General features: G+C 31.2%; 14 protein-coding genes, 1 long non-coding RNA gene and 1 pseudogene across 20 annotated transcripts in view; 9 read left to right on the forward strand and 7 right to left on the reverse strand.

Annotated features, from left to right (window-relative positions):
• Positions 1 to 11,013: 11,013 nt before the first annotated feature.
• LOC114371175 lies at positions 11,014 to 15,818 on the reverse strand. Of its 4 annotated transcripts, none has more exons than XM_028328614.1 (8): positions 15,619 to 15,815; positions 14,290 to 14,592; positions 13,640 to 13,839; positions 13,141 to 13,491; positions 12,845 to 13,045; positions 12,615 to 12,685; positions 12,122 to 12,345; positions 11,014 to 11,650 (listed from the first exon to the last, which is right to left on the reverse strand). In XM_028328614.1, exons 1-8 carry the CDS (start codon positions 15,656 to 15,658, stop codon positions 11,307 to 11,309), a joined length of 1,734 nt encoding a protein of 577 aa, XP_028184415.1. In that variant the 5' UTR covers positions 15,659 to 15,815; the 3' UTR covers positions 11,014 to 11,306. The 4 variants fall into 4 exon arrangements, with proteins under 4 accessions (XP_028184415.1, XP_028184416.1, XP_028184418.1 ...); XM_028328615.1 differs by having other exon boundaries at positions 12,122 to 12,261; positions 15,619 to 15,814; XM_028328616.1 differs by having other exon boundaries at positions 11,399 to 11,664; positions 15,619 to 15,818.
• Positions 15,819 to 17,732: 1,914 nt separating this feature from the next.
• Positions 17,733 to 20,550, forward strand: LOC114371177. The gene is made up of 5 exons (XM_028328618.1): positions 17,733 to 17,900; positions 18,895 to 19,009; positions 19,653 to 19,742; positions 19,849 to 19,947; positions 20,076 to 20,550. Exons 1-5 carry the CDS (start codon positions 17,833 to 17,835, stop codon positions 20,172 to 20,174), a joined length of 471 nt encoding a protein of 156 aa, XP_028184419.1. The 5' UTR covers positions 17,733 to 17,832; the 3' UTR covers positions 20,175 to 20,550.
• Positions 20,551 to 29,529: 8,979 nt separating this feature from the next.
• On the reverse strand, positions 29,530 to 36,950 carry LOC114372180 (transcription factor bHLH155-like). Of its 2 annotated transcripts, none has more exons than XM_028329626.1 (11): positions 36,011 to 36,950; positions 34,983 to 35,153; positions 34,816 to 34,900; positions 34,633 to 34,674; positions 33,802 to 33,861; positions 32,832 to 32,951; positions 31,440 to 32,615; positions 31,226 to 31,333; positions 30,579 to 30,707; positions 30,329 to 30,466; positions 29,530 to 29,720 (listed from the first exon to the last, which is right to left on the reverse strand). In XM_028329626.1, the coding sequence occupies exons 1-11, from the start codon at positions 36,103 to 36,105 to the stop codon at positions 29,634 to 29,636; spliced, it is 2,211 nt and encodes a 736-aa protein (XP_028185427.1). In that variant the 5' UTR covers positions 36,106 to 36,950; the 3' UTR covers positions 29,530 to 29,633. The 2 variants fall into 2 exon arrangements, with proteins under 2 accessions (XP_028185427.1, XP_028185429.1); XM_028329628.1 differs by lacking the exon at positions 36,011 to 36,950 and adding an exon at positions 35,569 to 35,672.
• A 17,663-nt stretch (positions 36,951 to 54,613) lies between these two features.
• On the forward strand, positions 54,614 to 57,716 carry LOC114369956 (WAT1-related protein At4g08290-like). 2 transcript variants are annotated; one of them, XM_028327237.1, is made up of 6 exons: positions 54,614 to 54,848; positions 55,151 to 55,213; positions 55,315 to 55,431; positions 55,550 to 55,778; positions 56,986 to 57,137; positions 57,213 to 57,716. In XM_028327237.1, exons 1-6 carry the CDS (start codon positions 54,643 to 54,645, stop codon positions 57,232 to 57,234), a joined length of 789 nt encoding a protein of 262 aa, XP_028183038.1. In that variant the 5' UTR covers positions 54,614 to 54,642; the 3' UTR covers positions 57,235 to 57,716. The 2 variants fall into 2 exon arrangements, with proteins under 2 accessions (XP_028183038.1, XP_028183037.1); XM_028327236.1 differs by lacking the exon at positions 57,213 to 57,716 and having other exon boundaries at positions 56,729 to 57,067.
• A 7-nt stretch (positions 57,717 to 57,723) lies between these two features.
• Positions 57,724 to 61,365, reverse strand: LOC114369955 (CDT1-like protein a, chloroplastic). Its single transcript, XM_028327235.1, has 7 exons — positions 60,985 to 61,365; positions 60,789 to 60,908; positions 60,454 to 60,691; positions 59,145 to 59,885; positions 58,451 to 58,646; positions 58,280 to 58,370; positions 57,724 to 58,185 (listed from the first exon to the last, which is right to left on the reverse strand). Exons 1-7 carry the CDS (start codon positions 61,329 to 61,331, stop codon positions 58,128 to 58,130), a joined length of 1,791 nt encoding a protein of 596 aa, XP_028183036.1. The 5' UTR covers positions 61,332 to 61,365; the 3' UTR covers positions 57,724 to 58,127.
• Positions 61,366 to 63,442: 2,077 nt separating this feature from the next.
• On the forward strand, positions 63,443 to 70,507 carry LOC114372063 (autophagy-related protein 9-like). The gene is made up of 10 exons (XM_028329455.1): positions 63,443 to 63,739; positions 64,728 to 65,375; positions 65,483 to 65,803; positions 66,823 to 67,045; positions 68,201 to 68,380; positions 68,496 to 68,702; positions 68,831 to 68,908; positions 69,031 to 69,101; positions 69,214 to 69,324; positions 69,485 to 70,507. The coding sequence occupies exons 2-10, from the start codon at positions 64,801 to 64,803 to the stop codon at positions 70,308 to 70,310; spliced, it is 2,592 nt and encodes an 863-aa protein (XP_028185256.1). The 5' UTR covers positions 63,443 to 63,739; positions 64,728 to 64,800; the 3' UTR covers positions 70,311 to 70,507.
• A 1,671-nt stretch (positions 70,508 to 72,178) lies between these two features.
• LOC114369162 (protein KINESIN LIGHT CHAIN-RELATED 1-like) lies at positions 72,179 to 76,151 on the forward strand. The gene is made up of 2 exons (XM_028326349.1): positions 72,179 to 73,940; positions 75,735 to 76,151. The coding sequence occupies exons 1-2, from the start codon at positions 72,301 to 72,303 to the stop codon at positions 75,940 to 75,942; spliced, it is 1,848 nt and encodes a 615-aa protein (XP_028182150.1). The 5' UTR covers positions 72,179 to 72,300; the 3' UTR covers positions 75,943 to 76,151.
• Positions 76,152 to 79,111: 2,960 nt separating this feature from the next.
• LOC114371033 lies at positions 79,112 to 80,565 on the reverse strand (annotated as a pseudogene).
• Positions 80,566 to 83,419: 2,854 nt separating this feature from the next.
• Positions 83,420 to 85,701, forward strand: LOC114371017 (protein DOWNY MILDEW RESISTANCE 6-like). Its single transcript, XM_028328419.1, has 4 exons — positions 83,420 to 83,751; positions 84,334 to 84,584; positions 84,691 to 85,009; positions 85,308 to 85,701. Exons 1-4 carry the CDS (start codon positions 83,548 to 83,550, stop codon positions 85,557 to 85,559), a joined length of 1,026 nt encoding a protein of 341 aa, XP_028184220.1. The 5' UTR covers positions 83,420 to 83,547; the 3' UTR covers positions 85,560 to 85,701.
• Positions 85,702 to 92,365: 6,664 nt separating this feature from the next.
• Positions 92,366 to 93,017, forward strand: LOC114369587 (ethylene-responsive transcription factor ERF096-like). Its single transcript, XM_028326819.1, has one exon. The coding sequence runs from the start codon at positions 92,403 to 92,405 to the stop codon at positions 92,814 to 92,816; it is 414 nt and encodes a 137-aa protein (XP_028182620.1). The 5' UTR covers positions 92,366 to 92,402; the 3' UTR covers positions 92,817 to 93,017.
• A 4,411-nt stretch (positions 93,018 to 97,428) lies between these two features.
• On the forward strand, positions 97,429 to 97,785 carry LOC114370210 (uncharacterized mitochondrial protein AtMg00810-like). Its single transcript, XM_028327499.1, has one exon. The coding sequence runs from the start codon at positions 97,429 to 97,431 to the stop codon at positions 97,783 to 97,785; it is 357 nt and encodes a 118-aa protein (XP_028183300.1).
• Positions 97,786 to 99,731: 1,946 nt separating this feature from the next.
• Positions 99,732 to 100,554, forward strand: LOC114371071 (ethylene-responsive transcription factor 1B-like). The gene has a single exon (XM_028328475.1). It carries the CDS (start codon positions 99,758 to 99,760, stop codon positions 100,418 to 100,420), a length of 663 nt encoding a protein of 220 aa, XP_028184276.1. The 5' UTR covers positions 99,732 to 99,757; the 3' UTR covers positions 100,421 to 100,554.
• A 5,972-nt stretch (positions 100,555 to 106,526) lies between these two features.
• On the reverse strand, positions 106,527 to 110,100 carry LOC114370516. Its single transcript, XR_003657843.1, has 3 exons — positions 109,749 to 110,100; positions 109,567 to 109,638; positions 106,527 to 106,584 (listed from the first exon to the last, which is right to left on the reverse strand). It is a non-coding gene; the product is annotated as an uncharacterized LOC114370516 (long non-coding RNA).
• Positions 110,101 to 117,227: 7,127 nt separating this feature from the next.
• On the reverse strand, positions 117,228 to 118,082 carry LOC114370211. The gene has a single exon (XM_028327500.1). The coding sequence runs from the start codon at positions 118,080 to 118,082 to the stop codon at positions 117,228 to 117,230; it is 855 nt and encodes a 284-aa protein (XP_028183301.1).
• Positions 118,083 to 133,595: 15,513 nt separating this feature from the next.
• On the reverse strand, positions 133,596 to 134,419 carry LOC114370843 (ethylene-responsive transcription factor ERF098-like). Its single transcript, XM_028328231.1, has one exon. The coding sequence runs from the start codon at positions 134,278 to 134,280 to the stop codon at positions 133,804 to 133,806; it is 477 nt and encodes a 158-aa protein (XP_028184032.1). The 5' UTR covers positions 134,281 to 134,419; the 3' UTR covers positions 133,596 to 133,803.
• A 9,189-nt stretch (positions 134,420 to 143,608) lies between these two features.
• Positions 143,609 to 144,179, forward strand: part of LOC114370470 (ethylene-responsive transcription factor 1B-like) — a 1,203-nt gene continuing 632 nt past the window's right edge. The window contains exon 1 of the mRNA XM_028327830.1: positions 143,609 to 144,179. This exon is cut by the window's right edge and continues 632 nt beyond it. Coding sequence (XP_028183631.1) covers positions 143,732 to 144,179 — 448 coding nt within the window. The 5' untranslated portion in view covers positions 143,609 to 143,731.

Raw genomic sequence — 144,179 nt, forward strand, 5'->3', positions numbered from 1 at the left:
AAATAATCATGTAAATAATGTTGTTAGATGTCTATAATAAGAAATTAGGATTTTAAATTTCAATTAGCATCAGAAGACTAAATTATTAGAATTAGATTTATGAGTGGTGTTTATAAAATTGTAAACATGTGTTAGTGTAATATTATTTTGTATTTTAAAATTAATATATTAAATAAATGTAAATACAATGTAAGCCTGATGGATAATAAAATACTTGCTATCATACATATCCTAATTAATTTTGCTGGCAAATACATATATACTCAGAACCATTTAACAAATAATTGTGTCCTTTATAGTATTAATACTTTTTGTGGGTCCCTGCTAAATTCTGATCCAACTGCCATCCTAGTAGTGAATTGATCCCATCAGGTATTCCTAATCTAAGCACACGTGAATTCAAAATTCAAAATGATTGACTAAATACATTATACTTTTTTAGCTGATTTTTATGTTTCTCTTCCTTCTATATACCCTCCAGATCACATGACCCTGAAGTGAATCATTAACAAATTAAATTCATTGATTTGAACATTAGGCGATTCCAGGAAAGCACTCTTATAGTTCATGTAATTAATTAGGTGTAATCTATTAGTTCATTATAGTAGTAATGGACAACACCCTGAAAGAAGAAAGAGAAAAAAAAAAAAAAAAGAGAACGATCATTTTTTTATACAACAATATTATAATTGTTTTATATCCGTTGCACAAAAATTAAATGTCAAATCTATCAGCAACAAAAAAAAATTAATTGTCAAAGAAACATCTTAACATGCAATTGCAATTTACAAAAGAGCTGGTTTTATAATCCAATCACTGCTTCTTCCTGTACGAATTTGTCGGTATTCTTTGACAAAAGAAAAGACATTATTAATTCAGTTATTCTTCCTTAAAAAAAAAAAACAGTTATTCTTTAATCTACGAAGAGTACATAACATGGCCGGAAGATGCCACACGTAATCGTATGTCTGTAGTAGATACATAATGTCCCATCCATATGTTTTTTTTTTCTTTGGATGCTAAAATTAGACAGAGTGCAATGCATGTTCTCCTCTTCTCCCTTCTTCCATAAATAAATAAATAATTTTTAGCGCATGTGTAAAGCTCGATTCTGTTTAAGTTTATTTTCTGTTAGCATATATACTGGAAAGGAAGAAAATGGATACACTTTACAGATGAAGATGTCTCTTCCGATTAATGCTCTTGGAATATTGGAAGAGAAAGCCTTTTATAGTGTCCAGAGTGGTATCCATATCCTCTGTTAAATTGGCTTGCGCTAATTCTTTTCTCTCCTTAATATAATCCACTTCATATTTCTTAAGCTCTCAATTTGATAGTACTAAAATTTTTGAATTAGCTAGCTATATAAGTTTATAATATCCAATAGTTTAATAAGTATATATTGATAGTGTAAAAGAATTTTACATTATTATTTAATTATAAATCATCGTTTGACTTAGTTAATTAGACAAATTTATAATATTCAATTGTTTAATGACTATATATATTGATAGTATAAAAGAATTTTATATTTTATTTAATTATATATCATTGTTTAAATAACTTTTAAATAATTATTATAAAAATTAATAAATTTATTATACATAATAAATTATATATTACAAATTCTAATTAATTATGCCATTTCAATTATGACCAATTATATAATTTCATCAACTATTTATGCCAAAAGCTAAATTATTAAGTCAAAGTACATGAATCATTTTTAATGTTACATCTTTAATTTGAGGTGTTCAAAAAGACCAAAATAGTTTTTATCTCTAAACATAACCCAGCCTGCCTCGCACAAAGCTAATCACTAATTGGTTAACATTCAGAATCTTTAAAACTAGAGCAATTTTAATATGCATGTTTGTGCCATATTTCAAGCTCTTTTGCACCTCCTATTATATTTTTTCTGGTTGTGATCGATATTGAATAGAATACCATCAAATATTGTGAATTTAGCTAAAAAGTAAAAAGGGCTAATCAAAATTCGCAGATGTCAATTGTCAACTCCATGTTATGTGATAAGTGGGAAGGGGATGAAGAAGGCAAGAGGGGGCAGGCCACAAAAGTGAAAGTAGCTAGAGGAAGAGATACAGGGGAAACAAGTACTAAAATAAATAAATAAAAAATTAGATATATTTTTTTTAAAGGCAAAATTTAAGTATCTTTAAAGACATTATAATAGAAATTAGGTATGCTTAAAGGGATAACAGTAATAATAATAATAATATACAATACTGTGTGTCATGAACTGATAATCACATGACTTGTTAAAGTAGGTTTGTCAAACAGATGAATTGGATAATTTTTTTATTCAGACACGAATAAATTAAAAATAATCCAATCATTAAAAAAATATTTCATTCACGATTCATTTAATAAATATAATTCGATTCATCGAATAATACTTTTTTATGGATAGATTATACATAATTTATCCATAAAATTATTTTAATAATTCAATGATTTTATTATTATCTTAAAATACTCTCTCATCTATCAACAAAAAAAATTCTTAAAAAATATTTTTATAATTTTTAACTCTTTTCTCTCCGCTCTCTCTCCCCCCACTTCTCCTCTATCTCCCCTTATCACTCTATATATTTCATTTCCCACTCTCGCTACTTAATCTATGATCAACATCATATCCCAACGATAACATCAACAACAACCATAACTAAATAATTAAAATTAATAATTATCATTTTTAGGAGAAAAAAGATCAGATAAAGAAAGTGTCTTGGGTCTAGTAATCTACTTGAATAATAACAAAATTTGAATCAATGTATTTAGGTTAGTTCATGTCGGTTTGAGTTCACAAATTACCCGAAATCATAAACACATAAATAAGTATTAAAATTAATATATAAGAAATTACTCTAAATCTTTTTATTAAATTTAAAAGGAATTCAAATATGAAAAAAAGTTATGTTAGACTTATTTTTAGATAAAGTGTTAGTAAAATAGTTTATTGGTTTTGAAAATAAGAGCTGATGAATTTGTTATCCTTGTATTTAATTATATGAATAATTATGTAATCTGTTTTAGGTTTTTTTAACAATTAATTGCATTGGATTGAATTTTACATGTTAAATAGATTATAAACAAATAATTTCTTTCACCACTGGTAATTGGAAGCGAACTTGTCAATTACTTCAATACTCGATAACAAAAGACTAATAATTTATTAGGATTGGCCTAGTTAGTGATAGAATACTTAGGAGTAGAATGCATGAGATCTTAAGATAGAACCTGCCATCATTGTACACAAAAAATAATAACCAAAGGCTAATGAGGATTAATACGTATGAGAAAAATATATTGCATGAAAAATAAATAAAGGCTAAAATGAAAAACTAAACATGTAGCATAGACACATAAAATCATATTTAAGTCTTGATAAATGTGTCTGAATCAAAATATATAAATTAAATAGTGTAAAGAATTTTTAGATATCTTTTTCTTTTATCACAAACTGTGATATATGATTAATTGATTGATTTTTTAAGTAATTTCTTTTATTAATCGAGATTAGAATTTTTTTTACAGTCTTAAATAAAAAAGATAAACTAATTTAAAATTAACAATACTTGAATATTATATTGTCTTATTAATTGAACCCCTTGGCTCTTGCGTTAGACGCCGCACGGGTGGTACTATTTAATTTTTACAATGTCATGAAGCCCCACGCCTAGCCAATCCCACGTCTGCAACAACCCTGTAGTGTTTCCTGCTGTACTAAATTACACATGATTAAACAAATCTCTTGTATTTAAAATAATAATCAAATGGAAGGATATATATAAACAAATGAGATCAGAAGGTAGATTAATCGCAAAACGATAAAATAAGGGTCGACCTTTCTTATAAGGTCTTGAATTGTGGAAGATACACCCAACCAAATATGACAAAACTGATAATATATTAAAGACTCGCAAGGAAGAATTCAACATTTTCAGCTGGTGTTCTTTTCAATTCATATATATGTGTAGAAATAGATTAGGTAAAATAAATTTTACTTTAATAGGTTTGGCTTGGTTAAAAATTTAAGGTCCAAATTTTATTTGTTAATTGTCTATCAGTTTTTATTTTTAGGTCCAGATTGACCTATTTAAAACTCTAGTTTAACTTATTAATCTATTTAAAGACCTATTTTATATTAAAACTTTTTAACAAGTTATATATATATATATATATATATATATATATATATATATATATATATATATGCTAATAGAGTAATAATGGGATAATAGGACAATTATGTTTTTAAAAAAGTCAAGTCTAAGTTGTTTATATAATATAAATTTATTTTTAATGTCTTATCTTACTCTTATGATGTCTTACTTAAAAGCATATTTTGTAATAAGGTCTCTAATTGGGCATAAATTTGTCTTTTAATAAGTTTCTAAATTTGATTATTTTATGTATGCAATATGCTTAACATTTAAAAAAATAAATAAATATATTATTTTAATACATTATAAAAATTAATATAATAATTCATAATACTAAAAAAATATTATTGTTTATATTTATAGGATGATTATAGCTTGTTAGGCCTTAAATGCTTTTTTCAATGACCTAAAATCTGATCTTTTTAATCAAATCTTTTATATATATATATATATATATATATATATATATATATATATATATATATATATATATATATATATATATATATAACCTAGCTTGGTTTGGACCTGTTGTATTCTAGGGCATTGGCTGTTTGTCGAATAAACTAACTTATTTTCATTCCTACTCAAAAAAATATAGCATTATTCTTTTTTATTTGTGAGAATATTTCTTTTACATATGGTAGAATTTCAGTCATGGGTTATAATTAGATTTATTATTTAAAGTCCCTACAAATTATAAAGAAAGATTTTGGATTTAGTTTTTTCTATGGGTTTAGGAGAGTTAGTCTCAAAGTCATTAGTAATAAGACATGTCTCAATTCAAAGAACATATATAATATTATTTATAAATTATTCGTCAACAAGATTCTTACATTAATAATGAGATTTAATCCCCATCATTCTTGTGATATGAATCTGATTTTTATCCACATGATTTATTAGCTGAATTTAAGTTCTTTAAGTAATTAAGAAAAAGGTAACTAATTTCCATTTTGATGAGGAAATCAATTGTTAATGTGTCGACATATTTATAATTTATTGTGCATGTGTACACAATATTAACAGATAATTTTCTCATCAATGAATGGCTGAAATTGTTAATTTACTTTATCCTCTAAAGAGAAATTTATCACTTCATGTTGGGCTGATCCCCAAGATTTCTAATTCTATATATATATATATAGACTTAACAATTAAGGTGATCTGATCTTGATTTATGAACTTACATAAAACTATATGAGTCAAAGATGTTTAAATTGATCAATAATAAAACAAAATCCTAATTCTCAAGTCATCGATGAATATGATAGGCCTGGACAACCAAATATATATATAATGCACCGGCTAATGCATATAGTAGTGCATATACATATAAGACAAATTGGTGCACGTGTTGGTTGGAACTCAAAAATGTCAGATATGGAAAATTCTTATAGGGTCTAGCTAGCTAGGAGCTAATATGTGTATCTAGCTAGCTAGGTTGAACAAGATTACAATATACTTATTCAGTCATGCTTTTTTAGTCAGATTATGAAAATTGCTGTCTGGTCTGATTTGCACTCTGCAGGAAGAAAGGGAGATGGAGATGGACATGATTGTTGTTTGGGAAAAGAGTTGCTGGAAATGATTCTAACAAGTGTCTTAGTAAGACCGGTCATGCCAACACTGAGGGTTCAATATGGGGCCACTGCACGTGCACGTTTATGAATGATTGCCAGATATCTAGGGCTTGGATGTTTCTCTTATTCTTTTCAATTAATGTGGAATGAGACTACAAGTAACTAATTTCGTATTTTATATATATATATATATATATATATATATATATATATATATATATATATATATATATATATTTATTGTAATTACTTTATAAGTGTAAAGTATTTAACTAGTTTTATTAATAATTATTTTTTATCGGATAACTTAATGATTAGATCTTATTACAATTATACAAAAATTTGAGATCTTATTTAAAGAATTTGAGTATAATTTTACTCAAATCAATGAATTTATTTTTGATATATTTCAATATAAAAATTATTTCTTAAGCATAAATCAATTATTTCATGTTAAATTTTATTATAATAGTGCCATATTTATTTCCCTCGTGACAGTCGATAAAATAAGTGAAACTCATCATATACTATATAATAAGCAACTAACCTTTAAAAAAAAGTAAGATAACTACTTTTTTATACGATTATTGTACTGTACAACATGGCTAATGAGACTTTAAACGTGTTATGATGTTTAAACTAAATAATCGTATCTCAAAGATAATCCATGATGATGCAACTCAAAAGCGACTACCTCTATAGATGTTCAATCAAAGGACTTTGAGATCTAAATAATACCAACTATGTACATGGTATTGCTTAATGATCGAGAAACATCTGAAGAAAGCTTCGTTTTCAAGAGGGTATATAAACAAACAAATATTGGAAATACAATATAGCTTGTGTCCGATACTTTCTGCACACTAGTTTATTTACAAGAGACTTTCCAATTTAAAATAAAATCTAATGTAGTTTGAACAGGGGGCAGTTGTTCAAACCATGAAGTATTGACCTGTTTAATCTTTATATTAATTCCAATAAATTACAAGAACGACGCAAGTTAGATAGGTTGTCGTTTCAAATGGGTTAACAGTAATAGAGAAATCTCGTGAGAGAGATGGGAGTTTGTCATGGTTGATAACATTATTTGTTCTTGCTTGTAAAGAATGCAATGAAAGAAAGCTTTCTGGCCAAAACCTAGTGATCACAGGTGGAGACAACCTGGAAAAAGCTTAAAGACATAGTTAATTAAACATATATATACATATATATACTTAGTTCAACGCTAAAGTAGGTCAATTGACTAAAACGAATGACATTAATTTTGTGTATACATATGTGAGTGTGACTCTATAATGAGAAGGTTTGGTCCTACAAATTTTGTACTTGTATCCACAAGATAGAGAGTCTAAGAATTAATAAAACCATTCCTTTCCCTCGTTTAGGCTTTGTTTCAAACAAGTTACCTAAAATTTTGGTGCCGACCCACTTAGAAATAAAGTTATTACTGCCGTGCCTGCCAACATACAAAAACATACTACTATACTAACAAAGACTTTAAACTTTCCTTTTCTTAAAAGCTTGAAGACATTAGTTCCTTGATTTAATAACGGGGTTGCAATTTAAAAGGGGGGTGCAACAATTTAAGTGTTATCTCTAGAGAGGCCACACATGTCACATCAAATTATGTTCCTACTCCCATTTATTTTTCTCAATTAATTGGTTTTCCCGTTCCACCTGACCTAACTCTTACGTGCCTTTGCGGAGCTTTTGAACCTCGATCAGTTAAATGACACAAGGAGCCTACTCATGCACTAACGTTATGATATGGCTAAAAGCAAGATGATTTTCTCTCTTTTTTTGCATTAAATATATTTTTCATAATCTAACTTTCACGTCAATCAAAACTAGTCTGTTTTTCAAGGCCGCCCTACTACAGCAACCATGTTGAAAACAAGGCCTATGCATGCCATGAAAACGTGCATAGCGAGGCACATATGGTGTGAAAACTTAATATGAGAGTGATAAGATTGATATAATGATTAAAAAAAATAGAATAAATTATGAGTTGGAATTTTTTCAACTAATATTTTAATAAAACTAACCATAATTTATTGATAAAAAACAATTGTATTAAAAAGAAAAACATAAGTAGATGTTATTTTCTAAAAATATTTAACATTAATTTTTTTATGTAATAAAGGTTTCTATCAAAGCCATGATGTACCAAAATAAAATAATACTCCACCAATCTTATAATATTTTTCATGTAAAGAAAAATAAGATTTAAAATAGTTATAATTTTAAATTGTTAATATAATATTAATTAACTTTTTCACTTATAATATTAATATTAGCAACAAAATTTTAAAATAAATTAACGATGATAAGATTAATTTTGAAAAACTATTTTTTTAATTTATTTATTAATTTTTCTTTATTTGTGTAAAACAACATGGGATATCAATTATAATGGAACAAAGGAGATATCATTTTATGAAACAATCAATGAATAACACAAAATGGTTAGCAATAGTCACCATATAATTAACACACTGATAACTACTTAATTAGATTCAACAAATATGTTTATGTTCTTGAAAGTAAAAGATGTTCTTATTATAGAACGAACAAATCGGATTACATCATATATATATATATATATATATATATATATATATATATATATCACAATAAAAATTTACTCCAACATTTGCCCACCTATATAATGAGTCATGCACAACACGAACCTTTATTTTATAGAATAAGTCAAGTCTATTAAGGTTTGGGGATCTCTACACTATTGTATCTTTATCATAATTGACATTGATCATATCAATTGTATTTATTTGTAATTTCTTATAAAAGATAATAGTGCAACTATGATTATAACAAGGACCACAATTTAAAATCTTGTGTAATAGTCAATATAGATTATTGATAATTTGAAATGAAAATTCAATTCTAATTCAGTAAAAATATGCAAAATAACTTAAGAAACTACATTTGAGTTTTAATTTTTTTTAGAAGAAAAATATAACTCAATATTTATAGTCTATTAAAATACTAACTCACTTTATTAACTTGAAATCCAATTAAGTAATGCACAACATGTTATTATAACTATTATTTGGCACATCTTTGATTCAACTTAAATGAATAAACAAACAAACCAATTTTTAGGTAATATAGCTACACGCTTATGGGATATTTGGTACAAGAGATTTTTTTTTTTTAATTTTTCAAGAATCTGAAATTGAGAATGTTTATTTCTATATTGGATTTATTTTAAAAAAAAAAATTAACATTCTCATGAAACATTGTTTCTCGGAGTTTTTATTTACCTATGTTTCTGACAAAATTATATTCATGAAAGAGGTGAAAATCTAACATTTCCAAGTTGAGAAAAAAAAATTGTGGTGGTAAAAATACTACGTTGGATTTAATGGAGCTTGTTAGAGGCTGAATTGTAGCAAGGCCTAGCAACCAAAGGTTGGATCTAGGTAATCTTAATCTATGTTGTTGCAGAGCACGTGAAAATCCAGAAGGAATTACAAAGGAAAGAAAAAATTGAAGAATATCTCATCTCTTTTTAGGTTTCTTTGTAATAGGAGAATGTGTATTTTCTATTTTTCTGTTCTTTGGGTTTGTATTTTCAGGATTGCTGCCTTGTTAACTGAGAGTGTGTGTGCGCGCTTGATCTATTATTGTTCATATATATTTATATGCATTATATTGTTGTAATTATGCTTATCATCTTATATAGTTGTGTAAGTGTCATTAAATATGACAAGAATGATCATATAATATATGTATCATCAGTCAACAATGATAATAATATTATTTAATTAGAGAAATGAACTTTGATTGATTCTGAATTTAGTCGGAAGTAAGAAAAGTCCGATCAACAATTATTTCTATCAAAAATCAAATTCAAATAATATCTAAATGATTCAATTTTAACTTCAACATATTAATCATTTGTGTCAAATCACTAAATTTATTATTATATCAATTCAAATACATGACAAATTTATAAGAATTCAATAATCAACAACCAATTAAAGAGTGACACCCAGCTATAGCAATTGAGAACTGGCATGATCATATTAGGTTAGGTCTAGCATAGATTTGGTAAAAGGTATCACGGTGAAAAGCAAAAGAAAATCTAAAGTGGTGCAAATTGAATTGAAAGATGGTTTTTATACCGCCTGAGAACATGCTTTTGAGGGTCATGAAAGGAAAAAAAAAAAAAAACGCAAAAGAAAAACAACAGAACAAAACAAAACAATAAAAACAATTTATGTATTTTGTAAACATCTTTCTGAGGTTAAGAAAAAAACGCCTCATATGAAGCTTATAGGTTGGTCCCCGTGCTCTCCCAAAAATTGGTTTGTGATAATGGGGGAATTTATTATTGGTTATGGTAGTAACAAAAAGATTACACATTTATCAAAGAGCACATTCTTCCTTTCTAATATCATGCTTCCATGATTTGGTCGAGACAGATTATGATTTTCAAAATAATTCATCTACAACCCCCTCACACACCCCCACCCCCTCCCAGAAAAAACTGACAAAAGTTGTCTCATCAGCTAGCTATATGAATCACATAATGCTATTTGACTCAATTAAAGACCAATTATTTATTATAAAATCTCTCAACTTTTTTCAAATGTTTTTCTTAATTTCCCCCTCCTAAACACCATACAATTTACTCTCCTTGTTGGTGTTCGTAGTGATATTTTTTCCTGAATTGTTCATAGTGATATTCTTTGTATGTTCCAAACTATCTAAACCAATTTTTTTTATACATATTTCTCGTAATAATTATTTTGTATTTTATTCTTTTTTTTGTAACCACACGTCTTTTTCTTATTGCCTATTTAAAGGTCAAAATTTACTACCACAATACAATAAAATTCGCCTTCAAATTTAGTATATATTATGCGATTACAAATAAGCCTGGATCTCTACTCCAGTTTAATCATCTTGCTTGTATCAATGAGAAATATCTCATTATTTTTGCTATCATTTTGTATCATTAATCTCAAATATCCCACCGGCTGATGCATTTCACTGAAAACGTGTAATGGATAGACGCAAAAAAGATTTCCTAAAATTCTAGGTTGGAATTTTTTCTTCTCATTTGCTCTGAGCTATTATTTATTATATACTGTATAAGTTGAAATTTGACTCTTGATTTTTAAGATTATAAATGGTTTAGTGCGAATGAAAAGTAACTGAAATACTCAATACACGAAACTAGACAAGACAGGGATGAAGAAATTCAAAGACACCTCTTCAAAAACATGAACTACAGCATGACAGTCCTTAAGGAAACAATGATCGAATATTATTTGCTACAGGACTAAATCAGCATTTTCTTTTTTTAGGATATAACCAAACTATCCACAATTTTTAATGTATTTAGCCAAAATTGCCAAACTTCTAATCTACTGTGCTATTGTTAACACCTCCGCACAGACTAAAGAACTGTAAGGCACCCCCAAAGCACAGAAAATTAGTTACACAATGTACAGTTTTATTACAATAAAATGATATGGAAAAATTAAATTAAAATAATTAACATTTTCTATTTAAATATACCTTCCTTTCCACACCATGGCAAACCTTTAAGGACATCTCTCAAAGCATAATAATGGCTATCACATCTGTGGTCTGTGATAAAATTCCCCGAAAAGATTACCTTTTGGAAATGCTCACCAGGCTCCCTTTTGTAAAGGGTGAAAAAATCCTTTCCAACATTTTGGGATGCCAGGTTCCTCTTAAGATAGTAAACAGTCCCAGGTATAAATAACTCCTCGATCACTGCAGGTTTAGTTCCCTCAACTTTCGTGACACCTGAATTCTCCTTTGCAGCTTTGGAGGGCAGAGGAGCTTCAGTGGCAACTGGCAACTCCTTATCAGCAGTACCAACTGTTTACAAACACCTAAACATTAAACATCTGATTGATAGTCATGTCACACAAACGACACAATAAATGCAATTAAAGAACACAAATAAGCATTAAACATCAACAAGCAAAAATATAGTTTACAATTACTTCATTTTTTACAAGCAAATGTAATGCAATGTCTATACTATCAAATAACTGTTTACAAGCAAATGTCTAAACAATCAAATATCTTCTTTCTCACTTCTTAAATACTGCTTGCACCATAAATTTATCTTGAGCACAAGAAATAAGTTTGATTGGTTCTTCAACATAATTACTGCCAACTCCTCACCAATGGGAGGGGGTTGAAATGCAATTCTGCCAGAATATAGGTACTAAAAGGTGTAAGAAAAGTACTTCCCCAAGAAGAGACGGCAAAGAAGAAATGGAGTCGCTAGGTCCACTCTTCCCAAGACAATAAGTTTTGAACCAGTACAGCAAAAAGGCTTACCAGCTAAACTTTTGTTTCTCCTGAAATTTGCATAATCAGCAAGTCTGCGAGCTACATCTTGCACTGAAGACACAAACTGCTTTGCATTTGTAACCAAATCCGTAACACTTTTCCAGTCTTCTTTCTCAATTACACTCATCCTGGAGAAATTATCATATACTTTGATCAAACCTTTTTTTTGGATAACTACCAAAAGCATATTTAGCTTTTGAAGCCATTGATACCTACAAGATTTTAGATATTTAAGATCTACAGTGTTGTAGAAATTCTCTGTTGGAATACTCATTCACCATCCACATATCTCACTTATAGATAATTCCAACTTCCAAAACAATGATTTTCCCATTTCTTATATTTAATAAAAAAAAATTACATATACAAGGGAAAAAAAATTATAGCAGAGATGCAGTTGGTTGCTTTCTTGCATGTCCTATCAATGGACAAGACGAGGGGTGTGTGCTTACTTCAAGATTATAAGTTAAATATCACTCACCAATCAGTCTGAACAATTTCATTTCGGAGCCTTGTAAGGGAAGCTACACTCAATCTAGGTATAATATCATCCTGTACATTTCCAAAAGCAGCAAGTCATAAGGAAACACAAAAGATAAATATAGACAAAACTTAGGAAACGAATATTACTCATCTCAGGAAATCATAGATATAATACTTTCTTCCAGATCAAATATTGTTAAAAAGACTTTGTCAAATGTGATCACATACCTGCATCACAACTGTCGATACATAGCCAGAGCAGCTTTCAGCAAGTTCTCTAGAGACACATGGTGGAGTTCCATATCCAACAGCAGATACAATGTCAGGGCTAAAACCCAGCTCCTTTGGTGATTTTCTATGGATCATTATTGCCAATAAAGAAGCTATAGCACCTCCCAGAGAATGACCCACAAGTCTTAACTTAAATCCCTGTTAAACAGTTGGCTACACTTCATGACATGAAAGAGAAAAATAAATAAACTAAGAAACGAAAAGCAAAATAGATGAAGTAAGATCATCCCCACCGCATGTTTCTCCAAGCATTTTCTTATTATTTCAATCTCATGACAGAGAAACCAACGTGCAGATTCAGCAGTGCCAAAGTGGGTTGAATAGCCTTCATAGGTGACTTCACCATCACTTGAGGAAAGAATATCAGTTATAAGGTCATAAAAAGTATGTGTGCCACGAATGCCCAAAATTACAAGCTTTTTACGGGTATCAACCCCTATATAGTATGCAGGCCTCATTACGCTGGAGTATTTAACAAATTTTTTGACATTACTTTCTCGTAGCATGCAGTTCCTTGAAAGGCTAAAAGGGTTATCCCTATAAGCACCTTTAGCCAACTCAATATGATATATGAGATCTTGAACCTGAAATTCATTAAGATATATTAATAAGAATCAAGCATGAACTAGACCAAAATTATTTGTAGTGATATGCTAACATTAATAGTAAAAGATCACAATATCACATGAACATTCAAATGCCTTCTGCCTCAAATGCAGTTTCAGAAGTTACAATGGATTCTGACAATATCTGAATGCCTTTGATATCTTCAAATGGATGTGTAGAAGCTTGACGAAGATAGATCAGATACAAGCCAATTGTAAGGTCACTCAAGCTCCAATCCTGGATTCCAATCTTGCTTCGTTGGATGCAGGCAATTATTTCCGTAAGGGATCGATTGCTTGGTGGGGGTTTGTTTCCAATTCCATTTCCTGCATAACATGGAAAAAGAAATCAGCCTTGTTTCATTGTAAAGCAAATTGGATTATTATATGATCAAGTAGTGTTTATGGAGCACAGGAAAAACATATGCTAATGATATAAATAGATTGTCATATAATGTTATTGAGTCGTGAGGGCAAGCCTTGGAACAATAGTAACGTTGTTGTCTTGTGACCAAGGAGGTCACAAGTTCAAATCTAGGAAGCAATCTCTCCACTTGTAGGGGTAAGGCTGTGTACATCTCACCTCCCTAGATCCCACCAGGAAGAAGCCTCATGCACTGGGTCACCCTTCTATAATATAGCCGAGTCATCTATCACTTATAACTTATTTATAACAGATGATTTTATAGGAAGGTACTTGCAATTTATAGCCATTCTAACTATCTTACTTCATCAAATGAAACATGTTATGACACAATGACATAACACTTAACAGACCTGTTGGCAAAGCCCACCTACAAAATTGCAGAGCTGGTTCAAGTGCTTTTGTAAGCCAAGCCAGCTCCAACTTCCACTTACTATCCAAGGAATCTTCATCATCAGAAGAGTATTTGCTAATCCCATCATTTCCATCCGCCTTCTTCACTTCAGATTTGAAAGAAATCTGTTGTGTTTCTTGCTCTTCTTTTAGCTTATCTTCTACCTTGTCTGCTCTTGACCTTTGCAATTGAAGCTGGTTAAAAACCCTATGCATATAGTTCCAATGTGGTTTTTCTCTGTTGAGAAAAAATTTGGTAGAATCTGCACATTCAATTAAAATTTAAAAGTAATAGATGAAAATATTTTGATACTATTTCCTAGCAAGAAAATTGTATTAACAAAAAAAAAAAAATGAAACTTAAGTACTAGGCAATAGAAACTAGGGACCCATCTTCTTTCCCCTTCTCCCTCCCCGAGAAGCCTTCTGTGGGCTTCCCCAAGTTCAGCATCAGTGATAAGCTCACTCTCTTACACAAATTTATTTTTAGAAAAAAGAAAAAAGGTATTCTATGATGACCAATGACCATATGAAATGATAGTTAGCAAAAGGTAGCAAACTATGTCACACGGATACATGTTCAACCGTTCAAGTATTGTATCCGATATGTACACCAACACAGCAACTTCCTTAAAAATTAAGATACTGGTGTTAAAATAAAATATTAAATGATATTTAAATGTATAAAATATATTACATAACTCATAATAATTTCTAAACCAATATTTAAAATCAGTAAAACATAGTCTTGTCATTTTAGTCTTACAATCTTAATGTGTTTGGGCAAACGACTGTAAATTTGACAATTGACATCCAATTATCTTTGGGTTTGAAACCAAGTAATTTTATGTTTGGAAAATTTTAAATCTCAAAAACAAGTTTGCAATAAATGGTGCTTTTAAGAACGTCATCATCATGTTTGGTTGAAAACAAGCAAGCATGATCCTTTCAGACAAAACCAAATTTAGACTACTGTTTAAAAGTGAATGATGTTGCAAACATATGATATTAAATGGTAGAAAGTGTGGGCATGCATCAAGGATATCAGGTACACGCTATTCCTCTAATTCTCCCATAATAATAATTTAAAAGAAAATCCTAGTCTAGAATTGGAACACGCTATTCTCAGTGGTGGCAAAAGCACAAACACATGGTGGGCAAATAAATAATAAAGAAAAAAAAAGGTTTTTACTGAGGATGCAATGTATCGAATGCATCATTAGAATGAATATACTATAATCATAACGGGAGAAAAGAAGAGAAAGAAAGAAAGAAAAAAGTGAACTTACAGAAATTACGGAGCAGTTGCTTGACGTATTGGGTATTCATTTGGAATTGGATACTAAAACAACAGTGAAAAAACCGAAGTGGCTCAGCGCTCGGTGGCAACTTGGAAGGAAGAGAAAGAGATGGTTCGCAGAAACAAGACACCGCACCGCTCCGCTTCAGGAATACTCTACAAATCTTACTCAAGGATCTTGCTCATTTTTTCTTTATGTAAATAGATAAATAAATTCTTTCCTAAAAAATATAAAATATAAATTTAGTTTCTAAATATAAAAATGTGATAATTTAATCGTTTACATCAAGAGGAATCCATGTGGTGGAAAAAAGTAGAATGACAATATTAAAATGATTGTTAGTTTGATAGAGTGCTTATTTAATTAAAGATTTTGTGGGAGAGTATACATTATTAGTTTGAATATAAAATTTATATGAATAATTTTAGAAATCGTAACCTACTTTTATGAGTTTAAATAAATAATTTTTTTTTCCATAATACTTCTACATGTTTAAATAAGATTGTCTAGATATCATTATTTTTACCAAAAAAAAAAATTGCTTATTGGTATAGAGATAATTTTTTTTAATCTAACAATTTAATCCTTCTTTTCTCTCTCTTTCTATTTTATCTCCTGAATAAAATAGGAGAAAATCATGTTTCTTTACATTGTCTCTCTTTTTTTCTTTTCTTCTTAATTTCTTTTAAAGTAAGCAGTAGGATTATTATTTTTTCATTTAAAAGACACAAAGTTAAAATCTTAAACAAAATTAACCAAACTTGACATGATATATATATATATATATATATATATATATATATATATATATATATATATATATATATATATATAAGAAAATCTTCACATTTAGTTGTCCAAAGTTATATGTGTATCACCGTATGGTTGTTTGGTGAACCCATTTTTTTGTTTCATTTAATTGAAATTTGAAAGTAGTGTCGAAATATGCTTAATTATATCATACAATACTTATTTGAATTCAGCAAATTAAAAAGGTTTACAAATATAGATGTCTTTATTTCTTTATGTTTTTGTTTTATATATGGAAACGCTGGCACCTCATTGAAGCTAGAGAAGGTTAACGATCGAGAATGATTGGATGTGAATTAAAAGTTTGAGGAATGACCAGTGTCATTTCTAACGATCCTTTTCTTTGCTACCTAATTGCTTGGTTTTCGTAATCAAAGCATCTCATGAGAGATGTGACCAACACCTTCTGCCTCAAGGCCTTGTATCTATGGTAAAAATAAAGAAAAATCCCAAGTACTCGTGTCTTCTAAAAATGTTCCTAGACCTAAGCGTGATATGAGATGAGAGTTCTTTGATTTTCCGTTGATCAATAGAAATTTTTAAAATGGATTATTTATATATGTATTTTTATTCAATAAGTTCATTGATAAGACAATTCAGTGGCCCAAAATCAAAGATAAAACTATATAGAAAACATTCGATAAAATAAAAAATGCATATATAAACTATATTAATGACTTAGTCAATTTAACCTAGTTCTTCTACTGTTAACTTTCATATCTACTTGAGTGGATTGGTTTGTTTGATTCATGCTTCCATGACCCAAGCTGCTAAAGTTAGGGAAGAAAAGCACCTGGTGTTGATGGATGTGACCCGTACGTAGCTAGCGATCGAGATCGAACTTCCTTAGCTACCACTATAAACATCAAACAGAATTTCAATTTTTGTTATGTTGTGACAGTTCAGTTGTGTTAAAAATTCAAAAATTTTAAATAAAGATTGTGAATATACCATGATGTCTTCAAATACATTTCAACTTCATCCTAACTCTTTTTTTTTTTTTCAAAGTTGTCACTATTTTTCTTTTAAATCCCCCCACATCTATTTTTAAAATATATAAAACAAAATCTCATAAGAACGAATTCAACTATTTCTTTACACGAAATTTATTCAATGTTGAAAAAATTATTAAAAAAATATCCTATTATTTTTCCTCTACCCAGTGATCCACTTTCCATAACTTAAACGGCCCAACAAGAGGCCCAATTGCCACCAAAATCCACATCTAGACAGACGAATTGACTATAATACCCTTGTTCTCTCACTTTTAATTTCAAATCTTTTCCTTCTCTTTCTTCTATTTTCTGCCGAGGAAAAGAAAGAAAGAAAAAAAAAAACAGCGCCCTAGATTTGCTCTTCTTTGCTTCGGAAGAAAGAGAAAAACAAATAACAATGGCGTTCGCTTCTTTCCTCGGCAGAGTTCTCTTCGCTTCCGTCTTCATACTCTCTGCTTACCAAGAGTCAGCAACTTCTTTTTTTCTCCTTTCATTTTTTATAGAATTTGATGCATACAATGTTATTTTTTGTATTTTTTATTCAAAACAAACGAATTAATTAAAGTTTCTGGATTCTCCGTAACTTGCTTCCATAGATTTGGCTATTTACTTGCTGTGGTAGTTGGATCCGTTACGTTTAAGGGTTGAAACCGCTTGTCTAAGTAAAACAACCGCTTAGATCTGCGTTTACTTTTTCATGGTCGATCCATTAAGATTTCGAAGACAACGTTTTCGTGTTAGATATTTAATTATTCTGACGTTATCGTGTTAACTAGTTGTGCTCAGATTTGGTTGAAGTGCGAGGAGCTCGAATTTATTTTTGGTTTTTTGAATATTTCTAATTATTAAATTAATTCTTGTCTAGGCCGCAGATTTATATGTCTGATTTCATTTCCTTGTGAAGGGATATTATCTTAAAGCTGGAATATGGTATATTTATGTTATTATGTTTAATCTTGGTTGGCCCTTGATATGAAATAAATCGTATTGGGAGGAGAATACTTGTGTGCGCCCCCATCCTCTGACGTAGATGTGTCACTCCTTTCGGACCTTGGTCAGAAAAAAAAATACTTACCATATTTTGCTGTGTAATGAGTAATTTGGCTTTTGCTTGACCATGTTCTCATTCTTACTGAATTGGGTTGCTTTGAATTCTTGTGTGTGACTTCATTATTATGATTTTACTATACATTCAATTGTGCTTGATTTAGAAATTATTCGTTGTGGGTTTGGAGGAGTTGATGGGGTTGGTTGCTTTGCTTGTGTTGTGCTTACTTTCCATGTTGACTTAGAGACTAAGGTTAATAATTAAGTTCTTTCAATTTGATGTTTTAATTTTGCAAGCATGCTAATTAATTGTTGACTGATTCTCTTGACTTTTTTGTGGTCCATCCCCGCTTTTGTTTTTGTGCTTTAAGTGAATTATCTTGTTTAATGTGTCTTTTGTGTTTTACTATAGATTTAACGAATTTGGAGTTGATGGGGGACCTGCAGCAAAAGCACTCAGACCTAAGTTTGATGCCTTTACACATCGAGTGCATTCTCAAGTTGGCTTTCAACTTCCTGAGATTGATGTTAGTCTCTCTCTGTCTCTCCCTCCCTCTCTCTCTCTCTCTCTCTCTCATGTGCATATGCTGTATGCAGGTGTGTGTCTTTTTTGGAAAAGTAGGTTTGTGCCTGTTTTCAATTTATAGTAATTGAAGAATTTATCTAATACTACAATAGTAAATAGTTATGTAATACTATCTTGCAGAACTTGCAGTGTATGTTGAGGGATGATTGTACCCTTTCACTAAAATAAAAGGAATGTACTTGATTTGAAAAAGAAGAATGAGCCATTGAGGACATGGTATTAGTGGATATTAGTATTGCCTTTATCCTTGAGGTTTATTTGGGCTTGCCCATACCAAATTTAGGGTTCTCAACTGGCAAGGTTATTCAGCCTGTGTTAGCCATGAATGATAAAATTGAGAAGAAAAATAATGAAACAGTTGATCTGTCAATAAAATTGATAATGTTGGGGGATAGACAAGGGTTAGGGAAGTTATGCACAATTTAAAATTACATTTGAAAATAATTGACTTTCTTGCATTAGGACTGTTATGTACATATAACACCTTATCTTATACATCAAAATGTAATTTTCCTCTCTCTTGCATGCATATTATATTATCTTGTATGGTAGAATTTCTCTGATATCACTGATGTTTTGAACAGCTGAAATTTTTAATTGCTGGGGCTATTGCTCTGAAGGGCCTTGGAGGGGTTCTTTTCATATTTGGCAGCTCTTTTGGAGCTTTGCTTCTGGTTTGTAGTCAAATCTTCTCTATGAATATATTGGATTTCATTTTCTTCTCATGTGCTTTATTTTTCTAGTTATAACTCTTAATTTAATTTTTTTTCTTGGCATTAGCTCCTGCACCAGCTGATTGCTACCCCAATCCATTATGATTTTTACAATTATGACAGTGAGGACAAAGAATTTACTCAACTGTTCATCAAATTTACACAGGTTGGAGCAGTGATTTTTTTTATTTTTAATTTCGAATTTATTTTCATGTGTGCCATATTCAAGCTGTTATTACAATGTGACTTGATGTATTTTTGCACTTGTTCATCAAATATAATTACTCCTTGCAGAACATGGCTCTTTTCGGGGCTCTATTGTTTTTCATTGGCATGAAAAACTCCATCCCTAGAAGGGTACCCAAGAAGGCTCCAAAGACAAAAACCTATTAGTTTTTGCAGCATTGGACCCCTTTCATTGGGGGCTGTTGTTTCCTGGTTCTTCATCATATCCTCTCCAATCTGCCAGGATTTTGGTTGAGTACTCTCTGGTTCAGAATCAATCTTCCTCCCTTTGAGCTTGGTAGTTTTGGCTTCACTTGGATTAAATTATTGGCTATTATTATTTTTGTATGATCTGTTATCATGGCGTTAGAAACTATCTTTCAATTGCTAAACTTGTCTTTCAAAAAGGAAAACAAAAGGATGAGAAGCCTTTGCGCATAATCTTCAGAGTGTCACTTTCATTCTGTTTTATCTATCTTGATGTAAAGTCTTTGAAAGTCTGGCACGTGATGTTATTATATAACTCAACTTGAGTTCTCCACTACCTCCCGATTTGTGTTTCCTTCCTCTCATTTTTTTTATTTTCTTCTTGTGCCTGTATTTTACCATCATGTTATATGATGATTTCTCCACTTTCAAAAACATAAATTTGTGTTGGGCATGGAGGGAAATATTGCGGATCAATTGAGCTTGCGTTGCTTTGGTGGATTAGGTTTTTGACAAAGCAAAACAGTTAATTTGGATAATTTTTAATAAGTAATAAAAAAAGAATTAATGACCTAAAATGATTCAATTGGTAAAATTTATCCGTTTAAATTAAGAAGTCAGGATTTTCTTATATTTGGAATGCATGGTGTTTGGTAGGGTTGACATTGAAATTTCTCTGCCTCAGAATCATGTGAATCATGCTTTTTAGGAATCTTAGTTATGTAATATTTTTATCGCATTAAATAACTTAATAAAGAGTAAGATGATATTTTTGTCTATATTAAAAAAATATTTTCATGAAAAACTGATTAAAAAAACATTCTTTGAAAACATTATTTCCTAGCAATATTTTTAAAATTAATATCAAATATAAGAAATTAAGGTTTTTAATCCATGATTCTTTGAAATGGAGTTTTATTTTTTTATTATTATTAGAATTCATATTTGTACCAGTATTGAAATTCAAACAAAGTACACAGTAACAAATATTTAGCCCAACACTGTCTCATCTTTGTGTGTTGGAAGAAGGTGATTTTGGATAAAAGGTAGCACAATCAGAATGAGAAATAAAAACAATGGAGTATTAACATATGTTTAGGGTGTGTTTGGAATATCTATAAACACTAGATTATTTCAATAATGTATTATACCCAAAATTACTCCTAATAGCAAGGGTGTTTGTTATTTAATTTAAATTAGTTTTTAGATGAAAAATATTTGATTTGGTCATAAAAATAAATTAGTATTTGGTTTGATTTGATTAGTTTTATTATAATATTTAAGTTCATCTAGTCTAATTTTATCTTCTATAGTTTGAATTAGATAGACTTTTTTTATATTATTTAGAGACAACAAAGTTAAAATGAATTTTGCACTGAAGGACAAAAAAGAGAAAAGATCATAAAACACTTGAATATTTAGAGAAGTTAGACTATTTATAACAATGACAATTAAATTTTCTTATTTTCTATAGCAATAACTTAGGACCATAAACATTCAATGCAGAAGTGATAATGATCCACATGACACAGTACTAAGCACAATAAAATACCACACACAAACATAACGTAATCTTATTAGCTCATTGTTTGCTTTTCGGATTATTCATTCTCTCTCATTTCTAGCTCTAATTTTACTGGGTCATTTTGTTTTCAAGGTATTTTGTATCACATTTTCGTTTCCATTTTATTCCTCACAATACTCTCCAAATTTGAGTTTCCACTAGTAAGGATGCTCAAAATTTGAGTTTTCATCCTTTAGCTGTCTTTCTCTCATGTTTTGCATGAACTAGTTAGGTCATGTGTTCTGTTTTTCTTCTTTTTTTTTGTTTTAAACTTTGAACATGAATCTTCGTCTAGGCATAAACTCCATCCACTTTAAATAGTTTAACATTGTCAACTAGGGTAAAGATTAGATTGGGAGACCCGAGAATGTCTCCCACCATGAGAAGGAAACTGTGAACCTCTTGGATGTATTAATTTTTTTAAAAAAAGAATGGATGTATTAATTGTGAACTCTTTTTTGAATTTTTTTTTAAAGAAAATACGACGAATCTGAGTGTCATCATTAGACTTTAGGAGCACAAATTCTACCAATTTAACTGAATCTATGAAGTAAAATGAAATTGAAAGCTTAGTCAAAATCTAAGGATTGATATTAAATGATGTCGCAAAACTGATAAATTTGAAGGGACTGACACCTAATATGGACAATCGTGATCGATCCTCCAATACCCTTTTGTTGCTTGTGGATTACTTGTGTTGAAAGAACAATCAAACTGTTCAAGACCCATCAAAATTCAGAATGAATGGTGATGGAAAACGTTAGCAAGTTTGAAACTCGGGGGCAAAGGAATGAGGGACTTAATTGTAATTTATAACAAAATTTAGAATGATAACAAATAACAAATGACGAAGAGATTGCGAGAAAGAAGTTTGCAACCGCATAGCAAATGAAAAGTATCTTCTAAAATATTGTTTCAAAATTTCAAACCAAAATTATTATTATGCATGGTTTCTAGCATTCACAATGGTAGATAGAAGAATCTTCCTAAAGTTTCTAATATTCAGAGATTATTAGATTTGGACCCGTCAGGAAAAGAGAAAATGAAGTGTAAAATCGAAAGAAAAAACAAACGTTAAGAAAAGTGAAAAGGAAAATGTGAACAATCAATCTCATAATAAATATATCTAACGGTAAAAAAAAATTGCCTTCCCACGTTGAGAGACATTCTCAAGTTTGCCACCCTAGTCTCCATCGTAAATAGGTGCACCTAGTAGATTCTTGACTGAAAGCGATTTTGAATTTTGAAGCATAGATCAAGGAATTCTACACTCGTATACAAGTTCTTAGTACTTCCCAAATATAATATAACTTATCAATTATCATCAGTGGCAAATTTACAATCAGTGGAGAGTATACACTTGCATTCTTTCATTTTTCAAAATTCATTAAATTTATAAATAAAATTTTATATTTTTATATTTTATTTTATTTATATTTATATAATTAAATTCACTGATTTTATTTTTTTATAATTTACACCCACTAACTTAGTATATTGGATCCGTCACCGATTACCAATCATAAGATTAGAATATATCCCAAGAGGTGTTGTGTGCATGTTGACAAGAAAATTGACAATCTCCATCTGCTCCAATAAGCACTGCAAGCATAATCTCGTTCTTTGATTTCCTCACCATTACCTCGATTTCTACAAATCCTTCCCAATGAAATGGACCAACGTGTGATGAGAAGGAATATGATGCCTTGTTTTAGTATGCTAAATATTTGGCAAAAGAAAAGAAGATTCAAGTTTTAAGCATGTGAAGTTATAATTCATTAAACAAGGAAATTTCACACCAGTATCAAAGTATATTGTTGTAAATGAAAGGTCATATCAATGTACAACTTTACTATTATAGTAATATTTTATAAATTAAATAAAACTTTGAAGATTTTTTTTAAAAAAAATTAAAAAATAGATATTTTGGTACATTTAAAAATTGTTTCACAAATAAATTTTAAAAATTTCACAGGGAAATTCTTGCATATTTACATATGTAGAAAAATTTGCAAGAAAAAAATTCTTTTTATTGATTTCCCACGGATTTTGCAACCTGTAGGAAACTTTTGTATTGATTTCAAATCCACATAAAAAAATTCTGCGAGTTTAGAAATCTGTAGGAAAATTCTCTGCAGATCAATTCTTTTTCCTACAAATAATGATTCCACATGAAATTCCCATGGAAGCTAAAACCAAAAGAAAGGTACCTGTGAATTTCCCTACAATTAATTTTTTTTTCACAAGAAACCTTTCCTTGTATATTTTTCCGCAGCAAATTTCCTAAAACAACCTATTTCCTCACCCAAATTTCCTGCAGATATGTATTTTGTTCTTGTGATATTATCCACAAAAAATTTCATGCAAATTTTAATTAAACTCCGAATGAAACTAATTATCCACAAAGGTTTATACCGTGGATAAGTTTTTTAAGGAAAATCCGCAAAGGAAAAATTCTAGAAGTACATAAAACTTATATAATAAAAAATAATTAAAATTATCAAACAATCAAAATAATAAAATTTATTGGCAAACATACCGTATAGAGTATAAAATCATACTTATAACCAATAACAATTGACACAAGTTATAATAATTTATGTTTTCTTTAATCAGATGATCAAGAGTTTCAATTTCAATTAATCATTGAATATGAAATAAATTTTGTTAAAAAAAATATAAAAAAAAATACTCACATTATGTATGTTTATAACCCTCAACAAAAATTAATCATGATTTTCAGTAAAAATTACTTCATACATGGTAAAAAAAATCATAGTTGTTATATTTAATTTACCTTAATTGGCTTTATGAAAAAAATCTTAATTTGGATATCGATCAATTTCATCGTATAAAATCATATGGAAAGTATAAGTGGTAATGCGAGATGTGTTATATTTTGAGGCACCTTTGTTCTCATCAAATGATTGGACAGTGACATCGGAAAATGAATATTGTGCTTGTCGGCATTTGAACATCGTCCTTTCTTGATTTTTATTGTGTGATTGTTATCCCTGCTGAGTAAATGTAATCTTTTTAAAAGGACAATTGCAGATTTGCAGGTGTAAAGGATAAAAAAGTGATATTGGTGCATAAAAAATAAGAAGAAAGTGGCATTTATATGTTTAGAGAATGAAATTAATTGTCGTTGGTTTTAGTTAGGTCTTTGTTTTTAGTTGCTTTGTAGGATGTTACTACTTTCTACTTTATGTGTTGTCTATGTGAAACTAATTTCGTGTTGTCTTTTTGTGCATTGGGATTATTTAGGAATAGGTCCATTTTTCCACATAGATAGGAGACCGGTTCTTTTTTCAATTGCATATTTATGGGTCCGAATTATTTTAAAAAATGTTTTTTTATTAATTAGCATATAATATTGTGAATTATTTTTGTCAAACAATTCTTATAGACTTAAACTATGCTATAAAAAGACATAATTCCTTTTTATTTTTCTTTTTTGCAAAATGATATAATTCCTAAACTATCCAAAAAAAGATAAGACCAATCATTATTGCTCCTAGTAGACATGATTAGACTCTTTGGTGGATTCATCATCAACATGGGAATGAGACGGAATGGAGACGAACATAATCCTTAATCCTTGATCTCGATTCCCCAATATATCCATATACTTTATCTATATCTGACAAGTTAAAATTTATTATCTTATATTCATACTCGTTGGGTATCAGATATTACCTATCCGTCTCATACCCAATTCAAATTAGAAAAATATTTTTTTTAAAAGAAAATATTAAAAATTTGATTTTAGAAAAAATAAATTGTTTGTTAAACATTTATTTTTAACTACTTATTTCTCAATAAATTTATTATAGGCATGTGTCTACAAAAATCGTTAAGAAAAGAATATTAAATTATGTTAAAATTCTAAAATAAAATTAATTAATAATAAAAATTATAGGCCTTTTAATTATATTATGCAAAAATTCTAAAAATTTTAAATGACGAGGCGGGTCTGGGTTTGGGATCAGGGCGGATGTAGTAATCCCATACCCGTATCCAACTTTTAGTTATCGAGAAAAACACAAGCACGAACTCATACCCGATCAACTCACGTATTATCCGTCAAAGTCGAGACGAAATTGGATAGGTAGTCACAGATACGAGTTTTCTTGTCTTATCTGTTCACACAATTTTGTGCTTTTTTTTGTTTTTCACGCAAATTAATACAGTACGTTCTTTTTTATCTTTAAAAAAAATACTAGTACAGTTTTTTTGGCTGATATTGTTGGATATATTTCGGGTGTTTGATTATGATACATATTTTACGTGTAATTAATTAATGATATTATCACAATTATTTATATGTAATTTTTAAATAAATATATATATATATATATGACGTAATTATAGATTTAAAGTTTATCACATTCCTTAATTATAATACATTGAATATTATTTCCTCATAATGAATGATATGTACACGTGATCTCAAACAATTTTCATTTTTATATAAATAAAATATATTTCAATTGATTAAGTAGGATCTATGAGTTATTATATAAATTCTTTGTTATTAAATTTGATTCTTATGAATAAAAAAATGAAAAAAATAAAATTTAATAATAATATAAAATAAATTTATAATCATAATTAATCATTTAAATTTTTTTAAAATAATTATTTTAAAAATTTACAATCTTATCATACAGTATAGATTTTGATTAAAAGATGATATAAAATATTTTGCATGATCATTATGCATAACTCCTTTTCTCAAAAGTTTATAGGTATCTAATTTGCAATTTTCTTCTAGTTTTTATTATTACTACTATTATTATTGTTTTCTACGTTCAATGTTCGGCATCTTGTACCATATTTGGTATAATTAATGGCCACCAAGTATCAAATTTGAAGCAATAAATACCTTCAGAGTAAAGAGCATAGCTAGCAATAGCATGAAAGTGGTGGGTTTTGACAAAGAGGGTGCAGGCTATGACAGAGCCAAGGAAGTGAAGGAGTTTAAAGATACCAAAGCAGGAGTGAAAGTGCTCGTAGATTCTGGTATTCTCAAGCTTCCCAGACTCCTCATCTATTCATCACCAACATCTTCCAACAACACAAGGTTCCTGTGATAGATTTCACAGGATATGATGATGATGAAAATTGTTGTCACGGGTTATATATTTTTAATCGTCAAACAGGTTAGTTTGTTAATTTTGTTATAAATATCAGTTGGAGAGATTCGAACCGGTAGGTTATAGATAGCGAGAGAGATTTGCGAGGCATCAGAAGGGGTTCTTTCAGATGGTGAATCATGGTGTTCCTGCTAGTGTCATGGATGAGATGTTAAGGGTCATAAGAAAGAGTGGTATTCTCGTGACCCTAAGGTGAGAGTGAGGTATTTCTGCAATGGAGATCTTCTTGTGGCCAAAGTAGCAAACTGGAGGGACACTATAATGTTTGATTTCCAAGATGGTCCTCTAACTCCCGACTGCTAACAAGGGAGAGGGAGCATGTGTTGCTTAATTTAATCATATTTAGAAAATTTTCTTTAGTAACCATTCATAAGATATAAGAAAATCAAAAATTGAAATGAAGAAAGTTAAAATTTACTTATGCAACTTAGTTTTCAAAGACTATAGATGAAAGAGTTTTTATAAAAATTAATTGTATAAATCCATTTTAATTGAGAAGTTTAAATATTTAATCTTTTTTTTTTCTCTTTTAAATGTTTATAGATTATGTTTAATACTCAAGTAGGACATTAATGTTTAAGCACTCAAATTATTTGTGTTGAAAAAAATCGTTGAAACATGTTTCTTTAACAAATAGCAAATATTAATAAGAGGAATGCATGGTTATAAAAATAAAAGTGAATTTTTTTATTATAAGATATTATTTACTGATCAGTTGTAATACATCTTAACATGGTTTTTAATATAAAAAAATATTTTAGTTCGTTAACAATGTCCTAGCCTCAAGGTATTGATGATTGGCAAAACCCAAAAAGTATAAAAAAATTCACTTAATTTGATTCATAAAGATTGGAAATGTTAGATTAATCCCTTTTAAGGCCATTAAATTAAAGTATTCTATGTTTAAGGATTAATATATCAACTCATGTCAAGCCTTTACTGACATTAAGAATATAGAAGTTTAACTAGTTTATAAAAATCACATACAAATGTCATATTTAAAGATTAATATGATTAATATTTATATTTTTTTAAGGAGAGGCAAGATTTTTTGTTTATATTTTTTTAAGGAGAAGGCAAGATTTTTTGGAGTGTATTATTCACTATTGATCAGTCTCTGGCCGAAATTTCTTATGAGGTTTCACTCAAAACGAGAATGCATGCGTGTATAATTGGACAGAAAGAAATTCCTTTGTGAAACTTGTTTTAATTTACCTGGGAAACAGGGAAACAGTGATTCAATACATGGAGCATATTTTCAAAATGAGGGAGATATATTGTCACAATTACTTTCAGAGGCATTGGGTGAAATAGTGGTGTGACACTGTTACCCAACATTGGTGGCTTGTAATTACATGGATTCTTACGTAGGTAACCGTGTGTTGCCAAATATTGATTGGGTAATTTAGTCATAAGCCAGTGAAATATCTTCTTAAACGAAAAGAGAGAGAACAAACTTTACCCAAGTGCATAAACTAATTGGTAAGAGATTATTCTAGTTTAAATAGTGGATTTGATCGATAAAAATTTGATCAGTTGATAAATAATAAACTCATAGAACATGAATTTAATTCTCGTTATATCCCACAAAAACCCACCCAAATATAAGAAGATCCATTATTTTATAAGTTATGTTAACAAAAAATTATGATTGGACGACAATACATGATAACTTAATTTAGCTCTTTGGTTGCACATGCAATTGCAATGGTATAGACTCTTTAAAGATTTGTGCATTAACAATGTATATGTAACATACCAACATGACAAGTAATCTGGTGCATCTAATTAACACATTTTGTTGTTTCAGTGAAGAATAATCAAAATAATATTAACAAATGTAGTGTAAGTACATTTTAATTTATTCGATGAAAATGAAGTATATTAACCTGTGCAAAGTACAAGATAAAAACTTAATTTATTTAAATAAAATTTATAATGAATATTTGGATATTATAATTAAAAATTAAGATTCATACTAAATAAATGATTTTAACATATAAAATATATTTTATATTATGATAAATAATTTATAATATGATATAAGGTTATTCTTAAACATTTAAATATTTTAAAAAATATTGAATTCAATCTAGAAGATGAAAATGATAGATATGTAAGTGATTACAAAAAAAATATTTAAATACTCGTTTTGAGAGAAAAAAAAATCCTAAAAATGCTATTGACAAAAAGCATCTCATTTATAATTTCTATATATAAATTATTATTAGTTTGTAACAAAACCACTAAGAATAAATCATTTAATTATCATTTGTTCATATTAATTTGTGTAACTTCAATGTGAATGATTGATAATTAGAAGAGAAGGTAAATTTCTTTATATTATAACTATTTGTTAACTTTTTGTATCTTCAACATTTGTGGCAATCATGAAATATTTATTTTTTATTAAAATACTCACAAAATTTAAAAAATCAAGCACAACATTACAAAGAGTAGGTGTTTTTATCCTTTTCATCTACCATATTTTTTTTCAATGTAAAAAAAAAAAACCTTTTATATGTTTTCTGATTTGGTCTAGGTTTAGAAAATGTTTTCAAAAGAAAAACAATTTCTAAAGTACAACCAAACATGTTTCCAATCTTATTTTCTATTTTTTTTTATTCAAATTGAAAACATAAGATGAATAAAGTAACACACCCTAGCATTGTTAAGGTTCCAAGAATCAAATAGTTTTTATGAATACATTGTGCTCTTGGATTGAAGTAATTGAACAAGTGACCACAAGATATCCAATCTGTGTAAATTTCTGTTGTTTTGGCCCTGTGACAGACAATTGACTGTGTCAATCACATGATAGTTATTAGAACATTACGATAAAGAAATGAGTAAAAGTATATATTCAAGAACTCTTGCACGTTGTATTGCGTGCATTACCATGTAATGTACCAACTTTTTAAAATTTCAACATATACTCTTTTAATTGAGAAACATAATGGTCAATATAAAGTTTATGTCAAATTCAAATGATCTATCAAAGAGATAGTTCTACTGAAGTTTAAAGCTATCAATAAGTTTACAACAACTTTAATTACCATAACTCTTACATAAAATTATGAATTAGGTGCCTTCCCATGTAAGTGCTGTTCCATTCCATGGAGCAGTGTATAAGATAAAAAATGCAACTAGAATTTTATGTGATCATAGACCACAGAACACCTTTCAAGGTGAAACTTTACTCTCCATGTATTAGTATCTAAGCAGGAAACAATTACTAAAATGTTTTCATACATGAATCATCATGATACACAAACAGTTTTTACAGCATATTTTAATTAATTTCAGAACATGCATGTTATTTCATTGGCACTGGAGAGTGTAAAAGTGGAGCGGCAGTTAGTTTGTTTAATTGAACGAGAAATAAATCTTACCTCTGATCCTGCCTCGACCACAAAACATACAAATGTCTTCTCACCGTGAGCTTCTGTTGCACCATTCAAAATTGTCATACCTAAGCTTCTGATGGCGTCTGCTATTTCAAGAAAATGGCTGCACTCTTCACACACCATCTGCAGCATAAGTATAATTAGCACACATGGAAGGGCTTCTAGCCTCCATTTCTCATAAGGATGTTTATTCTAGAATAATATATTAAGGTTGTAATTTTGAACTGCTACGCACCTCAACAAACATCTGGCCATTCTGGTTAAGATTCTCCACTAGTATTGAACTAACTTTCAGATGGCCTCCTACTTCCATTGCCCAACTTGAACCTTGTTGACCAGGAATGTCTTTTTCCATGTGATGTAACTGCACAATTGCAATAGCATTAAACAATAGAGATAATATAATAAATATTAAATTATACCTTCATAAATTGTTCATACCGAGCCAATCATATTTTTTAAATGGGTCATTTAACAATACAAGCACTCACTTAAACAACATAAAATCTTAGGGTCCAGCTAAAGTATCCTGAAGGGAAAATGTAGAATTAATGTCATCATTTTCATTTTTCAGTAAAAATGTGAAATACATTTTCTTGAGGCGAAGTATAAGTAACTTAAGAACTCAAAGCATAAATCAATACCAAACTTAAACATTCAACAATGACTATATTTTTAAAATATTCAAAATTAATTTTAATTTATAAAATGCCAAAGCCTTATTATGTGCATGACATACTGTGTAATCCTAAGTAAGAAACCAGTGTAGTTATAGCAATCAAATATCAATACCCATTACCTAATTGATCAAAAGTATAATCAGTTAACTTCTTTATAGCCTATGAACCAGAGGTAGACTTCTAAAATCCCATTAAACCTTACCTTTGTCTTTGTATCCGCAAATTTATTTAGCTTGTCAGCATGCTTAGTTATGTTCTGAAGAAAGAGCATGTGTTTTATGGTGCACTCCAGCAATGAATCAATACTGCACTGTTGACGTTAGCATATAAAATATTTAGCCATGCGAATAGAAACAACATCAAAAAATCAAAAACTTACTGAGACAGGATTAGCAAATGCATGTGATAGAAGATACCTTTGCACCATTTGGCACCAGTTCCCTCAACTCCTTAATACGATCTTGTATCAGTTGTCTGTCCCTTGGTCTAGGCCTACAACTTTCCCCAGGCCTAGCCCTCTTCTTGCTGTTCTTAGTTGGTTCAGAAGACCTCTCAAACTGTTCACTACATGAACTAGGACATGTAGAAGAAAATCCCTTTGGGGACATTACACCGCATATCCCAGATGAACTCAAACTATAATGTTTGTCCTCTTTAACAAAAGGAAGCTGATCTATTGAACAGCCTTCAGAATTAATAGTGTGCACAGCGTGAACAGAACCTTCAGGATTTCTTCCTGAGGCAATTGCAGCCTGCATTGATGTCGAAAATGATAACTCACTATTAACATTATTATTACTATGGCTAATGTTAGCCACCATAGCTTCCAAGAGATGCTCTGGGCGAAATTCAGAAGTCAATTGGCTACAGCTAATCTCATCTGACATCTCAGCATTTTTAACATCTTGATTTGCTTCCGCTGCCCAATTAAAACACTTACTCCCTTTCAGAAAACTTGGTCCAAGTGCTTCATGTAGCTCATAGCCAGCAGGAAACTTCATTGTGTATGAGGTATCCTTGTAACAAGGTTCAGTCTGAAACTTTGACTTCTCACTTTTTATTTGGAAGTTTGCATCTGAAGGTCTGGGCACATTCAACACTCCTTTTTCGTTTATGTCTACATACTGAAACTTATCGCTCACACAAACAGCTGCATCAAGAAAGCCTGAAGAGAAGGATACTGGATCTACTCCAACATTTTCTGACGGGCATGCTAAATCATTGACACTATTATTATCCATTACTAAATGGTGTAAAAATGATGAAACATTTTTTCCTGATTCCAAACTTTTATCTTCACAGCCACTGTTCCCTTCAAACTTACTCTCATTTACAGGTCTCATCCCTACTAATTTCTGTTGCTCCACGTTCATCATATTTGACATTGACTGAAGCAAAATGGAACTTCTATCACTGTTTAATTCAGGCAAATCATGCTTGGCCACATCAACAACCATCTTCTGATGAACAGCGTGAGGTGAATAATTCTTCCGAGGACATTGAAAGGGCATTAAAATATCCAGTGCTTCATGCTTCATGGTTTTCTCAGTATCATGTAAGGCAGGCATGCTTTTTGAAGTTTTGGTATCCAGCTGAAAGAGAAAAATGAAACGTAAATCTTATGATTATGCTCAATGCATCTGGGATTAAAAAAAAAAAAAAAAACCAATCATGTACGCGCTGTTTGCTCTAATAGTGTGTTTAAAGATGTGCATGCTAATGGTCACACAATCTGTACCCTACTCACACAAGCACACTCATGCAAAGTGAAGACATACACATAGAAAGAAGTAGAGACAGAAGGTTACCACAGATGAGGAATTCTTCACACTATTTTGTACTTGATTATGAACATGGCTTATTGTGTAATCTTGAGTAGACAAAAAGAGACTTCGGATACAGGACACGACCCCCATATCTTCAGTAACCTGTTATCAGGGAAGGCAGAGAAGATTATTAAATATTTCAATCATAAATGGACTTCTGCATAAATATTCAACATAAATCCAAAAATATGCTAAATCAATCATATCCATCTAAATCATACACAGAAACTTAAGCATGAGACCTACCAATTTACAAAACACTTGCTTGTCAACATGTTAGAATAGATCATAGAAGTAATTTGGGGAGTAAAACGAGCAACTATGCACAAGTCTGTAATAAAAGCTAAAAGCTTAATCTAAGCAATAAACTTCTCATCCACTTCCGATACCAATTTATATAACAAAGAAAACAAAGAGATGCCAAAAGCAGGGGTTTTCACTATTATCTAAGCTCTCTACCATTCAGGTCAACATTTACTGAAGACCTCCACTCAATCCAACATGCTTGTAAGTGAACAAGTATGTAATGTTTCTAAATAATCAGTGTTATCATATGTAGAATTGTATCCCTAAAATCAGCACTAAAAAATCCCTTTATATTTTATGCCCTACATGGGCTATTAAGTTTTCACTATATATATATATATATATACTGTGTAATTAGGAATTAGGATTCATAAGTATTCAATCAATATCTCAATCATCACCCAAGCAGTTACCAAAATTAGATGGAGAAATACAAGGTAAATTATATTATTTGAATAGTTATCTTATGATAGAAAAATTTTAAAAATACAATGCAAACAAACTTTAAAATACTAAAAATAGGATGCAATGAAAAGAATAGTAAGGGATAACAGATATGTTACTGAACCAAAGAAGCAACCACATTCATCAGGAACATGGAACTTAAGCAAGAAAAAAAAAAGGAAGAAGACTGTAGTCATCTTACTTTATTTAAAGAGCCAAGCTGAACAACTCCAAGAGCAACTACTGCTACAACAACAATGGTCTACAACGCAAAGCAAATGTTTGTTAATGAAAAAACTTATTGTAGAAAAAATCATCTTCCAAAAGAAAACCATGAGATTTCTATCATTGAGTTCACCAGAAGTCCAGATTCAAGAACCTAATTTTTTAAAATTTCTTTTTGTTCATTGGGAAGATAATGCCACAACTTTTTGTAGCTTCATTATCATGCAAATGCAAAAATCCATCTATCATATCACAAAAATCTAGCTTCATCTCCTTTATTTTGAAAAATATAACTATAACTCTATAACAAATGAAGAGTCCATTTAGGATTAAGTGGAGTACTTTTAGGCAAAAAGATTGTTATGAATCCATTGATACTACGTAGCACATGTGATTAATCAACATATGATATAACTCTGGAATCTGAATCACAAAAGCAGACTTCAATGCTCAACAAGGTAATATGATAACATGCAGATGACATATTTTCATCTCGATCTACTAACTTTTCTAAATGTTATATACTCTAAATAAAAATGTATGCATGGGCATGGGTCTGGCTGCAGTGAGTGAAATAGGAATAATGAGCCTGGGTCCTTGAATCGCTAGATAATTTGCCATATTAAGTCCATTATCATACTAACCAGTAACCACAATTTTCCAAATATATTGTTCAAATTAAATCATAAATATATTGACCAGTATCTCTAGAGATTTTGAGGCAATTCCAATTTCGAGGCAAATACAGAAAATTTCTCTCTGGCTATTTTCATTGAGATTGAATTCTATATTGTTAGCATTATCTTACTCTAATTCCAGCAGAAAACTGAGATTGCCACCCATCAGCAAACTGAAAACAAACCAAACAGGAGGAATAGTGTGAGATTGATTGGACAATTAGTTATGAAGATAATGCATCATATGTATCCAGTTTCAATTAGAGGATTTCAAATCTTACAAAGTGATAATATTTAAGAAGAAAAATCCTCACCTCAAAAGATGGGCCAGAACTTGTAACATGATTATCTACACAGATCCACCGATGCTTTCCAGTAACAGCTACCTGTCCAATAATTCTGTAAAAAGACATTAGACTAGGAGCTATATAAAGATTAATTTAATCTTAAGTAGCATATACATTTATTAGTTAAGCCATACCCTTCCCCTAATGAATATACATGATATGACATCTTTGCCACAGCTAACCCTAGAGGATCATGCGAAAAATCCGCACTGCCAATCTGCTCCAATGAATTATGGCAGCTCTTGTTTTCGGAAGACTCACAAATACTTGGATTGTCATAGTAAGCATCCTCCCATGTCAAGATCCTTCAGGCAAACAACACAATACAGAAATAATTTAAGGAAACAAATCAAGTTTAAATTTTTGGGCTAAGTACATGTGAGACCAACAAATCAATAGATAACCACGCAGTATTATCATAACAATAATAAATGCAAATATTATCCCAATGCAGACACTCAACAACAATAATAACACATATGACTCTGACTGGACAGAATGGTAAGAATCCATAAAACTAGATGCTTCTAGAACACACTAGTTTTCCTTAATCCAAAACTGAGAAGATCCAAGAGTAAACCCCTCCCATACTTGGCCCGTTCCAAAAATTACTATGAAAAAAAACATGGGTTCTAGATATAATCAAGTCATGCCCTTTAGTTTAAAATCCAAAAATAGATAATTCTAACAAGTATCATACATATGCTCAAATCTAATCACCTATAAAGCGCTATGATGAAAGAAACTAAGCTCAAACATGAAATCACCAAACTAGTAAGAAGAAAACAAGATAGGCTAGGGGCAAACATTTTTCACACTAAAATTGTCCAATACATAAATGGTTAAATTAGTGTTTTGTCCTCTAATCAATTTGGTCCTATCACTTATATTAAATTAAATTGACGGTGTTAGGAAATATGCATTTTGTGACCGTTCAAAACCGTCAAAAAGTGTGATTTCTTAATACCTTTGATCCAATTTGGAAGGTAAGACCAAATTGAACTGATTTGAAAAAATAGAAGACCAAATTAAATCCAAAAAAAATTAGAAGACCAAATTAAATCTAAAAAATAAATTAGATAACAAAAAAAACTAATTTAACCTACACAAATAAACCTCAAAAAAGAAGGACAAGTAAAAATGAGAAGAACATGAACCATACATCCGAGCCCGTTGTTTGAGCTTCCAAAAGATGGCATACTTCCAATCAGTGCCCAAACAGAAGCTTCTGAGCAGTCGGTGCAGGTTGCTACCCATTTTCTTCCCCTTCTTCACAAAATCAAAACTTTTTGACACCCTAATAAAAGGGTGATCAATCACACCTCCAAAAAAAAAAAACAACGGGAGTCTAGCTCAGTTTGTTCAGCAGGTGTCTGAATGATTGTAAACCCGACACTGACACTTCGATTCCCACAGAAAAAAAAAACAATAAATACAAAACCCCTCCAATCCTCACACCACCACTTTTGCTTTAGCTTCCCCTATAAGACCCTCTTCCAGCCTGCTTCCTCCGCAACCCTGCACGCCGTTTTAATGGCGGTCCAACCATTGCCAATAGCAGCCGATCCCTACCCATCACTACTCACACTACCAGGCTTAAAACTTTGCTAATTCAAAAGCTTCTAGAAGGGACTCACACTCACATTTGTTGCCAAAACAGATTCAACCAAACACAACAACACACTCACACCAGCATTGCAAGCTTCCATGGCTGAATGTAAATTCCAAAGAGGTTAGGGAAGAATCAAACTTAGCTTATATCTGAAGACATATGTGAAGCCTAAAAAAAAAAGGTACGGTGAAAATGGAAAAGAAGCCACAAAGTTCAAGGCTTTACGGGAACTCAAACCATAAATTTCTCGCCTTTGAGCTTCATTCGTTGGAGAAAAAGAAAAAGCTAACTGTTTTACTTTATTTTTCTTCCTTTTTCCAGTTAGAGAGAGAAACAGTTTCCCTCCGTAGCTAGAAACACAGAAGTGGAAGTGGTGGAATAGAGCGGTTTTATATTGGAGTTAACATGCGCTCTTTGTTTATTTCTAGCTTTTCAATGGAGGAATGTAAGCACGCGGTGCAATTTAGCAAAGGGCACAGGCATAATGGGTAACACATGCTTAACAAACACTACTACTAATGAAGGGTTACAACTTACTACATTAGAGGCTAATTTGAGCTTTATACTTAAACTTGAGGGGTAACTAACAATAAGGACAAAAGGTGAAGGGAAGGGAGAAGATAATGAAGAGGTGCAACAATCCAATTGGGTTATGAGGGACTTTTACCCAGCCATAAATCTTTTTTTATTTTTTCATTTCACATCGATTTTAAATTATTATTAAAAATTGAATAAATCATAATAAGTATTACAGTTACAATTTTTTTTAATTAAAATCGTAAATAAAATTATGATTTTAATATAATTTTTTTATTTATAACTTCAAAGTAGTATAATTTTACTTTTATTTTTTTTAACTTACTACTTCATAGTAATAAGTTTTTTTTATTTTCTTTTTTTAACTTATGACTTTGAAGTCGTAAGTTTATTTTTTTATTTTAATTTTTTTATGATTTTTTATTTATTTGTATTTTTTTATTTTTCTTTTAATTTTTTAAAAAAATTGTAAATAATTTTATTTATTTAATTATGTTAGTTTTTATTTCATTTACAAAACAAATTAAATTCAATAACATTATTTAAAAAAACTATTTAAATTTTTAAAAGAATATGAAATTATCTAAATTTTAAAATAATATTAAAAAATATATGATATATTAAATAAAACCATATAAAAATTATATGCAAGATATTAAATAAAACTAATAACAAGTAAAATTGAAAATATTTATTTATTTACAATTTTCAAAAAAAATGAAAACAAAAGAAAATAAAATACTAATAAATAAAGAAATCCTAAAAAAAATTAAACGTTAAAAAAAAACAACACTTACAACTTCAAAGTTATTAATTTATAAAATAAAAAAAACTTAAGACATTAAAATTGTAAGTTTCAAAAAAAAATTATACGACTTTAAAGTCATAAATAAAAAAATTAAATTGAAGTAATAAATTATTTAACAATGTCAGTTAAAAAAGTAAAAAATTGTAATACATGTCATGACTTATTTCATTTTTTATAATAATTTAAAATCAACCTCCAAATTAAAAAATTGAAAAAAAAATACCCCTTTGGATAAAACTCCCAGGTTATGACTTATAAGTATGATTTATGGTGTCAATTGATGTGGCCAACAACATCATACCAAATTTAAGAAATGCACTCTTATCTTTTTTTCTCTCAAATTTTCCAATCCATTTTTTTTAAGTTTAAACTCTCATGAAGTTACTTCCTCTTAAGACTTATCGTCCTTTTCAACGATGATCTTATTGCCCTAAAGTTGTGACACATTTTTCATCACCTATTGTAACCTTTTCTTACTTTGTACCTTATAGTAATTAATATTCGTTAAGGATTTGGGTTCTTAATAATTCAATCTTTTTTAATTAAGGGTTTTCTTTGGGTTTATTTAGGAATGGAAATAAAACAAATCAAACTTTGATAAATTTAAAACTGACATATCTTATTATTATTAAACTTGACTTTGGCCTATTTATTTGTTAGAGGTCTTTATTTAAGTCTTAACCGGATCAAATTAAAAGTTTATTTTAGAGAAAGACTTATATACAAGTCAATATACTTATCTATACCAACTATTTATTACATACATTGTTTTTATTATAAAACTTATTATTAATATTAATAATTATATATATATATATATAAACATGTTAATTTATCATGCCTAATAAGTTTTTTTTAAAAGCTTAAAGCTGATGTTTTTAATTAAAAAAATCTTTTTAATATAATTTAAGCTTAGTCTTTTTTAATAAGACCAAGTCACTCCACCCCTAGACCTACCCCATATTCCATTAGAAGGTAGCAGCCATGCCTTGTGATCATGTCATTTACTGTTAGTGAATAAGTCAGCTTCAATCAAATTTTAAATTAGTTTTTAATGTTGTTTTTGAATTATCAGGCAGCAGTAACAGTTCCTAAAATAATGGAGCATCAATTTTATTCGGTTATTCAAATGTATTTAAATATGAGATTTATCCAATAAAAAAAAAGTGTGTCAATTGTTACAAATAAGACTCACATTCTTCTCTATTATATTTCCTTCTTTCCTATATTTTTTCTCAAGTTAAAACTAACAATTGATATCTAGAACTCTCTTTCGTGAGGGACATGTGAAATAGATGTTGAATCTAGTTTCTTGCAAATTACTCCTCCTTGGTAGGGAGAGTTATGGCATTTGAAAGATAAAAGTGAAGTTTTACATGAAGTCTTTTGATTTGTGAGATATTGTGGAAGAAGATTGTGAAGTGCCTTTAGTGCCTAAAAACCCACCATGATTCAAATAAAGCATCACTAAGGAAAAAAAAAAAAAACTAAGAAGACAAAGACAAAGACATACTTATTTATTGTGTTTCTGAGACGATCTTAATCAGGATCATGATTCTCAACTCATCCAAAGAAATTTGGAATCATTTAAAGGAAGAATGTTAAGGGAATGAGCAAGTCCGTGGCATGTAAGTGCTAAATTTAATGGAAATTGAAAGAAATAATCATCCTTAAATGTGTGAAATAACTATCATCAAAAACATGTTTTTGAATTATGTAAGAATCTGAAAATTAAAAATGCCAAGGCTCAATCACATGTGAAGGAAGCAATAGTTTTTTTAACAATATGTGAATGAGTATTGTTGAACGTGCTTTAGATGTTGTTAAGATAGTTCTAATTTTTAATTTGAATCAATTATTGTACCATTGGTGAATAAATTAATTTCAAATTTTAAGTTAGTTTTTGAATTATAAAGTATGATTTTTTATTCGTGATTTCATTGAACAGGTTTTATTGTAAGATGTTTTTTTGTCCTACCACCACCTTAAAATATGTGCGTTTCCTTGCCCCGCACCAACTCAACAATTTTGGAATCCCATTATTTGTTCTAACACTGCAATATTCGAGAGTGATTATTTCCATTGATTTTCAATCATTTTATCTTTTTCTTTATTACGTTGTTCATTTATTAATCTTTTTTTTTTTGTCAGGAGTAGTCTCTATGATAGTACTAGTAGTAGCTGTGATGAATTTAGCCATTAACTACTTACAAAGAATAAATTAAATACACTGTTTTTAGCAGTATTATATCTCTTAAAACAGTATTATATTAATCAAGGTTGAAAGATAATCAATTCCATTGTTCAATTAAAGTTTAAAACTATCAAATGTATTATCAAACACATATTCAACTAATACGAGTTTTTTTAACTTATATAATTTTAAATTTGGATATTAAGTATGCTACTAGAAATGATAAAATGAATAAATTGAATAAATTTTAATCCAAATCATAATGAATCGGATCAAAATAATATTATACAACTAGGTTATATATTCCGTTCAAACGCTATTGTCTCTTACACAATATATTTATAATGTGGTCACAAGGAAAAAAAAGAAAACTATCAAATGATGTTGATAGGTAATGTAAATTGAATCTGTCGGGAGTATAGTTAACACCTGGTTTCCTAGCAGTATTAAGGCACAATCACGCAAGCCTTGCATTTAATTTGTTGCTTAAACATCTCACTAGACTACCCTAGGTTTCCTCAATTATCTATCACGGATCATAATAATGGCCCAGCATCTATCATCCTAAATTTGACTGCAAGAGAATGTTGCTGGTAATCAAATGGGTGTCTAGATATTGCTTGAAAATCTTATCTTAGTCAAAACCCACAAACAAAATAATTATATCGGTCTATAAAATATAGCACAGGAAAAAAAAATCATTATTGCTAGTATTATTTTACAATCTCTGAATGAAAAAAACAACTCTGAACAGCTGTTATTGCTGTTGTTATTATTACTTTGCAACAAATTTTAATTCCAGTGTGATCAAAAGCTAGCTTGGGTTCTGGTCATTGGATAAAGTCAACTAGGATACATGCATGAATACGCTAAGTTAGCGATAAGAAATGACTGTTATCATGAATGCAAAGAGACAAACAACAATGATTTCTCCCTTGTGTTTTTTTCTCTCCCCGTTTTCACCTAGAAAATTGAGTTCTCTCTACTTTTTCACTTACCTATTCAGTGAAATTCATTTTCATTTTCATTGTTACCATAGGAATTAAGTTAATGTAGTGGTGACAATATATTTTCGATTACGCGCGCTTTCAATTTGCGGTAATTGAGATTTGGCTTAATTATAAAAAAGAAACATCTTTAATTTTTCTATTTTACTAAATTGATTTTCTTATTTTTTTAATTTATTATAAGAGTTTTTCTATTTTTCAAAATTTACTATCTACATCTCTAGAAGAAAAATTAAACATTAATCATTAACTTATTTTATGCATATGACGTTTTCATTGCTCAATTTAAGTAAGTGGGAATTAGGGATTTTTGTTAATGTGAAAGTTAGGAATTTGTGGTGGATGAAATTTAAGTTTTGGAGTTGGGGTAATTGTTTTTAAGATAATTGTTAGTTATCAAATTACCAATAAGGATAAATTGAAAATAACATAAATAATTAGTCACTTTTACTAATAATGATATTTTTTAAATATATAAATACCTCTTAAACGATCAATTATATGTGAATACGTGACCGTTAACATTATAAACTAATAGTCTAACATTTAATTTTTTCCTAGAAATTCATATAGTAAATTTTGAAAAATAAAAAAACTTTAATAATAAATTTAAAAAATGAAGGAAATCCATCCAGTGAAGTGAGAAAAATAAGAAAACACTCTTTACAATTAAGTCTTTAAGATTTCAAAGGCTTTTGATCATATCTATGGTCTTCTTCTTTTTCTTGCTTTTCCCTTTTTTCTCTTGGCATGGTTGGCAGCCAAAATCATCTAAGTAGATCTTGTACTTGATCTTTTAACTAACACGTAATTCAAGGATGAGTCCTTAGCCTTCAAAGTCATGAGTAGTAGTTTGATCTTGCCCCCTCTCTCTCCTAGTCAATATAGATGGGCGTGAAAATGAACACCCCATATGAAACTCAATCTTAAATATGATGAAATAAGTGACATTAGTGGCCATTATACCTGAATGAATTATCTTTTAGCTACAAGTTAAGCAAACCAACAATTACACTTTTAATGTGTAGGAAAGATTTTCTTAGCCGTAACTCGCTTCTGCCAAGACACATATAACTGATAAAATATTTGATTTTAAACTTTTGCTTGGTTCCTTTCCAAGGATGCTCATTAAGCCAGCCCAAGCAAAGTGGCAAAACGGGCTATAAGGAATCCAAAGATGATGTCAACTGGCTTTATTAAACTCCTTTTAACACCCCTTCCTTGAAGTAACAATATTTCAATCTTTGAGTGTAAAAGAAGATAGAAAAAGAAATTAAGTGAAATTCTAGCTAGTAGCTAGCTATAGGCTTTTGATTTATTACCAGAAAGAATTTAATTTGAATGAATTGGCAGTTAAAAACTTTATATTATTTGATATATATTGTTAAAAGTGAATTGGTATTACATCATTTAATTAAATTGACATTTCATATATAAATTGTTAAAATTTTAAGGAATTGTCTAACTAACCACATATAAAAATTGGGTTAAACAAGTCTATAATAGATGATTAATACAATTCTTTCATGTATTATCAATATGGTTGATACAATTTTTTAACTGTATCAGTAATTTACGATTTTGTTCGAACCTATTTTTATATAAACAAAGGTTAAATTAATTTTTTCTCTAATTCATTAGTTAGGTTTAGCTTGGTTTTTTTATTATTTTTTTCAATTTGGTCTTTTAAATTTTTTATTCAATTTGGTCCTTTAATTTTTAAAACAATTTATTTATTTTTTGAAAAATATACATTTTGTAGCCCTTTAAAATCAATTAATGATAGTTTTAAACTACTGTAAAATATGATTTCTTATAATTTAGATTAAAGAATCAAATTGAATTAGTTTTTAAAATTAAAGAATCAAATTGAAAAAAATAAATAACCAAATTAAACCTAAATAATAAATTTAAGGACAAAAACTAATTTAACCTAAAAGAACCTATTTTTATATGTAATAACTTAGAGAATCCTTAAAATTATTAGATATATGTGACAACGCATACTACTTTTATACTCTATAAAATTGATTTTTTTTAAAAAAAAATTAATAATGAATATCATAATTATATTTGCAAAATGTTGTAGTCCATTCATCGACCATTAATAATGTTCTATGATGATAAAACAACAGTTAATATGGTCCAAAATCGAGTAGTCACTTTCAACAAAGGTATATTTCCAGTAGAATAATGAACCTACTATTGATTGTGTCAAAAAAATTGAACTTACTATTGATTTTTATTGGATTGTGCACAAAGTAGACATTGACCATTTCCAACAGCATCTAATCTTAAATGATACTGTTGCAAGGAAAGTCAAGCATTATGTATTTAAAAATTGATCAACTTTGGGCTAAAAGAGGTTATTCCTACCGCCATGAAAGCTACAAATCCTTTTGAAAACCACACGTAATTTTGGCAAGATAAAGTGCTTAATAATCCAACACGTCCCTAGGAAGGCAAGTTAGGTTTAGTGGCATTTGTCATTTGTTAGATAGTGTCACCGTTATTGTATACATGAAATGATGAATGCTCTCTTCTTTGTTTCTTATATAACAATAAATTATTATACGGTTCGAGACTACACCGTGATTATACTCTCTTAATCTCTTTTCTTTTTAAATCACTCTCTTAATTTCTATATAGTATATAGTTGAGTTTTTTTAATATATAAGAATTAATACAACTCAATATGTGTTATGTGAAAATTGACGGAGATGATATGGTCATGTAATAATTTCTCGTATACAATAGACATTCATGCAACATTGCCACCACTAGAGCCATACAAGCTTCTGTATCGTCCTTTGTCTTTAAAATCTAACGCAAATTGAAGGATAATAGTGGTTGGTTCAACGAGGAATAATTGACCATTTGGGTTTAAAAAAAACAAAGTCACGTGCTGCTTTTATACTTTGCAGTATTGAATAATTTAGTACAGCTTTGCATTCAACAGCGCCACTATATACATAGTTTCTTTTTTGGGTTGCTAAAATCCAATGAATTTCACTGTTGAGATCATTACTTTGTTTAAAATAAAAATCCCATTTAACAAAAGTGGTAAATGAAACCAACCACACCTGAATCTACATAGTCCATATCCTATATTTGCGGCTAGTGCTTGAAAAGTTTTCTGAACAATCCTGAACATAAATATTTTTCTCATTTACATCATTGCATACGGCAAAGAATATTGTTGAATAGTCTAAACTCTAACGACAGAACGAGAACAACATCCTCTTACACAGTTAATTCACTGGCACGCTTCCACTGAATTAACAAAGTGACAACTATTGTATTAGAACAAAGCAGATGATTCTTGTGACTATATATATATATATATATATATATATTAAGTTTGGTCCAACGCCCAGGATAATGAAGCCAGCATCCAGAATATGAAGAAAATTTGAGCTAACTACACCACCAAGGACTTTATAACGTGTAAATAATTATGTCCCCACTTCCAATTATATTCTCCATAAGGAAGGAAAAAGGACTAGATGGAGTATCAAAGCATTTGTCCCTAAAAAATTCCATGTCTTGGGTAATCGGTACAAGATATAGTTGCCATGCTTTGAAGGAAAATCTCATTGTGGAAAGAGCATTTTGAACTTATATATCGCTTTTTAACGTCATCATTATCAAGTATTGTTTAAAATTGAATGCATGTGTTCAAAACTGAAAATAAGATAAAAAATACAAACTAAATAAATCAGTATGTGAAAAAAAAAATAGATTGAACATTTTTTAATTCAAATTTGAAAATTAATCCAATAATAACTCAGCTAAAATTTTATATTTTCTTAAAAAAAATGCCTAAGAAATTTCATATTATTCGTCTATATTTTGAAATTTTCCAACTATACCTCAATTAAAACTTAGTTTCTTCCCTTAAATTCGGATATCAGGTTTTCCAATTAATTTGGAATGATATTTTTAATTTAGATTTTATGTTTTTATATATTGGGCCTCATTCGCATCTTATAGTGCAAATCCGTCAATTTTTTTCCAACACTCCTGATTGTATCCGTGCTATTGTTATTAATTTAATGGAATTAAATGATCCTCTTGCAGTAAAAAAATAAAAACAGATTAGATTAGTTCAGGCACTTACATGTTAGATTTTATATATTATATTATAAGTAGATAAATTGAGTCACGTCTCTTCTTTATATTTTCATGCTTCCAGTAACTTTTTACTTGAATTAATTTCATCCCTAAATTTTCTTAATTGCTATGATAAATCTTTTTGATGGTTTGATTTTTCACCATCTAAATTTCTACTTAAATATTTAGAAGTGTACAATAGATCTAGGACCCAATGGGTTGGAGGCATTGTAACTTCTGACCTAGGACCAAAAGTGTACAATAGATATTAATCATTTAGGATATGAAATGATTTTAAAGATTTAGAAGTCACAAGCTTAGGAGTAATTTGAAGGATTTTGTTTAAATTAGAAAACCGGGTTAAGGTTTAAAAGAAATAAAAATATGTAAATTTTTAATTTTAGATATTTTGACCATTGAATTTTAAGTATAAGAGAACTTAAAATAGTTTAATTTGTTCAACTTACATATTTTTTTGGTAAAACATGAAACTTTAATGATTTTAGATTAAAAAAAATTAACGGAAACTTTAATTGTAGCAATTTTAAAAAATAGAAGGTAAATAAAAATCAAAATCACACATTCATTATCATATAAGTTAAAATAAGCCTAGATTATAATTCACTCTTCATTCGTTTTATTTTCACTCCTACAAAAGTAAGTTTAACAACATGCAGTTGAAAAACCTATCTTCACGATGAAGACACATCTCAAATTTTCTTAATGAGAAAGTGCTAATGCACTAATAAACCATGCCTTAGTTCTCTTTTTATTTCAATATATATCTTTTGCCACACTAATTACGAATTGAATCTTTTGAATGGCCAGAGACCTCTTGAAACTCTGGTTTTCCTCAATTATCTTAGTAGTTTTGCTTCAAAACTCCAACAGAATTGCTCATTGGATCAGAATTGCTTGAAATCTAGAATTGTGTGGGCAAAGATCAACCTTATCATCTCATGTAAGGTGTGTGTAGTGATAGGCCTTGTTCTACACTATTTCTAAAATATACCATCAAAACTACTAACAAAAGCTGATAAGATCGATTTCATTTTCTTCGTTGATTACCTTCTAAACCTTATATTATATAATAATCTAATGGATGACAACTATACACGTGTCAACATCTAACATTTTAGGAAAATAAAATAAAATAATATTAAAAGAATAATATTTAAAATCACTTAATATTTAAAGCATCTATTTAGTCCGTCCTATATTCCTATCATTGCTGCTAATTAAGATGTTTCCCTCAAGGTCGTTAACAAAAAACACTAGCTACATTTGTACATATCTCAATGAGAATTCGAATATTAATTCACCGTGTTATGAGAAATTACCCCCTGAGATATGTAAGAATTAACAAAGAAGATCAAAGCAAGTACGCACAATAAGGAAGTGTTTGTATTCAGATTTCAGAAAGCCTTGTATATGGAGGCCAGGGGCATTGTAATCATCAACAAGTGCTTTTGCGGGCAAGGGATAGAAAAATGATAATTCTTTTTTCATGTACTCACAAGCACTAATTACATAAGTTGTAACTATTAAGTGATCCATTAATACTATAAATATGACATAAAAAATATGATTCATTAATATTATAATATCTTATGAAGTAATACCTTAAGAAATTTTAAGATTAGTAGTGTTAACACTTGAAATTTCACTATCAGCAATATTTAAAGTTAAACCAAACCACTCTAAAAGTTTAAACGCATCTTCGTTAGCATAAAAATTAATTGATATTTTATATAAATATAAAAAATAAAATAAGGGATTACACACCTGATTCAATCTTTAAATTTAAATCTATCCTATTACACAAAAATTAGTTTATATTTTATACAAATACATATATAAATAATAAAATTTATATTTTAATTACGGATTCACGAGTCGGGTCAACAAATTTATAAATCTAAACCTGTGATCCAATCCGTACATAAACGATTTTGATCAGTTTGACTCAATTTTGATCCAAATACATAAATAATCCAATCCAAATTGTTCGAATCGGTACCGTGAATACCCTACATAGATTCTATTATTATTTTGAAATGTTCAAATCATTGGATCATAATTTTGTTAATTATATATTAAAATATATTCGTGTAGTTTTAACTTTGAATGTTTTAATCATAAGAGAATTTCTGATAAAAATTATTACATTTTTGAATGTTACTATTAGTTCTCTCAATATCTCATCGTTAAGATTAATTACTTATTAAAATTATTAAATCTTAAGAAAATGAACGGTGAAGATGAAAAGTAACTCTAAAATATTTACTCTTTTGAGTGAATGGATTCCCTCTCTCTCCCTCTCTATATATATATGACTCAAAATAAATGCTTGTATTATTATGTTGAATATTCAAATCCAAAAAATCATAATATTTTAGACAATTCAATAATTATTATTCTTGATTATAATTTTAATAGAGAAGAGTAAAACAATTAAAATAAATGTTCAAAATTGATTGCATTTAATTAAGAAGAATAAAATAATTAAAATGAATATTCAAATTGATTGCATTTAATAAAGAATAAAACAAATAAAAAAGAAATTGATTGCATTTAATTTAGAAGAATGAATATTTCAAATTCATATTATGTAATAACTATATCAATCTTTGCCATATATTTTAAATTCATATTATTTACTAGTTGTAACAACTTTATCATGCATGTATTTTAAATTTATATGATCCACTAACTAGCTTATTTATATATATTTTGTATTTTGAATTTTCATAAAATATAATAATAACTTAAATTATATTAGTATAATTAATATTCAAAAAGATATTTTTAATAACTTTTATATTATTTTATTTGTGTTGTTGATTGTTATTCAAATAATACACAATAAACTTATTTATAACTCACTTATTTATTCTGTATTTTTTCTTTTTGTTCTGTATTGCGCAATAAACTTAACCTTTGGGCTTAGTATGAGATCATTTTGTACTTCATATATTTCGTGTTTACGTAGTTACTGAGCACTTCACCAAACAAAGAAAAAAATAGTTACTGAGTACTGACTGTTAAAATTCAATAGAATAAATAAGCTAGTTATTGATTGATATAGATTTTTGTCACGTGTAATAAGTACTCTCTTATATGCTGAACCATATTGAGTATTAGCTGTGTGCTAACAGAAATAAAAATTGGTTGTAACTGTTTTCCCCTTTCTCTCTCTTGTTCTTGGAAAAGTGTATGTGCGTGATTCTTTTTTTGATGAATTCATACTCCAACAAATGGTATCCAGAGCAGGTTGTTGAAGTGTGATCATCGATTGAAAGTGAGGTGAGTGAAACCTAAACACGAGAGACAGTAAGCGAGTGAAAACACGAGAGGCGGTGAGGAACCTTATCAATGGCATCGACGAACGGGAACTTTCCGGCGAACTTTCCGGTTCTTGATGGGAGAAATTACGATCAGTGGAGTATGAAGATGAAGGCGATCCTCGATTATCAAGATGTGTGGGATCTGGTGGTGAACGGACTTGATCCGTTGCCGATGAATCCAACCGCTGCGCAACAAGTGATATATAGAGATGCGAAGAAGAAGGATTGCAAAGGTTTGTGCATTCGGCATCAGTATGTGAATCAAGCAATTTTTGAGAAAATTGCGAGATCGGAGACGAGCAAAGCGGCGTGGGATGTTCTCGCGAGCTCCTACGCCGGTGATCAAAAATTGAAGAAAGTACGGCTTCAAACTCTAAGGCGACAGTATGAATTGCTAGGCATGGAAGAGAGTGAGACAATTGCTACCTATTTCACTCGTGTTCAAACCATGACAAATCAAATGCAATCGTGTGGTGAAACTCTGTCTGATGAGAAGATTGTTGAGAAGATATTACGATCGGTGCATTCGCGATTTGATCATGTCACGGTAGCGATTGAAGAATCGAAGGATCTATCAACGCTAAAATTGGAGGAGCTTCAAGGATCACTTGAAGCACATGAACAACGAATGAATGAGAGGAAGTCTGTGAAGCCTAGCACTGAACAAGCACTCATGGCAGAAAGTGGAAACAGAAGTCGTGACAGTCAAGGAGGACGTGGCAGAAGTAGAAACAATTACAGAGGAGGAAAAAGCAGAGGTAACAATTGTAACTCAAACTCTGGTAGAGGAAACTCTAGTAATAATTACAATAGTGAACAAAAGAACAATAGCAGTGAAAATTATAGAAGAAGAGGTGGAAGAGGTGGTAGAGGAAGAGGTGGAAGAGGAGGAAGAAAAACTGATAAGAGTCACATTCAATGCTATAATTGTGAGAAATACGGTCATTTTGCCAATGAATGCTATAGTAATCCAAGCCACACTGATGCAAGATTGGCTCAAGAAGAAGATGAGAAGGAGGAAATTCTGTTAATGGCAGTAGAGGAGGAAATTGGTGATGATGGAGTGGAAGAAGTGAGAAAGGAGAAAGTAGATATAGAAGAAGTGTTATATATGGTGACTGTGAAGGATGAGAGTGATCATGGTGATAACTGGTTCCTTGACACTGGGTGTTCAACACACATGTCAGGAAAGAAGGAATGGTTTGTTGAGATAGATTTCACTGTCAAAAGCAGGGTGAGGTTTGCTGATGACAGGACTATGAAGGTTGAAGGTGTAGGAAAGGTGATGATCAAGAAGAGAGATGGATCTAAATGCTTTATTTCTAGAGTGTTGTATGTTCCAGGAATGAAGAGCAATCTTCTGAGCATTGGACAACTACTGGAGAAAGGGTACAAGATGGTGTTGGAGGATTGTGCCATGAAGGTGTATGACAATGAGAGGAGATTGTTGATTAAAGCAAATTTGTCAAAGAATAGAACATTTAAAGATGAGCTAGATGTTCTAGTGCAACAGTGTTTAGCATCAACAATTGACAAGGAAGAATGGCTATGGCATTTTCGTTATGGTCACTTAAACTTCACTGATCTGAATAGGTTACAGAGTAAGGGAATAGTGAAAGGAATTCCTCATATCAAGGTGCCAAATGATGTATGTGGAGAATGTATAAAAAGCAAGATGTCCAGAAACTCATTCAATCAAAATGTATCCACAAGATCCAAGAGGAAGCTGCAAGTTGTTTTTTCTGATGTATGTGGACCAATTCAACATATGACTCCTGGAGGTAACAAATACTTTGTTACATTTATAGATGAGTTTAGTAGAAAACTTTGGATTTACTTGATTAAGAGGAAGAGTGATGTGATTGAAGTATTCAAGAAATTCAAAGTTTCAGTGGAGAAATAGTGTGGAAAGAATTTAGAGATATTAAGAACGGATGGTGGGGGTGAATATGTATCTGTTCAGTTTGCTGAATTTTGTGAGAAAGAAGGCATCACACATGAAGTAACACCTCCATACACTCCTTAACATAATGGAGTAGCTGAGAGGAAGAATAGAACTTTTTTGAACATGGTGAGGAGCATGTTAAAGAGCAAGAAACTACCAAAATATTTGTGGGGAGAAGCTGTGAACACTGCAGCATACATCTTGAACAGAAGCCCAACTAGGAAATTGGAAAATATAACACCTGAGGAAGCTTGGACAGGAGTGAAACCAAGTGTGTCTCACCTCAGAGTGTTTGGATCTATTTGTTATAGAAATGTACCTGACCAACTGAGAACTAAACTTGATGATAAAGGAGAAATGATGATATTGATTGGATATCACTCAACTGGAGGTTATAAATTGTTGAATCCAGTGAACAACAAGATAGTGATAAGTAGGGATGTAGTGGTGGATGAAAGCAAGGATTGGGAGTGGAATGTCACACCAGAGATAGAAAAACAGAATCAATTTGAATTGCAACTTGAAGACAGTGACACTGTGACTGTGCAAGAAAATGAAACTGGAGAAGGCAGTGCTGAGGGGCCAAGAAGATCTTTGAGACAGAGACAAGTCCCTCAAAGATTAAATGATTTTGAATTGTTGAATGATGGTGCAATTAATGATGAAGGTGAGATAGTGCATTTTGCACTACTAGCTGAATCTGAGCCACTCATAGTGGAAGAAGCAATGCAGAATAAGAAATGGATTAAAGCTATGAATAAAGAGCTTAATTCCATAGAAAAGAATAATACTTGGGAGTTAGTGGAACTACCAAAGAATAAGAAAGCCATTGGAGTGAAGTGGGTGTATAAGGTAAAAGTAAATCCCAAAGGAGAAGTGGTGAGGTATAAGGCGAGATTAGTAGCAAGGAGATTTCTCCAAAGGCAAGGCATTGACTATGAAGAAGTATTTGCACCTGTGGGCAGATTAGAGACAGTGAGAGTGGTGGTGGCACATGCAAGTTTGAGAGGGTGGAAACTACATCAACTTGATGTAGAATCAACATTTTTGAATGGTGATTTACAAGAAGAAGTGTACATTGATCAACCACCTGGGTTTGTAGTGAAAGGCAGTGAGAGAAAGGTGTTCAAATTGAGGAAGGCTCTATATGGGTTGAAACAAGCACCACGTGCTTGGAACATGAAAATAGATAAGAGCTTGACCAATTTGGGTTTTGTGAAATGTAGGTCTGAGCATGGAGTGTATGTGAAGTCAGGGGGTGAAGACATTATGATGCTATGCCTTTATGTTGATGATCTGTTATTGACAGGAAACAATGAAGCAAAAGTGAATGAATTTAAGAAAAATCTGATGGATGAGTTTGACATGACTGACCTGGGTGAGTTGTCATATTTCCTTGGAATTTAATTCAAGAAGTGTAGTGAAGGAATTGTTCTCACACAGCAAAAATATGCTACTGATATTCTGCATAGATTCAATATGCAATACTGTAATAGTGCTGAAACACCTGGAAGGATTGTTGGGGCATTGAGATATCTCTGCAACACCAGACCTGATCTGGTTTTCAGTGTTGGTCTGATTAGCAGAGTTATGGACAGGCCTAGAGCATCACATCTCAATGCAGCAAAACGAATATTGAGATATGTGAAAGGAACAATTGGTTATGGAATTTTGATGCCCATTAACCATAGTGAAAATACAAGAAATCTATATGGCTATACAGATGCTGATTGGTGTGGAGACAAAAGTGATAGGAAGAGCACTGCTGGGTTTGTTTTTCTAATTGATTCAGCACCAATTTCTTGGAGCTCGAAGAAGGAATCTGTGGTTGCACTTTCATCGTGCGAAGCTGAATACATTGCTGCTGCAATGGGAGCTTGTCAAGCAGTGTGACTTGATACTTTGATGCAGGAACTGAAGATCAAAGAAGAAGGTCCAGTTGAGCTATATGTAGATAACAAATCTGCAATCAAGTTAGCCAAACATCCAATTGCACATGGAAGATCAAAGCACATTGAAACCAAATTTCATTTCATAAGAGACCAAGTTGCGAAGGGGAAATTCAAGTTGAAGTTCTGCAGATCAGAAGATCAGCTTGTATATATATTTACCAAGTCCTTGAAATCTGAAACCTTCAAGAAACAAAGAAGCATGCTGAATATTATTGATAGCAGGAAACTAGCTTAAGGGGGTGTGTTAAAATTCAATAGAATAAATAAGCTAGTTATTGATTGATATAGATTTTTGCCACGTGTAATAAGTACTCTCCTATATGCTAAACCATATTGAGTATTAGTTGTGTGGTAACAGAAATAAAAATTGATTGTAACTGTTTTTCCCTTTCTCTCTCTTGTTCTTGGAAAAGTGTATGTGCGTGATTCTTTTTTTGATGAATTCATACTCCAACACTGAACCGTGGTCCATGCCCAACTCCCAGCAGTAATGAAGGGAATAACAATATTCTTTATGGGTAAAGCCATGTGATCCAAATTCCAATTTCGATTAAGACATTAAACAACTCAACTTACTCAGTTTTGATCAGGGAATGCCATTTGTTTAATGTGTGATTAAATTTTGAGAAATGATAACTTAGTTTTTAAAAGTTCTCTTAGGAAGCAGCAAAAGATAAATGATGATAACTAGCTCTAAGTTGTTCCGCTGAGGTATCTATCTAGATAAAGCAGAGATGAGAATCTAAATTTTTCACGGAGAAAGAGACTTACTGGAGACAAAGGTCCATTTAGTAGGATGTGAAAAAATATGGTGAACTTAATGGAACAAATTCTTATATAATTTAGACTAAATGTGTTTTCTATTTTTAATAAATAGTTGAATTTTATATTTGTTTTTTTAATAATGAGTCATTAATAAAATAATAATTTTATTTTTTGGCCTTAATAATTTTTTAGTGCCCGATAAATTAACCCATAATGATAATCATTTTCTTGGTTAGGGGGATTTTGGTCCCTCTCGTTTCAAGTACATGTTAGCAACACGAAATGTTACAACCGTAGGAGAAATAGGGACATATTCCATCGAATCTACTAATAGAAAAGGATAGAATGCAGAATTGGGAACAAAAAAGAAAAAGCAAAGAAGAAAGAGGAGAGGATAGAAATATACATGAACTTCTGGCCAGTGGATATTTGAAAACATTACTAAAGGCAATGATGCACTAAAGAAAGAATCCGTTTTCCATTTTAGTTATCTAGCCTAAATATTCCAGCCAAGAAGAAACAACAATTGCCAAAAATAGAAAAAAGATATGTTCGTACCATGGAATAAAATCTTTTGCATAACTTTGCATCTTTGGGAGACACATTATTCAGTGGCCTTAGTTTAAACCTCTACCCATGCATATATGATATTTATCAATCAGGAAACTGCAAAAGACCTTGAATCTGATTTTGTGCAATACCATATCACAAGTTCCTCTGCCCACTCTATACCTTAGACTTGGAAACAAGTAACAATTAAGCATGCTTGACATCAAACATTTTTCACTTCACATAGAACGCATAAAATACGACTCAATAAGTAATAGTAGTACACTTGATACAAAAGACAAAAATACAACTTCATTATTGTAAGGTGTTGAATTTCCAAAATGGGAAAAAAGAGAGGAAAATAAGGTGCTAAGAGTCAGTATGGCTGTAAACTCAGTTGATAGTGTACAACATCTGTATCCAACTAGTGACAATTCTAAACTTTTTCATCTTTTTCTGTTCACTTGCTTAGGAATTAGTTCTGAGATATTGTAGATGTATCTAAAATAATGTACACATTTTGAAAGACATAGTAATTAAATTATAAGGCAATTTTTATTTTGTGTTATCAAGAAAAGACTTACTTTTAGACAGTGTATCAAGATAGATGTTATAGGTGAAAAGTATTGCAGCTAGTGTTTTAAATTACGGTTGTAATCGCGGTTGTGTGTTGCTATGTTTGATATCACAGAAAATTACAAACAAATGCAATTGATGTGACCAAGCGTGATGCTGTTGTAGAGAGCATTTTAAAACAATTTTCTGTGATGACGATTTATTGTACTACTAGGATATTTCATCAAATCAGCCATCAACTTTCCAAGGTAGTTTCCTTTAGAAAGTTGAGGCAAACAAGAAGGAATAATGTGAAAAAAGATTTTCCATCTTTTATATAAGTCTAAATTTGCATCCCAACTTCACAAATAATCAGGGACATCCTAAGTTTAGCACAACATTCTTAAACTATGTCTAACAATGAAGGTGCATTTGGGGTGATGTATGTGAAATTGAAGCCTCACCTTCTCATGGTTCTAGTTCAGCTGGTTCTTTCGTTTCTCTATTTCCTAGTAGAGGCTTCATTAAACAAAGCTATGAACCCTCATGTCTTTGTTACCTATCGGCATGCTGTTGGGGGCATAGTTGTGCTTCCTTTTGCTTATATTCGTGAAAGGTACATCCTATATCCATATGTTATGAGCTTCTTATGGTTGGACATAATCATGCCTTTAAAAGCTTTGTAAAAATAAAGCTAGTTCATAGTTTTTTTCATCTGTAGGATTTGAACACAGTACTACCAAGGGGTATGCTAGTTCATAGTTGATGCTGCATATCATTACTTTATTCCAGTGTAGCAAGTTATGCACTTGAATAAGTACTCATGCTAAGCCTATGACATTGAATGAACTTCGACTAGAAAAACCATTTTCGCGTTCAAGTGTCGACTTTCATTCATATCTAATTCCTTCTTTGCAGAAAAACATGGCCAAAGTTGACTTTGACGATGTTTGTGGAGCTATTTTTTCTTTCCCTCTTCGGGTATTGTTCTCAAATGACAACAAAAATGCAGTAATTTAGGTCTACCCTAATCAGGAAGAAACTTATATTTATCTTTGTTGTCTCTCCACTATGAAAAACAGGATCCGTCTTACCCTGAACATGTTTTTCGCAAGCTTGAAATATACCTCTCCTTCCTTTGTTGCATGTATGATTAACACAACCTCATCCCTTACTTTTATAATTGCAGTTGGACTCAGGTGAGTAGCTGAAATTAGACTATTTTCAAGATTAGTCATATTGTTTTGAATTTATCAAAGTCCTACTACAGTAACAACGCATATTTTTGCCTTTTTTTTTCATGATTCTTTTAAACAGGCTAGAGGTTGTTGATGTTAAGAACACTCGTGGGCTTGCTAAAGTTTTTGGAACTGTATTATCTTTGATTGGTGCATTGATAATGACTTTGTACGAAGGGCATACGATACATAGCTTACAGGGTGCCCCGCTCCATGTCAGAGGCAATTTGGTTCATAAAAATTGGATCAAAGGATCAATTTTGTCAGTTGCAAGTTGCATATCATGGTCTTTATGGTACATACTACAGGTATATTTATCTATAATCAAGATATAATACCATCATTTCATCATAGCTTCAGCTTCCCAAACCCTGCTGATCAATATTTTCTTTTCTTCAGTATTGTTGATAATTTTGAGTAGAATTTATAAACACAAGGACAAAGAATGAAACAGTTGTTCTCAGCATGAAAGTAAAATGTACATAACATGTTTTATGAACCAGTTCCAGAAAGAACAAAATTTACAAGGGATTGGAATACTATCATTTATCCGGAAGAGAAATGCTAGTAACACTTTCTAACATCTTCTTTATGAATGCACTAATTACATTTTGTTGAAATTGATTGAAAATCACATAATTTAGAGCATGTTTGGTGCAACTTAAAATTATTCATTTAATCTGTTTGAGAATTATCCTACTTCATATAATTAGCATCATTCATGTCTCTGTAGTTTCTGTTAAATTTTAACCTAGAGTGTGTTGATACTTACTAACACTCTTTTTATCCGAAATATATTGTAAGTTTGTACTTTTTCAATTTTGACACCTGCAAAGTTTTATTTATTTTTAGTCTTTATAAGTTTTTGTTTTTTCAATTTTAGACTTTGTAAGATATTTTGTTCATTTTTAGCACTTGAAAGTTTATATTTTTTCAATTTTGGTCATTGTAAGTGTAAATTTATAAGGATTATAAATGAAAAAATTAAAATCTTAAAGGGACTAAAATTGAAAAAACACAAACTTACAAGGATTAAAAGCTAACAAAAAAACTTATAAGAACCTAAATTGAAAAGACGTCAACTTACATGGATTAATTTTTTTTAAAAAAACTTGTAAAGACCAAAAATGAAAAAAAAAATACTAATTTATAGAGACCAAAAATATATTTAAACCTTTTATAAATAATAAAAACAAGCAATTGAGGGGGGGATGTAGACCATGGACAACAAAGCTCATGTTATTTGCTTGGCTTGTAGGCAATCATAGTGAAGAAATATCCAGCACAACTGTCACTAACAGCATGGATAAATTGCATGGGTGCAGCACAGTCTGCTGCCTTTACTGTACTCGTGCAACACAAGCCTACAGCATGGTTCATTACATCCACTGTTGAACTCTTTTGCATTTTTTATGCAGCAAGTAAAAAGCATTAAGAGGATGAAATTAAAAAAAAAAAAAAAGTAAGATCGATTTGAAATAAAATCCTAACATAATCTCACGTGAGTTATGGCAGGGAGTTATATGTGGTGGTTTTGTTATATTCAGTCAATTCTGGACCGCGGAACAAAAAGGGCCAGTCTTTGTGAGCATGTTTAATCCCCTTGGAGCAATTTTGGTGGCAATCCTAGCATATTTTGTTTTTGGGGAACAACTTTACACTGACAGGTAGAATACATTTAACTGTTCAAGCACAATCATGTCCTTGTTTCAACAGTTTTAAGTTATGTTTTGCTGTTTCAGTTTATTGGCCTATACTTGCTAGCTATTATGGGGAAAAGAAACTGATCGAGATTACAAGTCACAACAATCTTCTCCAACCCTTGTTGAGCAGAAAGAATGTAGGATACAGATAAAGACTTCAGCTGAGCAAGAGGTACCACAGAGGAACGTATCACATGCCACCAATTAATGGCTATATGGCCCAATTATTGCAGAAAACAAATAACACTAACAATAAGGTGTTTTTTGCTCAACGATTAGGAGAAGTGACTATAAAATGTAACTTGAGGAATTATGTGCACTTGTAGAAAAAAAATTGGCCTAGACAAAGTGTTACTATTCAGTTAGTCGTACGTAAACTGTCGTCAACTTGTGTTGCTTTGACCCGTCTAATTTTAATGTTTCCTTTTAATCATAGGCTACAAAGAAAGATGAGATTATTTCCCTCCCCGAATCTCCCCAAAAAAGAAGAAATATTTGAAGAGAGATATAAAAAGAAAATAGCAATTATATAGAAACATAAAGCCAATGATGCCATAATCTAGTTCAAATAGATCGTATTGATCAGCTTAAATTAGGATGAATTATATCCTGTACAAAAAAACACTGCCAATCCACACCCTAGGTAAATAATTAAAAAGGAGTGTTTCCTTTGATCTGGCTGTATTGTGGTACTCACATTTTACAAAAAAGCACAGCCAATCCACCAAAAAGAATATATATATATATATATATATATATATATAGAGAGAGAGAGAGAGAGAGAGAGAGAGAGAGAGAGAGACACACACACACACACACACGATTGGACAACTACAAGCAACTCAAGAAAATAAATAGTTCATCTACGAGTAGCCTAAAACACTGTACAAAACAGCACCAGCCTTAATAAACCTCCAATGGTACTTTCAATTAATTTATCTGTCTCCTTGCTCCCTATGTTGCTTCTTCAAGGGATGCTCGAACGGTTTCAGGGCTCAACATTTTATTTATGCTACCAAAAACACATAAAACAATGGAAAAGGTAAGGTACATAGTTAAAATAGTAAATTCAAAATAGAGAACACTATAAAACCAAAGGAACTTACAATAATAGCAAATCCCCACTAGAGACCTGCTTCTCAGAAATCCATTCTGGTGCTAGTTCTTGCAACAAATTTAGCTGCTCTTCAACTTCACCTGCGAATACAAAGCAGAAAATTTTAGTGTTCAGAAAACTATAAAATAGTAAATCATTTTTGCATAAATCAGTGCCTTACTTCTGTCAGCAATATCACATCGGCTTGAGATTATCTTGCTTACAAGCTCTGCTTTAGTGATACAATTCCGCTGTCTAAGTAACCCACGTATCATGTCAAAGAGCTTAGGGAGGCTAGCTATATTTTTCTTTCGTTTCTTTGCTTCTGTGATAGCTGGGTCTCTTTTCTCCATGGCCAGCCTTTCCTTTTCTCTAATCTGCAAGAGACACAGTTAATGTTGGTCACTCTCTTGCAAAGGGTTAAAGTAAACCCAAATAGATCTTGGGCCCAATATTATTGAAATGTTCATGAAGTAGACAAACTCATAAAAGTGAGGCTGAGATAAATTATGTTCTATGTACACGCAAATCATCCATATGCACTCACTAGTAAAAAAAAAAAAGCTTTAATTATGCTTCATTGGACAATAGATATAAAGGTGAAGCAAAGCCTCAATACTCACAAGATCATAATTGTTTTCAGTCCACTTTCAATATTTGAGAAATTTTAAACAATAGTTAATAATTTTTCATTGCAAAGTAGGTCCAATGTCAAATGGAAACCGTGGCTGTAAAACTTTTAGCAAAGCAATAAGATGCTTTAGCATTTAAGCTAATAAACTTATATAGGAAATTTAAAACCATAGGATTTTTTATTATCAAAACAAATAAAAAAGGATATGTAACATGTGACACATCGTGAAAAAATGGCATACCGATTGGATAGTACTTTCTTGGAGGGTGTCAAAAATATCATCCTTGTTCTTCACTGGAGTGTCAAATTTCAATGACCTTGAGCGAGGTGGACGCCGAGCTAACTTGTTCAAAGAACTGATAGAGTGGTCATCTGGGCTCATATAATGCCTTTTGGGTGACCGCAAGGCAGGTGTGGCACTCATCAACCTAATTGGAGTAGAAACAAGTTTAGCTGGAGTTGACATGGCATCAATGCTCTTGAGAGACCCATCTTTGTTTTCGGTGTACTCAGTGGTTTTGCTTGGAGTAGCAGGGTGAGCACATGATGATTCCAGAGGAGCACAAATTGTTAGACAACTTTCACTACTAGATGCTTCTGAAGCCAACTTAGCTGGGGACGTTTTCAGATGAGATTCAGTATCCACAAAGGGTGTATTTTCATTCCGGCTTGACTCTGAAACTGGAAAAGCCAGTGGCTGTAATAAATCTAACAGAGGATTTTTCTGTACATCATCTGCTCTAAAGGATGGAGACATGTGAGAAGGTGCTGCCAGATGCTCATTAGGCAATTCAACTGATGTATTGACAGGTACAGACAATTTCTCATCCAAGTTAGCAGACTCTGCATTATTGACAATGTCACTATAACGCATGCAGGGTGGCAATTTTGTTGGGAGGCGAGTTTCCAACATGTCCAAAACACTGTCTTTCTTTGGGCGATTGAATGGCTCAGGCAATGTCCCTTCTGGAATTTCATCACCCTGCACATAGAAGCATCCTTCAGACCAGATAATATGCATGATTAAAAAGTAATTAGTGTGACTGCAGATAATACGCATGATTAAAAAACAATTAGTGTGATTGCAGTAGTAATTGCTCATTATAAAAAAAATAAACCGGATTAGTTAAAAATTATCATCCTTTATGAATTGCGGATTAGTGTGATTGCAGATAATACGCATGATTAAAAAGAAATTAGTGTGATTGCAGTAGTAATTGCACATTATAAAAAGAATAAACCGGATTCATTAAAAATTATCATCCTTTATGAATTGTGGATATCCATAAAGAGGGCAAGACTTAAGATGGAACAACATCTCAAGGACTCAGCCTTAGCAACAAGAAATTCTCAACAAATACTATACCATTAGCACACCTATACTAATATAGTATAAGAACAACCACAATCATGAACAAAACTACACAATCACTTAGTGTAATAATGCTTTGCCGGAACAAAAATCAAATAAAAAATCATTGGCAATAAGAAATGCTTCAAAATAAATCTCATTTTAAGAGTTACGCTAATAGGAATTGTTTGTGTCCTACCTCAGGATGAGATTCACAAAAATCTCTTAGCCGTGCCCGAAACACCTTCTTCAGCGACACTCTCCCACGTTGTGGGGGCAACTTGGCATCATCGGCCTCTACCGCATCAGGGTCTAAAGAAATGTGAATATCCGGCTTCATACAACTCGTCCGTTCATCAAGCACAAGATGCTTCTTAAGAACAATAGCATTAGGCAAGATAAATTTCAACTGGGCTAGATGACTGTGAGTAAACCTCCTAAACAAGTCAAATCACACAATTTCTTGATTAAACCCTAAAACTAACATAAAACATAAAAAATTAACATAAAAAACCTAGATGAATTGAATGGTACCTGTCAGTTAAAGATTCAATCCTTGAACTGATTGAAGTAAAGGTTGGAGTCCACCGTTTCAGACGGTGCAATGAAACCAAAGTATCCAAGCGATCGAAGAACTCATCCAAAATTTCATATCTGCACACACACACACACACAAGAAATCAATAAAAAAAATTTAAAAATGAAAAAAGAAAATCAAAATGTCAATTACTTCTCGGGAAGCTTGTTGGATTCATCATCAGTAGTCTTTGGTTTGCTGGGAGAAGAAGGCCACAGTGAGATTTGCCTCCTGACACTCTTGTTCAGCGACGATGACGATGGCGCCGACGTCATTTCAGTGCATTGCTTCTGATCCTGCAAGCGCTTGCAGGCGGCCTTTCTGATGTCAGCGACGGAGAGCGCGACGCCACGGTTGCGGATTCGCTGCGGCGGCTTCTCCGGCGTCTTGGAGCTGAACTGGACGGGGCTTGGGGGTTGGGACTTGGAGCTTCGGAAATTGGGTTTTTTGTATCTGCCTCTGCACGTAGGAGACGCAGTTGCATCTGAGGATTTGTTCATGGTGAATGGGGATTAGGGATAATTTGACGCTAGAATTGAAAAATTAGGGTGAATCCTGTATTTATATAGTGGGTTTTTTCGCGGGAAAACTGGGGTGGCGTGCCTCGGTGAGATGAGATCCCGTTGCTTCCCGCCAAAATGTGGCGTTGCTTCCCGCTAAAAGCCCAGCCCAGGAAGGGCGCGGTACTGATATTTGGGCCTTTTTCGGTAATTGGACCCAGAGCCCAGTGTATGAATGGAGCTCCTCTCTGGCCGAGCACGTAACTGTTGAAAGAGGATATTCCTTTTGGGTGCGTGCGTCTTACGATTAAAGTCAAATAGGAAAACTTCTTGGACAGGTTACCTTGCAATGGAGATTCACTTCCTTGATCCAAGCTCTTGTTGTTGAGGATGCTAGGGGTGTTTCATTACTGTGGTTGATCAGTCTAGTCTCTTTTATTGCGTTTCCCTCATTATAAAAACTACACCAATTTCATTGCACGTTTCACTTTTTTGTACTGACTCTTTAATTAGGGACAAATTCATATCAGTTGTTCAAGGAAAATTTCGTTATAGCAATGATAGTCTACTGCATCTGGCTGTCTAGGAACAAGCTGATTTTTGAAGATTATCAATTTTCTATAATAGGAGTTATTAGTAAGATTAAATTTCTTATGTATAGACAAGCATACCTATTGCATTTGTTTTAACAGATTTAAGCCTTCTTGTATTAGGGAGACTTTTGTTTTTCTCTAGGTGTCGAAATATACCTCATTTAGTGTTGTATCATTTTGGGTTTAATATCATTTACATTTTTTCCAAAAAAAAAAACTAAACCAATTTGACTAACATTCTAGTTTGTCCTAAACTAATTAGTCCATAGGTATTTACATGTTTAAGCTCTTCTATGTTTTTTTTTTTTTTTACGAAAGCTCTGTCAATGTTTAATCTCAAGCAAAAATATATATATTTCTTATTAAATTATGTATGTGTTATGATTGTTTCGGATTCATAGATTATTCAAAAAGCTTGGTGCAAAGAATAAAAGTTTAAGTTTGTACTGTGCATTACATAATTAAAAGAAAAAGATGTGGAGAAATAACAAGCCAAGTCAATTATAATCAGCATAAGATTGTCGTGTCAATTAAGTTAGTTAAGTTCCAAATTTGTCAAACTTTGTTTATGAATTATCATAATACAAATGGACGTTCTTTAAACTTTGAGAACGGGTGTAGTTTAGCCCCATTTAGTCTCAAGTTTCTTTTTCATAGAAAAAGAAAAAAAATTGTTATATTTATATAAAAAAAAGAAAAACTATTAACAAAAACATATATAAAGGAGTGGAATTATAAATGACGGATACTTAAACAAAATTAAATTATTTAATAAAAAATGATTAGGATCGTATGTAATCCATCTCCCCTCATTAACCCAAGCTAGTCTAAAAAAAGATTTACAAAATATATATCAATTAATTTCTTATCAAAATTGAGATATTATATTCACTATTATAATTACAATTATCGTGCACACATTTCTTAGATGATTTTATCCTCTAACTCATTTTAAAAATAATCTCTAAATATCTTATCTAAATTATTATAATGATAATTACCTAATTTTGTGTACATATTTCTTTGACAGTTTTGCCCCTAACCCATTCTAAAATTTACCTCTAAATTATTATAATAGATAACTCATTTTTTGTTGCAAAAAAATTCATACATAATAAATAACTCCTCAAACATGAGAATTATTTACATTTTTTAACCATTTTTAATTAAAAAATAAAAACAAAAGATATCGTTTGTTTTATTTTATTTTAGATTTAAGAAATTGTTATTCAAAATTTTTTTTTAAGGATATTGTTAGTTTAGGCACAGAGTGCCTGTTAATAAATCAGATTCTTTTTTTTTTTTTCTGAGTCTGTTAAGAAATCAGATTCTTTTTTTTTTTTTCTGAGTCTGTTAAGAAATCAGATTCTGATAGATTTTAATCGAATTCAAATAAAATATAAATAAAACAATATTATCAAATTATCCGATTCTTATAAAATCTTTCCAACTAACCCCATAAATACCCTATTCTTCTACGAAAATTACACATTCTTAGCATAGCCGCTTGAAGGCTTCTTGCTTTGGTAGAAGAAAATAAATTTAGAAAGAAGAAGAAGAAGAAAAAAGAAAGAGTGAATAATATATGAAATTATTATCACTGTAATTTCCTCTTCCTCCACGCAACCAAAAACAACAAAATCCCCTCTCTTCTTCTCTTTCTTTTCCTTCTTTGTCTTCATCGCTCATTCAATCACTCGTTGCACAACTTGCCTCGTCCTTTCAAATTCTTCATCTTTCGCTGCCTTTTCCCCCAAACTCTGTTTCTCTGCATCCTCAACTTCCCATCCTTCCATGTTTTCTGCTTAGTTCTAGGTAACTTTACCTCTTTTTTTTTTTTTTTTCTTGCGCAAAAACCCATCTTTTAATGCTTGAATTCTCGTATTTTCGTGTGATTTTCGATGCTGAATAGTCGGTTTTATCTGGGGTTCTATTTTTGTATGTAATTATATTGTTTGACTACTTTCTGTTTTAATGAATTTGTTTGTGTCGTTGAAGGTTTTTTTTTTTTTTTGTTACTTATCTAGTTCTGCTTGCAAGTGTCATTAAGCAGGTAAAATTATGGCCTTGTGATCGTTCTTGTTTCGTGCAATGCATTCTGATAATGTAGTTGTACTTTGGTTCCTCACTGAATTATTCGGCTCAATTTGGATATATACTATGCCACAGCCACTTCCCATTCTGGATTTTTGTTTTATATATGCTAACAAAGAATATCTCGTTGTTTTTTCACCCGCCCATCCTAATGGAATTTAGAAAGAAAGGGTGAAATTGAAATTTTTTACCTTTATCTGCCTCTTAAAATTTGGGGTGGAAATGTGTCTATTCGGTTAGGCTGTATATTTGTAACATCAATTGGCATGTTGTGCAATTATGTTCCTCTGATTTGGGGTCTAGTGTGTCTCATTATAGATTATGTTAGCATGATGTGTCTATACAAATTTGCTTGTTGGTGAGGACTGGGTATGATGCCGATAATGAACTGAGATAGTAGAGGTTGGGTATGATGCTGATGTCTTTGGTAGATAGCTCGGCATTGAAAAATAATTAGCAACATTTTTCATGGGGCTGACTGCAGCCACTTGTATAAGACCTTGTTGAGCTGATCTTACTTCTGTTGGTGATTTGCAAATTTTAGCTTTTATTACCTCATAACTGCTTTAATAGATGCACCAAGCTTTAACTTTTCTGCTCCTTGTTCAATTTGATAGTTCATTAGGATGAAGTATGAAATACTATCTTGTAATATCTCTTTATGTACTGCCTTTGGAAGATACTAATATTGATTCTGTCGTGTTTATAGAATCTCCTAATATTCATTTAGGTCTTCGGGGCATGGACTGGCTGTTTATGCCAACTGTCAGTGTCTGTGAAGAATGTTTAACAAGCCAAGAGGTGCTAGTGCTTTTAATGTATTGAATTGGAAACGTCAAGGTGAATCATCTGTGACAACAGGTTTACTTCAGGATGTTCCACCAGAGATTGAATTGTCGGATTATAGAAGGATCCCAAGTCCAGGTAGTGAGAGCCCTTCAGACCTACTTAATGGTGAGAGCCTAAATGTAGAACCCATTGCTGATTTGGATTTCTTCTTCGAAAGGCTTTACAGCTACTACTGTGAGAAAGGGCTCTGGTGCATCATCATAAAGTGGATAGTTGAACTTCTGAGTCTTGGTTTCACCATATGTTTTTCGGGTTTTTTCTTACTATATGTTGACTGGAATGGGCTCCGAAATGCAAAGTGTGGGATGAATGCAGTTGAATCTGGAAGGAAGCCTTGTGATCTTGCTAAAGAAGCTCTTCATGAGCACCCTTTAACCCCATTTACACTTAGCAAAGCTATTATTGTTGGATACTTGGGAATATTTTCTATCTATTGGATATTTTGCTTCTTGAGATTCTTTGTTCAACTAAAGGATACTTTGGATATCCGACAGTTTTACTACAATAAGTAAGTATTGGATGATAAACAATTGAAATGTATTGAGTTCTAAGGGATTGATAAATTTTGCATGACTCAAGCCTTTTTGCCATAATTTAACTTTGATCTTCTTGCAGTCTCCGTGTTACTGATAATGATATTCAAACCATGCCCTGGGCTACAATTCTTGAAAAGGTTGTTCTTGTGCAAAGCTCACGACAACTCTGTGTGGTAAAGGATCTTTCTGCTCATGACATGGTAATGAGGTTGATGCGGAAGGAGAACTACTTGATTGGAATGCTCAACAAGGGTGTGCTTTCTTTCCCCATTTCTCAGTGGGTCCCAGGTGCTGGACCTACAGTGAAATCTGGTACTAATGGCACACAATATCGTCTAATGCTTCCCAAGACCCTTGAGTGGACTTTGAACTGGTGCATCCTGCAAAGCATGTTTGATCGGTATGTTAATTATTGAATTAATGCCTTTTCTTCTACAAATAATCATTATATTCAGTATCACTTGATCCTGTAACTTGTAAATAGACAGTCTTTCACCATCTCATGTGTAGTTATTAAATTTTTCTTTAGACCATATTTAGAAATGATGTGTTGGTCTGAAGGATGCCATTTAGGTGCAGGATTGTGACTCATAAAAAGTTACAATTGATATATAAGCATCTGTTTTTTTATGCTCAAAACTATCAAGAGACATATTTCACTTTACTCTGGATGTTAAGCTTGAAAAATGAAATTTATTGGGCGGTTGACATTGGTCACCTTAAAGAAGTTCTTGAAAATTTTAATCCCTGTTTGATGCAAAGCTGTAATATGGAGGACCTGTTTAGAAAAAAAAAAAACAAAAAATGAGGGATTAAAAACATATTTAAGCCTAAAGTTTTGGTTGTGGCGGTACTGCTACCAATGAGTAAAATTGTGAATGGCTGGGGCCTAGAGTGACAGGTTTCACACAATCTCAAATCTTCATAGCTGCTGAAAAACAAAGACAGGGCTAGGATTTTTTTTTTTTTTTGATAATGATGGACAATGCATGTAAACTTTTATGATGATTTGGACAAGTAATTTGTATGAGTGTTAAGGCTTAAGTTTGCTTTTGGTCTTTGAAAATGTGACATCTTTCGGTTTTAGTCATTATTTAAATTTTATTTGTTTTTAGTTCCTATATTTAACAAAAAAATAAACTTTTTAGTCCCTTGCCATGGACAAAAAGCACATGTTTTTTTGTAATTTTTAACCCATCACCATGGACATCAATACATCATTGGGTTTAGTCATTATTTGTTTTTAGTCCCTATATTTAAAAAGAAAATTACACTTAGTCCCTTAGTATGAACAATCTTTTAATGACAAATTAAATTTAAATAGGAACTAATTTTAAAACCGGCATATGTTTAAGCCTAATGTTTATAATATTCCGTATCCAGTGATGGCTTTTTCATTTGTATGTGCTTTCTCTGCAGAAACTTCTGTGTCAGAAGAGATTTTGTGTCAAATCCAAAGACATTAAAGAAAAGGCTTATGATAGTTGGGATTGTAATGCTTTTACTTTCTCCATTTCTTGTCATATTCATGCTGGTATATCTCTTTCTGAGGCACGCTGAACAATTTTATAATCACCCAAGCACAGCATCATCTCGAAGATGGTCAAATTTGTCACGATGGGTCTTTAGGGAATTCAATGAGGTATCATTGTTATTTTTGTCCCTTTTTTGCAGCCCATTTACTTGCATGGGTTTAATGTTATATCTGAAAATAATCATTATACAGGAAATATTTAAAATTATAGACAATTATTAGTTATTGCTTTGTCTTTTTCCCTTTTGGCCAGTATCTTGCCTTGGCAAGGCAAGATTAGCAAAAAGCCATCATAGTTACTTTGTTCTCATGGTTACCAGCCCATTTTTACTCACATATTCTGAATCTGGTCTTTACTTCCAATAAACATTAGCGAATGGAATGAAAATATTTTCTTAAATAGAGTTAGTTTACTTGTTTAACACAAATCATTTGAATATCAATGAGTAACTGACTATATATATAGGGGTTTGCTAATATGCACTCACCACTTTTTTAGTTGGTGTGCATTAGCAAGTGTGTACACCAAAATAATTAGAATAAAAAATTATTATCTTCTTAATTTAATTAATTTATTTTAGGGTATTAAAGTAATTTTAGACATTGTATTAAAAAAAACAAAAAATCTGATTTCTCTCTCCTCCATAACTCTTGTATCCCACTTCTTTCTCCTCCATATCTCACGTCCCCGTGCCCCCATATCTCCCATCTCACCATCATGGACATGCTGCAAGGTTGCAAAGAATGATGGTGATGCACGCAAGGTAGCTTAAGCAAGGAGAGGCATATAAATGGATGGGGAAGTTATTAGAAATTCAACATCCTAAATATTTCTTGGGCAACTTTCTGATAAATGTAGTTTGTTGATGAGATGCGGTGGTGGCATAATGGGGAGTTGCAGAGACAGAGCGGAAACGGATCTCTTGTATCCTCAATCTGATTTCTTGCAGTGTTTTTTTTGTTTTTTAAATAAAATGTGTAAAATTACTTTAATATCCTGAAATAAACTAGTTAAATTAAGGAGATTATGGTTTTTTTTGTCCAAATTATTTTGGTGTACACTGCTAATATACACCAACTTAGAGGTGAGTGCGTATTAGCAAACCCCCCACCCCACACACACATGGTGTATGACAGTTTGGAAATTGTGTTGTATATGTGCTCTATTGTACTTTCAACATAAAGCTATTACTTGTTTGAAAGTGGTATTATGTATTTATTGTTTTTAGCATACTTCATGCTTACCGATAACTTGTGTTATAGGTGGATCATCTCTTCAGGCACCGGATTAATAGCAGTGTATTACATGCTTCTAACTATATCAAGCAATTTCCTTCACCTATCATATCTATCATTTCAAAATTCATATCATTTGTATCGGGTGGCTTTGCTGCAATTCTGATCATCATTGCTTTTATAGAGGAGTCTCTGCTGGAGGGTCATGTAATGGTTTTTCCATTCTTTTGCTGAAACAAGTTATAAATACATGTCATGACATTCAGTAATAATAGCGTCTTTTTTTTTTTTTTTTTTTTTGAAAAACAAAATATCAATCCAGATATTTGGTCGGAACTTGTTCTGGTATGCTGCTGTTTTTGGAACTATAACTGCTATTAGACGGGCTGCAATTGCAGATGAGCTTCTAGTCATAGACCCCGAAGGAGCAATGTCAATGGTAGTTGAGCATACGCATTATATGCCCAAGAGATGGCGGGGCAAAGAAAGTACTGAAATGGTCCGGATTGAGTTTGAAACCTTATTCCAGGTACTCTTTCAGGTGTTGGTTAACACATTTGCATTAAAGTAGACCAACCCTTGTGTGTTCTTCATTTTTTTCGTTGTAGCATAGGTTTGAATTCTTCTACTTATGCTAATATTTTTTTGGTGGTGCAGTATAGTGGGATGATGTTACTTGAGGAGATGGCCTCGATTTTCCTTACTCCATACTTACTTCTGTTGGTTGTCCCAAAGGTCATTGCTGTACTTGGACATAATAATTTCCCCTACTTTTGACTGCAGAACAATAGAATTATGACTTAATTTTTACACCAGATAGTGTAATGTATTAAGTATGTTTTCTTTTCATTTTGCAGCGGGTTGATGATATCTTGCAGTTTATTGCAGATTTTACTGTAGATGTTGAAGGTGTTGGTCATGTTTGCAGGTTGGCATGGAATTGATATAATTTCAGCCATTATGTTTTTTGGACTTCTTATATTAACTTGTTAATGGCAGGCAAACCATATTAATTATGTTTTATTGTATGATATTATCAGTTATAGTGTCTTCAATTTTCAAGAGCATGGAAACAGTAATTATGGTTCTCCGTTTAATGCACCTCGCAGCCAGAGAAGTTCCCAGGGGAAGTTGGAGAAATCATTTTTGAGGTATGTTCTTGGCTGAGCTCTTGATAGTCATGAGACTGATCTGTTAAAGTTCTATTACAAATTATTTTCATTGAGGTTTTTCTGAACCTCTCAGGTCTTAGATAAAGCTCTTGGGACAAAACATGGTTATTTGTTTTCCTAACTTCTGTTGTCATTGCAGCTTTCAGAGTAGTTACCCTTCATGGGAACCAAATGCTCAAGGGAGGCAGTTTCTGCATAATCTGAGAACATTCAGAGACCAAAACTTAGCAGGACACATAAACCAACATGGGTTTTCCCCTCCTAGACTGTGGAGAGGCAGTCCCAACATGGGAAGCAATGGAGACAGAAACAGGTTTACATCCAGGGAAATGCCATATAGTACTTTTGCAACTGGCAATCATTTGGGTTCTTTGTGGCTAATTGAATCCAGAAATCAAAACAATCATCCCTATCTTCTTGATTGGTACTACACTTCCCAACCTCATGATACAGCTCAAAGACATGTTCAAGCTGATGATCCATTTGAAGTAACGGAGCATCAATTCCCAGATTGGATGCCCTCTATCTTGGTACAAAATGAGCAACACGGGCATGAAGGATACATAAACGAGTATTGTGATGAACGCGCCGCTTCCCATCTCGAGGCTTCCACATCAGCTCCCATCTTCAGGGAAAGCCTAAGTCAGGATCAACATTCCATTGATATGCCCCTCACTGCCAGGAGTCGTTGGTGGGCAAGAAGTGATCCCCAGAGTGGACAAGGTCAGACAAGCTTTTTTGAGCCACCAGATTTCAATCACCAACCAGTATACAATTACCATGATAATAGAGGGTCAGAGGATCAAGATCAAGAACAACACTTGTACTGGGGAGATTATCACAAATTATCTAGTACAGCACATGCAGATGATTTATATGCAGGAGAATTCAATCTTCTTTTTGATGATGTTTATAGCAGTCCTCCAGAAAATCCCACTGTAAATCCTAGCACTGCAACCTTTTAAGTGTGATGGCTTTGTCCTTCATTATTTGTTTTGGCTGGTTCTTGCCTTTGGAATGCAAGAGTTCCCAAGTCATGATTGTCATTTCTATGTTATTTGTGTGGAAATGGAAACTATTCTTTGCTGTAAATAGATAGATTCTTTGACATAAGGCAGTTCAGATTTCTATAATTGTTTTACGTTAAGTTACTTGAGTCAAAGCTGGGCTTTACTTTTTTTTATTATTATTTTTTTTTATGCATTGTCACTATAGAAAGTTTTATACTATTACCAATTAGAAATTACGAAACGTCTTTTGAAAGTAATTATTATAACAATGAGTGGAAAAAAATCTTATGAAACGTGCTTAAACGTCTTATGAAGCGTCCATAAATTTATAATGGTAATTTTTTATTAGATTAAGAGTGGAAAAAAAATCTTTACTATGACTTATTTACTCACTTTTTAATTGTACAGTTACAATCTCATAATTAAACAATGAGTTGCTAAATTGCTGTGCAATATTTTATGCTTTCCTATAAATTGATATATCATACAATCTTTACTATTTTAAGCAAGTGGAATCCTACAACTCCAAAAAAAATCTTAAAATAGAAAATAAACCCAAAGCTATATCACTTAAATATTTTATACTTTACATCACTTAAATGAATATTACAACCTATCTCATTCTGAGAGATCATTCATATGACATTAAAATATAAGTCAGCCAAACAAAAAATAGAAAATTTTCTCAAAAAAATAGAAAATAAGCAATTCAATATTTTCTCCATTGTTCTTTAGAATAAGTTGTTGATTGAGTAGTTTTGAACTTGATTTCCTTAAGTAAGGTCTTGAATTTAAGTCTCGTGGATGAAAAAATATGGTTGGGAGAGAAGATTCCATTAAAGATGGTTAGTTAGGATTTCCAACAAAGTAAAAATTGATGGATACTTTACACTATTGTTATGGTGTCATGATGATAAAAAAAAGGTGAGAAACTGAGGTTATCCTAATGTATACCAGTGAAATCATAATTTGTGAATGGTGAGGATATTTTATTTTTCCTAAAAAATTTCATCAAAAAATAAAAGAATGTCAAGGGATTTGCTACAATATAATATTGCTTCTAGTCCTATATATAAGCAACAAATGATATTTTTCTTTGGTTCTAATTATAAACAACAATGACCATTTTTCAAACTTATTCAAAATTAAACATCTTTTATATCTTTAATTTTATTGTTAACTCTATTTACTAGACATCCACTAATTGGACTATGACTATTAATGTTAAATAAGACTATCACTTACAACACTTATACTTAAGGACACTTTTAAAATAAAATTAAAATTTATGATAGTATTAAACGTGATAATAATTTTCCTTGGTCTTGATGATTTGTCTTATATATAAGATTGAAGGTAGTATTAATTAATGTATATTAGGAGATAAATGGTAAAGTTAGAGAAGAGAAATTACTCATTAAGAATTTAATGATAAAAAATTGATAAAATTTAAGATAAATGATCAATTTGATCTTTGTACTTTACACTCAATGTCAACTTAGTTATTTTATTATGAAAATAATCAATTTAATTTACAGATCCATAAATGTTTAGATAATCTAGTCCTATCATTACCATGTTAATGTTTTTGGTAGTATATTTACAAATTATAGACTAAATTCATCATTTTCTTAATACATAAATGAAATTGTTAACGAGCATAAGGTGGAGGGACGAAATTGATCATTTATTCTAAAATATATTATTGGCTAAATTTTTAATGCAATAATTTTAAGAGAAATATCCTTCTCAAAAATAATATTTTTTAAGAGAAATACGATGTAATACCATCTTGGGAAAACGACGGCGTTTACTGCATATATCTCTACCCTGCTTTTACATTCTCTCTTTCTTTCCCCTGCTTCTTCAATGGAGGGTTTTACAAAGGTTTAACTTTAACCCCAAACAAACCTTGAAGCAAACGAAAGCTTTTCAACTCACCACAATGAGAAAACTCTGGAATTCGCTGTCTCTCGTCGGTCGTCGGAGATCAATCTCTTACTTCTCCAAATCGTACACTTCCGATGCACCTTTCAACTGCTGCACCAAAACCCACGGTTTACTCATCAGACCCAACAACAAATTTGCGACCACCCCATTTCGAAACATGGACACCCTCGTTCAGAAACCCTCTCCAATCCCCTCGAGGCAGCGAAAAATCATGGGAAAATCGCAGCTTGAAGAAGCTTTCGAGTCCGCAGAAACCACCGAGGAAATGCTCAAAGCCTTCAGCAACATGGAAGGGGTTTTTGAGGAGAGAGAGCTTGGATTAGCTTCTTTGAAAATTGGCCTTAAACTTGACCATGAAGGTGAGGACCCTGAGAAAGCTCTTTCCTTTGCCAAGAGAGCTTTGAAAGCCTTGGAAAAAGATAACAACAACAACACCCCTTCTTCTTTGCCTGTTGCCATGTGTTTGCAGCTGTTGGGGTCTGTTAGTTTTAGCTTGAAAAGGTTTAGTGATAGTTTAGGGTACCTTAATAGGGCTAACAGGGTGTTGGCTAGGTTGCAGGATGTGGGTGTTGTTAGTGTTGATGATGTTAGGCCTGTGTTGCATGCTGTGCAGCTTGAGTTGGCCAATGTTAAGAATGCCATGGGAAGGAGGGAGGAGGCTCTTGAGAATCTTAGGAAGTGTTTGGAGATTAAGGAGGTGACTTTTGAGGAGGATAGTGGGGAGTTGGGCAAGGGGAACCGTGACTTGGCCGAGGCTTATGTCGCAGTTTTGAACTTCAAGGAGGCGCTGCCATATTGCTTGAAGGCGCTGGAGATTCATATAAAGGGGTTGGGGATGAATTCGGTGGAGGTTGCGCACGACAGGAAGCTTCTCGGGATTGTGTATAGCGGGTTGGAGGAGCACGAGAAGGCGCTGGAGCAGAATGTTTTGGCGCAGAGGATTTTGAAGAACTGGAATCTGAACGCGGATTTGTTGCGTGCTGAGATTGACGCTGCGAATATGATGATTGCTCTGGGGAGGTATGATGAGGCTGTTTGTACTTTGAAGGGTGTTGTGCAGCAGACAGAGAAGGATAGCGAGACTCGGGCACTTGTGCTTGTGTCGATGGCGAAAGCATTGTGTAATCAGGAGAAGTTTGTGGACTGCAAAAGCTGCTTGGAGGTTTCTCTTGGGATTCTTGACAAAAGGGAACGAATTTCCCCGGTGGAAGTTGCTGAGGCGTACTCGGAGATATCAATGCAGTATGAAACCATGAATGAGTTTGAAACTGCGATTTCGTTGCTGAAGAGGACACTAGCTTTGCTTGAGATGCAGCCACAAGAGCAGCACTCGGAGGGAAGTATTTCTGCGAGAATAGGTTGGTTACTGTTGTTGACTGGTAAGGTGCAGCAGGCTATTCCTTATTTGGAAAGTGCTGCTGAAAGATTGAAAGATAGCTTTGGTCCCAAGCATTTCGGAGTGGGTTATATCTACAACAATTTGGGGGCTGCGTATTTGGAGTTGGATAGACCCCAGTCAGCAGCGCAAATGTTTGCAGTAGCAAAGGATATCATGGATACATCTCTTGGTCCACATCATGCAGATACAATTGAATCATGTCAAAACCTTTCAAAGGCTTATGGCGAGATGGGAAGGTATGGATGGTTTTTGTTGGTTTGACTTTGTATCTTGATATTGTCTCTCTTGATTTGTTGATTCTGAGAACAATTTTTTTGGGTACACTTATTATAATGTGATGTACTGCATTCTATGTAACTCTAATGGTCTAAAAACGCAATACTTTTCATGACCCATTAGAGTGCCATCTAGATCTCATTGGAACTACTGATTTTTGGATTGCGAGATTCCTGGATGAGTGAATTCCCATGCATTCTCCTCTAATAATTTATTACAGAGAAAGAGCGTATGATGGTTAATATATCTGTGTGTTTTCTCATTATGTTTATTGACAGCTTCCTAATAAAAATTACTCCTTCAGTCCCTAATTATAAGACCCTTTCAGAAATTTGTTTGTCTCTTTTTATAAGATCCTTTTCTAATTTCTAGATGTATTAATTATTTTTTTCCTATGTACCTTTCTTAATTATTTTCTCTCCAAACATTAATGGGAAGCAATTAAGTGGATAAAGAGATAAGAAAAAGATAATTTTGGAATGATAATACAAATAATTGACAGATTTAATGTAATTAACTAAATTAACTACTTTTCTTAAGGGACATGAATTAATTGAAATGGTCTTATAATTAGAGACAGAGGGAGTATGCTATACTCCTTGTCCTTTTACTTCGGGTGTCTCCCTCTGCCCTAGTTCTTATCATTCACCAAACTAAGTTTTATACTTTTACTGCCTCCTAAAATGAGTTAATTTGTAAACCACTCTCCTCTTTTTTGTACTTAGCATAGGATTTCTGATTTGGTAGTCACACTGCATAGAGTTCTGTTATTCAAATGTTAGATAAAATGTAATTGAGTTGAAAGATTATCCTTGAGGTTGGGTCTTGAGTTCAAGGGATAATGTCCTGAGGAAATGCTGCATATCTAGACACCCATATAGGTCTTGCTTCTGTTTTGAACTTTCATCCAAACATATTTCAGGATTGAGCATGGTTTGAGCTCCATTGCTTATTTTATTTACAGTCTACAGAAATTTTCTTTTGGAAGTTGTTTAACTTGTGTAGTAATCCTATCCTGGGAATATATGTTAAAATTTTATCCTATATGGTGCAGTTGTTGCTGTTTGATGGGCACATATGAGATATGGGTAGATAGCTAAGTTCATGTAGGAGAATTTCCTCTTATGTTTGACACCATCTGCACGTTTTATTTTGTTCCATATTTCTGCAAGTAAATACAAAGATGTCATGTTAATAAAAGATTGATAAGTTAATTTCTCTGGTAAGCTACCTTTTTTGTTTAAAGTTTCTTAGGGCAATTCAGTCAATTTTTTCTGTTTATTAAATTTAAACCCAAGAGGACGAGCCCTGGTGCAGCGGTAAAGTTGTGCCTTGGTGACTTGTTGGTCATGGGTTCGAATCCGGAAACAGCCTCTTTGCATATGCAAGGGCAAGGCTGCGTACAATATCCCTCCCCCATACCTTCGCATAGCGAAGAGCCTCTGGGCAATGGGGTACGAAGTTTTTTTTTAAATTTAAACCCAAATTGTTTGTTCATTCATATATTGAATAACAGTAAAGTTTAGGAATTGGGAGAAATGTGTTGCTAGCACTCCTCTAGGAATCAAATGTAGCAATACACTCTTATTGGGTGAATGGAATGCACAAGCATGTTGCTGTCTCTCTGGGGAGTATCTGCAACTATCTCTACTTGTTATAATTTATTTGTTATGCCATGGACAAAACTGATATGTCTGTCTGACCAAAGGGATAAGTTGATGCTTTTTCTAAACAGTTGAATCTTAGAATTGCAGCTATGTCCTTGCAATTGAATTTCAACAGCAAGTTGTTGATGCTTGGGAAAGCCATGGAGCAAGTGCAGAAGATGAGTTTAGAGAAGCTCAACGACTTCTAGAACAATTAAAGAAAAAAGCCCGTGATGCCTCTGCAAACGAGCTTCATATGAAGGCTTTGCCAAATGAGCTTCCTATCAAGGCTTTGCCCTTACCACATAAATCCTGAACAGTTTTGCAGATTTTCCCTTTCACACTGCCATTGCATATTGCAATGAATATCTATTACTTTGGTGATAGTTTGACAGTTTTGTGGATTCCTTACAGATTTATGTAGGTAACTACTGAAATTAAGTAATACTTATATCCCATATCCCAATCATATAGTATTTTGGATTTGTCATTATATTATTCAGGTTATTTTTTTAAAATTCTAAATCAGTACTCAGTTGTTTGTCATTAATAATATGGAATTTCCTCTTCAAATAATATAGTTCTTTTCCTATTTGTTTTTTAATGTTGTTGCTATGCTATGGGGTGGTTCATGACTTAGATTGGGTTGAGTTTCTTTTTTGGATAAAATCAAATTTGAATCAATTATATTTTTCATTGGTTGGTTTGATTTGGATTCTGAAATTTTTTCGATCAATCTGTACCAAACCAATGGGATTAAAATGTTAATTTGGTTAAAGTTATCAGATTATGATGTTTTTTTATATCTTTTTTTATTGTTTATTTTATATAATTTTATTTTATATTAATGTAAGGTAATATTCTTTGTTCTTTAGTTGAATGATTAATTATCATTTTATTTAATATTAAATTTTTCTAGTCTTATTACTTTACATATCTTGTTAATTTCTTTTCTTAAAATATGATAAAAATATTACATAATAAACATAATTAAATTAAGATACTTTGTAACATTTGATAAAATCATAAAACAATTAAAATACGAGTTTAATTAAAATAAGAGTTTAATGTTCATGTGAAATCTCATATTTCATACATAATAAAAAAGAATAATATGTTCGGTTGAAGATTTATCTTGGATAATGAATCGGATCGCATCATTATTTATCCCTTTTTTTTTCTATTAATTCTAGGGAAAAAATTTAACAACAATGAAAATAATTTTATATTGTCATCTAATCATAAATCATCACTTGAAGTATTTTAAGATAATTATTTTAAAAGTTAATAAATTTATCATATATAATGAGTTGTGATTCAATGATTGTGTATAAATTTTTATACTATCAATGTTTAACTATTTTTCTCTTAAAATAGTTGTATGACAAATATTGAATATGCTTTATATTTCTAAGATATTAAATGTTTATAATTTTTCTTTAATACTTCCTTTATAATATTGTTGGAAAATTTGTAGAACCATTGATAACAAGATATTACTTGTTTTTTTAATCTTGATAGAGGGTGTTTGTTAAGATATTTTAATTATTTTTTAATTTTTTTACTAGCTGAAAAATTTGTTTGATGGTAAGATAAATAAGTTTTTTTTTAAGTAGCTTCTAGTCTTTTTTTAAAAACATTACTTGAAATAGTATTTTCTATTTTTTTTTATATTTATATTTGCAATATGAGAGAAACTAAAATTAGCTAGCACATGTCTTATTCATTTATTATTGTTAGCCTTTGAAGTCTTTTTTTGAGAGGTTAGCCTTTGAAGTTTGAAGAAAACAAATTCAAAGTTGACGTTTCATTTCATAAAGTATTTAATATTTTTGTTCTTTTGTAGCTTTAATAGATTTTGTTAAGCCCATGGAATAAGTGTCTATACATACTGAAGTATAATTGGTTTAGGCTTTTGGGAGTGAGAAAAATTATTAGCATATGTTGTTGCTTGATATAGATTCCTAGTTATTCTAAATTGCTCAATAAAGTTTTGACCTTCAAACAGTGAGGACGAGCATAGTAGAGAACAAGGACGAGGAAGGAAACTACTGTAATTTCTATAATGGTCCATAGGCGCTTGCTTGGAGTTGAAGGGCAAGTTACTGTTCTTTTTCTTTTTTATCACAGTAGAGTGTCAAACTATGACTGTAGATTATTAAAACAAAAATCAGTGTCATAAGGAACTTGGCCCACGAGAAATTGGTTTAAATGGTACATGTTTCCCTTAAATAAGATATTGGGTTCATGTTGTATATGAAAAAAAAAACCTTTGTATGGATGGTTCTTATTCAGAGATGGATGGTTGTCTTGTATAAAAGATACCTTCTAGTCTAGACTAAAGAAGGAATTTAAAATAAAAAGTATTAAAGAATAAAATATTTAATAGAATCCTAAATTAGAAGGTAATTTGAACAACTGGTTGTTATATAAGAATTGTTCATCAACGGTGTTTTGACATCATAGTCTAAATGGCAGTCCCTGTGACAGCTTTGTCTAACAACGCCATGAGTGCTATTTACATTTTATATAAAAAAAAAGTTTCAAGTCATAAATTACTTTGTATTAATATTCTTATAATTGATGCCGAGTTCTAGAGCAACGTTAAAGTTGTCTTGATGACCACTTGACATGATTTCAAATCTAGAAAAAGTCTTTTTACTCTTTTGTGAAGCGAGGAGCCTTTGACACCAAGGTACATTAGATTTTCAGTATACTTAAAATTCCATTCTGATTCTCTTGATTCATGACAGAAATCTGTTGCCAGCAACCTTCCAAGGGGAGAAATGTTGTGACATTAAAAAAGAAAAGTCTACTAACGCCTAGCCAAGGGGAGATAGTGGTTAAGACTTTAAAGGAACAAGGACAGAGGCGGAATACCTACCAACCATAGTGTTAAAATTAAGCCACATTCAATGCTGTATTATGTAGTTGCCCCAATATCCATATGATTGCAATGAGGCAAAAAAGACACACTAGTGATAATTTCCACAAAAGACATTTCTCATGCTGCTACTTATGGTTTCTCATTGCTTGGGTCCCTATGCTCTCTGGCTTCCAATAAATAGCTTCTACTTATAACACTTGCTTGCTTGTTCTACCCCCCATACACCTTCCCCGGACCCAAATACAATACACTCAAATCAAATAAAGGAAGAGGGATGAATCATGAGCATCATAGCATGCAGAGAAAAAAAAGGACCCGGAATCAAAATGCTTGGCAAGTTCTCAAGTACTAGTGTACTCAGTGAAGAGAGAAGGGGGAAGGGAGTGGTCGCGGATTCGAATCTCTCTAACTGATATTTATAACAAAACTAACATTTATCGATAAAAAAAACAGTGAAAAAAGAATGAGTATGAAAGTGATACTCTGCTAACAATCATTTACATTCATTTTTGTGAGTAAAAACCAAACTTTAGAAAGGGAAAATACCCACGCCTTGCAATTTAAGCAAGGTACTAATTACTAAAGTCTAAAAGCAAAGTTTTTTTTTTACTTTTTTCTCAACAATTCCACTGTCAGACTCACTAAGTCACTATCATTGCAAAAGTCACTCTACAGTCTGCATTTGCCTCTGCCGTTTTACACCACTGATATTCAAAGATCTTTGCTTCATTTGGATAACTGAGCCAATCCAAACTTGAAGATCTCCATTCTGATAACTGAAAGTAAAAAAAAAACAATAACCTGAACTCCAATTCTGATCAAAGAACAACAATACTAAAAAAAGTACCTATAGAACTGCATCTAATAAATTTTGTCCAAAAAACAAAAGAGATGGAAAAAAATTAAAAAAAAAAAAGAAAAGAAAATCATCTCACATTAAACATCATTCTCCAAAGGAAGAACTGCATTTTTGGATCCCTTTCCATAGCAAAACGGGAAGAATGGTCTTCGACATCTGCTATTACAATCCTCACTAGCACTAGCCTCATTCTGAAGCCTACTTTGTTGTATAATGACTTGAGCATCCAAGTAAGTTTGTCTATCATGTGCTGAGTCCATTGAGAAAGATCTTCTAATAGGCTGAATGAGGAACTGATCATCTTTCTTTCTGATATCAATGCACTCATCTCCCATGATGGAAACATGGTGGCACTTCCTTGTAGAGTGGTTTCTATGTGCCAAGCTTCCCCTTGAGTCATTCCTCTCTTGTTGTTGCACCTGTGGAAGTGCTGCTCCATGTTCTCCTCCAAGTTCAATAACCACAAAATCTTCATCACTTCCCATGTTGGAGAGTAACTGAGAATCCTGAGGAGAAGAACTTGGTGCTATGATGTGGTCCAATGGACAGTGGGTGGTTCCTGAAATGCCTGATCTGCAAAGTGGACAATTGGAATTGGTCTGAAGCCAAATGTCAATGCAGTCCAAATGGAAAGCATGGTTGCAATTGGGAAGAACTTTCAGCACATCATGTTCCTTGAACTCAGTCAAACAAACCACACAACCATAATACACACTTTGATCCTCACCTTCTTCTTTTATGAACTTAAAAGTTGGGATTTCTCTGATGATAGAGTCATCAAGCCCTCGGTTCCACATGGTAGGAGAGAATGCTATGAAGGGGTCCTCGTCGTGCCGAGCTCGAAGGATGGAAATCCATCTCATTGGGTTAACTTGACGCCAGTTTGAGCAGTATTTGGTTAGAAAAGTGAAGTAGCTGAGGAGTAACAAGACAGTGGCCAAGATGCTGAGAACAACAATGACTAATATGGGAAAGGCATAGTCTGAGGAAGCAGGTTGTGGTGGGTGTTGGAGTGTTCCAGCCTGGGTTTTGATGGGTGGGAAAGCTTCATAACCAAGCTTGTTGTTGTAGGAGTGGTTCTTTCTCAGTGCCATAAGGAAAGATGTGAATGAGAGATGTGGAATGTCTTCATAAATAGGTTTGACTAATAGGATTAACTCTTTTTTATTTGTTTTTAACTCTCTTTTAGTCTTTCTAGCTCGGAGTCAAAACTAATTCCTGAGATAGGTGACTTATTTTTCCCAACAAATATGTTTTTATACCCAGGAACTTGAAATTAAATCTCTAACCACATACTTAAGAGATAAATAAAAGATAATGTTATTTGTCAATCATATTGATAATTAGCCAAGTAAAAGAAAAAATCATCTTGTCTTGGATATAAAGGAGTCATGCTAGCAAGCAAAGTAGATTAATAAGAGACACATGTGAAAAAACTAATAATGATATTAGTATTAATTAGTCAAGGGGGACTTGAGGAAAGTGAAAACCCATGAAGAAAATGGATTAGTTCTAAGAGACACATGTGCTGATTAATTACAAGGAAAAGAAACAACTTGTCACATGAAGAAAAGCACGAGGGGTCAATATTTGTAGCATGTTTTAATCTCTTTTCAACATTTGTTGCTTACTCTTGGAGGTTTCTGTTTTCTCTTATATGAACTTTGCCTCCTCCCAAATCTCACTAGTCAGCTCACATCTGATCTGTAGTATCTTTGATGGTCCTACCACCCTACGATTAAGATTTGAATATGTGGTTATATCAGATTGATCACATTAACATCAAATAACATGAAAATATGAAAAATTTAAGATAGATACAGGGCTTCTCGTATGTAACTATTCAAACTTTTCTTGTAACACAGTTCTAGGGAGACAAACTTTTTACTGCATCTTTGTTTAGATTCAATATTGACACAGTGTGAAAGTATTTTAAGTTATCACTTAATCATGTATTATTGCATTGTTAGGAACAACTTGATACTGACAATGACTTTCACACTCGTTTAATGATGAGATAATATCTGATTGATCGGTAAGATTTGCTGTAATAATGTCTCAAAATTAATCTCTATTTTCTTATAAATTTCAATGATAATTTAATAGAAATGATGATACACCTGAACGGCTAAACCCCTGTATTCCACTTTTAAAGAGAATACAATTTTAATTCAGGTAAGATTAATCTATAGGTTCCTAAATTATTTGGAAATTTTTTATTAGGCCATAAACTTATAGATTATTTTTTATAGGGTCTGAAATCAAGCTTTCATTAAGATTCCGTTATGTACAAGGACTTGATAAAAAATTTTTAAACAATTTAAAGACTTATTGAATAATTAAAATAGCTACGTGATTCTTAGACTACTTGCAAATTTTCAATCAAATCCTTAAAAATCTCTAATGAAAATGTAGTTAAGGATCCAATTAAAATTAATTTAAGTATTTAATTAAAGACTTTTGAAGTGTAAAGATTTCTTTTTGTTGGTGAGATTTCTTTTTTCTTTTTTTAGATAATTAAGAAATTTACAAATTAATTTAACCTTTAGTTTTAAAACACAAACTTAATCTAAAGTTGCAGCAAATAAAACATACTAGATAACAGATGAAGGCGCAACAATTAAAAACAAACAAGAATTTATAATAATTCATACATTATGTTTAAACAACTAACTTAAAGGTTAATTTACTGCTGCCATATACACTAGAACTTCAAGGTCATTCGTACTCCTATTTCAGATTTTAGATATATCAAAATATAATTTTTTTTATTAAAAAAAACCTTCTTTTGAGTCATGGACTATGCCTTGGTCCCCAACTCTTACCACCAGCCAATTTGTTGGGTTATACTTCTTACATTCAACAAATTTCTTCTACACCCAACATATTTAAAAAAAAAATTCTACTTTACCCTTTTTTACTTCTTCTTCATTCCTTCCTTTTTTTTCTTTTCTTCGTATAGACTATGGACTGATAATCCTTAAGGCATTGTTCATTTGTAATTTTTGGTGCGTCCGTTGGTCTCCTCCTTCTCCTCCACGAAGCTGGTGTTGGTATTTTTTGTGGTGTGTGTTTGCTATTTGTGGTTCCTTCTTAGTTTCTCCTTTAACAGTTCCTTGTCGTCCTTCACGAGTGTCTTCTCATCCACCGTTGTGAGTAGTGCTGTGTCTTCATCGATAAGTTTTTTTTTGCCTTCTTTTACTTCATACAGATTGTCAATCCGTATGATTCATATAGATTGTCAATTCGTAAGAACTATACGGATTGACAATCCGTATAATCCATACGGATTCCCAATCCATATATTTAATACAGAAAAAAATACAGAGAAAGCAGAACTCACAACGGCTATTTTGGAATGACGATGGACACCAACCATGACCAGACACTGCTTGATGAAGACGAACCAAAAATTGAAGAGAAGAAAATGAGAGAATTTGAGAGGAGAATGAAAATGACGTGAATGGTGCAGCGGGTGGATTTCCAATTTGTATTTCAAATTTAAGTTAAATGAGTAAGGGGTAAAATTGGTTTTTCACTCAAAATATTGGGGGTAGAAGGACTATTAACAGTGCAGGAAGCAAATCCCCAGTTTGTTTATCTCTTCAATTCCATATGGGTTGGGCCGGCCGGCCTCAACTGAAGTCTGATTGCCTCAGAAAGCCTGAACAATTATCAATTATACTGTTTTATTGACAAAAATATTAAATTGTTTTAGGGAGGTATATCAACCGTGGACCCAAATAAAAAGGAGGGTATTACTAATTTAGAATTAATCAAATATGCGTCACTAATGACATAACCACGGTAATTTCTAAGCATAAAATAATATAATTCTAAAGAATTAGATAATAGGGAGCCGGCAAATTAAATAAGCAGAGAAACGCTCAATTTAGTTTCTGTAAAATACAGAATAAATCATATTAATAATTAATACGTGAAGTCCTAAAAAAATATATTTTTGGCTAAATTAGTCGTTAATACTACATTATCAGCATGCAAAGTAGGCCTCCTTAAACTAATAGGATCAACTCTTGTTATAATGTATAGTCGAAGAGATATAGAAATTCACGACATATATTGTTCTTCAACCTCAACGTCAAGACCCCGATCCATTTTTGTCTTTAGTTTCACTAGTGATTAGTGAAGAGGCAGAATCAAGATACTAAAAACAGATGGATCAACTTCTTTCAAACCGTTTCAATGTGGGATCTCTCCCTGAAGACTACATATTCCCACCAGAATTAAGACCAGGAGACCTCAAAGTCCCCTTCAGCACCAACATCCCAGTGATTGATCTCAGTGAAGCACAAAATGGTGATAGAACTAACACAATTCAGAAAATTATCAACGCTTCTGAGGAGTTTGGATTCTTTCAGGTTCACTCCATTATTACTTATTTTAGTAGTATTATAAATGTTCTTTGAGCAAGAAATAAGATTTACAATCATGAAACACATACCCCTCTCTTATTTGAAATGTCCTCGTATTAGACATATTTTTGACACCAACATTTCCTGACACTTGTTCGACACTTCTAATTAGTTGTCTAATTAAAAAATAATCTTTTGTTAGCTTAGACACTTATGTCCACACCATACCTTTACCTAACTCAAACACTTAAACCGACACATCTATATCGATAGACACACATCAATATTATTAAAAGTCAGCTTAAAATATCATATAATGTTAATGTCTCATGCTTTTACAGAATTTAGGTTTGTTATCAAAGAAAAAACATAGAATGTTAGTTTAACAAAGGTGAATATACCATCAACTTAGATATTTCTTTATGTTTCTTATATTTCAGACAATGACTATGTCAGAGTGTCTGTGTCCGATGTACGTGTAGAATTGGTGCTTCATAGATTTCTAATGCACAATTTAAACATTTATAGATTATTGAACCTGCTATGCTATAGTAATGTTTAACGGAAACTAAAGTGAGATGAGAGCAGGTTATCAATCATGGAATCTCGGTGAACTTAATGGACGAAGCAGGGGGTGTTTTCAAGGAGTTATTTGAGATGCCGGCTGAGGAGAAACAAAAAATGTGTTCAAATGACCCTTCAAAGACATGCAAGATGTTCACTAGCAATGTCAATTATGCAACTGAAAAGGTTCACCTGTGGCGAGACAATTTTAGGCACCCATGTCATCCTTTGGAGCAGTGGCAACATCTCTGGCCTGAAAATCCAACTAACTACAGGTAAATCAATGTGACATTTTAAAACTTGTATTTCTTATTTACAATAAAAAATTGCATTGATTCATCCAAATATAACTTGAATTAAGGAATTGCCATTTTTTGGCAGAGAGTGTGTTGGGGAGTTTTCAGTTGAAGTTAAAAAATTGGCTTCAAGGATCTTGAGTTTGATTAGTGAAGGGCTTGGTCTGAAGAGTGGATATTTTGAGAATGATCTTACTGGATCAATGGTTCTTTCAATTAATCATTATCCACCATGCCCTGAACCAAGTTTGGCACTTGGAATAACTAAGCACTCAGATCCAAATCTCATAACCATTTTAATGCAAGATCATGTATTTGGCCTTCAAGTATTCAAGGATGGAAATTGGATTGCGGTTGAGCCTATTCCTAATGCATTTGTGGTAAACATAGGCCACCAGTTGCGGGTACATTTCTCTTAGAGTCTATATATGGATTATTTTCTTTTCAATTAGTGAACTAATTGATACAATTAAATTAATTTGTTATGTATTATTTTTAATTTCTAAATCTTTTTCAATTTTGTCAAGCGGGTCTAGTTCAGCTGGTTAAGCAGTGTGTGTAAATTATTGTAAATCTTTTTGATACTGTCTTCAATTCCTACAAGATAAAAAAAAAATCTTTTTCAATTTTGTCTCTTTATGTAGCGTAAATGTACTAACAGACAAATTTTGTGGACTTGTGGTGGGTTACATTGGAGTGCAGATAATCAGTAATGGTAAGCTACTAAGTGCTGAGCACAGAGCAGTGACAAATTCAAGTGATACTCGCACCTCTGCTGCTTTCTTCGTAGCTCCTTCAGAGGAATGTATCATAGAGCCAGCACAAGCTCTTACTGCTGAACATCACCCTCCAATTTTTAAGTCCTTCAAATACAAAGACTTCATCTCTTACTACTTTGCCAAAACTGGTGATACAGAAGTAGTGCTGAAATCATTTAAAGCACCCAAGAATTAAGTGAAATGTTGAAAGCAAAAGGTACATGTGATATTCGATGATGTAATGAAGGGAAACTTTGGTTTCTCCCTGCTTGTTTGTCTTAATTTAACGGTAGAAAAGATCCTTCAAGAAATAATTGAAAAAATATTAATTGGTTTAATTGTCTTTTAGCCTTTATAATTGCAACAATTTTATGTTTTATTTCCTATAATTTAAAACATCTCATTTTGGTTCTATAGTTATTATTTTTAATCCTTATAATCCTTGTTGTCTAAAGTTGCTTAATGTGTTACACCAAATCCTTTAAAACCACTACATAACTGAATCTTGCAGTGTAAAGCCACAGTTTTTTTTTCTTCTTTCTCTCTCAAACCGGTTAAGTGAAACTCTAGTTTTTAACCGTGCTGAATGAGATCATGTGATTCATGTAGAAAATCTTATCTAGTAGGATAATGTTTTGTTGTTGTTGTTTTCCCACCGAAGCAACATCATCACTTGTCGCCGGTGACGGTGTAGAGGGGGCAGGCACTATCATTGGTATGCTTAAATTAATCATGGAAAGTAGGCCCCTTAAATTAATATGATATAATCAACACGAGATGGATAAAGTTCTTTCAAATGGGTTCAGTGACAGATCTGTCCCTGAAGACTATATTTTCCCACTGGAATTAAGACCAGGAAACCTCAAAATCCCCTTCAGCAGCAACATCCCAGTGATTGATCTCAATGAAGCACAAAATGGTGATAGAACTAACACAATTCAAAAAATTATCAAGGCTGCTGAGGAGTTTGGATTCTTTCAGCTTCATACTATTATTACTTTTTATTTTATTTGTACTGTTTTTAGGCAAATAATAAGATTTCCTATGCTGAAGTTAAACAAACATTTGTATATATTATAGAACCTGCTATGGTATATGGTAATATTTAATGGAAATTGAGGTGAGATATTAGAGCAGGTTATCGATATATATGATGTTCATTCGTAAACATACAAAATTTGAATAAAATGACTCTTCACATAATAGATCAAGTGGAATGATGTGATTTCTCGTTGAATAACTATCACTTAAAATGACGTGACTCTTTATGCAAATATCAATTGAATTGATATGCATGATTTATCACAAATAGACTCAAGATATCCATAAATAAGGGTATTTTAATTTCTATTCGTAAAACAAACTCATAAAATCATGTTCAATTCCTACTCTATTCTCACAATATTCATAAATTTATTATCCTTTACTTTTGGTGCGTAAGAGATAAAAATGCATAATTATAAACACTATTGCTATTACGGCTTAGTTTTTAGAGTTCAAAATCATACTTAAAAGTCTTCATTAATTGTATTCTAAAGGAAACAAGTAATAGCCAAGTTGCTAGCTTGCAAAGAATTAAGCCCAGAAAAATGTTATTTGTTTATGCCTTTGAAGACATTGTTTTAAAGATCTATTCTTATTCATGTCCCGATTCGAATAGAATAGAATAATAGAATTACCTTAAGTGAAAAATACTTGTAGACTAGATAAGAAAAAAAATCTATTCCTGTCAACAAATGAATTTTGTGCAAAAAACTTAATGCCAATAACAATACATTTTACAAACAATATTAATTGTTAATTGAAGCATTACATCAAGGTACTTATGGTGCAGAATGCAAACCCTGCCAATTTATTTTTAGGTTAATTTGTAGCCTTTACCTGTAGTCCTAACAATTTTTTTTAGCAGAGAGAGTGTGTTGGAGCGTGTTCAGTTGAAGTTAAAAAGTTGGCTTCGAGGATCTTGTGTTTGATTTAGTGAAGGGTTTGGTCTCATGTGTGGATATTTTTATTTTGAGAACAATCTTTCTAGATCAATGGCTCTGAATGTTAATCATTATCCACCACGCCTTGAACCAATTGTTTGACACTGGGAATAACTAAGCACTCAGATCCTAATCTCAACCATTTTTCTCCAAGATCATGTATGTGGCCTTCAGGTTACTCAAGGATGGAAACTGGATCGCTGTTGATCATGAGCCTATTCCACATGCATTTGCAGTAAACATACATAGGCCTCCAGATCCAGGTACATTGTTATAATAGACTATTATGTAACCAAGGTACTTTAATTGGTTAAACAAAATGTGTAAATGTTAGTAAATTTCATATCATATTCAATTTTTACGGATAAAAAAATAATGATATAATTACGAGGAATCTTGATATATTTGTGATCGTTGAACTTTAATTAATGGTTGATTTTTTTTCCTACTAAGAATATCTCCTACTGTGAAGTCCTATATTTCCATCATGTGCAATAAATAGATGCAAGGGATAAGTGAGTGTCAGTAAAAGACTAATATTATTGATTTAAAATATTTTTGAGAGATCATATATATTCTCTATAGAAAATAATTTTATTTGAATCAAATATAACTAAAAAAACAAAAAAAAAAATTCTTCAAGAATTTAATATATAATCATACACTTAGAATTTCAACTTTATATCATTAATCGGTTATAACCTTGTGTTAGTTGATTATGTAGTTTAACCTTATAATAATATTTACTGTTACTAGTACCCCCACCTATATACTAACAGATGTTTATTCTCAGTGCTCTTATAGTAAATCCACTATGAAGCTAATGTAATAAATTCCTTAGGTGGTGTTTGGACGAGAAATTTTTAGATTTTAGAGAATTTAAAATGTCTAAAATATGAATTCTTTTTAATTAATGTCTCTTTATTTTTTAAATACTTCGTTTAGATAAATTAATTAATTCAAAATTTTTAGTTGGGGTAGAGCGATTCAATTTCTACTACGTAAAATTTTTATTTTAAATATATTTAAAAATTGAAAAATTAATATTAAATTTAAGTCGGAATAAATATCAGCAAATTTTTAAATGTTTAATAATACAAAAATACAAGTATTTATGATTTTAAGTCAATATCAAAAGAGATGGGGAGAGAGAAGAGATAGCAGAAACAATGATAGAGAAGATAAATCCATAGAGAAGAGGGAGATAGAGAAGAAAGAGAGAAAAGTGAACATGAAGAATTTTAATTCTCAGTTTTTTTTCCAGTGGAATTTAAAATTATATAATTTTATGTGAACAAATTAAAATGGAGGCCGGATAGTTTTTATAAAACCATTGATAAAGTGAAATGGTCTTTTTTCTTTTATCATTGAAAAATAATAATGAATAGAAGATGAATATACCAAGTTTAATGTAGGTTTTGACAGGAAGTGCTTCTTTTATCTTAGTTGGCATAACAAAAATAATATTGATGGATTAATAGATTTTTCAAAATTATAACTCTCTTCAAATTTAATATATTATAACAAAAAACTATTAATCATTTGGTTCTTGTCCCTAAGCTAAATTTTTGTTTTAGTTTATATATTTTAAAAATTTATATTTTAGTCTCTGTATGAACTTTTTTTTTTATGTTTTTGTCTTTGTTGTTAGTTTTCTAGTAACATAAAATTACTAAAATATAAAAACTTATCTATATAATTAAGAATTAAAACATTTTTTTTATGTACAAACTAAATGGAAATTGACATGCACGAATATATATATATATATATATATATATATATATATATATATATATATATATATATATATATATATATATATAAAGTAAAAGGGAAAAGAGATCAGATGAAGTGAAGTTGTTTTAGATTCAACATTAGTTGTTAATATAACATTATCCAAGCAGAGTTTTCTATGATATAGTTATTGCTTAACAACTAACTTGCCGTATGTGTTGTACTTTGACTTAAAATGAGTTGAACATCCCCAACTTGCAATTTTTGATTTCTTGTTTAGGTGCAGTGACAGAATTACTAGTAATTAATTCTTTAGAAATACAATGCTTTAAATACAACAATTAAAACTTCAAGATTATATACAACTAAATTTTAATATGTATTCTGTTTTTTTATTACTTAAAACCATATTGTGTTATAGACTGATTAATTATACCTCTAAGTACTAGGTCCATAAAAGGAAATTGCTTTTGCATCACAAATATATTTTCATGTCACGTTACTTGAACATATAAAGGTAGTTAACAAAGATTGATACAATCAGTAAATATATAAGAGTTTAAATTCCATGGATAATGTAAAGCGCTTAAACTTTAAGTATATCTTGACTTTGGTGACTCTCAAGACTCAATTTATCTAAGTTTTTTTTTTGTACCCGAAAAAAATTACATATAAAGATAAATTTTATTTTTGGATAAGCATATAAAGATAAAACTTAGATATAATTTTATGTATACTTTTAGTATTGTTATTCAATCAAAATTAAAGTTTTATATTAATAATTATTTACATTCAATATAAATTTAGACGGATTATCAAAATAAAAAATTAATTTTAATTAGAAAATAATACTAAAAGAACTTAAACAACTACATATAAGTTTTGTCCTACATATAATCATAATCATGTTTCCTCATAATTTTCTTGGGCTAGGGTAATGAAACATTAATTAAAAAGTATTCAAAACTTTATTAAATAAATTTTATTATTTTAACAGATTTTTCTATTGTATGCCCATGGTATATTTTAGGTCAAAAAATGTTTCTTTTAAGGAAATATTTATTGTATAAAAGTATAAAATCAATTTAGTATATAAGTTTTCAAGTAATTTAAAATATTTAATATTTTCATATTATATGTTTAGGGATACACATCAAAGAAATTTCCTTCTTTGCAAAATTAAAAAGTCCAATATAATTTTTTTATATTTTAAATATAAGAACTAATGTTTTCTTATATTAAATGCTCTATTTCCTAATCGATCATTTTCCCAATTGATCAACATAATCATTTTCCGTTTCTTTTGACCAATATTTGTGGCTTACTTTGTCGGTCCAGTGGCCCTAAAGTAGGGCACTTTTGTCCCCGCTAGTGGGCCAGAAATGAGAGAAGAAGAAGCTCGAATTGTGTGGATAAGATTGAAAGGACCAAACCATGTACTTCTTCCGTAAATGGCCCAGCCTTTATCACACACACGAACCACCTTTTATCTCACTCCTAATTTTTCTAGTGTTTGAAGTTACATATAGGCAGCAAATTGACTTAGAATGTTGACCATCTGTTCAACTAGGGAAATTTTGATTCAAATTAATCAAGACTCATATTTCAGTATCAAATTGTTACTTTTTAACCACAGTATTATCAATTAGTATGAGATTGTTTCATGTTAATTAATTGTATCTAGTTGAAGTCTTGTGAGTTAAATACTTTTGTTTTTGTTATTGATATAGTTGTAAATTGTGCTTATGACTTAATGCGATCTTTGATATTGTGGAAAAATTTAATTAATGTAATTATTGTAGTTGTGATGAATCGAAAAACCTTTATTTTACTGTTACAATTACAGTTGTTAAGATCTTCTTTAATATTGATTCTTGTATGAGTTCTTTAATTTAAGTCAAGAATTTGTTCTTAATTTTTTTTCTCTCGTTATAGATGGTTGAAGTGGCATCCATCCAGGTGTAGAACCTGTTCATCTATAAGAACCAAGCTCTTGTCGAATTGCTTAGAAAATCAATAGAGAAGGAAAAACTATACAGATTTTAATTATAAATAAAGTTAAGAACTTTTTATAATTGGAGTAAAAATAATAAATATTTTAAAATTTGTGTCAACAAAGGGTCCCACTTAAGAAGAGTTATGAACCCAAATGGAGTTCTATGGTTGGAGATGCTCTAACCACACAATTTAAAACCATAGCCACCTATAATTAAAATCTTACGCAGCTTGAACAGTTGATGACATCAGTAGTCTGTAAAAAAGAAAAATCACTTTTCAAGACACAAACCATATTTTGCTGTCCTTGCGTATTGCTTAAAATTAAGGAGCAGTTTATTGTCATGGCATATATGTTCGAGTTAGAGACAGCAAAATATCTCAGATGAAAGCTACCACCACGATCAGAACCGTTCCAGTTTCCACCCAAATCCAATGATGTAAGGCATGATGCTACTACAGCTACCGAAGTTCAATGTTTCACCTTAGAAATATTACCCACATGATAAGTGAAACTTATTATTTTAATTTCATGGTCTCTGTCCAACTCTCTACTTATACAATAATATAATATGTTCATTTACCAAAAGCATAACACATATATAATTTATCAGGTCAGCCAATCAGGACTATACAGCAAAATTAATCTTGTGACCGTTGGTTCGTCAATTCATTGCAACAAATTCTGGTAGAAAGAGGATGAATCAACCAAGAAATTCCTTTGAGTCTCTTAATTAAAGTCCTAAGTTCGATATTTTTTACTTGTACACAAAATTATGACCAGATGTATCACTTTACTTTCAAATAAACTGACCAATATAAGAGAATTAGTTGGATACTAAATTAGAAATATTAGATAGCTCTTGATGACAAAATTGAATTAATATGGTTATTTTCTATTCCAATATTTCATTTAGTATTACTAAGAGTGACTTGCGTGGCATAACCCCTTCTATCTAATATATCATCCTTATGACGTCCTCACCTTCAATCTGGTTGAGAACCAGAGTTATAACATTCATTCATTATGAATAATTCCAAACAAAATTGTTTGAGGTGACCCTCCGCAGGCCTTTTAGCCATCACCAAATTTTGTGATACATCCACATACGTTGAACTCTCTATAACAATCTCAATCATGGGGTATCAGCATATTCATAAATTTCCCCGTCCATTGAACCTATGGTGAATTTGGCACTGCATCACTCACTAGCCAATTAAGTTATTTAACTAACTAACTAGTTAGGTGCTCAATGTGTAGCAAGTATAAATAAATGGTAGAGAGGAGCAAATTTTAATTAATTGTTGGTGAGTTACACACAATGGAAGAGGAGTCTAAGGAGAAAAGGGACACTAAGGGGGAGCCACGGTATAGAGGAGTGCGGCGGCGGCCGTGGGGGAAGTTTGCGGCCGAAATCCGGGACCCGGCCCGGCACGGAGCCCGAGTTTGGCTGGGGACATTTCTCACGGCAGAGGAGGCTGCAAGGGCTTATGACCGAGCTGCCTATGAGATGAGGGGTGCTTTAGCTGTTCTCAATTTTCCAAATGAGTATCCTTCATGCTCTTCTATGAGCTCATCTTCAACATTAGCACCTTCTTCTTCATCTTCAAATTCAATGCTTAAAAATGATCATGGTAAACAAGTTATTGAGTTCGAGTGCTTGGATGACAAATTGTTAGAGGACCTTCTTGATTGTGATGACTATGCCTACGAGAAAGACTTGCCTAAGAACTGAACATTTGAATGTTAGTTCAATTTCAAAGCATACCTATGTATAGTAAGGTAAATGTCTTCATATATGATATGATTTCCTTTTAGGCAGCCCCTTTATGGTTTATAAGTTAAGAATGACATGGTTGAACCATTTAGTTTGATCGATGTCTCCAAATAAATAGGAATGACATAAGAATATATAAGAATAACTATTTAAATTTGTTTTCCTTGGTATACTCATTAAATTTGTTTATACAGTACTTTTATCATAATTTATTTTAGGAAATTATGAGAGACTGTACTATTACACTTTTTAATAACAATTTTTTTTAATTTCATAACTTCTGCTTTAAGGGTATTGATAAGCTTTTTTCCTTTATTTTCTTATTATAACATATATAATAAAATAAATAGTAAATTATACAGGTTGAAGTTCCGTGTCCAACCCCTAGTTTTTTTTTATCCCTATACAAACATGCTTAATTGTTTGAAAAATATTATACTATGTCCACTTACAAGAAAGATTCTTAATTATAAACGTTAAAAATGGAATGTTAAAGATATTTTTCATGATACTATATTTCTAACAAACAATTTTATGATTGACTCAAATTTATTAAAAATTATTAATATTTTGATAGATTTTATATCTAATCAGAAGAGAAAATCAATAACTGAGAAGTAGTGAAATTTAACAAAATTAATAATTTCTAATAAATTTAAGTCAATCAATAAAAAATATTAAAAAAATATCAAATCACCGTTCTTACATTAAAAAGGACGAAACTTATACAATCCAACAAAACCTCTTGAGTATTAATATAATTTATTTATTTTTAATCAAAAGTTAATTAATTGGTGGACTTGAAATTAAATTATTATTAATCCCATCGGAATTGTAGTTCAATTAAGATGGATTCTTGCTTTTAATCCACTTGAGTTTTAAATATTCAATCATATTATTTATATATTACTATTTTATATAATAAAACAAAAACTACATATTCCTAAATATGACAACTTTATTTTTTTTCAATTAAAAAATATATAACAACTATAGTATTCAAATAACAAAGTGTACGTATAAAGGTATCTGTCAGTTTTCAATTGAGTCACCTGAGCAATCAGCATCATACAAAAGTCAGCCAGATTAAGATACTGTATTAACTTTCTTCGACATAATATCAAATCATTCCCTTATTTCGTTTTCATTCTTTACTTTTCGGCCGAGCATGCAGTAATCATCGGTTTGGAAGAGATGAAAGTAGAATAAAAGAAAACAGAGCTTAGAAAAATGAAAGGAAAAGGAAAAGAATGGTTGATTTTTAAAAATAAAAATATATTTTATTTTTTTTTCCTTCAATTTAAATTTTAAACTTTTTTTCTTTTTTTTTTCATTTCTTTTTCTCTCAATCAAACATAGGATAAGTGCACGAACATGTCAATTCTTTCTTGAAAATTCAAGTATTTGGTGAAAGTCATATGTATATCCGGAAAATAAATGAAAAAATAATTATATCACCAAAAAATAAAATAAAATATATACATTATAAAATAAATGATAACTAGTAAGCCATAAGATTAATACAATAATATTAGGTTTTGTTGTATTTACATATGGGAGAATAATATATTTAATAAAAAAAATTATGTATGTTTAATTTTTTTGTGTAAAATTCTATTAAGTCAGTGATCATTACGTATCATAAATAGGATTAATTGATAACTTTGTAGGTTTAGGAGACACTAATAGTCTCACCGAGGACAAAAAAATAGTAACAAATAAATAAATAAATTTAATTAAACTAGAGCTCATGAAATTTAATGATATGTTTAGTTAAAAAAAAAGTAAAATGAAAGAAAAGAAAATGGAAAAAAATTAGATAATTGTATAAGTTGTTGAATCAAGAAAATAATAATAAAAAAAAAAGTTAAATGTAACATTTTCATGAAATTGTCAAATGTTTTCTTAATTTTTTTTCCTAATTCTTTTCGTCTCAAATACAATGTAACAAACAAATATAAGGAAGCATAACAATATTCACAAATAATAGTTTGAGGACTTTATAACAACTAATCTTAAGGATATGTTTGGATTAGCTTTAAAATCATGTTGAATAGAGAAATAGCACGTTTCAATTAAAAAAATTTCAAACAACTATGTTATAGCTTTCATTTGAAAGTCCATTGGCATTGAACTCAACTACTCTCCATACAAACTTAGTGGGTTGGGACAAAAAAATTAATTACTTATATATATATATATATATATATATATATAATTGAGGTAAAAAGAGAAAAATATATTGGATTCACAATTTTTTCCCACTTAACAGGAGAGAAAAAGAAAAAAAATAATAAACTTATAAATTTATCCATTTACTTATCAATTAGTGTATAGAAATTACATAAAAATAATTTAATATAAGTATTTATTTTATTCATTATTTTCCAAAATATCAAATTTAACAAAACAAAAATGTAATTTCACTGTGTAAGAGGGTATAGAAAAATACACGACAAAAATACATTTTTATTGTATACTTATACAACAAAAATATCTTTTTGTTGTATTTTTCTGCACTTCCTCTTACACAAAAAAATGTATTTTTATTGTATATTTTATCAATGGAATCGTGTTTTCATAAAAAATGTACTTTTGAAAAAAAAATAATTTAAAGTCACAGCACATGTGGGGAATGCAAATAGAAAATTTGGAGGTGAAATTAGTAATTCCCTTTCTGAATTATTCTTTCCAGGCTCATCTTAATACGTATGGTCTTTTTATTTGTAAGTGGATCAACATTTGTCTATAAGCTTGAAACATGATGGGCTAAGTTATTTAGTTAGGATTGTATTTGCACCCATTATTTTTCTACATACTCTTTGTATTTTTGTAACTTTTTAGTAATGAAAAGTGTTTAGTAAGATTTTGGTGTAAAAGATCCTCACGGTTTGCTCCATTGGTCTGAGAATGCCTCGTCTTATACCCATGACTAATTTATTGTATGACAACTTCCATTGTATTCTCCTATTCTTCTGCGTAACATGTGATACAGATGAGAAACAGAGAGACGAAGTGAGTGTTGCCAAGTTATCTGATAGTTTGAAAAAGCAAAAAAAATAAAGTTACTGACAATTCTTAATAACTATCTTTATAAAACATTATAATATGGTATCAACAAATGGTATCAACTTTGTTGTTATATCATCATCATTAACGTTGAAAGATGATAACATAAACTAAAACAAATAAAAATAAAAATTCTAGGGATTAAAATATATAAAATAAAATGCTTCACATTTTATAGAAACCAAAAGGTTATTTAAACCTTTTTGAAATCGTAAAAGTTTTACTAACACTTTCAAAAATTAATTTCTTAATTTATTAAGGTTAAATTTTTGCACTTCTGAAAAATAGTTTTCAAAGTATATTCAATATTATTCGGAAGTTAAAATCTGGAACATCCACTTGGAGTAATATTCTTTAATACACTTTTTTAATAATATTAATTAAAAATTAAAAATTAAATTGTGTGGGCTTTACTCTTTATTTAATGTACTTTACTCATAATTTTATGATTTTTAATATATTTTAACCAATAAAATAAAAAGGAGTGCGTTAAAAGTATACATGTTAGTGCAATAAAAAACAAAAGTGTAATGTTAGCTTAGTACACATTATGTAAACACTTATGCTTTAGTTATTTTAATAATCAAAAGGGGAAATATATATGATTACTATGAGTTAAGCTATTTTCATAAGATGCTATAGATAACTTATTAAAATAAACTAAAAAAACAAATAATGAGTGAAAAAATAATATGATAATTGAAACTAAAATCAACTTCTGGACATATCATAAATTATTTTGACAAACACTCCTAAACACAATTTTTTATTTAAGAAAATAAGTTTAAATAAATTGTAAATAAACTCCTAGCTACAAACTCACCCTACACACGCGATTTTTTTTTGTCATTATATAATATAGCTATCATATTATTAATGTATTTTTTGCTTCATATATTAGTAAACATACATTGTGTTTTGTTGCAAATTTATTTCCTCGTTTTTATATTTTTCATCACTACATAATATTTTTTTTTATCAATTGATGAATTGCTTTTTATTAATATAAATTTATGTTTATAACAATAGTGGTGGCAAAAGGCTATAGTCAAAAGAGTTGGTATCAACTATGATGAGGTGTTTGCTTTTGTTGCTTGACTAGAAATTGTTAGGCTAATTATTTCTTAGCAACTCAAAATAATTGGAGGATACATATCAAATGGACGTGAAATCCGCTTTCCTTAATGGAGTCCTTGAAGAAGAAATCTACATTGAGCAACCTTAAGGCTATGAAGTCAAGGGAAAAGAAGACAAGCAAAGTTATTAAGTTAAAAAGGCACTCTATAGTTTGAGGCAATCTCCAAGAGTTTGTAATGCTTGAATTGACAAATACCTACATGAGAGAAACTTTGTCATGTGTTCATATGAGCATGCACTTTACATCAAAGCCCAAAATAATGATTTTTTGATTGTGTGCTTGTATGTAGATGACTTGATCTTCAAAGGTAGTAATCCAAGCATGTTCAATGAATTTAAGAAAGAGATGATGAAAGAGTTCAAGATGACTAACATTGGTCTCATGTCTTACTACCTCAACATTGAACTAATGCGAGAAGATAAAGACATCTTCATCATTCAAGAAAGTTATGCTAAGGAGGTGATTAAAAAGTTTAAGATGGATGACTCTAATCCAGTCAACATACCAATGGAATGTGGAATCAAGCTATCAAAGCATGAGAAAGGAGAAAGAGTGGATCCAACACTCTTTAAGAGCATAGCTGGAAGTTTGCAGTATTTAACATGCACAAGGCTTGATACTATCTATGATGTTGGAGTTGTTAGTCGCTACATGGATAATCCAACAACCACTCCTTTGAAGGCAACAAAGAGAATTTTTCATACATTAAAGAGTATGTAACTACTACCTCATGTGTTTGTCATGCAATTTGTGGACAACAAGTTAGCAATAGCATTGGCTAAGAACCCAATTTATCATGATCAAAGTAAGCACATTGATACCCGCTACCACTACATTAGAGAGTGCATCGCAAGAAAGGATGTGCATTTGGGGTACATGAAGACTCATGATCAAGTAGCTGCAAGCCACTTAAGAAAGAAGATCTCATCAAGCTAATAAGAAGTTTAATTGGAGTAACAAAATCAAGTTTACAAAGGGATATTGAAATATAAACTTGATTTTGGGTCTTATTAGTCTAAAAGTCCAATTTCTAGAAACATCCTTAGGCCAAATACTAGAAGCATGTTCTAGAAGAATCTATTTAAAAGATAATTATAGTAATATGTAAAATATTCTAAAATGTGAGTAATTTTGTATGCATGAAGAAAGTTTTAGAGAATCATTTGTAGACATTAGATTAAGTGTGTGTTGACAAAATTCTAACCATTGATTTAGAAGGAGCCACTAGTATAAATAGGAATGATGTCTTAGAGTTTGTATGAAGTCAATATCAAACAAAAAATCAAGAAGTGATCATTTATACAAATAGTCTCTTCCTCTAAAACTTTCTAATCTTTCTCATTCTCAAATATTTCATTCACTACTAAAATTTCATTCCAACATCTTGAACCCATAACCGAGGTCTTTAAAACATGCATGGATTCTACCATTTCTAGTCCTGATGTTATAACAAGAGAACAACATAATTGATTTATGACATTTCCTAGTACATGTTTGACTGTGCATCAAGTATGCTCCAAATCAATTTGATTTTATGATTTGATAAAGAAGTTTCAAATAGGTGCTTTGCATTTTTCCATTATATACGCGCGTCTTTGTGTGTTTAATGCAAAATCAAACACACGGCTAAATAATCAAACGGGTTTTCTAATATTCACTTGCCTTGACTGAAATTGATTATTTGCCATCGATTAAATAATTTAATCGACTATGTAGTTTGTTTTAATTGATTAATTAACTCACATGACTCATATATACATGTCTCGAATTATTTGAAGGGTATAAGTATTTTTATAAATTTATTAAATTCTCTACTTTCATTTCATTTCAAATCAAACAAATTTATTATTTATTTTTAACGTATAACTTTTTACATATTTTTTTAAAACCAAACAACAAATCGCTCTACTTTATTTTTACTCTATTTTTCTTTTCTCTAATTATAATAATCTATTTTATTTTTATCCACTCTATTTCACTTCTCATGTCAAACATGGCTTAAGTAGCACCTATTCGTTTAAATTCGTGTAATTTATTACTAAATATCATTGAATAACCCAACTTGATATTTTAATACTAATCTATGATGGGGTTTGAATCAAATAAAATAAAGGAAAGTGGGAAGAAGACGACGAAACGACAGAAAACAGTTGCCTAGTATGACTTTCTTCCTTATTTTTTTGAGAACCCAGATTGGAACATGTAGGAGAATTTTTTTTCCTCAGCAAAATAGAAGAAATTAATTAAACAATAACTAAAACAAAACGAAAGTAATATTTTAAAATAGAGTCTTGTTAATCAATGTCATAAAAATATTCTTTAAGAAATTAAAAAAAATATTTATTATAAAAATCATAAAAAATAAAAAAATTAGGAACAATACAATTTTATACATTTGATTAAAAATATTTCTCCTTTTAGTTAGCATTAATTTACCTTTAAAATATTATATAAGATACTATATGTTAGATATTTTTACATCACGTCCTTATAAATGATAAGCCCCCACCACACAAACACTCAAATAAATATTACTAATCCCTCTACATTAAACAAATCAAATTATTTAATATTGGAGTAATTAATTAAGAATCTGTACTAGGGTCTGGAAAGCAAATAAATTGTAGTCAAGAGGGGAAGGAAAAGATGAAGCAACAGACAGCAGCAGTTAGTTGTCTACAAGCCTAGTAACATGACTTCCCCTTTGTTTCAGAGCCCATGTTATTGGGACATGTTGCAGGAGCATGACCCTTATTCATCAGAAGTTTTGTTCGATTCAATGTCAAGCACTAATGCTGTTCTTGACCCTATCCACGATTCTCTTTCCTTCGATATGGTTGACTTCTCCACAGCACCAACAACAGAAGGAAACCACAACGATGAGGCAAAGCAATTGGTGGTGAAATCTGAAGGGCAGAATAAGGAAAGGTCTTACATTGGTGTGAGAAAAAGGCCTTGGGGAAAATTTGCAGCAGAGATCAGAGACACAACGAGGAATGGCACTAGGGTTTGGCTTGGAACCTTTGACACTGCAGAGGCTGCTGCTTTGGCTTATGACCAAGCTGCATTTTCCATGAGAGGCCAAAGTGCTGTACTCAATTTTCCAGTCAAAAGGGTCAAAGAGTCTTTGCAAGAGATCCAATATAGCTGCTTCTTCAATGGATCTTCTTCTCCCGCACTTGCACTCAAAGAGAGGCACTGCATCCAAAGAAAATTGTCATCAAAAGGTAAAAAGTGTAAAGGGAAAGAGACATCAGAAAGTGTGGTTGTGTTAGAAGATTTGGGAGTTGACTATCTAGAGCAACTTCTAAGCTTATCTGATCAAAGTGAAAGCCCTAGCTACTTCAACTATTAAACATGCTTCACTATTTTTTCTTGCTGTTTATGGCTTTTTTACACCATCAATTTCTAGCTAGCTAGGGCGAGTGTATGTATTATGGTTTCTCTGAATATACAAGCCCAGCTCCATAAATTTGATTCTGTGATGATCAATTGATTCTTTTCTTACCGTAGCAATTGGGTGCATGAATTTTGCTGCCTTTAGAAGTATATCAAATCGAAGTATTCTGAATCCATTCTTTGCACCATAATCCACAGATCCACGTTCTTTTCTTCACAATCCTTGAATAGTGGCGAAATGACCTAAAATGGGTAATTTTTTTTCCCTAAATTACCAAATGGAAGAATATTGTAAGTATAAAAAAAACGAAGAAATATGCTTAAATTCATTGAATACGAAGAAAAACAAACAAACTTTTTTCTCACATCAAACAGGTCCTAAAATAAAGTGCCAGAAATTGAACGAAATCTGTGACAACTAGCAAAGGCACACCACATTCAAGTATACTATATAATGCAAATCAAATAGTAATTGAGTGAATGGCATCACTGCAATGAGAACCAGTTGTTCATCTATATAAATTTACCGCACTACTTGTTATTAATTCAACACTCTGTGTATCCTGAAAGACAAGTAGATAACAATTCACAAGCTTCACTTGTGCATTGTACCTAGGGCATACAACTTGCCACCTTATTTGGAAGATGTTCAATTCAAAATTGTTTCTGGCTTTAGCTTTTTAGAACAGATAAAAAGTAAGGCTTTAAAGGAAAAACGACATGTTGTTAGCACTCAGCCTTTCCACACAGTTCTATACTCCTTGCAAGATTCCATGTATTATTTTTATCCTGCATTTTTCCTAGCTAGTCTCATGATACTAGGGAAAATAAGAATGAGGTGAGGGCGTTGAGCACTCATATACAAGATTGAGACATCTATTATTTGATCCACTCTTAAATATCGTCAAAAACAACTTATAATGATTTAGATCTCAAGAGGTAGTATCATGAGCATATTAACATTTTACTCAGAAATCAAAATGTTGGAGTTTTGAAGGCCTTTATACAAAATTACTAAACCACAGAAGAAAATTGTAGTTAATAATAAACGTCCAATTTAAACACCATATTTCTCAAATTATCGACCATTGCAATTCATTTTAAGGTAAATCTTTAGCATTCTAATATTTAATATATATATATATATATATGTTAAAAACAACACAAAGGATTAATGAAACCCAACAAAGTCACTGACCAGCTGATTAATTCTCATAATTTGAATCAACAACAGGCAACTCCCCTAGATATGCAACCAAAAACAATGCCGCTATCTCTTTATGATGATCAAATTATATTCCATCCATTTCCAGAAATGCTTGACAATAGAATTTTCACCAATTAAAAAGGAATGGAAGAAATCAGACATAACTTATATGTATCCTACACTGTTTCCGTTATTCACCATCGTTCCTGAAATATTTTTCCTGAAAGCGAAAAGACCAATAACCACAACATTAATTTGGCATATTTTTGAGGGAAAAGTAAATGGTGTCCTGGTTTGTGGGTGAAGGCCTCGATAGGGTTTAAAAGGAGGCGGAGGAGGAAAAAGGAGAGGCAAATAAGGTTTCATGTCCGAATCCCACATTGAACAAAAAGGAAACAAAAAAACGAGTGTCTCAGTCTCACGAAATGACTTAAGAGAGTTAAATTATTTATTCTATATTTTTTTCATCATATTTATATGTTCTTTGGAAAAAAAATTCCCTGGCTTAAATTCCACTCTGTTTATTATAATTCATTATTTAGTAGTGATTTCCGGGTATACATTATAAGTGGATAGAAGTGACAGATAGAAAGAAAAATATGATATTAGATGTATAATAAAACAAAAAAGAGATAACATTAAATGAGATAAAGAGAAAAGTGGGTATATTAAAATAATCATTGATTATTATTTATATTTTATTACAAGTATTCACGGTGACTTTCTTCACAATATAGTCTGCCCAAAAGAGGTGGGGTTCCACTGTCAAGAAATTGAGGAGTGCAGGACAATGAAAGGAAATAAATAAATAGATAATAAAAGAAGGAAAATTGATAGTACATACCGCTTACTTTTTTGTCTGTACTTACTATTTATAAATATAAAGCACGGGAAATAAAAAAAAACAATATAAATGTTCTTGGTTAAGAAATTCGGTAATGAAAGTTTTCTTTCTCTCATATTTCCTACTAAAAAAGTGATTTATTTATAAACAAATTCATAATTTTCTTCAAAATATTTCCTACCCCTGTTGGGCTTTTACCCAACCAAACTACCATCACACACCTAATTAAACAGAAGCTAAACAACTGAAGAAATCTACACTATTAATCAAAACTTGAACAAATTTTGCACCTAACTAAGCAATCATAACACCTAATAATCATAGCTTGATCAGAATACGAATTCGGCACCCAGAGCACAACTTTTCATTAATATAATAGCAGCCTGTGCGAGAGCTCATGACACCAAAATAACCTACCAAAGCTCCTCCCTTAACTAACTAGAAAACTAATAGTACTAGATGAACATTCACCAACTTTTTGAGAGCAAGTTTCAGTGATAGATTATGTGTAATCCCACCATATTTTTGGAGTAGCAAACCAACGGCTTCCTTATCAACTTTGGCTTGTATATATGGTGAGTATCTCCCTCCTCAAGTTTTCAACTACCCCTTCAATCTTGGAAAGTCAAGATAAATGGAAAATGGTTTCTTCAAATTGAAGATAAAAGAGTAAAGACTAGCTCCTCTCTCATACAATTATTTGAACTTAATTACTAAAAAAATTAAAACTAGTGCCAGAACAATCTATATGTAATTTTTAAGAATTCCATCATTAAAATTTAGTGATCCCAGAATTACTGAGGAAAAAACAATTTTCCATCGTCATAAGTCACTAATTCATTCATTTTTAGGTGATTATCCTTTTCCCAAGCTTCTTGAAAAACCAGAAAGCACATCCAACCAATATTAAACTTTTACACCATCGAGGCTATCAGCAAACATAGCAACTTATAATTAGAACTTGATAAAAAAATAAATAATAATAACAACTTAATGGAAAGAAGAATTATGCACAAAGGGGTATCCTAAACCCAACTACAACAAGATATGTTCATGAAAGTGAAGAGGACAAACAAGAGGTCCACTACTCATATGATGACATGGAAGACATTTTTAGCCTAGCCTGAAGCCACAGCCAACTCCTGACCTTAGTCATGTCAATCACCTCAGCTAAATCCAACTATGCTAAATTGTATACATATTTGATTTCTATATATGTTGATAAATGAACCATATGGTGCAAAACACCAAATATGCTTCCGGCACTCCATGAATTTGTTTCCATGTGGCAATCGTAGATCTACCAAAACTGGTCTATTCTATTTAGTAGTAGAACCGTATTTACCCAACTATAATAGAAAAATCTTTGCCAAATGCTATAAGACACATTACAAGAAAATCACTCACCCCTAAAATTATATATGATCACGGAAACAACTTTTTTCTCTAGATAAATTTTATTTTTAAGGTATTCTATCAATAATTACCAATCAAAATATTTGGATGCATGTATATCATATTTTTAAGGGTCATCAGGTCTGTTTAGATAAGCTTATATATCAATACTTTTAGGAAAGAAAATAAGAAGATAAAAATAAAATAAATTTTTTCATAAGTTAAAATTAGTTTATGTATAGGTTAAAAATAATCATTTAAATAGATTAGATAAAATAATTTTTACAAATTAGATCATACATAAGTTAATTTTAACTTATTGAGAAACTCTTTTTATTTTTTTTTCTTTTTATTTTATTCTCTTACAAGTATTTTTAGAAAAATTTATCCAGATAAGTCTTCAATAATATCACATTTTGAAGGTATTTTTATCAAGAGAAACATTTACAATCACTATTCTCAATAACTAATTAAAAGGGCCAAGCCAATTCTTGATAACATCGATCTTAAACAAATATCTCTACAGGCAATGAAAGGTTAACCTACACATTTGTGGAAAGTGAACTCAAAGAAGCAACATGTAACAGTAGTAAAATCTTGGGTTTAGACGGTTACAGTTTCAAATTCTTTCAAGAAGTTTTGAGAGCTAGTCAAAAGTGATATCTGCAACATGATGGCTGAATTTCACTCTAATGGAAAACTAGAGAGGTGATGCAAGTTTCAACTCTTCCTTCATTTGCTTAAATACCAGATTAAAATAGGAGAATACAATTCAAATAGAGGAATTTTGACCAATCTCCTTACTAGGTAGCGTCTACAGAGTCCTAGCAAAAATACAATCAGGTGGGCTTCAGAAGGTGTTCAATTCAGTTATTTCTGAAAACCAATCCACTTTCATAAAAGATAGGCAAATCCTCGATGGTACATATATTATTTCTGAATGAGGTGATTAATGACGCAAGATCGAAATTATAATACATTCTCCATCTTTAAAATAGACTTTAAAAGGCTTATGATTGGATGAGCTAAATCTACTTAGACTACATGTTGATGAGACTTGACTTTAATGACAAATGGCGTGGCTGTATTTCTGAATGTCTCTCAACGGCTACTACATAAGTTCTAGCCAATGGTAGTTCAATAGAGGAATTTTCATTAGAGGGGGACCTTAGACAAGGGGATGTTCTCTCTCCTCTTTTTTCTGATTGCAACACAAGGGATCTTAGTGGAATCATAAGATTGATAACAAAAAAGTTTTTTTAGGGGATTCAAGATTGAGGGGGCCGGGAACATATTAAAATTTCTCTTCTAAAATATGCAGATGTTGTGCCTCTGATTGGTGAATACAAGGACAATCATATTTTTTTAGCCTGTCTAATGGCTAAAGGTAAACTTCTACAAGAGCAATATTTGGTTGGTATTAATTCAAACCCATAAAAGTGGCAGAAAAGGCTAATTATTTTGAATTGCGAAACTGATTATCTACCCAACAAGCATTTCGGTATTCTGGTGGGAGTTAATCCTAGAAAATTAAGCACTTGAAAACCATTGTTAGATAAGATGAAAAACTTGTTATCTTCTTAGAACAAGTATATTTGTTTTGGAAGTCGTATCGCTATCCTCAACTCCTTTCAACTGGCCGGTCTCCGGTCTTCCAATATACTTTGTGTCTATCTACAAAGTTCCAAAGACTGTAATTCACTCTCCTACTAAATAAGATTCATAAACAGTTCTTGTGGTGAAATGGTGAGGGAAGGGGGTAAATTGAGAAACGGTTTCTCAAGTCAAAACATGAGGAGGCCTAGGGTTAGTGCTTTGTTTATTGGTTGTTGTTGGCAAATGTATTTCATTGAATGTGTTCAATATATGTTTTTAATCATTGTTCAATATATGGTTCTAAAAAATGCATCAGCACTTGTTTAATTTTTATAAAATATTTATTTTTTCAAAACAATATATATTCTGTCAAGAAAGCTAAAATATACAAATAAATCATCTTTATCCGATCCCAATCTTCGACAAGCACAACAAATTTGAGTAAGCAGACAATTGAACTAATTATATAGATAACTAAACCTTTTTTGTTTTGATTTGTAAATTTGAGATATATCTCGACCGATAATTATTGATTAAATTCTTTAGGTACTAAAATCTATTTAAAGACTATCTTTCCTTACGGCCATTATATTCACTTATTCCAATCAAATCCATATATTAAGGGTCTAAAATTTAATTTTAGAAACATCAAATCTGCAATAAAAATCTTATTAGTATTATCATTCCAATAAAATTTAATTTTAGGCTTATAGTTTTCCTGTGTCGTTTATCTTTGATGGTATTCTAAAATCTAATGTATATGAGTACCACTACACCACTTTTGTGGTGTTACGCTAAAATAATAGTTAAGACTCATCAAAAGCCTTGAATTACTAATTAGGCTTTTCTCCTTTAGCATGTTACTTAAGAATTCGAATCCTATTATTTCTTCATTCAAACATTTAACGAAAACCAATAGTAAACTAAGATTTTCATCTTTATTTTTCAAGTCACTTTGCAATATATAACAAAATTCCTTTACATGATCAATGATTATATATTGGGGAGGTGAGTTGCCTACCTGGTGTCCGAGACAAGTATTGGTCTAACAATTTTCCCTTCACATAGTCGATTCACTCTGCATATATCAGAGAAAATCACAACTTTTAATAAGTAGTTCAAAATTTTTAACCTGTTAATATAACTGACATACTCAGATATGCGATAACCAATAGTTAAGCACAAATTTCTTCTCTGTCTACACATTAATTTACAATGAAGATGTAGTACTCATCATTGATATTTGGATTACATATAGAAAAAGTCATCCATAAATCAAATTTAAAGATAGCACTAAATGTATAAGGTAAGGGCATACGAGTTTCAATTGTTTTAAATAATAAGCAAAGTTAAAAACACAACTACATCATTGCAAGACAATGAACCTGATTGAATATATAATTTATAATGTGCCACTGAAAGGAGTAAGTGATTCAGAGAGGGCATATTCTATAAATCTGACTATCTGCTATTGGGAAGGCTATGAAATTTGAACATATATTTTGTTTTCTTTTTTTGTTTAAACGTTAAAGAAAAAAATGATGAAGCAGTTGAAGCCAGAATTTACCCTTAGCTATAACCCAATATTTCTCCCTTTACGTTATTTTTATCATTCAATTAAATATTTCCTGCCTTCTCGTCTCATGAATTACAAGGAAATATATATACCTAGTAATGTGTTTGCTAGCGCACGTATTTAACATTTACAACATCAGAATAGTGGCAGGCCACAAAAGGGGATATTAATATTAAGATTTTCAGACGAAAATATTCTTAACTTCAGTTCTTTCATATTTTCCAACATACAAATAATGGTTGATTAACTATTTATGAGATGCATACTAATTAATTGTGTATATAACATTTTTTTACTAACTTCTATTTAAAAATAATACCAAAGAAAGCCAAATATCAGATGTTCAACTTATATATATATATATATATATATATATATATATATTCCTTAAAAAAAACTTATATATAAATCTGATACAAATTCCATTTGAAATCTCACCACTCAACAGTAACAAACAAGTATTTTGCTCCATAATGCCTAAATTAATTAAATCGAAATTTCATTGAAAAGTTAGTGTAAATGAAATAAAAACATAAATACCTCTTTCATCCAATTAATCCATAACCATTCGATGAAATGATGTTCCCCTCAAAAACTCACTGGTACCAGAGGGATTCATAGCAATTGGATTAGCATTAGAAAGACAGCAAAAAGAGGGGCTTTGTATGGGTGAAACTGAAAGATAGGGTAAATTGTGGCGAGGGCCGGCTTTTACTAGAAATTGGGAAATATAAAGCTGTTATAGAATGACTAAAAGCCCCTAAAAAGTGTAAAACTGGCTTGCTTAAGCAAAAAAGAAAAGAAAAAAAAAGGCAGGCTGAAAAAGGTTGTGAAAAAGAAATGAAATGAAAAATATCCAAAAGAAAAAGGTTTATCTTGTTTAAAATTCAACTAATTATAGCTACAACACAAATTAGAATAGTCGATTCTGTCACCTCGGGTCAATTTCTCCATATGCCTACAGAAAAGGACGTGGTTAAACGTTAAACAAATAGAAAGCTAAGAAATTAAGAGAACCCTTTTGCAATTTTAAACTAATTAATAAGTAATTTCACATATAATTTTTTAGTATTGTTCTTGTACATACCCTTTTGTTTAATATTTTAAAAATACGAAGTAACACAATTGGAACGGTTAAGCTTTTTTTTAAAAAAAATAATTGTAAGGATTTTATATTTATTTATTCCCTTTCCCATGCCTGAGTGAAGAAGAAAGAAAGAAAAAGACCTCGCTTGAAATCTAGGAAATTTGTGACCTAAAAATTTATAAGAGAGAAAAACGGAAAATTGATCCAAGATAAGGGAAAGATAATTCCTCCCCACTCGTAAAATGCATTTGGGATTTCTTTTCGTAAATTCAAAAGATATTTGTTTAAATTAAGATTCTCCAAAATCATATATAACGAGATATTTTTTTTGCAAAATAATTTATGAAAATGATAAATTATTTATTCTAAAAGAAAAGGATCCGATGAAAATTTTAAAACCAATATATGCCAATAAGGATTAGATTAATGTTCAAAAATTTTGAAAAAATGTACAAAAAGATAATAAAATAGGTATAACTATTTTTTGCTGCAAAAGAATTAAAAAAATCCAGACAATGATTTTTAGTAATTAGCTTATCTACATATCTATTTTTTTATATAATTAAGAAATTAAGAAAACTAGTCTTGATTTCAAAACATAACAAAAGACATTAAAAACTTAATAATTTCACAAATTTTTATTGTGGAGATTAATTAATTAACTTCTGGAGTCATGTATATTTTGTTCAGAGCATGAAAAAAAGTTGCACAATAATTTTGAGATTCAATCTTAAATTTAATTACTATATGCATGTCAGTTAAATTTTTTAACAAATATTATTAATGAATAAATATTTCATATGAAGATATGATATTAAAAAATATTAAAATTACCATCACGAATAAACATGCATATAAAGGGCACTCCAATTCATCAGACAAAAAGAAAAAAAAAAGTGCACTCCAGTAATTAAGGTAAGAAATGTAGGAAACAGCTAGTGCAAAGCTACCTCTTATAAATATGCTACTTTTAATGACATTTCTTCCAATTATAGGCCATGAGCAAAACATTTTCTATGCTTTAAATTAAAAGTCATTGAACAACATGGCATTACATATTGACTACTAATGCATATACTTATGTGCAAGAAATTTTCTACAACTACAAGGAGTCAATATGTGCAATTTGATAAGTTATAAGCACGAGGTTTTCATCATACGAGTTATGACACATAGTGGGATCGACGATTTCTTAAAGTTAAGCAGCAGCAGTAACAACAACAACACAATCAGATTGCAAGCATTATGAAATAACCTCGACTTCTTAACCCTCATAATCCTGATCTTATTCCAATAGAAATGTCTAACGGGGCTTAAGGGAACTAATTAGAAGGTACTGAAACCAACAAATTAAATTAGAAGTAACTCTTCAAGTTTGTTAACTGATTAACACTCACATGCATGTGCTTGAAGTGCAGGTCGCCAGACCCAGTAATTGGTTGTCTTCATGACACAACGCCTCTGCCCCTCTGCAATGTCATAGCTGAAAGTTAATTATAACAAACATATACTCCTAGCTAGCTAGTAAAGAAGAAAGAAATGATAAAGAACCTGTAATTAATATGACATTAGAGCTTACCTTTTTCACTCTCGCGTCCAACTTGTTTTGCACTCTGGTTAAGTTGTATATGAGTCAACATAATTTAGAGAAATTAAAGAAATTTTTTAATCAATTGCTCAAATTCAGACAAATCAAATGTCATGGGCCAATTTATGTAACGGGTGGTCTGGCATACACTAACTGTATGAAATTGAAAACAAGTGAGAGGTGCATACATACATACATGCATCCTCGAACATTGAAAAATATGAAATTAAATGATGAGAGCTAGGCTGCGCGTTTTGTGTGTGTCCTGATACATTTGTGTCCAGATGCATTCCCCTCATGGTTCATTCATTTAGGTGCAAATCTTCCAAATTAAAAAGACAATTTGCATTTCTAATTTGTTCTTAATAAAAAGACAAAAGGATTAAAAAGAGTCCCATTTCACACTAGTTAATAATTGGTGGAACAGGTATATGAGATGATGAAACCTTGGACATTTACCAGTACTTTGCATTTATCCAGAATCCAGCACCCAACTAGTGGTCAACTTCGATTCTAACGCTCCTATTGTAACATGTGCCAATACTTGCAGGTGATCATCATGTACTAACTATTTGTTCAATTCTCTTCTAATCCAAAAATCACAAGTCGGGGCGTTATAGAAAACACATTCAAAAAAGTTAATAATGATAAATTAAACAAAAACACAAATTTCAAAAGACAAATATTGTAATATTATTCTAAAATAACCCAATATCACAATTAAAATTATTTATTGTAAATCTAAAATGTAATTTATACTATATTTAAGGATTTTTTTTGTGATTTCTAAATATAATGTAATTTATGGAATAAAAAAATATTTATTCATTATAAAATTTAATCCGTGTAATATACAGGTTAAAATACTAACAGTTCTATATGTTTAAAATTTTATTTAAATTAAAAATGCTTAATTATATAATATACGAGATACATATTCTAGTTATTTTAAAATGGAATGATGAATAAATTATTAATTTTAAAATTTATAAGAGTCAAAGGCGAATGGGAAATGTTTAATTAATCATGTGATTCAGATTTGGGAAAGTTGCGGCCAACATGGGTTTGCCAATTAATTAATCCACAAAGCTTTTCTGTTTTAGGCAGCATTATATTCTAACACTTGCTGCTTAGGTTTATCCTAGATTTACTTAATCTTTTTAGAACACGCAATTTCTATATACTCCATTTTAAAATTTGTCCTAGGTTTCTTTTAAATTTCATCGAGAAAATGTTCCTTAACTAATAATATTGGATCCAGAATTCCAGAAGCTTTAAAGTGTTTAAACCATATGCCACTTGGCTTTCAACGCTAGTAGGATGCAATGTACTAACGTCCTATTGGAGCAACAAACAGAATAGACATCAGAAAAGCAAAAATTAAGCGCGTCAATAGATGACAAATCTACACATCAATTCAAGTATTCGCTCCCCCTTTTTTGATATATTCATGTATCTCGTCATAAACAATAAGGTGCACAAGTGGGGATTAATAAAATGTCATAGACCAAAGTAGACCCTAATGCAGGTTTAAGCAAGTTGCTCATTATTTATCTGCAAGTTGATTCGTTTCACTGCAATAAATAATTTGAACACTCTCGTGCGCAGTTTATTATATTTTCCCTTTTTATTGATGTAGATTGTAGAGTGACCAGATTCACGTATACTATATATTGCATCACCAAACCAACAAGAAGACACGAACAATTTCACTAGCTAGATCCTCTGGCTGCTCTGCTGACAATAGAAAAACACAAATTTCAAAACCCAAAAAGTTCGTGACAGGGATACAATGCTGCGCATCTGGTTCAATTCGAATGATCTTTAAAATGTTTCGAACATTCGACATGTTCATTGTACCTGTGCTATATGTTGTGTTAGGATTTGCAATTTAATTAAGCCACAGTCACCACCTTTCCAAATATGCTAAATAATTCTACTCTTTGACCCACGTGCCTGATTTAATTAACTTCTTTCAAAATGAGCGGGAGAGCAATTTTGGACAAAAATTATAATGATTTTCGTCATTCTTGGACAAAAATGACCACTATATAATTATATTCATTAATATGATGTTAAAGTAAGTGAATTTTTATTAATTATTTAGGTAAATTTTTTACATTTAAAATATATATAAATTAAATAAAACAATCCAAATATAGACTAAACTTTGAGAAACGTTATAATAAAGCAAGGAATTAATCTGTATCCCATGTCAATCTTCAACAAGCACAACAAATTTGAATTAACAGAAAAATTAAGGAACCAATTATATATAGAGAGAGAATATAAAATCTAATTTTAGAAACATAAAAGCTTTGAAGTTTACTACTTAGGCTTTTCTCCCATAGCATGTTTCTTAAGAATTTGAATCCTGTCTTTTCTACAGAGAACAATTCAAGCATATACGTAAAACGAATAATAAACTAAAGATTTTCATTATTTCATGTCACTTTGCAATAGATATAACAATTAATTACATGGTCAATAATTAAATATTGGGGAGGTTTTACATACCTTGTTTCCGAAGAAGTTGATCGAACAATTTTTCCTTCACAAAGTCCACTCAGCACTAAAGAGAAATTAAATCAGAAAATTTTCAGAAGCAGTTCAATGCTTTTAATATCTTAATAACTTCTGACTGGCCCGCTCAGACATGTGATATGCAGTAATTAAGTACAAGTTTCAATTGTTTACAAACTAATTTACAATGCGCAGATGTACCACAGATCATCATTGATATTTGGATTACATAAATACAAAGACCCATCCATAACTCCAATTTAAAGATAGCACGCACCAAATTTATAAGGTAAGACTGTACGTAAGAGCGCACCCGAGTTTCAATTGTTTTAAATAATGCTAGTATTATATTTCGTGCTTTTCAATTGAGGCACACATCGTGTGCTTTAATAATTGTACATTAATAAAGCATTTCTTGCCTATAATTTTTTTTTATAAAAAAAATACTATTATATAACCCAAAGAAAAGGCACAAATACATCATTGCAAGACAATTAGACTGGTTGAATACCTAATTTAATGATGAAAATTAATGATTAATTGGATCTATTAATGACATCTGACCTCAAATATGAGCGTAACTCCCATTATGGCCCATTAGAAAAATGAGTACATACTCCAAATGATTATGATCAAGAAGAGGTTGAACATGATAGCTAGGTATGAATTGATCAATATTCACCCAGTTCTTCCTAAAGAGACCTAATCTTTGTGAAGTACTAGTACTGATCAGTTTTGTTGGTTGAATTGTTCATGTAAACCCTCCAAATAACAATCATGGTTCAAAATAGGTGGTGTTTCGAGTTATAACAATCGCATGGTAACAAAAATTGCAATCACACGAGTCGCATTTGTCCACAATTAATTCCATCAATGTCAAAAATAGCAACGAAACTGCGGCAACAACCATAATTTAGAAACATGATAACAACTGCAAATGAGGAGTAAATCACACTTGCACTATAATCTCCTTCGACGTAGAATTTAGGAGCTACGAAGCAACAAGCAACAATGTCGTTATTGTGTTTCCATCCACGAATCCGATATTATTCTTGGCTTGAAAAGTCATTTTATTCATGACATGCTTCCATGAGTTAATCAGTTAATGTTATCTGCCTCATGTGGCTGAAACAAGGCTCAAACCAAGATTATCAGAGGGGTGAACGAGGAACTCCATGAATGGATTTCAATAAAGGGGCGCAAGAACTAAGAGTTTTTTTTTTTTGATGATTAAACTAACTGAGAGTATGCAATCAAAGAGAAGATGCAAAAGCTAAAAGAAAACTTTTCATATGAAAGTTTGTAACAAAGAGAGAAAAATTAATTATTGTATTCTGAGAGGAAGTGAACTGAAAGTGAGAATAGTTATAATTAACTAACAGCAAACTCTAAGCTGACAACTAACTAAATGAGAAAGTTTTTGTTCTACATATCTAGAAAATGGAAAATATAAAGATGACTGAAAGCCTATAAAAACTGTAAACTTACTTGCTTAAGCTATAAGACAGAAAAAAGAAAAGAAAAAAGCAGACCAAAAGAAGGGCTGAAATGAAACAATAATAGTTAGCTTTTTAGTTTAGAAAATAAAAATAATAGTCATGATTTCACAATATAACACCATTAAAATTTGAAATATAATTACGCTATCATAATATAAAATAATTTTATATTATCATTGAATATAATAAGTATATTAATTTTAAAATAATTATATAAAAAATCATATCAACAATAATTTTTATTGGGTTAATAATATAAAAAAATTATATTAATAATACATACTCATTAAAGTCTTAAAATTTTAATATATGCACTAGTGTTAATTTGTGAGGATTAATTTCTTGATATATATATATATATATATATATATATATATATATATATATATATATAAATTTTGAGAGCATGAAAAAATTCCTTAATGAAAAATAAATAAAAAATATCCAATAATATTAGGTTCCATCTTATATTCTTCAATTCACATCAAGCAAATTTTCTAAAGAACATAAAATGAACTCCAGTAATTAAGGTAAGCAATGTGGAATTTGTTAACAAATAGTTCAGATAATGGTTAAGTAGGAAATGTAAAAGCGAGCTGTCCAGCTGTTATATATCTTTTAGGAAATATTTAATTCTTCTAATTATATATATATAGGTGATGTGTAAAACATTTCATGTGCTTTAAATTAAAAGTCATAAACAACATGACATTACATATTGACTACCTACGCATATAAACATGCATGAAAATTTCTGTAAGGGGTCAATATGTCAAAAATTATAAGTTATATTATAAGCATGAAGTTTTCTGCATACGAGTTAATATATATATATATATATATATATATATTGGGATGATTTCTTAAATTTTATGTCTAAATGGGTTTATAAAATACACTCTTCTTAAATACACTCTTCCTTTATTTTCTATTTTTCTTATTTTATCTTTTTTTATCTTTATCTTAATCTTTTATTTTTCTTATCTTTTAGTTTTATTTTCTTATTTTCTTTATCTTCTATCTTTATCATCTTTTTATTTAAATCTTTTATTTTTTCTTCTATTTTAATATTTAAATATTTATCTTATCTATTATATTTTTTTATCTTTATTTTAAATTTTTTATCTTTTACTTTTAAATTGGATTTGTATTAATTCAAATACAAACAGAATCCATGTGAATTAGATACTCTCACCGAATACTTTACTACTTGTGATAATTTGATATACTTACCAACGAGTTAACAAAGATTAAAAAACTAATTAAAAGAAAACTGGCATACCATATTATAGTTCATAATCAAGAGAGAAGAACTCATCTATTTTTTTATTTGTAAGAATTGAATATAAAAGATTTATTATTTGTAAGAATTGAATATAAAAGATTTATAATAACTCACGTGGTCTTGTATTTCTTGAAATTTCTATATATACACGGTTGCAAATGTGCATGCCCGTCATGCTGTGCTTGAAGTGCAGTTTCCAGTAATTGGTTGTCTTCAGGACACAACGCCACTGCCATTATTAGAGTTGTTACAAACAAACACTAGCTAGTAAAGAAGGCGTAGATGATAAAGACTAAAAAGCCTGCAATATGAGATTAGTGCTTACCTTTTTTGGCTCGGTTGTGCAATTTGTTTTTGCTCTCTCGTTAAATTATATATGCATCAATGTCAAAAGTGGGAACAGATATATATCATCTAGAGAATCGAAATTTGAAATCCTCATATATCACTCAATTGCTCAAGTAAATTAGCAGCCACATTCAGACAAATTCAATGTCATTGCCAACCAACTTATGTAACCGGTGGTCTGACATATATACATTAAATTGTGTGAATTTGAAAACAAGTGGTAATTAGACAGGTGCATGCATACATGAATTCTCAAACATTGAAAAAGATGCAATTTGATGAGATGAGAGAGAGAGGCTGCGTGCGTACCTGTGTTTTGTGTACAGATACATTTGTGTCCGAATACATATTTAGGTGAAAATCCTGCAAAGCATGATTTGCAATTCTAGTTTCTTGCTAAAAACACAAAAGAGAAAAGAGCCCCATTTGACACTAGTTAATGACACAAAGACGTACGAACAAACGAATATGTGTGTCTGAAAAATTATGATTTGCTGCAAATTTTGGTTAGTTTTTCATTTAGGGTTTAATTAAAATTTAAGCCCTTCAAAATTTCACAGGTTTAAATTTTTTAAATGATTTATTATAAAATATTTTTGTTAATTTACTACTCCCTCTGTTTTTTAATAAGAGTTGTTTTAGACTCTTCTAATTTTTTAAAAATAAAAGTTGTTCAAGGTTTTCTCTATTTTTTCTATTTATTAGGGACAACTTCCCATACTTTCTACTCATTTCCATATCTCAGTTATCTCCGGCATTTATTTTTCTCTCTCTTTCTCCTCTTTCTTCTCCCTTTCACATTAATTAAACCATTTTACGTGATGCTTTACTCTTCCTTTACTGCTTACTCCCTCTGCTCTCTAAATACACTTTTTATTTTGCACCCTTCTTATTCCCCTTCCCTCTATCATTTGGGTTTTCTTTTTTCTCTCTGTTGTTGGGGTTTTCTTCTTTCTCTCTTGCTACAGCAAAAAATGGTGGTATCTCATCGAGGGTTCGACCAACCATCATTCGATTTGGGCATCGATGATGATGATGACGAAGAAGTTGATGATGCGGTAGTGGTTGAGAAGTCACAAGAGAACAACAACGATGAACCAACGTACAATTACAATCATGTTGTGTATCAAGATTCACAAGGGTATGATAGTGAGAATCTTTCAGTTGAAGACTTGTTTGATAATGATGGATTAACTCAAGATAGTTTCTTTGAGGTCAGCTCTAAAGAGAATAGAGAATTCATGGCAAATAGAACAGAGCCTTTGAATGAGGTTGAAAATGGAGCATTTGGAGAGTCTCAAAATGAAGAAGCAATGAAATCAAGAGTCAATGAAATCTAGAACGAAGGGGTGGAAGAAGTAAAGACTGAAGATCTCAAATGTGTTTTTGATTTGAATGAAGTCCCAATTGAAGGGTGCAAATAATACTTGGTTGGCTGCTTGTGACTAAGGTGTTGAATTGTCACTTGGCTAAGATCTTGTGATTAGGGTGTTGTGAGTTGTCAGCAAGATTAGATGCCTCAACATGCAAAAACAATAGCTTTATGGTTTAATTATATGACTTGAACTTCTAATTTAGTCCTTATATAAGAAAATATTTTAATTTGATCCTTACACAATGAAAATGTTCTTTTGATAAAATTGTAACACTGTTATAAGATTTACACAATGAATTACCCATGTTGTTATTCCCCTCGTGAGTTACAGGAAAGTAACAGATACAACATGCTTTGTGGTAGATACAACATGCTTGATGGTAGATACAACATGGGTAATTCATTTGATAAAATTAAAGTTCATTGGATTAAAATATTGACTACAATTGCAATTGATTCCTAACATTTTGTATTACAATTGGATCACACACAATTTGTGTTGGAAGAAGACCTTCTCTATCTAATCGAGCTTTATTCACATCTGGAATTTTATACCGATTGGAACCTTCCACTTTCAATATCTCCCTCATGCATAGTTGTAAAGTCAACCAAACATACTCCACTTTTTTTGTTGGGTATTCATCAAATGACTTCTTAACTGCTTCAATGAGTTCATCTACACTATTTGCTCTAACCTTTTGTTGTAGAGATTGAATAGCACTAAAGAACCCAAGATCCAAAATATTTAAATCTGGTGAATTTGCTGGTTGACACATCAATCTTATGTTAAAACCATTTTGTGTACCAACTCTTATAATGTCTTCATCATTGGGATCAACATGACTTCTAGCATTGTCTTGTTGAATGAAGATAGCACTTCCTAATTCTTCCCTTGGCCAACAAGATTGAATTTTAGGAATAACTTTTTCAATCAACCACTTTCTGTTGATGTCCCTATTGACTGACGTAATCGGTTTCATCACCAAGGTGCCAACTTCTCTATTCACACTTATTCTCAAAGCTGGTTCTCGTGTGACAAAAGGCCAGACGCCTACTTTCCCAGAGAAAATTTCATTCCCTTCATTATCAAATTTTGGACAACCCATAGCAACTAAAAACATCACTTTCCCTATATAATGTGAACTTTGACATTGACGAAGAGGATCTTCTTCCACGGGAAGCAAGTAGTACTTTTCAGTGTTTTTACTCATGTAGAACCATTTTTCATCGATATACACAATATTATACATATCAATGAATTTTGGTTCATCAAGTAGACTAGTGTGGTCTATCATGGATAGGCAAAACTATAGTCGAGCTCTCTTGTGATGGTCTTTTAGATGGGGTTTTATAGCATTTGAGTGTCGTCAGATGAGACCCTCTTTCAAAAGTTTGAACAAAGTGTTATGATTCATATTTAGAGCAGATGCAAGTGATCTCAAAGTGGTTCTTTTGTGCAAAGGAACGTCAATAAATTTGTTAAGGTCTACTTGGACTCTCTTCCAGCCACAATTTTTGGTCTTTTTATGGACACATTAACATTTGTACCGTGCGGAGTATCCTTTGCCCGTTTCCAAATTCTTTGAACAGTTCGTAAAGAAACTGAAAATAAAGTGGCCACCTCATTGGTTGTAGTGCGTTTCAATTTGCCATTGACGTTTTTCTCAAGTAATGTAGTATATATTGCCCACCTTTGCTCATTTGATAAGAACTTTTTTTTCCTTACTCTAGCATCTTCATGTGATACATTAACATTTCCTAGAGAAAAAGAAAACAAAATACTAGTAATCAAAACACAGAAAAAAAAAACCATGAATCTATCCTGTTAATCTGACTCACAAACACATGCTATTAATCTGGATCACGAACACATGACACAATCACTAACACAATATAACTTTTAAGTTCTAACTATCACCAACAAATAAGCTTTGAACAAACAAATCAGATTTTGACCCAAAAAAAATAGATTGAATATTTTAACAAGAACATTATATTCAGTATATCAATCTCAATTGCAAAAGCGTGTTTCAACAAATGAGAAATATCAATACAGTTTGTGCAAATACTGTGCAAATACGTAATTTGAAGGCAAAAGAACACCAAAATAGAGTACCAGCATTGAAGACGGAATCAGTGTCATCACCCGCATTGAGGAAGGAATCAGTGTCATCACCCGCATCAAGGACATAATCAGTGTATTCTCCTTCATTGAGGATGGAATCAATGTCTTCAATATTTGAATCATCGTTAGCATCTAGTTGCAAATAATCGAGATTCAGGTAAAACACGGGATAATGACGATTTCCATTTGTATTGAGATCAAGAACAAGAGTGTCATCGACCGAAGATCGAACTACCAATGGAACTGCCGCTTGCCTCTCCTCATCAAGTTCTTCGTTTTGATATTGAATTTCACTAACCCTTCTATGTAAGGAATTTCATTTAGATCAAACTGATAGTTATTGGAAGCCATACTACTCTTTGTTGCAAGATGAAACAGAGGACCCAAAATTTATTATGGTATACTTCCAAATTTTGGCTCCAATTTATTTGGCTCAAAATTTTCACTCAAATCTTGCCTCCAAAGTTCTTCTTCTGAGTTTAATTTTTGGTTCCTCGTTGAATGATTAATGAGCTTTAATATGAGAAGAAGAAAGGTTTTTAGCAGCTCATGAAACAGAGTAGAGTTTTTGATGGAGAGAGAGATTTGTTTAGAGTTTTTGATGGAGAGAGAGATTTGTTTTTGTTAATTACACGTACATTAAATGAGAGAGGAGAGAGTTTTTTTTTTTTTTTGTTTTCGGATTCCTCCTTCGGCTGCAATTGTCATGGAATTGTGCAGTGCATTTATTTTCATTATCACTCTTATAATTGGAGTAATTGGATATTTTACTTATTTTAAGCCTTTAATAATTTCCTTAATTAGTGTGCAAAAGTCTAAAACGACTCTTGTTAAAAAACAGAGGGAGTAACTAGTAGTTATTGTTAGCCTTTCAATAAGTAAAGAAATATTCAGTAACAAAATGTATTTTTATAAGAAACTCATTAAAAATGACAAATTAAATACAGAAAAATCACATTTTTAAAAGACAGATAACTTAATTATACTTTTATTTATTTATCAATTTTGCTAACACCAACCTTTCTTTTAGGGAGTCACCATGCTGCTATCAGTGTCAAGTATCCATTAACATCAACCTTTATTTTGTAGTTTTAAATTTTTATTTGAAGTAAAAATGCTCATACAGTATAAAGATATATGCCATATATTTTAGGGAAAACTTAGGTGTAATACCTTAAATGCTAACCAGCACCCTTAAAACACATAATTATTAGCCTGCATAATTTTTTTTTTATGATTTTTAAATGTATTCTCATATAATTTTTAATAATATTTTTAAAAATTTCTTAATTTTTGAACGCTAGTTAACATGCAAGATTCATATTTTATACTGGGTAACAAAAATTAGTATTATTAATAATACTAACATTTAGAATAAAAAAAATCCTCTTATTTTATATAGTGGAGATATGAATAGTTTTAAACTGTTCAATCCTGACTGGATTTAAAATTTATAGAGTCAAAGGGAAACTGAAAAGATTTATTAATCATGCATGTGATTGAAAGTTGCGGCCAACACACAGGCTTGCTAATTAATTAATCCGCATTATTTTCTGTTTTGAGCAGCATATTCTAACATTAGCTTGCTGCTTCGGCTATCCTAGGTTTACTTGTTAATCTTTTTCGAAAACGTACGCAATTTCGATTGTCCTAGGTTTCTTTTAAATTTCTTAGAGAAAATGTTCCAAACTTCAATATATATGGATTCTTTACAAACTGGCATATGTTTGTTTACCGTTATTATTTGGATATCCAGATACTTTAAACCATAAATTTATTATAATTTAAACTAACTCCAAAGCCACTTGGCCTTCAACACTGCAGGATGCAACGCACCAAGGTGCTAATTGCTTTTCTTTTAACAAAAAAACAAAAATAGACATAAGAAAAGGCCAAGTTGAATCATAAGCACGCCAATAGATAGCAAATCTAAAGTATTAATTCATGTATCTGCAGCCTTTTTCTTTGATATTCATGTATCTAAGAATCTTCATGCATCATAAACATTAAACAGTTAATAGGTGCACCTTCAAATGCGCAAGTGGGGATTAATAAAATGCCATAGACCAAAGTAGGCCTTAATGCAGGTTTAAGCAATTAATTTATCTGCAAGTTGATTCGTTTCACTGCAATAAATAATTAATTTGAACGCTCTCGTACACAGGTTTTTTTATTCATTATTTATTATTCCCTTTTTATTGATGTGTAGATTGTAGAGTGACTAGATTCACGAATACAATTGGATTGGATCATAAACGGATAATGATTAATGGAGCCAACAAGAAGACATATATGAACAATTTCACTAGATCCTCTGGCTGCTCCGCTGGCAATAGAAACAATTACACAAATTTCAAAACCTAAAAAGTTCGTGACACGAACACAATGCTGGGCATCTGGTTCGAATGATCTTTTTAATTAAAATGTTTCCAACTTTCGACATGTTCATTGTACCTGGATTGTGTATGTTGTGCAGAGGATTTTCAATTCAATTATGCCCCAGCCACCTGCTTAATTCCCAGATACATATATAGATAATGATATATTCGTGATAAAACATTCTTGTCATCTGATATGTGTCCCTATATATATATATATGCGCTGATTATAATAATAATTCTACTCTTTGAACCACGTGTCTTTAAACATATGCTGTTAGCCGCCAGTTCTCCACATATGAGTTAAGATCGTTGGAGCTTTACCAAAATTACAATATAAAATTATGTATTTTGAGATCGGGAAAATTCTAGAAGCACGACTAACCTGGTCAATAAACATCACAATCAGGCTTTGCACTATTGACTTTACTTTTTCAAAAAAAAAAAAAGGGTACCACCTGACTTACTTTAAGGGGAAGAAAATAGTCTGGGACCGGATTGTGGTTTTGAGAACTTATACTTCCATTGGACGTTGACAAAAAGAAGAAAAAATGAAAGAAGATAAAAAATAATACAGACGGCGCGGACTAATTTTTTGTTTGTTAGGAAAACAAATCAAATTTCCAATCTTTAAGATGTTATTCTGATAAAGAAAAAAACTGTTATTCTTATCATTTAGATTTTGATTTTAAGATTATGATGATGCAAGTATATAATAAAAGAGAGTTCTTGTATAAAGAGAAGAGACAACACTCAACAAAGGGGGTTGATCATCTAATTGGGAGGATTTTTTTTTTTAACTTTGTCCAAAAAAAACTAATTTTATTTGAGATAATGAATACTTAGTCATGAATGTTCTCTTGGATGAAGAAAAAAGGAGTTGAATGAACAAGTTAATTTTGTTTCTTTCATTGTTTCTATTTATATTGTTTTGAGTATGCTTCATCTAAGATTTCCTGGGGCATGTGGTAATTCTATGCGGGGAGGTTTTCCCAAAGTGGTAGAGCTGATATGGTTGTGCAACTTGGTGATTAGTCATACGAGAATTGAAGCTAGATGAAATTGATGATAGATGGCATGTGAGATTTTTGTGTTGAAAAACCTTCTTGATATTGTGAAAGCCATACAGCTTGTCCTAATGATTAGTGCGCAAGTATAATAATTAATAAGTGTCATCATCCAATACTCATGAAAAAGTATTGAAATAAAAGATATGACACAGAACATACACAAATTTGCAAATGTAAAAGCATGATTAAAGATGGTTGTGACCAACTTCCATGGCAACTAGAGTTAAAGATATTAACGGTAAAATTTGGAAATTTTAATCTAAGGTGGAATTTTTCGGGAACAATTAAAATTTACTAATTTCAATTCTTTAGGATGTCAATTGTTTAGATAAAGATAAAAATATTATTCACATAATTTAAATTTAACACATTATTGGTTTGATTTTAAGATTAGGACAATACTTGAATCTTAGACATTATTTAAGAAGTTTGATTTCACTTCTATTCAAATTAATTAATAACTTATTTATTGTTTAAATAGCAACACTCCATTCTTTATAACTTTCCTTTGTATTAATTGTATTTGTTTTATATATGTACCAAAAAGTTGCATTTGTTTAGGCAATAAGTTTAGAAAAAATATAAATGAAAAATTATACATTTAATAGATTCAATATGTGAGCTATCGCTTAATATATTCAACATCAATTATTTTCTTATAATTGAAACATTACATATTGTACTATATCGGACCCATAGGAGATCGGGTTGGAGGTAACCACAATGTTGTAGTGCTCTTAGTGGACGTCATGGATAGTTACCAAATTCGAGCTTAACCTTGCTATTTATACAGGAGGAGATACTTAAAGAAGGTGAATAATATTCTATCTCTGCTACGTTTTTGGCTCGCATATTGACTTGAGTGTCGGAGTCCCTTTTCAAGTACTCATCCCCACCACTAGAGAAGAAGCTCATGCACACAGAGAGAAGGAGAGATACAAATTAGAGCAGCCGGGAGACATTGATCCTGGTAAAAACATTTGGCATCCACTGTGGGGTTGAATAAAATTTCCTTTGGTCACAGGAGTACTATATGGTAATGACCAGGAGCTCAACGATTAGATCATCAAAGATGGAAGAAGCTTCTATGATCCAAAGCTTTTGAGAGCAACTAGAGGCTCTCCAGAAAAAGAACGCATAAGAAATGATCACGCTGAGACAGAAACAATAAGTAGACCTCCAGGCACTACAGGAGCAAAACAACACCATCTAAGCTCAGTTGCAGGCATCGGAGGCCAACATGGTTCCAACTCATCTAGGAGAAACTAAGTTGGAGCATTCCTCGTATGAAACTAACCATCACACCAACACCATAGGAAGGTCTCACCAGAGATCTTACAGCCAACCCGCTGAGCTGTGTTGCCGACATTTATTCGTCAACGATATCCTAGATGCACCCCTTCCCTTTGGGTAGAAGTTGATGAACATCAATCGGTATGAAAAAACTATAAACCCTGATGAGCACATCAAAGCCTATGTAACACAGGTGAACATGTTCACCAATGATGACTCCATCCTCTATAGATTATTTCTGAGCTCATTAAAGGGACCCGCCTTAACATCTTGGCATCAACTCCCTCTCAGGCCAATTGATACATTCGACACACTCATCAAACATTTTGGTGCGCAATACGCTACGTGCCGACAACATCACATAACATCGGTGGCCCTGATAATGAGTCACTATGGGACTTCATGTCTTGTTTCTTTGAGATTGCAATAAAGATCCGAGACCTCGAACCCAGAGTAGCTCTTCATGCCATGATAGCAGCTCTCAAACTGGGGGCGTTCACAAATAGCCTATGCAAGAAAAGGCCAACAAGCATGCACTAATTAAGACACCATGTTGTTGGTTTCATCCAAATAGAAGAGTTGTCAGAGTTTCGAGACAAGGTCTGAGGAAGAAGTCAGAAAAAAGGCGATGCCAACAAGGAGAAACTCAAGGCCATCAAAGAGAATGGTGATTTCAAAAGGCAAGCACAACAATCAAGATACACGACGTACACCTCATTGAACAGGACACCCGAGCATGCATTTTGGAGGAGGCTTTCAACACAGAGATACTAGCGTTGCCTCGACCTTTAGGCTCTCACAACCAAGCTAACCATAGCAAACAGTGCAGATACCATCAAAACTATTGTCACTCTACTAAAGAGTGCATAGTTTTGAAGAACAAAATTAAAGAGCTTATTCAGAAGGGGTGCTTGAACGACTTTGTGAGGGGAAATAATTACAACTGCGAACGCTACAGAGCCGGAGGCAATGGTGGTTGCCGCGATGGTTACCGGGGAGGATACGCAGGCAACCGCTTCAATTACCAGCAACATCCAACAGGAGACGGCGAACAACAACAAAAGGAAACTCCTTAGGGTGTCATCCAAGGAGTAATCAACATAATTGTTGGTGGTTTTGCTGACGGAGGATGCACGAATTTCGCAAGGAAACTTCATCTCCAAGCTTTGAAGAACATAAACTCAGTACACACCAAGCAGATGCCTTGTTGTTCTATGCTCCCGATCACGTTTACAGATGCTGACTTCATAAGCAACGACCCTACACAAGATGACTCAATGGTGGTGACTATCATAATTGTAGGATGGGCACCTCAAAAGGTTCTCATTGATTAAGGAAGCTCGTCCAATATCCTATGCTCGCCAATCTTTTAGAAGTTGGACATCCCTCATGACCTGATACAACTTCATGAGAAACCGGTGATCGGATTTGTGAAAGAACAAGTAGATGCCAATGGCAAGGTGAACTTGTTGACCATTTTTGGCACATGGGCACTCTCCAGATCTTTAATAGTCCCCTACGTGTTGGTAAATGCAGACACATTGTACAATGTCTTACTTGGAAAGCCTACCCTCAACATGATTGGAACCATTGTGTCTACACCGCACTTGGCCATGAAATTCCCTTCATCTAGTGGAAAAATCATCTCAATCAAGGTTAACTTGGTGGATGCACAAGAGTGCTACGTCAAAAGCTTTAAGATTGAGCCATACAACCTTAAGGAGGAGAAGAATAAGACATTGAGTTCTAGCGTCAATGCAATCACCTCGAAGGATCTAGACCCATGAGCAAATGTCAAGGACCTTCCCTTAATGCCCATTGAAAACCTTGAGCATTTCCAGATCGAGAAGGAGCCACATCAGTGCATTAAGATTGGGAAAGAAATGGGAGACGAAGTGCAAAAGGAGATAACTCAAGCGCTCTTTGACAATGCCGACTTGTGTGAATGGAGTGCCTCTGACATGTCAGGCATCGACCCTGACTTCATTTTCCATAAGTTGGCAATCTTCCCTAGGGATAAACCCATAGCTCAGAGGAAGCGTAAACTGAGAGACGAAAGGAGGAAAACAATTGAGGTGGAAACCGAGAAACTTTTGGTTGTTAAATTCATTAGAGAAGTGGACCACAAAACTTGGCTAACCAATGTCATCGTGGTGAAGAAAGCAACTAAGAAATGTAGGATGTGCGTAGACTACATCGACCTCAACAAGGCTTGCCCCAAAGATGCTTATCCTCTACCAAGAGCATCGATAGGCTTGTCAATGAAGCTTGTGGCTTTAGGTTGCTCCACTTTTTGGATGCCTACTTTGTCTATAACCAAATTAAGATGTACCCACCCGATCAAGAGAATACAACATTCATCACTGAAGCTGCCAATTATTGCTACAAAGTCATGCCTTTCAGCCCAAAGAATGCAGGAGCAACCTACCAGAGACTCATGGACAAATTTTTTAAGGAGAAGATCGACATAAATGTCGAGGTTTATATAGATGACATGGTGGTGAAGTCTGCTACCCCAGATCAGCATGCCAAAGACTTGGTGAAGATTTTCACAGAGCTTAGGAAGCACAACATGAGGCTAAACCCCAAGAAGTACACTTTGGGGTCAACGAAGGTAAATTCTTGGGTTTTATGCTAACCCACAGAAGAATAGAGGTGAATCCATACAAGTGTAAAGCGGGCATCACAATGTGAAGCCCATAAAATGTAAACAAGGTTAAAAATTAACTAGAAAGTTGGCCTCTCTATCCAGATTCCTACCCAAGATGGCAGAGAAGTCCAAGCCTTTCTTCAAGTTGTTGAAGAAGTCCTAAGACCAGTTTATTTGGAACGAGGAGTGTGAGTAAATGTTCGCAAAATTCAAGAACTTTCTAAAAACCCTTCCAATCTTAACTCGACCTACATCAGGTGCAGAGCTCCTACTCTATCTAACTATTTCTAATATGGGTATCAATTCAATGTTGATGCAAGAGGATTGCAAGAGGCAATCGTCGATCTACTTTACAAGTATAGTATTATAAGGGGTTGGGCATAGATATTAGATGATTGAAAAACTGGCACTATGGTTAACTTAGCAAAGAGGCTATGCCCTTACTTTGAGAGCCATTAGATCAAAGTCAAAACTAACCGCCTTATTAAGGAAGTCCTCCACAAACTAGAGCTCACAGGAAGGATAGTCTCTTTCTCTATGGAGCTATTAGTGTTCGGCCTAAAATTTGAACCTCGGGGGGCGATCAAGGCTCAATTCTTAGCCGATTTCATGGCAAGGTTACCTCCAAAGCCAAGTTGCAGTAGCGAAGGAGAATGGTGGATGCTCTATGTAGATGGAGCATGTAATCCAAAGGGCAATGGAGCTGAAATTACACTCAAGGGACCAGAGGACATCTCACTCGAGTGATCACTGAGGTTTGACTTCACCATACATTTCAAATTGTTACAGAGGTCACACCGTCTAGTGCTTACACCATACATATATATCTCAAGCTCTTTCGTCTAATTTAGTCTCAAAGCTTGAGAGGCTTATGTATTATACTGGCCCACAGGAGATCAAGTTGGAGGTAACTGACCTCCATGACCTTATAGTGCCCTTAGTGGGTGTCGTGGACGATTACCACGATCGAGCTCGGCTTTGGTACTTATATAGGAGGAGACACCGGAAGAAGGTAAGTAATATTCTATACCTGCTACGCTTTTGATTGACATACTAACTTAAGCATCAGAGTCTCTTTTCAGGTACTCATCCCCACTATCAGGGAAGAAGCCCATACACGCAGAAAGAAAGAGAGATACAAATTGGAACATATCGAGAGACATTAATCCTGATAAAAACACATAATAATAGCAATTTCAAGAAATAGTCATTCAAAATTAAATAAATTTATCTTCAATATATATATCTATATGTATATATATATAGATATATATATCTATAAAAAGCCGCACAAGACCATGGGCTTTTGCTTTTCCGGATTAGGCCTTTATCAAGCAAATCCTTGATTTCCTTTTGACAGTATTGAAGAAGTTCTTCATTCATTTGGATTGGTCTGGCTTTTGTGGGAATTTGTTTTTCCCTAAAGTCTTTCTCATAAGGGAGATCGACAATATGTTTCTTTCTGTCCCAAAATGCATGTGGCAATTCGGAACAAACGGTCGATTCAATATGATTTAATAAAGATTGAATTCTTTCTTTTACTTGGGATTTTCCCAGTTGTATCTGAATATTATTAAAAGATACTTTTTCTTTTAAGAAGTTAATTTGATTAATCTTATTTTCTATAAGATTTATATTTCTGGAAATTGGTTTAGTAGAAAAATTAAATATAATTTTTCTTCCTAAATAATTTGTAGTTATTCCTTCATTAGATATTTGGATGGGAAACAGGGCTCTAATGAAGGGCGTTCCTAAGATTACTTCATTCTTAAGGTTTTTTACCAGAAGAAAGTTTGTGTTAATCTTAAGACCTTGGTTTTCAATTATTGCATTTGATATTATCTGGTTATTTTTACTGTAATATTATTCACTGTTTAGAATGCTTTTTTTCAGAACATAATCATCACTTAAAATTAAATATATATTTTTCTTAAAAAGTTCTTGTATTTATTTATTACTAGAAAATCAATGGTCAAATTCTTTAACCCTTAAATATTCTTAATTCTCGGGGGAAAAAATAAAGCACACGTAAGTTAAAATAAACTCACCTATTTCTAAACTAAAATACTTCATTTCAAAAGTTTCTAAAATGAATAATATTTTAATTTTAGCATGGTATCTCAGTTTTAAGTTACATATAAAACAAGCAAAAATGAAAAAGTCATTACATGAAGCAAATGTGACTCAAGCCTCAATGTTAATAAATATCCCCCCTCCATATCTTTTATGCGTTTGTTGCACAATGCCCTTAGTCTCGTAGCATACAGCGACCCAGCCCAAAATACTTTGCTTGCAAATAGAACAGGCTCAAGGCCCATACACAAATACTTATATAAATAAATATTTAGGTCCTATTTGAACAAATTATTCTACAGATATTTATAGAATAAAAAGAGAAAAGGAATTGAACTCTTCTCATAAACTAAAATTAACTTACAACTCTAACAATTGTTATATTGTAGGAGATATTCAGTATTCAGTTATTCACTAAAGATTTTCGCGATTATTATGTAGAATTTCAAAGAATAACTTCATTGTGGTTAGTAAGAAAATCTAAAAAGTTTTAAGAAAATTCCCCTTTACTTGATGAGATTTATTAAGTGTCAACCACACCCTTTTAAGTGTCTGCCATCTTTATCCAATGAAAATATAGCCAAGAGTAGAAAATCACGCATATCATTTATGTAAACACCATCAATAATTTAGGCCCTCTCCTCGCTAGAAGAGGACATTTGGTTTCGTGTAACTAGTTGTCTTTTTCGTTGAAAAATGCTCACAAGTCATAATTATATGATCGTGACTTAATTTGTCTTTTTTATAGAAAGAAAATGGATAAGAAGAAGTCGGAAAAAAACTATAAGCTTGTTTAATTAGAAGAAATATTTTTAAAAAATTATTTTCATAAAAATAAAAAATATATTTTGTTTTTTATTTCTTATTCTAAAGGTGTGTATATGAGAAAAGGTTATTTATATGTATGCTGGTATTAAAGAATTCAAAATAAAATAAAAGTAATGTGACATTTTTACAATTATTTACAGAAAAAAAAAAAAACGTACGAATCTTACTTAAACAGTATAAGTAAGTTGTTATAAATCTAATTCTTAGACATAAAAAAAACTCAAGTGAGCTTTACATTTGTAATTGCTCGGATAGAGTGGAAATAAAACTGAAAATAAAATATGACACTTATGAAAAAAATTCTCTCCTTAAATTGAGAAAAAAATGGAAAAGAAATAAATTTAATTAAATAATACAATTATCCATCTTTTTTATTCTTATTATATTAAATGCATATAAAATTAATTTAACATATTTTTCTTTTTTTTCACTTTTCTTTTCAATCATATAAGAGAAAATAATTACTTTATTTAATTTATTTTCTCTTGTTTCTGCATTTTTTTCTGTTATGTTTTCTCTCTACATTATAAAAAGCTATCAGATGCAATTTACCAGTTAATTGGGCAATATATATTATCTATAAATGTATAAATACAATAGGCAAGTTTCTTACAGAATATTTGAATCGAAATGTCCAATATTCTAATGTCCAATTGTATCTCAAATAGAGTTATTTTTGGGGGGGGGGGGGAAATTCTGTGGGGAAATTAACCAAAAAATATATTGTTTATGAATATATTTTTTAAGAATTAGTTAACATTCTGTAGATAACATTTACCGGTACTTGGCATTGTTTAAGGATCGAGTATTGTTGTATAGACATATATTAAAAACAATCTATTCTAAAATTTATTTTAAAAGTAAATATTTACTTATTTCAATTTAATTTAAAATGCATCATAACTTAATTTGCTAAAGAATTAAAAATAAATGTTTCATTACTTAGAAACATTACTCAGATTTAAACTATATATCATTACCAAAAAAAAATTATCTGCCATCAATTATATATGTTCTTTGAATAATATATTATCAATTACGCAAATTATTTTCGTCATGATTTTCAAGAGAAAGAAGTCTTAATCGAAAAAAAGAAATGATTCAAAAATATTGTTGCTATACAAAGAATTTTTATTGTTCCCACTCACCCCACAAATATCTTTGCTGGGGACATTGACATGTCTTTAATAATTGCATCTACAAGTGTCCCACATGTAAGTGCAATGGAGCATTTTGTCGTTGCATGTCTGCACATTAAACGCTTCCACACAAATATGTTTAGATTCCTGCAGTCTGTACATTAAACACTTCCATACTCGAGTTTACATATCAAGTGCACAAAGATTATTTAAGTTTAATGGATTGGTGTAACTGTAAACACTTGATGCTGGTGTAAACGAATCCTATATATAGTCAATTACAAACTGTACCCTCTGTTCCAACAAAATTCCTACCAATTAAACGCTTCCAATTCATTCTCATCCACTAATTGCATTTTGGGATCTTGATCCTTTCCATAAATTGCTTGGTGCGGTTGTGAAAGAAAGTTTATAATCTCGCATATTATCTATATATACCCTGTATTTTGGTAGGGCTGGTATGTGGATCATATAGATCAGTTTCTTATTTGATAACCTTTAAGTAGTATAGAGATAAGATAATCGTACGACAATTAAAAATTAATAATAAAATTTTAATAATTTAACAATTTATTATACTTACTATCATTTTTAGGGAGTTTAAAAGTGTTTAAACATGATTGACCCCAACCCCAAAAAAATATCACAAAAAAATCGTAATTGGATTTGGATTGGGTTACACAATAAAATTTCACAAACCTAATCTAACCAAACTCATACAATTCTAATTGGATTAGGTAATAGGTTTAATCAAATCTAACACAATTTGATCTGTAAATACTCCTATACATGTGAGCATGTATTATGGATTGTAGTAATTTGTAAATTGCACGGAAGGTGACCAAATCTCTCTTTATTTGTGTAGATTGCATATGAGCATTGATATTTAATTTGTTCACCCTATGGGTGGATTGAGATTGAAAGAAGAAAGACATATAGAGAGAGAAGAGAAAGAAAGACAATTGAGAGAGAAACTAATTGATGAGATAAGTGATATGATGAGAGAGATAAAAAAAAATGGGGTGGAAATGAGATGAGAAAAAGTAAATACATGATAAGTTTTTTTCATTGCATATATATATACAAAACAAATGAATAACCAACATCTAACAAGGATGATCGTTATCACCGCCCATACATTGGGTTCATAGCATATACTTTAAAAAGTGAGGTGTCAATACTCATTCTTCAAAGAGTTCAACAAACATGGAGGAAATGGCTTTGGGTGAATAAGATTATCTTGAGAGTTAGCTTTTAACTTCTTGACCTGAATTCCTTAAAAGAAAATAGGATATAGTTTTAGTAATAAAAACTATTGAACCTTCTTTTTTATAGATTTTTTGAAGCAAAGAATACCTTGAATTAATTACCTTCACTTCTAAAGGTGAGTGTCTTGGGAGTGGATTAATATTATAACCATTAACTAATAATCATGGATTGACTCATATATAGAGCTTCCAATAATCTCTATTTGGTTTAAAATCGCCATGACCAACAAGAATTACAACCTTTTAGAATGGACTTTCAAATCTTTGTTGAAACCCTTTAAAATTTAATGTTAGGAATTGAAAAACCTTACACATAACAAGAATTATCATAAATGGGAACACAAGATAACTACATCATAAAGAAATAACAAAAGACACATAATTTTATATGGTTCAACGTCTTTTATTTTCATGAAAATGTCTCAACAAATATTTATTGTCATAGATAACAATTACAAGTTTTTTAAATAAATTAACTTTAAAAATCCTTTTCAAATATATCATCCTACAAACTCAAATTTTTCATTTAAGAGTTATAAGAAATTATAACACTCTGATTTATAAGAGACTCTCTATCTTAAACTTGTATCTTAAACCTTTATTTATAATGGTGATGTATGACTTACAAAGACTTGGATAAACATTCATTGATTACTTCTTACAACTTTTGAAAATTTATAGTTGGCATTCCCAACATGTAGTACTCAAGTAAAGTTGGCTTAGGCTTAAAAACTTACCAACTTCCTATCACTTCAAAGCACAATGAACTAACTTTGTGCAACTCTGCTACTCCTTCCAAAAGAGCACATACACAATATTGTACTTGCAAAAGAGATGGCTCTGGCTCACGCACTTGTAGGCATGCATGTTGCAGACCCAAATGAATGTCCATTACTAAAAAATAATGAATTAGTGAGCAAATTTAGAGAAAGAAAATTATTTTTTTTGTAGCTAATTATTTTAGATTCTTCTGTCACTCATTTTAATTTTTCTAGTAATGTTCATGTTCAATGATTAGCCATAGCTCACATAATTCTCCTGCATACACTTATTGCACTTTCTAGCGATGGAACTCGTTTTTCATCTTCGACAGGTGTTGGATGAAAAAGCTTTGATACCAACTCAAGATTCAAAGTTTCTCCATATACAAAAGAAGGGGAAGAACATGAAATTGACTGTGAGAGATAGATAGGCAAAGAACACATAGAATGTAATTCCAATATTCTAATACATGATACAAAAGAGATAATACAACCCACATATTATTTTAGGATGAGAATTAACAGATAAAATAGCTAACTATAACCTAACAATTGAATTACAATTTAGTTACAACTTTCTATCTAATTAACAATTAACAACATGAATGACCTCTGTGTTGCAATCTCGATCCAACCCTTGGACATGTTGGCCTTTGTTTGATGACAAAATTCCCCCACCATTCCATAAAAATGTCACCATGATTATCCTTTGATATAATAGAAAAAAGGTAAAAGATACCGATGAAGATGTGTAATTCCGATTCTCCATCACTATATCTTATTCCTTTATATGATCAAAGCTAGAATGCCATTAATTAGCAATTTGGTCTTTAAATATATTATCTTGGGGGAATATTTCAAGGTTTCATGTTTATTTCCACGTTGTTATGTACTTATGGCATATTAGCATTATTACATTATCATTTGGCCCCGTTGTTCGTGGGATGTAATGCTTTTATCCCGAATTAATCATATGATCCAAAGTGTAAGTTTACATCCTTAATTTTTTAGTAGTTCTTTTGTTAAGAATTATATTTTACACACACTTGTCCCTTGTCCCTTGTTTACATCTTTAATATATTGCTTTTAATGGATCTAAATGCATTGTTGATCAAGCTGGCAATAAGAATTTGGAGAAACATCAGAAAATGTATGGGTGTGAACATAAAAGAAATCAACAACATACACAATGCTTAGCAAATACCCTTTACCAAAACAAGGATATATTAAATTTGCATGTCGCTTATTATTCTCATAACTGAATCCTTACAATAACAACAAATGTCCAATCTCATTTCGAAGAACTTTGATCAGCTACAAAAAAAAAAAAAATCAAACAAAATATATTAAATAAAATCAATAACATTTTTTTGCATTTTATTTCATGCCAGTGACTAACACAACATAGCTGGCTTGTGTTATATTTTACTTTTAGAAGTGTCTGTTATCTTGCATCTGAAGGAGTTCCTCGAGCAACTTATTATCGAAGTACTCCAACTCAAAAGTATCATCATCATGATCACCACCTTGCATTATTTCTCCAGAAAAAGCAGGTCTCACAAGGTGGTTATTATTATCATCACCGGAATAATTAGAAGTGGAAGAAGAAGAAGAATAAGAAGGAGGAGCTGACACAGCTAGAGGCATAGGCAAAGAAGAGTTTGGATTATGAGATTGATACTCATTTGGGAAGTTGAGAATTGCTCTGTGGCCACGAAAATGAAAAGCAGCAGCATCATAAGCTCGTGCAGCTTGTTCAGCAGTGTCAAATGTTCCAAGCCATATCCTTGTTCCTTTCCTTGTAGGGTCACGAATCTCTGCTGCAAACTTTCCCCATGGCCTTCTTCTAATCCCTCTATAACGAACCTCAACATTCCCATTTGAAACTGATGATCTTCCACCCTCCATTTTTCTTCTCTTATAACTTAGAATTAACAACAAAAAGTATAGAAAGAAAGAAAGAAAGAAGGAAAAAATGTTGCTAAGTTATTGTTATGTGTGTTAGGTATATATTACGATACTATGTCTTCTAGCTAGCTAAGTTGAGGAAGGTATTATATTGGATGGAGATGGACATGTGATGACACCACTATATATTATTTATGTTTATGTATGGGTGAGTTCGTGGGCTTGACCAGAGGGTCGTATGTGACGGTTTGAAATTCAACACTTGAATTAGTTGAATATATTCTTATAAACCATAAATATCTATATTAATTTTTAGTTTGTTGAAGTTGACCTCTCTGAGAGCAAAAAGACAGGTGCATGTATGACGATGGCCAAGAGTAGGGGCTTTGTCGCACTTGTCGTGTTGCTGGCAGCGCACGTGGGTTCATCAATGTGCATTATACACATTTTTTTGTTTATTTATGAAGATTTCCTTTTCATATTTTTTAAATTCACGTATCTAAATCATCTAAGTGATAAGTTATTGTATGAATTATAGATTAAAATATCAAAAGCATGAACTGGCGGTTGGATCTTACATATAGCAGAAATTATTAGGTACTTAATGATTATTAATGTATTGTATTTTTATTTCATAAATTAAAATACATAATTTAAATAGTGGGAGTCTCATTTTTTATACTCTCTATCCCCATTAGACATTCTTAATGGTCTCTCTATCCATCCATGTGCATTATATTTCATACACTTCTTAATCAACTAACCAAAGCATTCTCTCAACCACCTCAAAATACTTTTTTATTTTCATATTTGGTTTTCTTGATTATATATCCCTTTTAATCTATTATCTTTTATCCTTATTTCTAAACTGAATTTTAATAGTTTTTAAACCTTTTAGAATTGAAAATAAAGTTTATATCTCAATTGTTTACTATAACTCTAAAATGTGATTTAATATTTAAAAATATTTATTTATTATAAATTTGATTATAATATAATTTATATATAAAATTTAATTAAAAAATAGTTATGATATGTAATGCAAAGGTTAAAATATTGATTATATTATAATTTTCAATGCAGCAGGCTTAACACTGTCATTAATTCCTTAAACCGTCTTAAGAAGACCTTATCTATTAAGTTTCTTCTTTTAAACAAGTTGTAATATTCAACCGATAAGAAATACGATGCATTTAATGTAAAACAGTAGAAAGTCTTATATTCAAAGGGGCAATAAAAGCCACTGTCTACCAACATCGCAGACTTTCAGAATTCAGACAGATAATTGGTTGAGACCATTCTCATACATAACAAAAAATTTACAATTTTTCAAAAAAAAAATAGCAACGTTTGATAAATAATAACAATAAGACTAAACATAATATATGAAAATTATTTTATAATTAAATACATTATGAAATATAATAAAACAGAACATAAAGTTATAAATAATATATTTTGTTTTACTAAAAAAATAAAGCAGAAGTTGCAAAACAAAACATTTTATTTCATTTATCTATGCTGAGCCTGAGATGACAATGGCTTGACAACTAATATAATTATTTAGAGTCGCCACTTAAGAGTTTAGAAAAAGTGAGTTTTGAATGTCAGTGTTAGCCAAAAACACAAAAGAAAGGTAGCAAGTTACCAGCTGAAAGAATCCTTTTTAATTGATCCGTTAAGTAGGGAATGTATCAGCTGTCAAAAAAAAAAGAAGGGAATGTATCATTGTCATTTGTCAAGTAAATCCAGTAGAATATTTTAACTTATTGCCTATTCAATTTCATCAATCTTTTGACTTTATTTTCGTTATATTATAAAATTGAACACTTTTCTTTTCGGCATAATTATTTATTTAATTTACTTGCAATATCATCCAATCTACCTTTGGCTGATGTTGAGATGACGCTTTACGACAACTAAGGTAACAATTAGATATGCCAAATTTAATGTTTAGAAAATCATATTAGAAACTGCCAATGTGCTGAGCTGTTTACCTCAACATATATATCTCGTAATAGAAAGACACGAAAGTGATACGACGGGAATATTTTAATTAATATTGCTGTTATTAAAATATTGATTATATTGTATAGAGTACGTGTGCGTTGCGTCTCACTACTGATCTTATGTGGCTTGAAATTGATTTTGATAAGTTCCGATTTTGCAGAATTAGTATTTGGACGAGAAAATGTAAGATTCGGATAAATTTTAAATTTTAAGAATTTTAAATATTTTAATTAAAATTATTTTATTTTTAAAATTTTTTGTTTGAATAAAAAAAATTAAAATTTTGAGGGTGAGAGAAAATAAAAAATATGATTGGTGTGCTTCGAAAAAAAAAAGAGCATTGATGCGGCATAAGAAGTCACAGGGAAATCAGGGTACGACAGTGTACCTCACCACACCCGATCACATCATTCAGTTAACAGCGCAAGACATGACCCAGGTCCTTCGAGTTGGCAAGCACCTCCGTCGCGTGATGGATAGTGACGGATGCTCCCCTGACTAGCAGGTGTAGTTCTATGTGTCTCCCTACGCCCACACTCAATCAATGTTCCACAAGCTGAGACGTTATTCCTTGAAGAAGAGGGATCATCGGCATAAGGGAATAGTCACAAGTTTGAGAATAGGATTTCGGAAACTTTTCAGACACACGAGAGAGGATGAATGTTATAAAGAAAATAAGTGAACGTTTTAAATGATTCTTCGATCAAAAAGAGAATTTTAATTTCTCATCTTTTAGAAGGAAATTGAAATTTCACATTTTTAGTTATTTAAAATTTTGTTTTAAAATTTCAAAAATTTAAATTTTTGATAAAAAAAAATCCAAACAATAAATTTTAGATTACAAAAATTTAAATTATCTGATAAATTACTTTTCTCAGTTAAAATTCTCCATCCAAACACAGTCTTAGTGTATTTTGAGAATGAATTGGGATTATACTAAGATCATTTCAATATAATTTTATTATCAATAAATATTAATTTTTGTTAGTCATTAGGGGGCTCCCTTCTTAGAATCGAGCTGCATAATTTAAGCTCCAAAGAGTTTAACCTTCAATACCTTTTTGTATTTTGTTTTCTTGGTATCCCCGTTATCTTTATCTTATACATACATATAATATATATATATATATATATATATATATATATATATATATATGACTGAAAAAAAATTGAACTCGATTTTTTTTTCTTTTCTCCTCTAAGTTAACTTTATAATTCTTTCATTTCAATATGATTTAGTTTTTATAATTTTAAACACATTTTCAAACCAATAATGAATTAATAATATTTTGTAGAATATCATATTAATTAATGCATCCTAATTTAAGTTTTATATGCATTTTATTTTACGATTTAATTATATATATAATATAATGTTAAGATCGATATGTTAGTACTACATTAATAAATAAAGTTGCTCTGGTACTGTCTCATATATTATTAGATCAAGTATAGATTCAAACAAATATTTATCAAAAGATTTGATGAAATAGAAGCATCAAGAGGAGAATCGTCTCAAGTTTTAAGTGTCTATCTATTCACTAGGATGCAACAAAGAAGAAGCTTGAAGTTTTTATTTTTAAAAAAAGGAGAAGAAGCTTGAAGATGAGGACCTTGAGATTTGATGTTTTTATCTAGTGTTTTCATGTTTTTTTACGCTTTTGGTTTGTTTTGTTTTGATTTTTTTAGTTGTTGGTCAATATACTCCTGATTTTTTATGAACATGTTTCCTCATGAATGAAATTGTGGTTTGGTTGATATATCTTTTGTTTGTATCTTAGTTTTAATTTATTACCTTTGGTATTTATATCTCAATATAATTTACATATTTTTTTCTTATAATGGCAAAAAGGGGGAGATATGATTTTTTGTTGTTGTAAATTTCAAATTTCCGTTATAAGCTTAGACCATAACACCATATAAGCACTCCAAAACAATTATAGTTAACTGTTTGTCATCATAAAAAGTGAGAGCTTTTTATCAACAAATAAATTTTGTTAAAAATGTTAGTTGAGATAGTTGGAATCTATTATCTCTTTTTTCTTCCTTTTTCCTTCAATCTTTTCTAATCACTTGACTAACATTATATATCTAAAAAAATAAAAAGCTTGAGAATGTGAAGTATGCTTGAAGGATGACAAAGGACTTGAAGATCTTTTGAACTTGATGATTCACCTCCTCACACTAGGTGTGATGGTTTGATGTAATTTATTTTTTTGCTTGAGTGTGGTGCCTCTTAAAGTTACTTAATTTTTCTGATGTCTAATCAAGACAATTTTGAATTAACATTCTCTTATGTGTTTGATTATTTTTATTTCATTATGAAAAACATTTCATATCGCCAGTCTTGTGACTACGGCTAATTTCACAGTACTTAACGTTGACTTTCGCACTATAGATTTGAATTATGATAAATGTTTTTTTTTCTGCAGTAATTACTGAGTTATATTAATTATTACAATATTTAATAATTTTTAGTGAATAATTTTATCCTAAAACCTATTGTCGGATTGAAACTTTTCTTTCAAATATATTATATCTACGAAATCTTGTATTAATATACATAAAAAATGACGTACGTAGTATATACTTTTAAAATATATAAACATATGCACTATTTGGCTACATATTTATAGTTGTTGATTTTTTACCCCAAAAAATCAAAATAGTATATAGTTATTAAAATTAACCGGTGGATCGATGAAAAAAAATTATATTTTATATAAAATTAATGATAGTATGTTAGCAACACACTCTTATATGCTCTTACCAATTCATCTTCTCATTTTGGTTAAAATTTATGTTGATCATACTAGTTTTAAATAGAACACACAAAATAAAGAATTCAATTATTTAATTAATTATTTTATTTTATAAGATATTTTTTTAATTGTTATTGCATTAATTATTTTTTCTTATTAAATGCTCTTAATTAATTAAAAATAGTTAAAATTAATGAGATAAACTCTTTCTCTTAGGATCAGACAAGATGATACATAGCAATTAAGTGAGAAGTAATTAAGTGAAAAGAGAAATATGATTTATTTTAAAAAATATTAATGAAAATTTTGAAAGAATAATATAAATTAAGATAAATGGTCACTTTCAAGGTTCATCCTTGGAAGTGTAATAGGACGACAATTTAATCATAGAATGAAAATTTTGATTTAATTCTTAATGTGTAAAAAATGAGACAATTACATTATATTTACAATTTAATGTTAAATTGATCCCTAAAATTTAAATTTTTATATCAAATTGATTCTCAGAAAATACAACTTAATATATGTTAAACTAATCCTTGAATATTACAACTTAATATTACAATTTAATGATAAAATGATCAATTAAAAGTTATAAGATGTAATTATCACACTTTTTACACATTTGAAAACTATAATTATAATTTGTATAATTTGTTCTTAATTTAAAAACTAAGTTGTTATTGTTTTACACTTTTAGTGAAGTGGTCATTTATCTTATAAATTATTGACAGATTTAATATTACTAACTAAATTATCCAATCTTTTAAAATGTTATGAATTGATTGAGAGGATCTTATTATAGGGGTGAAGGGAGTAGGAGGTACCTGAATTTCACCAAATAGACAAAAAAAAGTGCCACAAAAAAAGTGTTAAAAATATAAGATTTAATTTCACTTTTGATTCTTTTAAGTATTGTAATTAGTTGAGTTTGGTCTCTTGGGTTCTAATTATGCAAATTGGGTTTTATAAGTATCACAATTATGTGATTTGATCCCTCTCTCAGTTATTCATCAAATATTTTATAAAATTATTGACATGACACTGGATGATGATATGACAAATCAACAATAATTGATATAAGAAGTGTCTTTTAATTAAATGGTATAAAGTTTGAATCTAGACTGTGATTATAAAATAAATTGTGTTGATAGAAGAATACACATTTTATATGTGTTCATAGTCTCCTATAAAAATTAATCATTATTTTTAACGAGAATTATTTCATATAAATATCATAATCCATAGAAAGAATGATGTGATAATTGACCACTGGTTAGATACTTTTTAGTTTGACTTAATTAAACTTTTAATCTCTCACAATTATGATACTAGAGGGATAAAAAAAATTAATTAAGTCATATTACTAAATGTGTCAAACAACACATTAATTATCATGTCATTTAACACCGGATCTGTTATGTTAGGAAATTTATTTTAAAAAAATTGACGAAAAAATCAAATGTGCAATGTTAATATTACAATGACTAGAGGATCTAATTCACATGATTAAAATTTGAAAGATCAAAGTCACATAATCACATAATTATGATATCTGATATCTGGTGGTAGATGAAAAATATAATTAAGCCAAAAAAAAAAAAGAGGTCTTACCGACAATTTTTTATATATACACATCAACTTACGTATCTGGAAGCTCATTCTGATATATGGTTCTTTCTCCTCCCTCCTTGACAAATAATGCGAGGACATACATTATACATTCACATTCAACAAAGGCTTCTATACGTTATTCCTCTTGACTTGGAACTTTGAAATTGAGTCCGGACGATCTGGTGGACCAGCTTATTCTTGTCTGAAGCAATTCTTAAATGATAAACCATCCGTCCTTATCAGCCAAAATGAAATGTCAAATATGTTCGTTGGTGACAATGCAAGTTGTAGAGATCATAGATGCAAAGATGCATGTATCTTCTTCCGTTAATAAACAATTCTAAACATTTAATAGCAGCAAGTGGCAGATGCTTTATTACAAGTTGCTCATCGATCATATATGCCCAACAAAAAAAGTTTCAATCATTCATATGTATATCAATCGTCTGCATTCTCTTCATATTTTTAAAATCATTTAAACGGTATCCACTACGAATCTTTTTCATCTTTTGATTATAGATATACTGATTAAAAAGAAGAGCGTTGATTAATTTTCTACATATTACTTTTGTCTTCCAGAAGAACCATATTTTAAAATACCAAATATTAGTAGGATTTGATGGTTAAATTTCTTTCTAATTAACAACATGCCATGGTTAAAACTTGTAGAACTTTATATAATAAAATATCTAATTTCGTGTGAAGAGAAAATGAAATTTAACAAAGGTTTGACATAATACAGGGTTAATTGATTAACTCGTATATATAACTTATAAAATAAATAATTAACTCATATATATGCCCTTGGAGCTAAGGGGAAAACAGGGCACGCTGGCGGCTGATGTGACATGTAGCATGTGTGTTTGGGTCCCAACTGTTTAGGGCAAGAAAATTGGAATTCACTAATTTAGATAAGACAGAGGCAGGTTCTTCGAACGGAAATATCACGCAGACACAGGAGTGCACTCAACTATGTGAAGTCATATGAATATAATGTTACATTATGTGCCTCATTAAACTAATTCTCAGAATGTTAATTTAGCTAGTCTTCTAGAATTATGTGAATTATTATATATTAGTTTTTAGAAAGATATATGTTTTCAAATTTAGTTCATAAATATTTAAATTTTTATTATGTTAGTCCTTTTAGAATTTTATCATTTAATTAGTCACTAAAAAAATTTAAGATTAAAATATATTTTTGGTATTTTGAATTTGGAATTAGTTTCCCAAAGATATATGTTTTCATTCGATTTCAGTCCTTCAAAATATAATATCTATTACTATTAGAGGGAAAAAACATACTTTATCCAAAAACTTAATCTATAATAAATTTAGTCTTTAAAAATATAAAATATAAATATACTTTTAAATTACCAATTTAATAATGCATATAAATCTGAAGGACCAAATTAAAGAATTTACACTAATTAATGTGAAACTGATAGATACAATATTTGAATAATTATGTTTTATTATTTTAAGGCTTAAACATGTCTTTAGTTTATATAAATTCACTAATTAATGTGAAATTGAGAGATAAAATATTTGAATAATTCACTAGTTTTTTTTCATGCACAATGATAGACACAATAAAGATTAAACCTAAGACCACATGCATCTACTTTGATCCTCTAGTACTAGGCCAATTTTAATAAGTTATTTTCAAGTAGGTTTTGTGATTTATTTAAAAAATATTACAAAATAATTTGTAATCAAATAAGTAAGAGAATGAAACTCCAAGTGAAATAAAGCAAGTTAATTCCCCACTTACTAGGCATATGATGAGCTGGGGCAACATTATGCTATGTCACATTAGTGGTGTGTGTCAAGTGGCTGCAATGAATACAAAGTCACTGGCCAATCCTGACTCACAAGTCACAAGTCACAAGTCACAAGTCACTGTTGAGACTTGAGAGGTGTATGTGTTATGCAATGCGACAAAGCAAGTGAATGAGAAAGCTTTGTGAGAGTGAGAGTGACACTCAGACAAACAGACACACTTGGTTACTATGCCCTTCAACCGTTTAGTTTAGTTTCTTCTGAAATATGAATTCAACACTCGCGCACTTACGTTGCTTCCTCTCCATCATTAGCGGAGTCGCAACCTACTATTGGTCCAACCAAACCCTTATTCGCCCTCTCGAGTTGCCCACGTTTTTTTATTCTTTCTTTGACGCACGTGACTTTACCAATTATATGGATTACTTCTAGTACCTTCAATTTTTTTTTTAATTATGTTTATCGATATATTATTATTACTATTTCTATTTTTAATCAACTAGTTAGTATTATTTTAGTTTAGTCAATGATTTTCAATTTAAATTTTAAAGATACCGTTATACTTAAAAAACACTTTATTACTTATATTGGTGTTACTTAACTCGAATTATATTATCTCTAATAATAAATATTTGTATAAATATGATATAAGATTTTGTTAGACTCGGATATAAAAGAACGATTTATTTATCAAAAAACAATAAAAAGAGTGTATAAAAACAATAAACATATATCATAAGTAAAATTCTTTAATCTTGTAAGTTGAAGGTTAATATGATATTTGACAAGGAATTCTTTTTTATAAATTATCATTTTATTAAAGAGTGTATTTAAAGAACTTGTCTTGTAGCAAAAATATAAAAAGAATTAATAAAAATACAATCAAATTAAAAAATATTAAAGTTAAAGAACTTCTCTAAGGGTGGTTTAACATTTCCATAGATCATTGGGCCATGTATAGTCCGCCCTTTAATAGTACAATTCAATAACATAAAAAATAGATATCCAAAGACATCCTCCTTGACCAAGATTCCAACTTCACCTTTAGTATAATTCATCTATTCATTTTTATATTAATTACATTTATTTATCCATTATCCATCCATCTTTTTGGTCATCATGTTTCCTTCTTTTCAATGAGTATATAAAGGAGGCAAGCACCCCAAACATTTCTTCAAGCCCACAAAAGCATACCACAGAGCCACGCACATAAGAGGAGAGGGAAAGAAAACAAAAACAAAACAGCTGAATTTTGGTGTCAGTCTACATTAAGATTTCAAGAGATGGATTTTGATTCATCTTTCTTCCAATACCAAAACTTTAACTCTTCCTTTGTAAATTCCTCTGTTTGTGCAGAACCATTCCCTTGGGAAGACTTTCTTTTCTTCAATGAAGAAAACACCACCACCACCACCACCGCCCTTGATTCCTTCACCATCACTGACCACTCCTCACAATCACAAATCAAGGAATCATCATCCTCAGATTATTCCAACTCTTCAGGCTCCTTGGTCAGCAGCACTGAGTCATCACAACTAGAAGTGTCATCCAATTTAACTCATGCAAGCCATCAACTCAAAGAAACACATGCATCACCACAACCACAACCACCAAAGGAAACTAACAAAGACAAGAGACCCTTTAGAGGAGTGAGGAGAAGGCCATGGGGGAAATTTGCTGCTGAAATAAGAGACTCAACGAGAAATGGTGTTAGAGTTTGGATTGGCACAT

The sequence above is a fragment of the Glycine soja genome, chromosome 10 (assembly GCF_004193775.1).
Source record: "Glycine soja cultivar W05 chromosome 10, ASM419377v2, whole genome shotgun sequence".
In the NCBI taxonomy this organism is placed as follows: domain Eukaryota; kingdom Viridiplantae; phylum Streptophyta; class Magnoliopsida; order Fabales; family Fabaceae; genus Glycine; species Glycine soja.

Coding starts and splice junctions, on each gene's coding strand:
- LOC114371175 (XM_028328614.1), bottom strand. CDS start 15,658: ATGAATACCCAATACGTCAAGCAACTGCTCCGTAATTTCT. Junction 13,046..13,140: donor AATGCTTGGAGAAACATGCG/GTGGGGATGATC, acceptor ACTGTTTAACAG/GGATTTAAGTTAAGACTTGT. Junction 12,346..12,614: donor GAAATTGTTCAGACTGATTG/GTGAGTGATATT, acceptor AAAATCTTGTAG/GTATCAATGGCTTCAAAAGC.
- LOC114371177 (XM_028328618.1), top strand. CDS start 17,833: ATGGCGTTCGCTTCTTTCCTCGGCAGAGTTCTCTTCGCTTCCGTCTTC. Junction 17,901..18,894: donor ATACTCTCTGCTTACCAAGA/GTCAGCAACTTC, acceptor GTTTTACTATAG/ATTTAACGAATTTGGAGTTG. Junction 19,743..19,848: donor CTTTTGGAGCTTTGCTTCTG/GTTTGTAGTCAA, acceptor TCTTGGCATTAG/CTCCTGCACCAGCTGATTGC.
- LOC114372180 (XM_028329626.1), bottom strand. CDS start 36,105: ATGGGTAGCAACCTGCACCGACTGCTCAGAAGCTTCTGTTTGGGCACT. Junction 34,901..34,982: donor GTATATTCATTAGGGGAAGG/GTATGGCTTAAC, acceptor GTCTTTTTACAG/AATTATTGGACAGGTAGCTG. Junction 31,334..31,439: donor TGGTGCCAAATGGTGCAAAG/GTATCTTCTATC, acceptor TAACGTCAACAG/TGCAGTATTGATTCATTGCT.
- LOC114369956 (XM_028327236.1), top strand. CDS start 54,643: ATGTCTAACAATGAAGGTGCATTTGGGGTGATGTATGTGAAATTGAAG. Junction 54,849..55,150: donor TTTGCTTATATTCGTGAAAG/GTACATCCTATA, acceptor CCTTCTTTGCAG/AAAAACATGGCCAAAGTTGA. Junction 55,779..56,728: donor CTTTATGGTACATACTACAG/GTATATTTATCT, acceptor CTTGGCTTGTAG/GCAATCATAGTGAAGAAATA.
- LOC114369955 (XM_028327235.1), bottom strand. CDS start 61,331: ATGAACAAATCCTCAGATGCAACTGCGTCTCCTACGTGCAGAGGCAGA. Junction 60,909..60,984: donor TCCAACAAGCTTCCCGAGAA/GTAATTGACATT, acceptor GTGTGTGTGCAG/ATATGAAATTTTGGATGAGT. Junction 58,186..58,279: donor AGTGGGGATTTGCTATTATT/GTAAGTTCCTTT, acceptor TGTTTTTGGTAG/CATAAATAAAATGTTGAGCC.
- LOC114372063 (XM_028329455.1), top strand. CDS start 64,801: ATGTTTAACAAGCCAAGAGGTGCTAGTGCTTTTAATGTATTGAATTGG. Junction 67,046..68,200: donor TCTTTAGGGAATTCAATGAG/GTATCATTGTTA, acceptor CTTGTGTTATAG/GTGGATCATCTCTTCAGGCA. Junction 69,325..69,484: donor TTGGAGAAATCATTTTTGAG/GTATGTTCTTGG, acceptor TTGTCATTGCAG/CTTTCAGAGTAGTTACCCTT.
- LOC114369162 (XM_028326349.1), top strand. CDS start 72,301: ATGAGAAAACTCTGGAATTCGCTGTCTCTCGTCGGTCGTCGGAGATCA. Junction 73,941..75,734: donor GCTTATGGCGAGATGGGAAG/GTATGGATGGTT, acceptor TTAGAATTGCAG/CTATGTCCTTGCAATTGAAT.
- LOC114371017 (XM_028328419.1), top strand. CDS start 83,548: ATGGATCAACTTCTTTCAAACCGTTTCAATGTGGGATCTCTCCCTGAA. Junction 83,752..84,333: donor AGGAGTTTGGATTCTTTCAG/GTTCACTCCATT, acceptor AGATGAGAGCAG/GTTATCAATCATGGAATCTC. Junction 84,585..84,690: donor GAAAATCCAACTAACTACAG/GTAAATCAATGT, acceptor ATTTTTTGGCAG/AGAGTGTGTTGGGGAGTTTT.
- LOC114369587 (XM_028326819.1), top strand. CDS start 92,403: ATGGAAGAGGAGTCTAAGGAGAAAAGGGACACTAAGGGGGAGCCACGG.
- LOC114370210 (XM_028327499.1), top strand. CDS start 97,429: ATGACTAACATTGGTCTCATGTCTTACTACCTCAACATTGAACTAATG.
- LOC114371071 (XM_028328475.1), top strand. CDS start 99,758: ATGACTTCCCCTTTGTTTCAGAGCCCATGTTATTGGGACATGTTGCAG.
- LOC114370211 (XM_028327500.1), bottom strand. CDS start 118,082: ATGATAGACCACACTAGTCTACTTGATGAACCAAAATTCATTGATATG.
- LOC114370843 (XM_028328231.1), bottom strand. CDS start 134,280: ATGGAGGGTGGAAGATCATCAGTTTCAAATGGGAATGTTGAGGTTCGT.